Here is a 144179-nt window from a genome sequence, read left to right on the forward strand (position 1 = left end):
TGAAGAAGTCCACATTAAAACCATCAGGACCCGGTGCTTTACCGTTCTGCATTTCCTTAAGGACTTCATTGATTTCTTCTTCCGTAACTGGCCGGTTGAGGTTGAGATTATCCTCTCTGGACACAAGTCTTGGTATATTTCTTGTAATGTCCTTTATGAAGGTCTCTCTATTAGGAATAGTTTCCTGGGCAATCCCTCTAAAGTGTTGTACTAAAACTACTTCAATTTCTTCCTAGGTACTGACGAGTTTCCCTTCCTCATCTTTGATCGAGGAGATTCTGTTATGAGCCCTGTTAGCCAAGGTTGATCTGTGGAAAAATCTGGTATTTCTTTCCCCTTCCTTTAACCATTGCACTCTGGATTTTTGTCTCCAGAAAATTTCCTCTTGTTTACATAAGTTCTCCCACTCGTGCTGAAGAATGGTAGCTTTATCATTTCTTATTTTATCAAAGCCAACCTCAATGATGGATTGGTTGAGTATCTGCAATTTATTTTCAACAGTTTTTTTACCTTCAAAAATGTTGCCAAACTCACTCTTGTTCCACTCTTTAAGTCTGAGTTTTATGTGTTTTAGTCTTTTGTGAAGAATGAACATACTCGAACCCTGAATATGCAAATCCTCCGACCACCAACTAGAGATATTGTTGATAAAATCTGGATGGGAGAGCCAGATGTTCTCAAATCTGAAAGGTCTATTCCTGGGAGTGCCAATGCCCCTGATCTCTAATTGAATTGGCCAGTGATCCGAACCTCCAAAGGGCAGAATCCTTGCTCCTATATCAAAATCTTTGAGAATAAGGTCCTCTGATAAGATGAATCTGTCTAACTTAGAGGCCACTAAAGACCCTCCTCCTCTCCTATTGTTCCAAGTAAAGAGACCATTACTTGTTTCCATATCAACCAATTTTGCAGTGTCCAAAAAGGATTGAAAAGCTAAGGCATCTCTGGTGAGAGCCCTGGTGCCCGCTTTTTTCTCCGATAGTGATTTGATCATGTTGAAGTCCCCACCCAAAATCCATGGAGTCCCAACATATCTTTCTCTGAGATCCATAAGAGAATCTAGGAATCTCAACTTGTCCTCCATTCTCTGAGGGCCATAAACATTCGTTACCAGATAAGTCTCCCTAACCCCCTCCGGCTGTATGACCAAAGAAAGATAATTTCTGGAAGCTTCCACATCTAATATACTAATCTTGAGGGGGTTCCAAAGAGTCAGAATACCACCTGCTGTGTTTTCTGCCTTGACTTCTAGAAACTCAAAACGACTGAGCCATTTATTATGAAGTTCTTTAATCTTTTGTATGGAACATTTAGTTGGATAAAAATGATATCCGGAGCTTCTTGCTTCATCCTGTTACTAAGTAAACTTTGTTTTCTTTTACTACCTAGACCCTGTATATTCCAAGAGGTGAACTTCATCATAAAAGATTAGTGAAAGAGTAACTGGTTAGGTCTTTCATCTTACCCGAGTCTATCATTAGCTTTCCACACTCCATCAGCAGTTCATTCTGCTTTTTTCTGCCTCTCTTCTTGCCAGGGCCTCTAGGTGCTAAACTTGGTGTGTTTTTTGAGGGTTTCACCCCTTCGTTGCCTTGTTTTTCCATGTTGCCTTGCCTTTCCTTCCCATCAGCCTGGGTCTTCCATAAGTACAACTGTTGTACTCTAGAGAAATCTTCTTGAGGTAACGAATCTAACCCTTCCATGGTTCCTTGTTTCAAGAACCCTTCCAAATCTAGGTGTTCTCTATCTAAAATCTCCTGCAGCTCCTGATCCTCCATTTCCATCTCACTTTGGGTCATTTCCTGGTCCATGTCCCATTCGACCTCACTCATCATGGTCTCTTTCTGTATGTTATTGTGCTTTGGTTGGTCTTTATTCTCCTCTGTCTCCTTATTTTCTGGATTTACTTCTAATCCCTGATCTTCTTTTATAGTCTCTTCTTCCTCCTCGAGCACTTGAAACCTATTCTTCGTGACTTGAGACCCTTCGGCTTGCTGGTGTCTAAGACCTCTTTTGCCACCTTTTCCTTTGTGGCTCACTTTTTGAAAACTCTCCGTATCCTTCTTGGTATAATCTCTGCTTTTGTTCTCTGTTTTACTGAGAGGGCACTCTCTGAACAGGTGTCCATGCTCATGACATCTGCGGCATCTAAAAGGAATGTGTTCGTAATCTACTGTTTGCACCCATTCTTCATCCAAAACTTCCAAGATCAACTCATCCGGTAGGGCTCCAGAGAGATCCATTTCCACACAGATTCGTGCGAAGGATGTATATTTTCCTCTTCTGGTGGCGTCTGAAGCCTTGACAAAACGTCCCAGTTTATTTCCTATAGCTGTCAATGATTCTATTTTCCAGTAATCAAGAGGAAGGGAGTAAAGTCTTACCCAAACTAGAACTGAGGTGAAATTCTCCCACTCCGGGACAAAGTTCATCATCCACGGCCTCATATAGAGGCCAGCCACTGCAAAGAAGTAGGGCCCTCCTTCAAACACTCTGTCTTTGTCCTCAATGTTAGTGAAGACCACTGTGAAGAATCCTTTTGACCCCAGATGTAGGTCAATGCTTCCTTTAGGTTTCCAATGATATTTAATCCATGTCTGTAAAGCTTTTTCAGTGGGCCATACTCCCATGAATTTACAAATAATAGCATACGTGCTCATGTGTTCCCTATGTGCCTGCAGCGCAGGATCATTCAAGACAACCCTAGGTGTGACCTCAGATTTCGGCTTACAAGGACCCATCTGAGCCGTGGTTTTTACTTCCTTTTCCTTGTCATTTTCTTCATTGTCTCTAGTGCTTTGATTCTCACTATGTTTGTCTCGATCCTTCCCTTCTTCCCTTCTTTCTTTCCCCTTGTCATTTCTCCTGACTTCCTCCAGTGGCCTCTTACCACGGTTGTTCACCGCTTGCTTGTAGGAGGGAGTGGAGCTCCCTCCTCCCCTCCCGACCATGGAGAATTATGCCTACACAGATTCTGCCCTGGTTGTTCTTCGCTCTTCCTATTCTTCACGCCTCTCGCCTCTCATTCCTTTCCTCTGTGCTCTTTTCCAACCCTCTTCCTTAACGAATTTTCGAGTTGTTTTATATTTTTTTTTTATTTTTTTTTAAATGTTGATTACTTGAAAAAACAAATATAAAAATATATATAAAAAAGACAAAAAAAAGAAAGTTAAAATAAAGAAAATTATCTCATAAACCATAAAAGAATTTGGAAAAAAAACAAATTTAAAAAAATAAATGAAATTAAGAAAGTAAAAATAGAAAAATAAAAAAAAACATTAACAAAAACTAGAAAAAACTTAAAATAAAAACAAACTAGATTAAAAAAAAAGAAAATTAACAAAAAAAATTTAAAAAACTAGTAAAATTAATATTAAAAACATTTAAAAAAACTAAAAAAACAAAAATAAACTCAAATTATATAAAAAAAAAAAAAAACAAAAAAATGAAAATTTTTAAAATATATATATCTTAAAAAAAAGAAAAAACATTTAAGTTTAAACAAAATTATTTATTTTTGTTTAAAAAACAAAAAAAATTATTAAGCCCTAGCTTTTTTATTTAAAAACAAAAAAAAAAAAAAAATTAAAATTTAAAAAATTTAAACTTTTTTTTAAACAAATTTTTTTATTTAAAAAAAAATTAAACAATTTTTTTTTTTTAATTTAAAAAAAGTTAAATTATTTTTTAAATGAATGTTTTTATATTTAAAAAAATGAACATTTAACATTTTTTTTTATTTATTTACAAAAAAAGGAAACAGATTTGCCTTTGCCCCCTAGCCGAGCCACCACGGGTGGCTGGGGCTGGAGGCAATTTTTTTTATTTTGTAAATAAAAAAATGTTATTATATATATATATATATATGTTTATTTATTTATTTATTTAAAATAAAAAGGTATGTTTAAAAAAATAATTTAATTGCTTTTTGTTTTTAAATAAAAAAAATTTGTTAAAAAAACAATTTTTAAATTTTTGTTTTTTTAGATTAAAAAAAATTTGTTAAAAAAAACGTTTAAAATTTAAATTTTTTTTTTTTTTTTTTTTTTTTTAAATAAAAGAGCTAGGGTTTAATAATTTATTTATTTATTTTTTAAATCAAAAATAAATATATTTTTTAAAACTTTAATGTTTTTTGTTTTTATTTATTTATTTTTTATTTGAAAAGATATATATATATATATATATTTAAATTTTTGCTTTTTTGTTTTTGTTTTTTTTTAAATTTGAGTTTATTTTTGTTTTTTTAGTTCTTTATTAAATGTTTTTAATATTAATTTACTAGTTTTTTAGATTTTTTTTTTTTTGTTAATTTTCTATTTTTTTTTACTAGTTTGTTTATATATATATTTTTTTTTTTTTTTTTTTTTTTTTTTTTTTTAATCTAGTTTGTTTATATATATATATTAAATTTGTTTTTTTTTTTTTTTTTTTTTTTTTCCAAATTCTTTTATGGTTTATGAGATAATTTTTTTGTCTTTTTTATATATATTTTTATATATTTTTTTTTAAGTAATCAACATTTAAAAAAAGAAAAATAAAACAACTTAAATTTTTTTATGGTTTACAAGATAATTATGTTTTTCAATTTTTTTTTTAAATATGTTTTTCTTACTATTTACTCGTTTATAATTTTTAAGTTTTTTTTTTTAGTTTTTTAATTCTTATCTTTTATAGGTTAATTTTTTTTTTTAACATTTTTATGTTTGATTTTTTTTTCGATGTTTGAATTTTTTTTATTTAATTTTATGTTTTCATTATTCTTTTGAAATTTTAATTTTTTTTGGGGTCATGATAAAATCTTTTACGCCATTATTTCAAAATGTTGCAATTTTACCCTTGAAAAAAAAGGTGTTATCCCAGCGTCAACACTTTTCGTTTTGAGGGTGTTTTTTGCACAAAAATTTACCATTGAAAAAAAAAGTGTTATTCGAACACCAACACTTTTCATTTTGAGGGTGTTTTTTGGACTATTTTTGCACAAAAAATTGGTTTTCACGGCCATTTTTAGAATATGTTGAAAATTTAGCCTAGAAAAAAAAAGGTGATATTCCAGCATCAACACTTTTCGTTTTTAGCACTGTTTTTGATGTTTTTACGAGGATTTTTGGCTAGAGTTCCCATTTTGAGTTTATAGTTACCGTTTCAAAGTTTACATTGTTCTAAGTACAAGAAACCCTAAAATCCATGAGAAACTAGAATTCTGTTTTTATGGGGCTGCATAGGAGTTCTTTCCTCAAACCATGATCCCTGAAGGAAGGAATGAGGCCAAAACCACCTATTGACAGATTTTTGATGTTCCTTTATCTCTTCTAAACTACTACTGAAGTAAAGCACAAATGCAAGAAAATTAATCAGATCTACACTACTTGCAATGAAATAATTCTAAAGACAATTCAACCATTAATGTATGAAATCAATCTAAGCATACAAATACAAGAAGAAGAGCCTTTTTTGCTAGGGTTGGTACCTAAACCAAGAGCTTAAGCCCTCTAAGTTAACTCAGTGCTGGATCAAGGAAATGCTCGTTCTCATTATTAAAACATAAAATTACATAGCAATGTCTTACACAAGTCTTGAACTCAAAAATGACTAGTGTTTTTACAGAAAAAATTTGAATCCTAATGAGGCTCTAGGCCTCTTTATTTATACAACTGAAGTCTCCAAAAAATTCCTTAAATCTAGGGAGGCTCAGCTTCCAAATTTGAGATAAACTAGCTCTTTGACTATCACTTGCTCGACTGCCTTTTGATCTCCATGACTTGGCTGCTTGTACTCTGAGCTAGTGTGATTGATGGAGGAATATTCAAATGAGGGAGGAGTAAATGAGGAGGATATACCCCTACAATCTCTCCTCCTTGTCTCATTCGAGTTCCAGCCCTTAATTAGCTAAAAATCCATGATTTTCTCTCACAAACTTGCATTCAATGCACATTAGTCCACTAGGAATAATATCTCACTTTGACTCATCTCATTAAACAAAACACAATCAAAATATGTAATAAATTGTGAGAAGAGTTCATTTGACTAAGTTAGGAGGTCAATTAAGGTCCATATAGTTACCCAATGATGAGGCTCATCATCATCCCCCTACTAAAAGTGTTGCACATCCTCTGAGCAACTCAATCAATATCCATGTGTTTCATAGCTCTAGTGGCCTCCCTGACATCCCATGCTTCTGTTGTAGTTTCATCTTCTTGTGCATAGGATCCTGCCTTCCTTTCTATCTCCTCCCACTTCTTTCTTTCTTCCTCTTCCTTCCTTCCTTCTAACATCCCTAAGAGCAGTGGTGGACTGTGTCTCAAGCCAATCCAATTGACTTTGAGTCTTTGGAGGGTTTTCTTGTACATGGGTGCTCTATTCAGTGCTTCTCTCATTCTTTGAGGAGAATGGTACTCTTTAATTTTCAAACTGTAGGGAAATGTATTCCATCTCCTTTGGCAAGATTGCATGTTGTCATCCCCCAAGAGCCTGGACATATCCTCAAAATGTGTAATTTCTTGCTCTTGGGAAACAAGATACCTGGGTGCAAGTTGAGGGTCATTTTCAATTAAGTTATGTGTGCTGATGATAGCCATTGGATTTGACTACTCAACTCTAATCATGAGAGGCTCTGTTTCTTCCCTTGCCATTGTTTTCTTCATTTCAGTAGCCCTTGCTTCCTCATGGTTCATCCATGATGCCAAAGCCATCAACTGTAAATCCCCTAGTTTTTCTTTAGGGTCCCATACATCTAGATTTGTCAAGGCTAGGTTATGTAGGTAGAACTCAGATAGTTTAGCACTATCCTCCAATGTGATTTGATCACAAAAATAAATGAACTGTCTATAATCCTAGAAGGGCATAGTGCCTTTCTATGCTAGGGTCTTGATTTGGAACTACAACCATTGTTCCTTAAGGTATAATGCATAGGACTTAACTGGCATCTTGCACTAGATTACCTCTAAGGATAGATTGGCCATGGATGCCAATTGATTCTCTCTTTCTTGTAGATGTCATTTTAACCGTGCATTTTCTGCCTCCAACTAAGCTTTCATCATTGCCTCTCTATCCCTCAGGCTTCTCAGTTCTCTGCCCATCTCTTTAAGATTTTCCTCCATGTGAGCTATGTCCTCCACTCCCTTGGACTTGGCAATCTACATCCATCTATGTGTTCTTGCTCTTTCTTTCTCAAGCTCAAAGAATAATGGGATGGAATTTTTTTTGGAATTGCCCTACCCCCTTCAATAAACCTGTAGTAGGAGTCAAGGTTAGGTTGAGGACTAGGTTCCCTTAGCTCTGAGCCCTCTTTCTTTGTTTCTTGCTACTCAGTCCCTTCTTTATCCAATTTCTAAATATCTTGTAGGTTTAGTAGAGTTTCCTGTTGGATTGCCTCTACTTCCTATAGTTCCTTCTGTGTATCCTGTAGGATGCCTTTTTCTTTTTATGAGACAGATCTAGTCACAGGCCTTCTCACATAAGTGATAGGAGACTTGAGGGAGGCTTTTCCTGAGGATCCTTATCCTTGAGTTTTCATAAGAGGGGCCATCTTCTCCTGCTGTTTAGGTGAGTATTCAATAACAATAGGAACCTTGGTGGGAGTTTGAGGTTTTACCTGCCTTATTCTTATACTTTTTCTTGTCCTAAAGTACAATGGAGTTTGTCTCTGTCTTTTTCCTTTTTGTTTGATAGGGGTACTAAGGGCAGTGAGGGAAGCTATTGCCTCTTTCTTAGTGGCCTTTGGAGATACCCTAGGTGATTCCTCCTTGTCTTTTGTCTCCTCTTTTCCATTCCCCCTCTCATATTTGTCTTTCTCCTCTTCTTCTCCCTCTAGTTCCTCACTCCGTTCATTAGTTTCCTCCTTTGCATCTTCTTCTGTTTCTTCACCACTTTCCTTCTCTTTTTCTTCCTCTTCTTCCTCATCTATTTCCTCTTCATCCCTCTCTATTTATTCTTCATCTTTTTTAGTTTCTTCTTCATCCCTTTCACTGGTTGTACGACTCTTGTCATATTCAAGGGATTTTATATCCTCCTCTATTTGGATGTCTCTAAAAATTTCCCATGTGATAGGAATTCCAAGGTTTTCGAGGGAATCTTCTATGATAAGTCTAATTAACCCATGATGGGATAGTTGTTGGTGGTTTCCTTCCTGCACCTTCATGCTCATATCTATCACTGATTGAAGAAGGAAGTAGGGTATGCTAAGTCTATTTTGAGGAGGTTTTTCTGCTCCAAACCTCAATTCTTCAAGAAGCCTAAAGTGGTATCCATATACCACACTGTACCTACCTTCACATGAGATATACTTTATAAGGTGGTAGCTAATTTCATTCCAAGGATAGGGTAGGCTTGCTCTTCTCACTCCCCTTTTGTCTTCCATGGCCTCCTCTCCTTCTAAAAATAATTTCTTCTTTGCAGTTTGGTTATTTCCCTTGTTCTCCTTTCTCCAAGGCACTCCTAAGGGAAGTGTGGTAATTCTGCCTATGATTTTAGGGGTGAGCTCTATGGAGATGCCTCTCACCAAACAGTGGCATGGGTCCTAATCAGTGGAATGAGGGACAGAGAAAAATCTCTAGCTACTTCAACATCATACCCCCTTAATTTCTCAAAGAAACCCATCCAATTGTGCCTTGTGAATATCTCTAGCACAAGAGGGTGTTGATGAATCCTCACTGTGTTGACGGGTTCCCTATTATTAAACCCTCCTTTCATTTTCTTTGATGGATGGAGGAGTGTATATGTCTGATGCAAATTTTAATGAAGGAGGAAATGTAAGTGAAATTTTTGTGTATACAATTCCCTTATGCGGCAATCACTTTAAAAAAAATAGAAGATTTTTTTATGTTCCTTTCACTTGGAAAAATGTGGGGAAATGTAGAGCCTACCTCCTTAACACTGCTTGATGAAGCCACCCTCTATTTTTCCCTTCTGAAGCTGCTCACTTCCAATCCTGTAGGTGCTAGACTGTATCCTGTAGGATCTCCTGTAGGGTCTTATAGGATTTCTTGTAGGATCTTGTAGGTGGTCCTGCGTAGGAAAAAAAATGAAATTTTCCTTTTCTGTAGACTGTTTGAGGGCCAAGAGCGACTTTGCTAGTGTGAGCCTCGAGAATGTGAATTATTATATGCATGGGGATCAACTTTTATTTCCTCATATGGGTGATTTGAGTGAGGTGGTGTGCTGGCAGCCGAGGTACGAATATCTATTTTTGGTCCCACTACAACATCATCATTCTCCTCACCTCGTAATCAACTCCCACTTCGGGCATCCGTAGCTTAACTAATTTCAACCTCATCCTTATTTTCCTTGACTTGACTGCTGCCACGTGTGTGAGGACTAACTACTTTCTCCTTGTTGACTGAACGAAGGTGGCCAAGTTAACTGGCCACCTTTCACTTATAAACCAACTCTTTCACAACTTTTACATCTTTTGATCACATTATGCCAATGAGAGAGAGGAAGCGAGATACTTACCTGTGGTAATGATGCCTTGATGTAGTTTGTTGAAGAAATGAATTCGTTGTTGTGTGTTGGCTGCAAGTGCTTTTCTCCTTCTTTTCATTGTCCATTGATGATTTTATTTGATGTGCAGATACTTGGTGTTGATGATGATGATGCTGATGTTACTGCTAGGCTATGGAGGAGCCTCTTCTACCTTTGGATCTTCCATGCTTGAAGTTGACTGCAACCTATGATTTATGTTTTGTGAGATAGGCTACTACATGATTTCCTACAAGATGTCTTGTAGCTGCTTCTCCCTCAAAAATTTTAATCATTTTCTACTACTGGAACTTGAGGATGGTTGGCATGGATAGAGAAGGGGCCTAGGGATTTTTTCGTGAGGAAAATAGCCTTCAGGTGTTTTCCCCTTGCTCTCTATCTTCATCCTCTTTTCTCTATGTTTTTCTTTAAAAATATAATTTTTTGAAAACTGACTTTTTTTTATGAATGCAGGGGTGATCATGGTGGAGAGTGGTGTGGTGATGAGATGGTGTAGGTTTTTTTGTTTTTTTTTTTTTTTTTAATGGGTAGGTCATCCCCTTGCTCTAGGGTTACTTCTTTTAAGATCTTTTAGGATTCTTGTAGGTTTATAGGGAATCTTGTAGAAAACACAGAACCCTTGCAAACTGAGGCAAATGAGTGGAAAAAAATGGGAGGAATGATGGAACGATGAAGGATAATGAATGGAGAAATAAAAACATGAGTTGGACAGGTCCCTTTTGGTTCTCTTTTATTGCTTTGATCGTCCTCTTGTTGACTTGAAAACAATATTTTCATAAATTTTCTTTTCTCTTTATTTATTTATTTATTTTCGTTTATTTTTTATTGAAAACAACTAGTTTGCCTCCAAGAGGTTTTCATCCTAGCTGCTTGCCTTGGGCGCCTCAAGGGAGCTTTTCACCCATATATCTTTTTATTTCTCTTTTTTGTTTGTTTTAACACCATTGGGCCGCCTCAAGAGGTTTTCAACCCAACAGTGGGACTCAGGTGCCTCATGGAGGTTTTCACCTGAGTCTCCTTATTTTTCTTTTTTTACTTTTTACTTTTTTTTCTTTTAGTGACTTGATGAGGTAGGAGTTGAGACTTTCTCCACCACCATCACTATTTTGTTGATACCATCAATGAAATCTTTCTTTGAAAATGGCCTCTTGTAAACTTTCAATCTGTGCCCATTAACAAGTAAAGGAATGGCATCTGTATATATGGTTCTAATCTGCACTAAACCACTATCATGACATTTCTCTCTGACATAAGGCCTTAACCATATAGTCCTTAACTTTCCCTTAAAGTATTTGTATCTGGAATCATATAACAATGCCCAATCACATTCTTGAAATTGCTTGTCCTTGATGTTCTTGTCATGCCAGATCTTCCTCTGAATTTGAGTCACCTCTATGTGTAGGAGGTCCTGCATTCTAAACTTATTTAACCCATTCAACTGGAGAAATCTCTCCTTTTGTGCATTGCTGAGATCTAGATCTAGTTGGGCTACCATCCTTAATGAATTGTACTCAAATTCAATGGACAGTAGGGCCTTCTTCCCATAGACCAACTCATAGGGTGTGAATCCAGTGGTGGTCTTCTAAGTGGTATTGTAGGCCCAGGTGGCCAAAAATAATCTATTTGCCCAATCTTTTCTACTACTGCTAACCACTTTGGTTAGAATTCCCTCCGGTGCTCTGTTGGTCACCTCAACTTGCCCATTGGCTTGTGGGTGATAGGGAGTGGAGGTTATATACTTGATATTGTGCTGGCTTAAAAAGTCTTCAATCATGTTGGATGTAAATTGGCTGCCTTAATCAGTGACCAGTTCTCTAGGGTATCCAAACTTGTAAAATACATTTTCCATTAAGAAATCAGCCACATTCTCCTCAATTGCTGCCTTGATTGCCTTGGTTTCAACCCATTTAGTCAAATAGCCAGTGCACACAATGATGTACTGCTTTTGCTTAGAAGGAGGGTCAATAGGTCCAATGAAATCCATGTGCCACTTGTCAAACGGTTCGAAAGTCACTTGAGGTTGCAAAGGCATTTCATCCCTTGGAGTAGGCTTTCCCATACTTTGGCATCGATCACAAGGACTAGTATACCTTCTCACATCTTGATGAAGAGTGGGCCAATAATAACTAGCTTGTAACACCTTGAATGTTGTCCTCTTGGCTACAAAGTGACCGCCACAAGGCCCATCATGACAGGTTAGAAGGATGTCAAAGACTTCCTCCTCCCTGACACATCTTCTCAGAATTTGATCCGGGCCTAGTTTGAAGAGGTTTCGCCCAATCCAAGTGAACGGAGCGCTCTTCCTTACAATCTTGCTTTTCTCTTTGGAGGACAAATTTGGTGGGAACTATGCAGTCACCAAATAGTTTTATATGTCAGCAAACCATGGAGAGAGAATTGAAATGGCGAATAAGTGTTCATCCGGTAACTGATCATCAACCATTCTTTCTTCCCCTGCAATAAAAGTTAATCTGGACAAAAATTATGCAACAACATTTTCCTTGCCAGGCTTATCAATAATAGTTAGATCAAATTGTTGTAATAAAAGTAACTATATAATAATTCAAGCATTCACATCAGGTTTATTCATTAAATATTTGATTCCAGTATGATCAATATGTACAAATGTTTGATAACCTGTAATGTAGTGCCTAAATTTTTTCAATGAATTCACAATAGCCAAGAGCTCCTTTTCGGTCATTGTGTAGTTCAGTTTGGCCTTTAACAAATTCTTACTGATAAAGTAAACGGCATAAGTCAATTTGTCATCTATCTAGCCTAGAGCTACTCCTATGGCTTTTTGAGAGGCATCAGCATGTATATGGAAAGGAAGGGCCCAATTTGGGCCTCAGATAATAGGTGCAGTGGTCAACTTTTCCTTCAGGGTGTCCAGGGCCTCTTGACAACTTTTTGACCATACAAACTCAGAGTCTTTGGCCAACAACCCAAATAAAGGAGAATCTAACTTGTTGATGTCTTTTATAAACCTTTGATAGTATCCAACTAAACCTAGAAAACTTTTGACATCTCTCTGCTTTTGCAGAGGTGGGACCCTTTGGATGATGGCTATTTTGTTTGGGTCCACCTACAGTCCTTGCTGGGATATTGAATGACCTAGCACAGTCCCTACATTCATCAATAACTCACATTTTTCAGGACTAAGGGATAATTTCATTTCAATGAATTTGTTCAACACCTTACCTAAGTTGGACAGAGCTTCTTGGAAATCACACCCATAGGGTGTAAAATCATCCATATAAATATCTACCGCATCATGGACTAACTCAAAAAAGATAATTAGGACTGCTCTCTAGAAAGTGGCAGGAGCATTGCATAGGCCAAAGGGAAGGACCCTATAGGTGAAAGTACCCCAAGGACAAGTGAAGGTTGTTTTATCCTGGTCTTTTGGGCTGATCTAGATTTGATTGTACCCGCTGAACCCATCTAGGAAAGAGAAAAACTTTTTCCCTTCCATGCCATCTAGCACTTGTTCAATGAAAGGTAGAGGGAAATGGTCCTTCTTTGTGGCTTTGTTTAACTCTCTGTAATCAACACAAATCATCCACTTACCATTTTTCTTTGAAACCAACACTAAAGGAGAGACCCACTCACTGTCTGAGATATGGTAAATGAATCCTGCATCTAACAGCTTTTGCAGTTCTTCTTTGACTATATCCTTGAGAGCTGGATTCATTCTCCTTTGGGGTTGTCGGATTGGTTTGCAACCTTCTTTGATATAAATGTGGTGAGTACACACTGAGGGGTGCACTCCCTTCATTTCTTTGTAACTCCAAGAAAAGACATCCATATGTTCCTTTAGCATGTTGCACAACTTTTCTTCCCGGTGAACAGAAAGAGATGGGTTGATTTTCAAAGTTCTCTCAGGGCTGAATTCTATGGTTTTGACATGGTTAGGGTTTGAATCAGCTAAGCATAGATCATTATGATGGTTGTTTTGGGTTTCCTTTGATACTTCTTCTAAGTACAATGTGCTAGGAGTTGGACTTTGGAGTATGTGTTCAATCAAATCATCTTCATCCGGTTGTCCATCCCCCATGGTTGTTTCTAAGGTATAAATTTGGGCTGAATAAACTTCATCTTCTTCCTCCTTCTCTAGGCATAAAGGTAAGTCATGTTCTAGAGATGGCTAAGCAGGAGGGTACAGGACTAACTGCTTGGACATATGCCCATTTTTATAGTCATATTTATAGCCCTACAGCTAATGTAGGCATCGACAGTGGCTAACTAGGGCCTCCCAAGGATGAGAGGGTAACCAGTAAGCTTGGCCTTAGGTTGGAGAACTAGAAAATCTTCAGAGTACTCCCACGAGTCAATAGAGACCATCACATCCTCCATAATTCCCTCAGGGGTCACTATGGAGTGGTCTGCAAGTTGCATGACTGTTGCGGTCTTTCTCAATGAACCCTGGAGGTTGAGCTTGAGCATGGTGTCCTTGGTCATCACATTAATGGTAGCCCCAAGATCAATCACAGTGTGGGGGAAAATGGTGCCATTAATGTGCACATCTACTACAGGGCTTCCAAGGTCCAAATACTTTGGACAGATTACCTAACCTGCCATTAAGTCAGACAACTGTCCAATGACATTAATGGTAGGGGCATCTCTTTTTCGCCGACTTGGATGTTTGAAGCACTTATCCTTAATCAACTTGTTGTAAATAGGTACATCTTTTATAGCTTGGAGAAGCGGAATTTTGACACATAGATTTTTCAATTCTCCCAGAAGTTCAGCCTCTTCCGGGGTAGGCTAGATTGGTTGGGTTAATCTCTCAAGAAAGGGTGGTGGATTTACTTTAGGCATGATTTCCTCTCTTTCTTCCTCACTCTCCCTAGGTGGAGGCATAGGTTGGTTGTCCGAGAGTACTCTCCCAGATCTCGGGTTTATTTCCCAAATCTCCACAACATAAGCAGGATAGGATGTCTCTCCACTATATATTTGTTGTGTCTGTCTATTGTTCAAGTTCAAATTTGGCTGGGTAGGCCTCTGTGGTTGTTTAGGTGGAGCAGGGTGTAAAAGTTGTGGTTGAGCAGGTGGTGAAGGCAATAAAGCTGGAGAATTGTTGTATGGGGGCCTCCACCCTTGGGGTGGTGCATTCCACTGAGGCTGTGGCGAAGCATATGGTTGAAATGACTGGCTGGTCAACTGGGAATGATATTAAGGTGCAAAGGACCAAGGAGGAGGTGTAGACTAGGAAGGATGAGCAAGGGGGCCCCAAGAGGGAATGGATGTGGTCTGGTTGGGGTTGTAATATGCATGGGATGACCCTTGCATGCCTTGCTAGTATGGTCGAGGCCCATGAGGTCTCCTTTGATTTATGTAGTAGAGTTGTTCAGTCACCCCTTCAGCTCCCTGATATACAAATTTTAGTCCAAGTAGAGAAGGGCACTTGTCTGTGGAGTGGTTTTCTTCATAGACTGAGCAGACTTCAATTAGGTTTAATGGACATTCATTCCTAGGGTGCCTCCTTGTGCATCTAGGGCAGAAAATGGCTAAGGCTCTCTTTGCTTCCTCCTGTTTTCTCTTAATGTGCATAGTGTCCATATGTAGGGCAAGGGTTTGCAACATCTCACTCTTGAAATCTTCCAACATGTTTCCAATTTCACCCTTGATGGATGTATTGGAAGAGGATGGACTGACCATAGGTTGATGTAGGTTTTAACCCCGTACAAAAATTACTTGCATACGAATTCTAAAACACAGAAAATAAACAATGCGAGAGCATAACACATAAAACACATATACACAGAGATTTTCCCTGGATCCCAAAACCGGGACTACCAGCTTGATTTTTCATTATGTTCCTTTCAATGTTATAATACATATTTATACATGACAAAGCATCCAATACCATGGACCGAAAACCATCGCGTTCAATACCATGGACCGAAAACCATTGCATCCAAAAAACATGTGTGAAAATCATGCACAAAACCATAGGTGGGTCTGCCCAACCTAACATAGGGTCCCAAACCAAAATTTTCCGGGGCACTACCCCAGACCCCATAAAGTGGGGTTACGGGTGCCCCTCAAACCCCCTGTTAACTACATGGAAAGAATATAACACAACCCAACATTCTCCCACTTGTTTTCTTTCCACAGGGGGCCACAAGAGAGCTTAGTCATTTTTCCAGCACTGAAATGCCCATTGTCTCTCTACACCAAGAGAACTTCTCAAAGCTCACAGATTTTGTCAATGCATCTATAGTATTCTTCAAAGTGTCCACCTTTACCAGCAACACCTTTTTGTCTTCTATCATATCCCTCACAAAGTGATATTGAACATCAATGTGCCTTGTCTTTGAATGATATGCAGTGTTCTTTGCCAAGAAAATTGCACTTTGGATGTCACAGTCTATCGTTATAGCTTCCTGTACTAACCCCATACTTGAACACAATCTCTTCAACCAAACTGCTTCCTTGCTTGCATGAGTGGTTGTCATGTATTCTGCCTCTGTAGTTGACAGTGCCACTACAGATTGTTTCTTACTCATCCAACTGACTGCACCTCCAAATAGGTTAAACACATACCCACTTGTAGATCTTCTCTGATCTAGATCTCCAGCCCAATTTTCATCAACAAGGCCATGAATATCCAACACTCTATCCAATCCTAGTCTTCCTTGGTAGCACAAACCATAATCACTAGTGCCACGCAAATACCTGAAACCCCACTTCACTGCTGTCCAATGCTCCTTCCCTGGTTTTGACATAAAACTGCTCAATACTCCCACTGCATGTGCAATGTTTGGTCTAGTACAGACCATTGCATACATCAGGCTACCGACTTCACTTGCATATGGAACATGGGACATGTCCTCTTCCTCTTCTTGTGTCTTGGGACACTATTCAGCAGATAACCTCACACCTACAAGAATAGGAATCTTCACCGGTTTACTATCCTGCATATTAAACCCCCGCAATATTGTCTCAACATACTTCCTCTGGTTTAACCAGAGCTTCCTCTTTGCCCAATCTCTTTTAATTTCCATGCCCAAAATATAGTTTGCAGCACCAATATCTTTCATGTCGAATTTGGAGGACAATTGGGTCTTCAAATCCTAGATAAATTCTTTGTCCATTCCAACCAACAACATATCATCCACATACAAGACTAGATAAATAACATGGTCACCAATTAATTTAAAATACACACAGTGATTTGCTTTTCTTCTGGTGAAGCCAAGTCCTCGTATAAATGTATCAAATTTCTAATACCACATCCTTGGTGACTGTTTTAACCCATATAGAGACTTCTTTAACTTACATACTAGTTCTTTCTTACCCTTCACCGCAAAGCCTTCAGGTTGCTTCATGTAGATCTCCTTTTCCAAATCCCTGTGAAGAAATTTTGTCTTCACATCCATCTGTTCTACCTCAAAATCAAAAGCAACACCAACAGATAAAAGTAATCTAATAGAAGTTACCTTGGCAACAGGAGAAAAAATATCACCAAAATCAATTCCCGGCACCTAGGAATAACCTTTTGCTACCAACCGAGCTTTGTATTTCTCCACTTTTCCTTCTGCATTTGTCTTATTTTTGAACACCCATTTGCTACCAATTGGTTTCCTCCCAGCCAACAATTCCACCAGATCCCAAGCCTCATTTTTGTGGAAGGATGCCATTTCATCAACCACGGCTTCTTTCCAGAGTTTTCCATCCTCTGAATCCACTGCTTCCTTCACAGTTCTGGGATCATCATCAGTAACCGACAAAGAAAAATTTGAACAGAAAGTAGATGGACTATACCTCTCTGGCTGCCTTCTCGCTTGAACTGATCTTCTCACAGCCGGAGTTTGTGGCTCTTCATCTTCTGATTCCTCCTCTGCTGTAGAGTCTGATTCTTCCTCCTTTAGCTCAAGCTCTATCTTCTCAAGTTCCTTTGGTTGGACTTCATGTTTAATAACATCTTTCATCTCTCTGAACACCACATCTCGGTAGTACATAACCTTCCTTGTTACTGGGTTCCAAAGCTTATAACCCTTTCAACCATCTTTATACCCAATAAAGATGCACTTTTCAGATTTACTATCCAACTTGGTTCTTTTCTCCTTTGGAACATGTACATATGCATCACATCCAAATACCCTCAGATGTGAAAGAGACGGTTTCTTGCCAGTCCATACCTCTTGTGGAGTCTTATCCTCCAACGTTGATGAAGGTGACCTGTTGACCAGGTAACATGCAGTATCCACCGCCTCTGCCCATAATTCCTGTCCTAACCTGACACCACTGAGCATGCTTCTTTCCCTTTCCATCAACGTCTTATTCATTCTTTCTGCAACTCCATTTTGCTGAGGTGTATATGGAGTAGTCTTCTATCGTGCTATACCACACTTCTTACAGAATTTTTCAAATTCTTTGCTGCAAAACTCTCCACCGTTATCTGTCCTTAGCACCTTTATCTTCTTCTCTGTCTGGTTTTCCACCAGAGCCTTAAATTATTTAAACTTGTCAAAGACTTCAGATTTCTTCTTGAGGAAATATATCCATTTATTCCTTGAGAAGTCATATATAAATGATACATAGTGCACAGAATTACCCAGTGATGGAACCTTCACAGGTCCAAACACATCACTGTGCACAAGCTCTAATATCTATTTTCCCCTCTTACTTTTAGAGGGGAAACTCACCCGATTCTGCTTCCCATATACAAAATTTTCACAGAAATCAAAATCCAGAGAGCTATTACTCATACCTTCTACCATACCTTTACCATGAAGTATTTTAAGGCCCTTCTCTCCAATATGTCCAAGCCTTTGATGCCACAGCATGGTCCTCTCTCCAGAGACGACTAGATTTTCTACTCCATTTTCAGGGACCACAAAATTGTTGCTCCCATCAACAACAGTGCTACCTTGTAGCTTGTATAGAGTTCGAGTCCGAACTCCCCGCATCAATACCAGTGCTCCCCAAACCATCTTGCAGGTATCCTTTTCGAACACCATTTTTACACCTACATCATCCAGCTTGCTTACAAAAATCAGATTTCTGGCCAATGGAGGAATATGTAGAACACCCGAAAGTGTTCTAACTCTTCCAGCTTGCAACTTCAACTTTACTTTTCCATGACCAATGATTTTAGCCTTCTTGTTATCCCCCAAGAAGACATCACCAGCATCATATTTCTCATACTCGCAGAACCACTCTCTATGGGGAGTGAAGTGAAAGGATACACCTGAGTCAATCAACCATGCCTCATGATCTACATGTGTACTTGAAGAAGCCAAGTACACATCCCCACCTTCATCTAAGGTGGTTTTTGCCTCTGTAGAAGGAGCATCATCAGATCCCTTTCCTTTATCAGGAGCTTTAGATTTACAGTCCCTTTTGAAGTGCCCTTCCTTTCCACATTTCCAACACACCACCTTTACAGGTTTTCCTGGAGATTTAGATCTCCCACTCGATGACTTACTTTTGTTTCTATTCTGGGACCATCCTCGTACAGATAAGGCATCACCATTCTGGCTCTCCATATTTTTCCGTCTCATCTCCTCCGTCAGCAAGGATGAGACTATTTCATCAAAATGCAAGGCAGTTGCATTGCTACCTATTGCAATAACTAGACTATCCTACGAATCTGGTAGAGAACACAACAAACTAATGCACTTATCTTCATCTAAAATTTTAGTATCAACAGATGCTAACTAACTTACCATAGTATTAAATTCATTCAGATGCTCTGTCACCGAGTCTCCATATTTCATCCTCAGGTTATACAGCTTTTTCCGCAGGAACAGTTTATTCACCAGAGACTTAGATTGGTACAAAGTCCCTAACTTTTCCCATAAAGCCTTTGCCATAGCTTCCCCTGATACATTCAGCAACACTGAATCTGAGACACACAATCGTATTGTGCTCTTTGCCTTTCGATCCAACTTCTTCCATTCTTCATCTGACACTCCCATTGGTTTAGTACCTGGATTTACTGCGATCCACTGATCTTTATCCACCAATAGATCCTCCATCTTGAGTTTCCACAACTCAAAACTCTGACCATTAAATTTCTCGATCTCTATCTTTCCACTGCTTGCCATATTCTTTCACCAACAGAATCGATCTCGCAGATATCCCACTGAACAGGGTCTACCACAGGCCCGAGCGAAACCCCTTAGCAACAAATGCATCCTCTTGAAGCCAAAATTTCTCCGATACCAAATGTAGGTTTTAACCCCGTATATAAATTACCTGCATACGAATTCTAAAACACAGAAAATAAATAATGCGAGAGCATAACAAATAAAACACATATACATAGAGATTTTCCCCTGGATCCCAAAACCGGGACTACCAGCTTGATTTTTCATTATGTTCCTTTCAATGTTATAATACATATTTATACATGCCGAAGCATCCAATACCATGGACCGAAAACCATTGCGTCCAAAAAACATGTGCGAAAATCATGCACAAAACCATAGGTAGGTTCTCCCAACCTAACATAGGGTCCAAAACCAAAATTTTCGGGGGCGGTACCCCAGACCCCATAAAGTGGGGTTACAGGTGCCCCTCAAACCCCCTATTAACTACGCGGAAAGAATATAACACAACCCAACAATTGACTACCCCTACCCTTTTTCCTAGCTGCCCTGGAATGGTTTCTAAAGATAGTCTTGATATCCTCATAGGGTAACTAGTAGATGTCCCCTCCTGCTAGCAAGTTTAAGGTATCCATAAGATCTTCCCTTACCCCTCTAATAAGGACTAGCTTTAGTGACTCAGGGTCAAGTGTGCACCTAGCCTTTTTGTAGATAAGCTGGAATCTTTCTTCATAATCCTCTAGGGATTCATCATGCCCTAAGGTCATCCTAAAAATTTCCTCTTTAGTGTCTTTAGACCTGCAGTAGTCTCGATGCTTGTTGTTGAAGGCTTGCTGCATCTAAGCCCAAGTTGTAATACTATCCCTAGGTAAACCCATGAACCAACGCAAAGCTGCATGCTTGAGAGTGGATGGGAATAGTTTCAACTTCTAATCATCATTAGTGTAATCATAGGTTCTGCATATAACAACAAACTCAAACACGAAAGTGTCTGGATCTTCTAAGGTCAGGCCATGGAAATGAGGAAGGGCAGAGGAGCTTATATTCTTCATCTTGGAATCCCCATTTGTTTCCTTGATGGGAAAGGCACCCTCAACTCTTTCTCTATTTCCTCTGTCATTTTTATTTTCAGCCATTGGGTTAGTTGGAATGGGTTCTTCTTCTTCTTTTCCCCATTTAAACTCTTCATATATCTCTGGTTGCTCACCTAAGGGTTCCTCCAATTCATAGCCACCGAAGAAGAGGGAAGGTTGGTTGTTTAAAGAAGTGGGGGTATTTGGCAAAAATTTCCCTAAGTTATCCCTATTCCTACGAGGCATGAAGGAAGTGTTTTTGTTTTATTTTGTGTTATTTCACGCTTTGAAAATAATTGTAGAATTGAAACTGTAGATTGAATGAAAACTAATTGACTAAATAAAAACTAACTTCTTGAATGAAATCTTACTTGCAGAATGGAAAGGAAAGCAAAGAATGCAGAATGGAAAAGAATGCGAACTAAATTAATTTTGCATAAATGAAACTAATAGTAGAATATTAGAGACAATAAATGGAAGAAAGAAAACAGTAATCACATATTACTCAGACAGCTCCCCGACAATGACGCCAAAAAGTGATGAGCACCAGTATTATAGCAAGAATGCTGCAACTCCTAGGGCTACCAACGTTACTTTATCAACCCGAGGTTCGTACAAACTTGGAGGTGACAGTGTTGTATACACAAGTAAAAGTGATGGGTCTTATCTTTGTCACTACACAGCTGACAATAGACCACTAGGGTTTTTCAAGCCAAACTTCTATGGATTTAGAAGAAGCTTGATTACTGATGAGGAAAAGAGAAATCTACTCTAAGAGAAAGCTTGTCTACTGTAGTAAGGAAAAAGTTTGAAATCAAATGCTAAAAACACACAATTTTCTAACTAACTGCTAAGAGGCTATGCTTCAAAGGAATGCTAAGTTAACATGTATGTAATCCTACTGTCCTAAGCATGAAAAGCATCAAACATTCTACTACTGTGCATGTAAATGACTAAAACAAATCTGTTTTTATTTTTGTCCTTTTTTTTATATGAAAGTGTGCAAGCTAATCTCTTTTGGTGATGTGGTAGGTGGCTTAGGGATGCTGGTGAATGGTTAGAAGGTTGGGGAGACCAGTAGGTGATCTTTTCTGGCTTCCTAGAGGCTTTTCCATCAATTCAGCCTTAAAACAGACCACTATAGGAAAACCTACAAGATGTCCTAATGCATTCTATAGGATGTCCTAAAAACCTGCAGGATCCTCTGTATTTCCACAAGATACAACTGAGAGCAAAAGGATGGGTGTTGAAGGTGATGGAAGGGTTAGGGAAGGTGGTTGGTGGATGGAATGAGGTAAGGGAGTGCCTAGGACCACTTTAGAACTCAAAACCAAGGTTGGGAGATGGTTAGATTTGCTCAACAAGCTTGGAGCAGTTTCCTTGTGAAATGATGAAATTGGTGAGGGTTTTAGTGAAAGCAAAGAATGATCATGGATGGATGAACTTGAAATGAGGTTGCTGACTATGAAATCTCTCTGTACTTCTGAAACACCTGCGCTGCATCAAACATTGACATTTACCCAAAAATCATGTAAACAAGAAGAATTTCAATGATCTAGGAATTTAACATAATTTCATGATCTAACGACCTACATCATGCATGAGGAAAACTTGCAGAATAAGATGGAACATGGATGAGATCTAATGTAAGACTGAAGATAGAAGAAATTCTAACTAAATCCTACTCTTGCAAATTGATCAAATGCTGGCCTAAGTACAGAAAACCCTAAATTCCATGAGAAACTAGAATTCTATCTTTTTGGGGCTGCATAGGAGTTCTTTCCTCAAACCATGATCCATGAAGGTAGGAGTGAGGCCAAAACCACCTATTGACAACTTTTTGATGTTCCTTTATATCTTCTAAACTACTACGGAAGTAAAGCATAAATGGAAATAAACTAATAAGCAAACTAATTAGAGATTCTCCACTAGATTTTTTCTGAAAATTTTCATGAATTAAGAAGTTACAGATCACAGAAGCTTGACTTCAAACATTCTACACTACTTGCAATGAAATAATTCTAAATGTTAGTGATTTTCATGTTGATTCTGAAAAGTGTTGATGCAACATCAACACATTTTTTTGAGGGCTTATTTTTGTCACTTTAAATTTTGTTATGTATCAAGTGTGAACATTTTTTTTTGTTAGTGATTTTCATCTTCATTTTGAAAAGTGCTGATGAGCATCAACCCTTTTTGTTGGGAGGGCTTAAATTTTACACTTTAAGTTTTCTAATGAATTAAGTGTGGATAATTTTTTTAAAATGTTGGTGATTTTCATGTTAGTAGTAAAACATAAAATAATAATAATAATAATAAAAACATGACAAAAAAATCAAATACAAAAAATATATAAAAAAATAACAAAAAAAACTATAAAAATGTATAAAAAAAAGCTTAAAACAAAAAGGATGACAAAAATAAAAATAGTAGAAACATGTTAGTAATAAAACATAAAAATATATTAAAAAAAATTTAAAAAAACATAACAAAAAAAAAACATAAAAATAAAAATAAAAATAAAAATAAAAATAAGAAAACATGAAAAAAATAAAAAGAAAAAAACATGAAGAAAAAATAATAAAAAAAACATAAAATATAAAACATGTTAATAATAAAACATAAAAATAAAAATAAAAATAAAAACATGACAAAAAAAATATAAAAAGGAGAAAAGAAACAAAAAAAAACCAATAAAAATGTAAAAAAATAAAACCAAAATTAACTCGTAAAAATAAAAAAAATTGAATAAAAATTAATGAAAAAAACAAAAAAATATTAAAAAATAAAAAAAAATGATATTTTTTGAAAATAATATATAATTAAAAGAAAAACAAATTGATCCACACAAAAAAAATCTAAAAACTTTTTTTTTTCAAGTTAAAAAAATTAATAAAAAAAACCTCCTTACAAAAAAAAAAAACCTTAAAATAATTACCAAAAAAAGTTAAATTAAGAAAAAAATATTTAAATTAAATAATTTAGATAAACAAAATAAAAAATAAATTAAATTAAAATTTTAAGATTTTTATTTTATTTATTTATTTTAATTAAAATTATAAAAATCAAGAAATAACATAAGAAAATACCAATAAAATAAAAATAAAAAAAATAAAAAAATTATAAAAATGTAAAAAAATAAAACCAAAATTAGCTCGTAAAAATAAAAAAATTGAATAAAAATTAATGAAAAAAACAAAAAAATATTTAAAAAAAATGTTTTTTTTTTTTTAAATAATACATAATTAAAAGAAAAACAAATTGATCCACACAAAAAAATATAAAAACATTTTTTTTTTCAAGTTAAAAAAAATTAATAAAAAAAACCTCTTTACAAAAAAAAAAAAAAACCTTAAAATAATTACCAAAAAAAATTAAGTAAAAAATACTTAAGAAAAGAATGATTAGTATAAAAAAATATTTGAACTAAATAATTTAAATAAACAAAATAAAAAATAAATTAAATTAAAAATTTAAGATATATATATATATATATATATATATAATATAAAATATATAAAAATCAAGAAATAACATAAGAAAATACCAATAAAAAAAAATTATAAAAATTTAAAAGCAAAATTAAAAAAAAATTCAAAACAATTAAAAAATGATTAAACAATATAAACAATTAAAAAACAATTAAGAAATAAATAAATAAAAAACAATTTAAAAAAGGAATTAAAAAAAAATGTAAAAAAAGCAACAAAAAAACAACTAAAAAAACAAGTAAAACAAAACAATTAAAAAATAAAACATTTTAAAAATTAAAAAATAAAACAATTTAAAAAAAGAAATAAAAAACAATTTAAAAAGTTACAATTAAAAAAAAAAAAAAAAACATATTCAAATAAAATTCCCCCTCCCGACCCCTCCTCATCCATATCCCCTCCTCATCCCTGTCCCCTCGCTCCCCTTCCCTCACCCCCCTTGGCCATCTCCTCTCCTCTCCCCTCTCCACACCCTCACCCACCTCCCCTCCCCACCCTTGGCCTTGCACCTCCCTCCCCTCCCTTCCCACCTCCCTCACCCACCTCCCCTCCCCCTCCTTCCTCTCCCCCACCCGCCACCCTCACCGCCTTCCCCCTCCCCCCCTTAACCCCCCTCCCCTCTCTGCTCGGGTCCCCAAACAACGGCCAAGAGGTCACAGGCCAATTCTAGGAATCAGCCTGCGGCCTTTTTGCCACTAGCTGGGGGCCCGGGCGGGGAGGGGAGCAGGGTAAGGGGGGAGTGGGAGGGGGGTACAGTTGGGGCCGGGTGGTGGAGGAGAGAGGGGAGGGGAGGCAGGAAGAGGGGAGGTGTGTGAGGGGGGTGAGAGGGGAAGGGGACTGGGTTATGGCATTTTGTAATTGTTTTTATTTTTATTTTTTTTAATTGTTTATTTTATTTTATTTTTTTTTAATTGTTTTTTTTTTTTTTTTTTTTTTAATTGTTTATTTTTTTTTTTAATTTTTTAATTTTTTTTTTTTTTTTTTTTTAATTTTAATTTTTTTTTTTTTCCTATAATTTTTAAATTTAAATATTTTTATTTTAAGTTTTAAATTTAAATATTCTAAATTTTAATTTTTTTTAATTTAAATTTTAAAATATAATTATTATTTTATTTTATTTATTTATTTTTTTAATTTTTGTTTTAAATTTATTTTTTTAAATTATTTTGAATTATTATTATTATTATTTTTGAATTTTATTTTATTTTATTTTTTTGATAATTATTTAACATTTTTTTAAATGATGTGTTTATTTTCTATTTTTTATTTTTTTTAAGTTAAAAAAATAGTATTTTTTTTAATTTATATATACATGTATGTATGTATGTATGTATGTATGTATACATATATTTATATTTATTTATTTATTTTTAATTTGTTTTGTGTATTATTTATTTATTCCAATTTTTCATTTTAACAAGTTAATATTTTTTTTTTTTAGTTTTATGGGCTTTTTTTTTGTTTTTTTGTTTTATATATTATATGAAATTTAATTTATCTTTTGTCATAAATCGTCCCCTTGCCACCCCTAGCCAGTTGGGCCTCAAGGTTTCCCAACTAAAAATTTGAGAATGATGTGTATCTCGTGTCACTATTAAAAATTCACTACTATAGATAGGGGTGTTTAAGACATTTGTTTGAGGCGAAGTGATAATTTCGTCTTAAAATGCTCATTTTTTCTTAATTAAAAAATGTCTCAACTCACAACTACCTTGATGCATGAATCGACCTTCTTTTAAAACATTTGTTGTTTTGTCTTAAGTAAAATTGTCACAAATTAAAGCCCACTAAGCGACCTTCTATTTAACATGTTTGTCTCACTCCTGCTTGTTACTTTCATGAGGGCTTCATTCAATGAACCTCTAACATAGCACGTGCATTCGTGGCATAATAAACAATACCCTTAATTTGACTACATATTGGAAAATACCTCTAAAAATCACTTTCTTTAACCCCCTACCAATACTAACCCAATACACCTTCCCAATTTAAAAAGTCCCTACTTTCACTAGATATTGTAGGTATTCATTTTTTCATTAACATTTTTTATACCCCATTTATATTTATATCTCATTATTTTCACTAACATTGGTAAGCAAATTATGCACCTAGAAATAAAGACCTAAATACTAGTGAGCTTAAAACTTAAAAGTTTCAATAAGAAAGAGGTAGATATAAGTTGGTTGATTTACAAATGCATATTGTGGAAAATTTGAATAGAAAATACATAGATTTGAACTCTTAATTGCATCTATATTATATTGAATACTAAAAAAGATACACTACAATAGTTCAAACTAAAACCTCGATAACCAACACAATGGCACATCTTTCATCGTGCTTATAGAATAAGAAGAGGAGAGAAAGTACAATGAATATGGACACATGTAAAAGGGCCTATTTGGTTGGACTTTCTCAAATCATAGCCCTAACCTGATCACATAGTGCACCATAGTTTCCTGGTAAGAGTTCCAAGTGTGTCTCCATCAAAAGATGAACTGGAGCATGCAATCATGCATCCCTTCCTTGAGATCTATGTCCTCTCCTAAGATGGGCATTTCTCATGCATAAGTATTCTAATTGACTAAGGAACTACAACCTCTTAGTAAGAATATAGCATGCACGCTAAAAATAACCAAAGAAAAGCTCTAATAATAGAAAAACTCTATCCAAAAATGAAATTTCTAAATTTGAAACAACATCTAAACTATAATTAATTGAAGGTGTGGCATGCATGCCCTTAACATGCATGCACTCTTTTCCAAACAATAGTCTATTTAGCTATCTCCTATGGCATGCATGTGCCCTCTACCAGGCAATAGTTTCTATCACTGTCTCCTTCACTTTCATTCAACCTATTCATCACTAATGTAAGGAAATGGTCAAGGTTCCATATCTGTTGTCCTCTCTACTGCCCCATCATTGGGAGGATCAATATCATAGCAACAGGTAAAAAATATTAACACACACTTTAGATGTAGATCATAGAGGTATTATTAATGTGATGCATGTCTATTTTGGAGCAAGGCTGCTTGGCAGTGGGAGCGGAAGTAGGAAGCGAGAATAGAAGTGAGAAGTGGGAATGGAAGCAAGAGCAAGGAGTGAAATTCTCAAAAGCTCCTAGGTTGGGAGAGATTTTGGGAGTGAATTTTATATTATATATTTTTATATATTTTGATACGTATATGTGAACAAAGGATTGTAGAATGATGAGTTTGTGATAAAAAACATAAAAAGATGGATTAAACCATATAGCATCATTCATCTAGTAGTTATAATATTCATCAACCACAAGTCCACAAATTATAAGTTCTCATTTATATAGCATGTAAAGTTGCACATAACCAAAATAACATCGAGTGCAATCCATATCTTAATCGAAAATACATCAACAAATGGGCTTTGGATGGCCTCTAACCTCCAAAAAATCATGCTACAACAAATACTTACATATCGTCAAAATCATTGCTTATCTTGGGATCTTTGTCATTAATATCACTCTTTAAGCATTAACATAAGATAGAAAAATGTAGCATGTCAAGTCAAGATTTCATTTGAGTGAAAGGTATGTTTTCAGTAGAGTCATGATAGAGGAGTTTGACAATACAAGGAGTAAAGAAAACTTAACTATAAAGTCCCTAAAGAAGTTAGCCAATCAAACAACTTTCAAGTATTTCCGCTCCAGGTGATGAGGACCGGACACCAAAATACAAGAAAGTGAAGTTGGGGCCTTCCGAAGATAGTCTGGGATAATGACAGTCTAGGTCTACCAACGAAGGTATCAAAGGAAGTTACGCTGACCTCCAAACAACAGCTTGTGCCAGTGCAAGCCCCCAGGCTTTGGAAGGGTGCCCTCCAGAAGTACTGCTGAGAGTGATACAACATCAACCTCAGGTACCACGGGATTCCCCTCTTCAGCCAGTTGTGTAGATCCCTAGGATAAGCAACTAAGGTTACCAAATTGTGTCAAAAGCTAGGTAGAATAGTCTTGAGGTAAGATCAGACAAGTAGGAGAAGAGGTATCTCTCTTTCTTATCTTCAAAAACCCTCGTGCTTAACTCCCAGATCCAGAGCTTTCCTGGTCTCCCTAAAACTATTGTATTTGCACTCTTTATTCAGACTTCTATGTTTGACAGTTTAAAGTGGCCTTGGAGAGTTTTCTCTCCACTCGCCTAATCCAAGGCCCTAAATATCCTAAAACTTGTTGGTGTGTCTAAATTGACAATATAAAATAGTTCTAGTATATTTTATTTAGCGCTTGTTTTTAAATCGACTATTCTTAAGTCAAGGGGATAAAACGGAAGTGAAACTAATGATGTGTGTATGACTCAATTGGAATCAATGAAAAAGTAACTACATGAATGCAATCATTTTTCCTTCGATGAAAAGAGAATTCTATGTGGGTTCTACGAAACTCCTAAAAAACAAAATACTTTTTCTTTTCTTTTCTGGCAACACAATTCACACTCACAAAAAGATTACTAATGCTTTAACCATGCAAACTATCCTAATTCAAGGTGTAATAAAGATGCAAGAAATTTAAGGTTACTCTAAAGCAAAGAATGAAAGAAAATTGTTTATCGCTTCTAATTAGCCACCTTAGATGTTCAGATAGAATATAAGTTCCTAATGCTAATTTTCATCCAAACACTAAAATCAAATCTTAAGACAAACAAAATGCACTCTCACTCACAAAAAGAAACCAAATCAAAACAAGGTAAAAGAAAGCAAAAACCAAGTTTTTAAGAAGTTTTCTTTTTCACAAAAGCAAACAAAAACACAATTTTTCAAAAGCACTCCAAATACTATTGAAGACTTTAAGACCAAAAAATAGGCAACAAAAACACTTTGCAAGTTATCAACTCAATATGGGCGAAAACGCAACAAAATAGGTGTTTCAAGATGCCCTGAACGACCAAAAAGTAGCAAAAAGAGCTTGGGGACAATGATAAAAAGACCAAGAAAGACAACTTTCAAAATCGTCAATCAACAACTTTCGAAAAGTGAGAAAAGCAAATGGCCACAAGATGCAGTTTTGACACAAAGTAAGAAGATCACAAAGATAAAGTTTGTCACAAAGGTTGAAACCAATCTTTCTACTATGGAAGACCAGAATAGCCAAGATTCTCAGAGATAAATCTCATGTGCTCAAACAAAAATGATGACACTTGCAACAAAACAAAACAAGACCAAAACTTTCCAGAACAGGAGAGAATTCGAAACCGCAAACTTGCTGCAAAAACAAAGATTGACAACAGAAACTGACTACTCAAGAAATACTCAAACCGGCAAACAAATCTTCTGAGACAGAAAGAATTGTAAAAATCTTAGAAAATTAGGGTATGCGTGGTTGTGTCAATACACAGTTGTGTGTATATGCGATTCCGCCCAAAGAAACCTGCGTATACGCAGGTTCATATGGGGAAAGTTGTGTACATATGCTACTGTAACCTGACAAAACTGCATATATGATAGTTCACAAGAAAAAAAACATAAAAGAGGTCTAAAGACACTGCTCAGAATTAAAGTCCGAGTTCCTACAGGAACAGACATATTAGTTATAGCAAGAAAACAAATAGTTGAGCCTTGATTAGCTAAAATTAACCCAAACTAGGAACAACAATATTGATGTGCCTAGCAGAGTCGCCAATTCTGTTGAGGGAATAAGTCCCCTAGGGCTTTGGGTCAACACCCTAGCAGAGTGAGGGGTTATCTAGAGTAAAAAACAAGCATTCCATGCAAGCATGATACTTAAATAAGCAAACTATGCAAAGAGAGGTGCACCTGGGGGTCCTTTATTTGGGTAGGTCCAGCTAGGTTCCAAACCCTCTTGGAGTTCCTCTCGATCCTTGAACCTGCCAAACAACCAATTCAAAGAAGCATAGCAATATATGGACAAAGTATCATATAGAAATCAACTTCATAACTTATTGAAAGATGGTTAATTATACATTGAAATAATTATTCATATGTAAACCATAACAATAACATCATATGCATAAAGAAGATTGATTTCGGGAACAAGATAAATGTTTCTTTATTACAGATAACTGAAACAAAGCAAGGAATGATATCACCTGAATCTTCCTCTTGCTGGCTCCAAGCAGAACCATCCTCCGGGTCCGTCCAATCCCAAGTCTTCAAAAGGCTCCTTCCATGACTTACACAAGGATATCTCAACTAGTGAAATGACATCAAAACTCAAGGAAACAAGGGTTTCCTGTGATGGGGGAAGTGTTGGAAGCACAGAGATCTTCATACTTGATCAGTGATAATCTTAGCAGAGAAATTCTCTCTCTTCTCTCCTCTCTCTCCTCCTCAAGGCCTTCCCATTAAAGCATTTTTATACTTCTCCCAAATTAGCTTTTTAGTTGGGAATTCGTTGGGAATAGTTGGGGACACGGGCACTAATAGGTAATCAATAGGTAAAACCCATGATCTCCTCCCGAAATTAAGGAGATTTGATTTTTTTAAGCGTTTTAAGACATATACGCGGGTTGGGTATACATTGACCTGCGTACACATGCGTTTAGCTCAGGGCAATGTCGCGTACAGGGAGTAAAACACTGTTTTTTAAGTATTTGGACCAAGTCTGGAAGGAGGGGTTTCACTAGGCCATAGATGCAGCATCACAAATATCAAGGGTGAGATTTGGAGCTATAACACTAAGTTTTCGTAATTTAAGTTTTCTTATTGAAAAACTCTATAGTGCATACTTCTTGATTTACCAATGCATTCTTAGTAGATTGAAATTGTAAGCTTTATCGTGTCTTTTTATTCCTAAGCCCTGCTATTGCATTTTGCACTTTATTTTTGTTTCTAAAACGGTTTTTGAGTGTAGAAAGCATATTACATTTACATTGTTATAAACTGATAAGCAGTGCTTGTGGAATGTAAGATGCGTTTTTAAAATTCCTTTAAATAATATTTTGTTGCATCTGAAAATAATAGTATTTTTGCTATATGTAAAAGTAAATTGGTCCAAATTCCATAGAACTTCAAGTTTTATCATGAAACTAATTAATCTAAATTACATATTTATGGTAAATAGTCAATCACCTTAAGATATTGGCTTTTACATAAACTTGTTAATCTAAATTACATTTATAGTAAATAGTCAATCACCATAAGATATTGGCCTTTACAGATTGAGTTGAGATTAAATAAAATTATTGCTTTTTTTTTTTTGTTGTTAAGGTATTACAAGTTTTGGCCCAACCCTTAGTGTAGGTTAGACGTTTTTCTCCTTTCTTTTTCATATAACAATCTGCCAAATTTAAATACACAGTCGTAATTGTTTTGTTTTGTCATCTTTATTTTTTTGAAACATTTCTCTAAAATCTGGTTTTCTATTACAAATTTGATTTATTTTGTCATCTTCATTTTTTTAAACATTTCTCTAAAATTTGGTTTTCTGTTACAAATTTGATGAGTAAATTTTATACAATTCAAATGCTTCAGGATTTTTCAGAAATTGTTTCCTCCAAAACATAGAATTTCTGCAACAATTAAATTATATTCCACTTTATAAATTTTCCAATTTAAATAACAAGATACAATTTTATTTTATCAATTGAAATAATAAATATTTAAACCAATGACTTATTTTTTGGAAAATATACTTATTCACTATTCATTCAAAATCTATATAATTCATAAACTTAAATTACTCTAAAATATTCACAATATTTAACTAATCAAATGAAAACAAACACACCAAAAAAAAAAGTTAACAAAATTTCACCAAATTTTAATAAAGATAATAAAATAAAAAACAAAACTATTTTTATAACTTTGATAAATTTTATTATAATGATTTTAAATTTTGTTGAAGAAGTTAAAGCTACACCACAAACTTAATAAATTAATAATTAATTAGGTAACAACAACCTAAAATGAAAGAATTACATAGAATTTATATTTATATTATCTAAATTACCTGATTGGGTTAAAAAATTCAGACTATTATGAATCTCATTTAATTAATTTTAATATATTTGTTCATCAATAAGTGCATTATTCTCCATTAGATGGTTAGTTCGAATTTATATCAGGGTTATTTTGTGTTTTTTCCATAAAAATGATTTTTTTGGTGTGCATATGAGATATTTTATTGGGCATGTCATATAGAAATCTTCATTTTTTTAAATGAGGAATTTTTACTGAAGATCTAAAAAAAGCTTTATATTATTGAAATGATAATCTTTTGGTTTTTAATTTTTTTGATAGATTTTGTTTAAAATATATTAAAAATGATTAATATAACAAATTTGAATTGTTAATTCTATATAGATTAAATATCATAAAGTTTTTGGATGCTCTAAATTCATTTGTGCATTCAAAATATCTAAAAATAATAATTATATTAAGAAAGATATCTTTAAATGTCAAGGAAAAAAACAAGAACAATTAAACTTTCCAAAACAATAATTTATTTCCCTATAAAATTTATATCTAATTTAATAAATTTTCCAATTAATAATCTACTTTTCAATAGGAGTGTGAATGATCTTGAATTTAAAATAGATTTTCAAGGATAACAATTTGAATTGTCATGAATTTAATATAGTTTTCAAGGATAAGAATTTTTTTGAAATGAGAATTAAGATTAAAATTTTAAATAATATTTTTTTGAGGTGTAGATTAGTTAGTTTCTATGAGATTTAGACTCTATTAGGTTATTGTTTCAAATTTCACAAGGAGAAATTGAGAGTGTGAATCAGTTGTATGGAGATAAAAATTGTCTCGAAAGACATTCAAACTAAACCAAACCTCACACCATCATTGTAATTACATCTTATAATTAGGTAAATCATTTTTCTATCTAACATTGAAACTAACCTAAAATCAATTTAAAAAATAAAAAATAAAAAATAAAAAACAAAAAACATTTTAAAAAAATAACTAAATATATAAATTTAAGTCATCAATAAACATTTTACAATATTTGGCAAACAATAATGATAATTACATTTATATATTTGCAAATAAAAAATTAAAACAATAATTACAATAATTAATTAGTTTCTTTCTATATATATATATATATATATATATATATATATATATATATATATATATATATATATATATATATATATATATATCCTTTGAGTGAAATCAATGTATAATTTCTTTTAATTTTTTTCTAGTAAAATTATTTCATTCACGTAGTATCTTTATTATTTACAAAAAAACATGTATATGAAGGGTGGGTTTGTTTAATACAGGTATGTTTTCTAGTGTGATTACATACATACATACATACATACATACATACATATACATACATATATATATACATATACATATACATATACATATACATATACATATACATATACATATACATATACATATACATATACATATACATATACATATACATATATATATATATATATATATATCATTTTTACTATGTTAATATTGACAACTTAAAATGAGAGATGTGGAATTCTTTGGTGCTTGATTTGAATTTGATACATGTCCTTTTAAAATAAAAATAAAAATTTTTTTTTAAATAAACATAATGTCCACTATTAAAATATATCCCCTGATGAGGGTGTTAATGTTGAGGACGTGAAAGTCAATGTGTGTGTGTGTGTGTATATATATATATATATATCCCTTGATGAGGGTGTTAATGTTGAGGACGCGAAAGTCTTGGTGAGAGTGCTCGCCACCCCATTGTAGGTGATGGGCATTTATGTTATTGATGACATTGTTTTAGTGCATGCAAGATTTACACTTGGGCTTGTTTATTAATTTTGGTAGCATGGTGGTCTTGGGTTGCATTGTTGAGGGTTTATATGGAGGTGAGGTTAAACCCTTGACCTCCCACAATAAGAATTGTCTCTTGCTTGGCTTAAATATTTCCTTAGCATGGAGGTTAAAGTCCATAATTGAAATAGAAAAAAGTAGAGACAAAAGTTTGCAAAGGTGGGAGAACTTGTCCTTTTTCCCTGGGAGAATGACTTAGTGTTTTGTGGAGGTCAACGAGTAAGGAAAATGTTATGGAGTCTTTTGTCGTGGTACATTAGGTCGTGTTCTCTCACTGCATGGTTATTTTGATTTGTCTACTATTAATTAGTTTCGAATTTAGTTATGGGGCTTTAGAATTCTGTCTTTAGGTTTGAAAGAACAAAAAGTTGAGCCACAAGGCAACGGTCTCTTATTTTCTTGCATGTGGTCTTAGGTCTTGAGTTTTTGTCAACATTTGGTCCTGGGGTCTTTGGATCTTTGGCATTGGTTCTATCTGGTTTTCCACAAGCTATCTTGCAAGTCAAGGTGGCCTTAATTTTTTGTATGTGCATTTGACCTCATAGCTTACTGTGTTTTCCTAATTCTAAACGAAGGTCTCTCACCAGGTTGGTGGAATCTAGTGGTTGTTATGCCATGTCTACAAATATTTTGATTCAGGCTTTTGTGTCAATTGGTTGTGATTATCGTTTTAGCTTCTAGGATGTGTGAGTTTATGTGGGCCTTTGTCTGCATTTAATGGTAGCGGGGTTTGTTTCACACCTTGAGGTACTTGTGCTTGATTCCTCTCTTGATAGGGTCTATGTTGAGTCAGGTGTTTGTGCCTTAAGTTATTTGGATGATTATCTAGGATTGTGTCCTAGTCCTATTGTTGGAGAGTCTGGTTCATTCTCTTGCTTCTTTGTAGGAAGGGTAATTTATAAAAGCCACCCAAGGTGTGCTCCCAGGGTGTTAGCCATGCTGCCAAGGCAAAGAATGAGATGCAAACGAGGAGGAGGTGGAAGAACTCCTCAAACTTAGGGAGGAGCTAGACTATTTTCCCATGACTCAGTTGCCACCTATTTTAATGTAGTTCCACCAGAGACTTGGAAATAAATCTATAAGATGGAGACTCAAGCAGGGATTGAACATTAATATCGTTCAGATTCAGAGATTATGGAAGATATGTCGACATGGGTTATTGACCCTGGTCATACCTGGGGTAGGAAGAAGCAATACTTAAATTTAGTGGCTCTACATTGGCAGTGAAGATCCTCTTGGGTTTGGTGTCAAAAGACAAGCAAGTTGAAAGATATAATGTCTTCACTTCCCTAGAAGACATTAAGAGGATGCTCAAGAATCAAATATTTTGTCTAGGAAAATTTGATTATGGTCTACTGCATATAGAAAAACATATTGTCTATGATTTAGATAGTGGAGACTTGATGGATCCCCTAGGCTCTAGTGCAAGGGTCCCTGCTACTATCTCCTCCTTTGATAATGACAAGTGAGTGTGCAGGATCGTTTTCAGTAGCTAATTTATCAGTTCATGTTGCCAGATGTGATGCTATGATATATAATGTTTTTCCTTTGGCTAATTTTGAGTACACTATTAAAATTAGAGTTTGATAAGGTAATTTATTGTGATATTGAAAAGAGATGATGGATAAGATTCAATATACCTATGAAGAAAATAAAAAAGAATTAAAGAATATTGAAGACCATGAACTAGATGATGAGGAAAGTCCACTTGTTACTCATTGTCAAAAGAACAATCCATATTTTCAAGATGAAAGTGAGGAAGCTACATAAGAGTTGAAAACTAATAGTAAGTTACATAATCTTTCTTCTAGTTGTTTGTATAAACCTTTTGGTAGTAGTATTTATAAAAGGGAACAAGAGGATCAAAGAAGATCACATGATAATATTCTATCTACTAGCTTACTAGAAGAAGATAATGGTCAAAAGAAAGTATCAGACTCTGAATGTGAAGTAAAGAAAAATAGAAAGAAGACATTTTCTTCATGGTCATGGATGCAAAAAGTAGTCAGAAAGAGGAATCAAGTAGTCCACACTGTTTCAACAATGGGAAAGGTCATTATTCCTCCAGATGTTCATATGCAGTCACTGATGATGAAGATGTTTTTCCTGTTATAATTGAGTTTAACTACTCAAAAGTGGAAGTAGAAAGAGAGGTATATTTTGAAGGAGAACGTGTAAGTGCCTTGGAGGAATTAAAAGTCTTAAGGAGAAGGATTCTTCAATTAGAAGAATGTCTCCAAATTTATGAAGGCAAAGAGAAACTCATAAAGAAGCTTTCAAAAGAAGAGAAAAATCAAAAGGAGATTTTGAAGAAGTATGAAAGTCAAGACCAAGAAAATGCTACTCTAAAGGCCCATTTATAGGATGCAAGAATGATGGAAGAAGTGAGACAGAGCCAACTAAAAGAAATAGAAGGTCATTGTGAGGCTCTAGAAGATGAGATTATTTATTTCAGAGTTGATCTAGAAAAAGCTAATAAGCAACTGACAGAGTATAAAAGGAAAGATAAGAAGGAAATCCTAGAAAATAGGGACCGTGATCATTTGAAAAATCAACTAGAATAATCTAAAAGGATTAAGGATGCTTTAGTAAATAAAATTAAAGAAAATTTGCAGGAATATGGAAAACTAGATGAGGAATTTGTCTCTACAAAAAGGCAATTAGAGGAAGCAAATAAGAATTTGAAGTTGGCCAAAGAAACTGAAATCCTGGACACAATTCTCAACAAGCAAAGGTCTCACGTCATTATGACATGTCTTTGTTATAAGTAAGTCCATGGGGCACCAAATGGAGAATAATTCAAGAGTTATGTTGATACATTCATAAGATCCAACAACAATACAACTGAAAACACCAATCAAGTAAAGGATCAACATAAGCATGTTCATTTCAATAACACGAGCACCACTCAAGGAGAAATAAAGAATCAACAAGATCCTCATAAAGCCAGCCAAAGCAATGAAAGGAACCAAGATAAGTTCAAAACTGTTACTACAATGTGAAGTCATTCTAATTCTCTCACTAGATCTATAAGAAGTAGTGGAGTAGGATAGATGGATCCAAAAAGAGATGAATAATTTCAAAGATGGAACAACTTCATAAGAAATGATTCATCAAGATAATTCCACTCAACAAGGTATCAAAATATATTTCTTGGTGATTATTTTTCATGTACAATATTTGGACATAAAGCAAGGGATTACAAGACCCACACAATGAATCATGATTTCATAAATAAAGGTTATTATTAGAAATCCAGGAACAAATATATGGGAAATCAAATCACAAGTTACAACAACATAAAATATGAACCATTTTTTCCACCATTCAAGTTCAACACATAGTGCTATAAATGTCACAAGGTTGGACATATAGCTCGTGATTGAAGAATTGACATGAGAAGCTTTTCTATACAATCAATGGAATGAGTTTCCTCATGCAATTATGAAAGGAAGACATGGAAAAGAAAGGAACAACATTGAGCGAAATGCAGCTAGTGTCATGTGCTCAAGAAAAAAATGATCAATGGCATATAGATAGTGGATGATCTCATCATATGACTAGATATAAGAGAAAATTTCTCTCTTTAAAGAAGATCAAAGGTGGCAATGTTATTCTTGGGAATGATACATCAACCAAAGTGATAGGAAGATGTAAAGTTAGCATTGCTAATAAAAATACAAATGTTGATAATGTTTTACCTGTTTCAAGCCTGAAGCACAACATCCCAAGTGTGAGTCAAATGGTTGATAGAGGACATGAAGTCATATTCAATACAAGAGGTTGTAGAATTAGAAAAGAAGACTCAAGAAAATTAATAGCAAAAGGAATCAAAAGTCCAGACAACATATATCTGTTAAAAGGAAGAAAAAACAACAATAAGATATTGAAGGAAATCCCTTCTTCACACTAACAATAGAACGAGAAATACCTAGATGCAGTCCACTACACATGTTATGTACAAAAGGTGCACTGTAGAATAAAGAGAGAATAAAGTAGCATTGTTGGGTCAACAAGAATTCACATGATAGAAATTGGAAGAAGCCAACATAGTCTTAGGGCGATTTCATAGCAACATCTTGACTTACATAAAGAAGATAATAATCATGGAAAATGAGGTGGAACAAAAGAGTATTATGTTAAAGGGCCGAGAAGTAAAGACAGGTACACATGAATACCTCTCAAACAGAAGCAAAGAAGGAAAATGTCAAGTAATGTTAAAGTAAGTTCTTTGATAGGGCATCGAAGATAAAAATAGTGCATAAGCACAAGGGGAGCTGCACAATCAACAATAACATGCATCATTAGTTGGTTTCAAGAAGCGTTGACTGCTTGAAAGCAAAATAGGAAATTAAAGGAACAATAACTCATGAAGGAGCGATTCATATCCAACAATTCACATGGAGAGTATGGTTGCAGAAAACATAAAAGGAAGTCTTCTATAGAGGGAGATCCCATCCATAGGCAAGAAAATCTACAAGTAGTAGTAGCCTCAAAAGAAAAATTGAGCAGATGATCAAGAGAAGAAGGTAGACATTAATTAAGCAACCATCTACAGTTGAAGAGGGCCTAGTAATCATATTTTCCATTGATATCAAAGGTGGAGAGAAAGTATACATTGACTAGGTAGCATGAGAGTAGTCTTTGGACTACTAGCTTGATAGGGGGGAGTCATGCCATCATTGACCATTAATGTATGGTGGTGTTACTGTTAATGCCAAAGGGGGAGATTGTTGAGAAAGTTTTATCATTGATTCAAAGGTTAGTCATTGATGTCAAGCCCAAGGAGATTGTTGAGCATGTTGGCAGTTGTAGTTGGTTGTGTCAAGTTCGAGGGAAGCTTGGTAAGTGTGTTGATGTGTGTTGTTTCCTAGTCAAGGACAAGGATACATGTAATATATTTAAAGGAATTTTGTCTATAGATATTTTTTTCAAAAGATCATGTAAAGTGTTTATTTCGATAGCCATCTGAGAGAAATTTCCAATGGTATATGGCACTTATTGAAACTCCCAAGAATTAATGAGAAAATGTGTGTTGAAGTGAAGGTAGTTTATGTTGGCTAAGGTATTTTGTGTGACATCCCCTAGTTAATATTTCTTCATTGCAGGTAAATTCTAATTAATTAAAATGACTGAGAGAGGGACACAAATTCCATTGCTTGAGGAAGGAGATTGCTTGATGGAATTGTTGTTGTAAATAGCAATCCTAGTTGGATGAGTGGTTTTAAATGGGTTGATTGTGCATTAAATTTAACTGAAAAGACAAGGATTGGTCTAGGTGCGCTTTATGCCCCAAAAATAAGAAAGAAGAAGACAATGTCTTAAAGGCAGCAAGGGTCATGTTGTTTTAGGCGGTTAAATAGCATGGAGCTCAAAAAGAGAGACATGATTAGTCTATTGGGGGAATTATCAAGGGGGGACACATACACATACACACATGTAAGAGAGAGAAATTGTTTTCTCTCATTCTCAGAGATGTGTAGGGATAGGTGTGGAAATCAAAATGCATCTTGATTACCCTCGCATATACACATGTAACAAAAGAGGGAGATCAAAGATGTGGATGTGAGCACACAACTAGCAAGTCCAAGAAGGTATGCATTTTTGTTTTCTTTATTACAGTGGACATTATTTTTTATTTTAGAGAATATTTTGTTTTTATTTTAAAAATGAGATGTATAAACTCCAAATCAAGCACGAAAAAATTCCACATCTCCCTCATTTTATGTCTCTCATGTAATCACATTCTTGTCGACCTTAACATAGTAAAATAAATATAGATTAAATATTATAAAGTTTTTCGAAACTTATAATTTATTTGTGCATTCAAAATATCCAAAAATAATAATTACACTAGAAATTGTATCTCTAAATATCCAAGGGAAAAAGCAAGAACAATTAAACTTTCCTAAAAGATAATTTATTTAATCATTAAATTTATATATAATTCAATATATTTTCAAATTACTAATCTACTTTTCAATAAGAGTTTGAATAATCTTGTATTTAAACTAGATTTTCATGTATAACAATTTGAATGATCATGAATTTATATAGTTTTTAAGGATTTTTTTTTTGAAATGAGAATCAAGATTAAAATTTTAAAGAATATTATTTTGAGGTGTAGATTAGTTGGTTTATGTGAGACTTAGGCTCTATTAGGTCATTGTTTCAAATTTCATGAGGAGAAATTGAGAGTGCTAGTTGTAGGGAATAAAATTGGTCACCAAAAACATCCAGACATCCATAAAATTGGTGGTCAAAGACATCCAAGTTGAATGGAACCTCACACAATCATTGTAATTACATCTTATAATTAGATAGATCATTTTCCTATTTAACATTGAAATTAACTTAAAATCAATTTAAATTAATATCTCTCTCTCTCTCTCTCTCTCTCTCTCTCTCTCTCTCTATATATATATATATATAGATATAGATATATATATACACACATTATAAAAACAATAACTAAATATATAAATTTAAGTTATTAATAAAAATTTTACAATATTTTGCAAATATTTCCAAATAAAAATTTAAAACAATATTACAATAATTAATTAGTTTCTTTCTAGATATATTTTTTAAATCCTTTGAGTGAAATCAATGTATAATTCCCTTTAATTTTTTCCTATCCAAATATTTCATTCTGGTGGTATCTTTATTCTTTAGAGGAAACGTGTAGATGAAGGGTGGTTTTTTCTAATAATAGTCCTAAAACATATTTATGTCACCTATGTTATATATATAATTCTAAAATTCCATATATTTATGTCCATAAAATTCTAAACCAACCTCATTATTGTCAAATAGAGCAGAAAATGCAATTGGTAGAGAAATATAATCCTTTAAATGGGAATTAGGAAGAATAACTATTTTCAGATTATAATTAGGCATAAAATCTCACCAACATAGTTCCATAGCCATATTCCACCTTACAACACAAAAAATCCAAACACATGCCTTCCCCACCTAATTAACACAAAATTTTCCCAAATTAGTAGGGTAGATGGCCTTCATGTATCTTTGTAAATTAACCATTTAGAGTTTCATAATCTTCGAAGGAAAAAAAAAGATGAAGTAAACACAATATGCAATGGCTATTAAGATCAGGTTCTTGAATGAGTCAAGAATCAAGATAGTTTCTTATCCTTAGCTTGGGTATAGTTGAAACCCGAGATCAGTATGGCTTTCTGGCATGCCTAGGATTAACAAATGTGCACAATATTATGAATAGAGTGGTGATCATATGGGAGTGTATACTACTATGATACTATGTTAGATTTTCCAAAAAGGGTAAGCAAATAGTGTTCGAAACATGAACAAATGACAAAAACAATAGTTTAAAATTTTTTGGAAATGGAAAGACAACATATAGAATTTTAGTTTATATGGTATAGATATATAAAATTGGCATGTGTTTTTGAAAGAATATTTTATGTAAATGTTAAGGTTTTTTGGATATTCATGAATATTAAGGGAAAAATATGTTTTCCTTCTCAATCATGATACACATCAATAGGTTAAGGTAATATAACAAAAGTATTTGTGTAGACTCTAAATCTATTCCTTATATTTGTTCCCCTCATACTCCTAATGGATTATGAATTTTATGTTGAATGAGTTCATAAATGTCATATTTGTAATGGACTACTCAATTGGATACAACATGAGCTTCAAAATGCCCTTAACTTAAGTAAATATAGTAACTCCTTCATATCTTTGTGTATATACTATACCCTGCCATTTTGTCCAAATCAATTTATAAACACACTCCTCAATTGGAGACACCTTCACTCGGAAACAAGCTCATATCATTTGTTTTAGTAATTAAAGATAACATAAACAAAATAAAAGGCACAACATCTAGAAGGTCATTAGGTAGGCCCTTACTTATGTTATTCCTTTTTTTTTTCTATGTTGTACTTGTGTGTAGATGTTGCACTATTTTTTCCTGTTTATATTTAACAAAAACTTGTTTAGAGCCTACAACACCCAAATTCAAAATATAATTTTGAAACAAGTAGCACACCAACTATACAAGGAACTTGCATGAAAGATCAAGGAAATGTATTTCAAAAATTATCTTAGAAAGAAAACATTTTTAAGCCAACAACAACCCTATTATACAATAAGATGTCATGAAACATCAAGGAAATGTTACTCAAAAGTTTACAAATAGTTTCCATATCATCTCCTAGGATTTATCTACTAGTTTATAAACCAAATACATTACCTGGCACAGGAATCGGTCCACCCAAAATTTTGCAAGACTTTCAATGTAATATTTCCAGAAGCAATATCAACATGGAAAAAAATTGAAAATAACATAATAATAGTTTTATGAATTAGTAGATCTCACCTAGAAGTATTGATTGCATACTCGACATTCATAACATTTGTCTTTATCCAGCAAAAACCAAACTACATCATGCTCAATATACAAAAGTGATTAAACACATTTATCATACAAAAAAGTATAGAAACTAAACTAACATGCCACTTCGATATTCAAAATAGAAAGGTCTATAAATTTACAGTCACACAGGATATGCAAAGAAAATTACAATATTTAAAATATAAAAATAACAAATAAAATCTGTGTAGCTTTCAAAAGAATATATAAGAACCATACCATAAAGAAAACCATGTGGAACTAATATATATTTTTTTAAGTTCAAGGAAGTTGCCAAATATATTTTAGGTTCTGTATCAAAAATTAAAAAAAGTCCTAGAATAGAGATCAAATTAAACCAAATAAAAGGAAATGGGAAGTCATATTGAAACTTCGCATAAATAAATCTAAGTTTTGCAAGCAAAATAGACTTTTCATATCCATAACTAAGCAAACCACAAAAGTTCAGTTATTTTATCCATGTAGTTATATTCAATCATAACAATATTGCATATCAGGTAGTAGTATGATAGCTTTAATGTCCATTATGAAAGTACACATTGCATGTTACTATTCTATGTACATTTTGAGATTTTCTTCTGTTATTCTATAATAATGAATACAAAAGCTCATAATGGCTCTAGGATTTCTAAATCATTGGGATTTTCCTAAAAGAACATCATAGATTATCAAATAAATGACTTTGTATTTCATATGTTTTATATATTTTAACAAAATAAACTATTAATGAGCATACAAATATCACAAATTGAGCCATAGCTAATATATACCTACTAAACAAATTTTGGCAAGATGACCATAACTTTTTGTACTCATGAATTATTGTTATTGTAGTAGAAAAGAAATCTGTATTTCTGTTCAATTATAGATAAAGTTATTTCATAGGGATTCTTGGTTATTATCATACACATGAGTGGCATCATCCCATATAATTGTTGGATACATTCTCAAACCCCTTGCAGATTCTAGTTTTTTAGAAGGAAAGAGACCATCTTGAGAATTTGTCTTCCCTTTGTATATTTGCATATTTGAAATTTCAATGAGCATAAAGGATTTCAGAAGTCATATGTCACAAGAGCCTTAGTATCAAAGTTTTTAAATGTTGTAAACGTTTCCAAAATGAGCTTCTCATACTAAAGGCATGCATAGTTTTTGTGCAAGGATTAGTTTCTTATATAAATCCATATTCCACAGTTACGTTCTCACAAATAGACCAACCTTGTTAATAAAAATGGTTTCAAGGCCAATAATTATTTAATTTTATCTACCAAATATTTATATATCATATCAGTCTGTAGTAAGGTTTAATTAAATGAAAACTAATCACACCATAGTTATGTTAAAATTCTTCAACACATGTTAACAATCCTAATATAATTTCTAACCTACCTACTTAAGAAAATAGAGAACTGAAATCTTCTATCAAAATTTCAATATGAACCCTACTAGATAGTAGATACCAAAATACATTTTAATTATGAAAGTGGCATCAAGTACGCAGACCTTAAACTCAAATCATTGATGTTTATTATTCGTAACAATAAGAAGTACATTTTAATATCCAAACTAACATTCACCCACTGCAGACATGCTCCATTAAGGCATTTGGATTTCCCCTAAACATGCTTAACTCGATAAATGATCAGGGTGATTATTAGCTCACATCTATAAATCTGGTAATTGGTGATTTTTGTATGAGAGGTTACAGACACTACTGGCTGCCTTTGGTGCCAAAGATGAAGACTTTGATTGAAGATGTGTTTTTAGCCAAAATGAGATTAGTGCCCAAGTTCAAGTTAGATCCTTAGGATCCATGTCAAATCTTTGAAGTCCAACAATATTATAATTATATGTTTAACTGCAAATGAAAAAGTATTTACATTAATCTACAACAAATGTGATGGTTTTGCTAAGGTGGAAAGCCAAAAGTTTGAAAAATCCAAGAAAGAAGAGAGAAGGTCCCAGTGGTCACTCACAACACAATTTGAACAGTGCAAATGGATTAAGGCATCAATCTCAATTATGTAGAAATATTTCTTCTTGTTTATTAGATTTATAAATTGATCATAGCAAGATCCTAGTTTTTTCTTGTATATTCTATGTAGGAGGGATTCATTTTGAAAAAATCATTTCTTAATAGTTCGTTTGATTAGCCACTATCTATAGCTATAAACCAGACACAATATTGTAATAGGACTAGAGCTCCAACTCCATCCAAACACCCACTTGTCAAATCTCAATGCATCTGTATGACTACTACAATCAACCTTATACAACAACCTCCTTAAGTTTCATGCTCCATAAGGGGTCCCTCAATACCACTTGAAACTTTTTTGGAATACTCCGAAAAGGCAAGTGAAGGTTTGATTATGTTTAAAAGTGAATCTCCTCCTTAGGGAGCATTCCATATAAATCCCAATTGAAGATGGTACCAAAGGGATGTGTCTGGGCCAGCCTCCTATTGTTGGTGAACATGTCTGCGATAGTAAATTTACAAAAAACACAATAATTGTTGTTCATTATGGGCCACTATATGATCGAGCCCAAGGGATTTTCTTTGGAAAACAACCTCTTACTAAGCATTTTCATGATCCATTGGGACAAACTCCATAATCACATATTTGTTCGAGGCCTCAGGATTATCTAGCTCGAGGGATTCAACGAGGGAAACCTTCTTCTAGGCCACCTTTCCCAGACTCTACTGGAGGTGTTCACCAAGTCCAACCTCTTGTTCTTGGTGCACCTATTCTTAGTGGGAGCCAGATGAATTCCAACCTCATGAATTTCCCTTATAGGCCAATGCATTCTTCTTTTATGGGAGAACCAACATAATATAATAGCATTCATCCTATCTTACCCAATGGAACTTGGACTTGTGGACATTCTAGCCAAATAGTTGGAGGGCCTCAAGTACCATCATTGGATGCAAATCAGGGGGTTGTTAACCCAATGTTGTTTAGTCAGGTGCAAACTTGTGTATTTCTATCAATACCAATGATATCTTAGTACTGGTATTCACACAGATATTATGTGTATATACAATGACCCCTCAAAATGGATGGAAATCATCAAATTATAATACTTTATTGATCTAAAGAAAGTATTATTGAAATTTGGAACCATGACCTCTTTTATTTACTCAAAGTTACATGATACTGCATGAGGCATAAACTAGATAGTTATCTCCTTGATTGGAATGAAAAGGAATAAGACAACTTCATTATCGCTTTAAAGATTATAAAGTAAAACCATGGTGACCAGTAACTATCATATGGAAAATTATTTCTTCGATTGTCTTTTACAAAAAATATCCCTGAACATTGATGTACAGATGGTTCATCTTATATAGATTTCAGATATTTCTAGAAACTAACAGCTACAATATCAGTTGCCTCACAAATATGTAATCTCTGCAGGCAAGATTGAGTAGGTTCACAAGCCACAAGAAAATCAATTGATAATAAATGCACTAAAATTTTGGCATCAATTTATTTATTTAACTAATTTCCACCAACACCAAGAAACAGTTCATAACATGGGTGTGCACTCTATTGTTGGCCTGCCATCTGCATAATAACTCCATATAGGTTAAACTCCCAATCAGGGAATCTCTATAACTACCAACAAAAATAATTGATTAAATAATAGGTTAACTATCCAAAGCAATTAAAAAAAAAATGGTTTTCACTTTGTTTTGTCAAAAAATTAGATTAGATATAAGATAATTATAATCATGTTCCACAAATTATGAGTGTTAAGCCAACACAACTGAAGAAATTAAACTATAGCATACGATCAACTATAAGCACTTGTGGGAGTAAAAAAGATTGCTCCCAAAACATAATGTAGGGTAAAATTATAGATACGTGTGAAATAATTGAAAAATAATGATCAATAAATGTTAGGATAAATAAAGAAAAGGAATAGGGCATAGATATAACAATAAGGCCCTAGCTCATTATCATTGTTGAGGGAAATATGAGGAACAGAGGGAAAAAAATGGAAATCCATTTCACCATATGTTGTTGATAAGGGACCAATGACTAATGTTTAAGCCTAATGATTTCATCTGAAGAATCCAAAGAAGACCCGGGGTGGCTATGAAGAGTATATTCCTACCATCTAATGAAACTCTCCTAAAGCTCAAGGCCATCAAAAGATGCACTAGTGGGAAGTACTCTTTCAGGGGCAACTCTAGATCAGAGGTTTCAAAGACATGTGATGTATATTGGCCCCGTGGTATCCAAGTTGAGTGTTGTTCCATGAGAAACAAAACCTCTTAGACCTCTAGAAGAGATGAGGGCTCTCCCCAGTGTAGAAGTTGAAGTTACATGCGATAGGAAAGGGGCAAAGGGTTTAATTGAATTCACATTAATTTGAAAAATGCACTTCCAAATGAAACAATTGGGCTCCGAACCTTTGTAGGTGAATATATAATAAGTTCACCAAGATTTTTTCATAAGCATATAAAATCAATGAAGTTACAACAACCTTGAGATATCAAAGTTAAAAAACATTTTGTATTTAGAAAAAAAGATAAATTTGAAAACTCCCTTAGTTGTACCATATTACCCAAAAATTAAATGCAGTTAGACATGCAAATCTCTTTGAACTCTATAAGTCTACCCCATTCAATGCATTTGTAGATCCAAATCATCAAGAATCAAATTCCCAGTAACTTGGAATCCTTGGGAGTTCTTACAACTACTTACAATGGTGAAACACTAACTTTTCTAGATGAATTGAAATTGCCAGGGTGGAATCAGAAAAGAATTGGATCCAAACTTACGAAGCTTGTCAATGAAGAAAATAAGAAGTATGCAAAAATGGGTGCTCCAAATATGGGCTGTTTTAGCTTGGAATCAAGTAGGCCACCATAAATTCAATTTGAATTGAACAAAGAATTATTCAATATCCAATTTGACGATGACAATAAATTTGAAAGTCCTAAAAGGATGGCCATTTTTCTTTACAAACAACAACTATTTTTTGCACCAAATGGGAACTAATGTCTCCCTTGAGCCCTACATACCATTGAAAGTCCCTATCTGAATTCAGATTCTCCCTGATGAGGTCAAAGTCCAAGAATTTCTTACAAAACGAGTTTGATCTTCAGAATTATCAGTACTTAGAACCCCAAAACCACGCAAAAATAAACTAGGATGCCTACTGAGTGTGTCTTTAACATATATATGGAGGTACAAGAGAAATATTTGAATGAATACTAGAATATTTATACAAAACTTATCGGACATATCGTGGAAACTTTATGTGCAAGGGAAAGAATAACTAAGGAGAACTAGTGTAAATTAAATCCATAATATATATACCACCTAATGAGGAAACAAAGAACATAGAAGAAGCATAAAAGGCATTCAAATGGGAAAAACCTAGTTTAAATTCCCATTAAGGCCCTAAGCCTACCCGGAATGAAAATATCTGACTTGTTATGACTATAAAGGCCAAAGGAGCAAACAATATTAGATTTAGATATTCTAGGGTAGACTAACAATGAATTAGATTTTATAGCATATAGTGTTAATCATAGTTCTTTAAAAGTAAACAAAATCATTCAAGAGGGAGAACTAATGAGAAAGCAATTAGTGGTTTCTTTAACTAATGCCTCAATCTTGTGGAATGATACAATATGCACATAAGAGTGTACTAGGAGATTTATATTGTTAGAGCATCTTAGACTCTTCAACTTAGGAAACAAGTTTTATGGAAAAAATCATTGAAATATGTCAATCAAAACCCAAATAAAAACAATAGAATACACTAAAGTTAGAGCACAGAATGGAAGCATAAGGAAGAGATGAGTTTTGTCCCCTAGGTTAGTCCTCTAATTCCCTTTGCATTGAAATTTAAGAATTCATAACTGGATGTTAGTGGGTTAGGGGATCCCCACTCCCACCACATGAAAATATTCAAAAATTAGGAAATTAATTAATATGTATAACCTACAGCTAGTTATAGCAAAGAAAGAATAAGTCATAACTAATATCCTATTCATAGTAGCCGAGAACCAACTGTGAGTTTTCTATATTATACACAGCTTTAATACTTTCATAACCTCAATGTAATAATTTTACTTATATGATCTACTATTAAATTGCTCACAACAATATTAGTTGTGGTCATCCAAAACTCTATAAACAAAATCATTACACATGTATGCATACCCATGCCTTGATTACATTTCCCAGAAATGGGCATTGTACTAGGAATTGGGTTACATCTTGGGTAGAGCTAGAACATAGCTAATATGATTGGGTACATGGGGGATCTATCTCCATACCTATTATTTGTATCCTAGACCTTTGGACATGCCATGCAGGATAAGGGACATCCATGTATCACTTACATGTGGGTCTACCCCATGCCAAAAATTCAAAAAAAAATGATCGTTCCACGTTTTCTTAGTTGGTAAAACTACCATATACCTTATATTAAAACATATTCAAACCCCAAATTGACACATTTCCACCATTTTCTAGTGTTATACATTCCTTTAAAGTTGGACATTCATTTGGCACTAAAAACTCACCTTTGTGGAGAATTTTTTGATCCTTGAGTCATGACATTGTCATATTGTTGCTTTCATGGTTTTCATTGTTCAATAAAGGATGTTTAGTTTAAAACTTGAAAGATTAATCATTCGAAATTTTATATGTTTTTATATATGTAGGGTCCCATTTTTTCGATCCCTTCAAACTTTGAAATTTAAGAGAGGGGTTTCTACACATACTAGGTATGTGTTCCCACATACCGAAAGCTTGGTATTACAAATGAATACTTAAGAAGGCTCTCTAAAGGTAACGTAACATCATCAACAAAACCTACAAAACACATTATTTCCCATGTGACATGGGAAGCCATCCCCACACCTCGGAACATGTCCCTAGGGTTCCTTCATACTAGGTTATTTGGAACCTATATGGGATGTTTCCTAGTCACTAGGGATAGGTTCAGGGACACTCAGAACATCCCCCATGTCACTAGGGAACCCATTTCTAGAATGGGGAATGTATGTTATGAACCTAAGTAGAAAACTAATCTTCTAACTGAAATAAAATATGAATACCATGTTTATTTGGAGCTTTGATACCACTATTATGAACCAAAAAATTAAAGAGTGGTTTTTTTTTTCTTTTTTAAAAAATCTGAAAATTAGTGGGTACTAACAATAACAAATAACATAAAGAAAGAGAACAATAATAATTGTAAAACCAAAACCAACAAATTCAACACTAACAATGGAAATTCTAACAAATTTTCAGTTGCGTTTGATCAATGATTATATAGCATTAACAACAAAATAAAATCCAAAATTAGTTGTTATTAATAGCACCTGAATGCTCAAAATTCTCAGCAACATATAGTTTGAAATTTTTTTGAAAAGGCATGAACACCAACTTGGGACAAGTCCAATGTTGTATGGATGGTTCTATTGGCCTAAATATCCTTTTCGAGTCTACATCCAATGTCACACTTTAGAAAAGGATTTTTCTTTAATGCATAAGGGCCTTTTTATAGTCAGTTTACATACTAGAGGAATTCAAGAAAAAATAAGTTACAACTGTCGACAATTGGAAATTATGAGTGGGCGTTGCTATAGGAAGAGTTACAAAAAATATAAGGAGAAAGGGATATAAACATGTGCATAAATAATAAAAACCATTAATGTAAGCGTACATAGTGGTATCATTTAACATGGGCATGCAATATTAACTCTTTATGCTAATATATAAAGAAAGATTTTCTCTTTATGCCTACAACCTCATCATTGATATTTTATTTTGAGTTATTTTTCAAGTATAATTTAGGTAGTGGGTCCATGTGTTAAGCCTAAAGTATAACTTAGAAGTATTATATTATTACATTTGATAGAAGGCTTGTTAAAACTTTTTTAAGTCTCCAAAATCAAATTCTTATTACCTATTCTTATAAATTATTATTCAAGATTAGTTTTAACTGCTAACTATATTCCAAACTCTATAAAATAAGAAGAAATTGAGAGATAAGGCATGTGTGTATTGGTAAACCAAAATTATGTATAATTTTTATTTTCATTTCATTTGAACATAAATCAAGGATCTAACAATGCTTCTAATAGCATAATACTCACCATGAGTTTTTTTTTGGGTAAAGTTGCAAATATATGCAACTAAGGTATATAAATGTATCCATTCCAGTAGGGTTATAGGGTTGAATATTAGGCTACCCCGCAATAAATTAGTTTTCTCCTTAAAAAAAATGTTTGGATGGCCCTTGATTTCATTGTACAGAATTGGCCAGTTCATACAAAATCAGCCTGTTCAGTGAAAAAAAGGCTAGTTTGATATCAAAACATCCTTTTCCAGTTGCATGCCTGTTATAGACATTTTTGGGCACTACAACCCCAGGCATGAAATTTCCATAAACCAAGGGCTCCTAAGTCCCTAAAAGTGTTGTTCTAACCCCTAAAGGAACAAGGTCAACTGATTACAGCTTCTCCCAAAAGTTATCCATGAAAAACTGCTCAGAATTGGTCAAAACAGGATCATTTCAGCTGCTCCATAGGCAAAGTGCATTGCATCTCACCTAAACACACTGTGTGGGTGCGTTGCATTTCAAAAATCGCTTCTATGGGGTGCGATGGACAAGAAGTGACAAATGGCAGTGTCATTCCGCGAGGTGGAGAGGCATGGAAACTTCCAGAATCTTCTCCTGTGACACTTGCCTCTCTGAATTCGACCAAGGATGAGTAAGAGATCATCAATCTCCAAGTGGAAGCAAGAACTATCAGAGGGAAGACACTAATCAAATCACAAGCTGACTCATCTCCCTTACAGATGTCTATATATGGATCCCTCATCCCAGAGATCCAGAGGCTGGAATTTTGCATATTGTAAGGAATTGTTGTTGGTTTCTTGAGACAACATCAGATTGTTGGGTGATATAAGCTTTGTATGAGGTGAAGAGGGGCTTCCTTGTTGAGAGGATGATGCTGGGTCAAAACAACTGGTTGAAACTCCCCTTGGCTCTTTCTTGTTTATCAATAAAAGCTATTCAAGTTTTCCTCCATACTCTTGTGTCATTTATGTTTGTTGCATTTGTATGGTCAATTTACATCTGATCCTAGATTGTATATGATTATAGATCCATGTTCTTGTATAGTGCTATGCTACTGTGATCTTACAGGTACTATGTGAAGCTGGGCGTGCAAGGGAACAAGTAGCGAAAGACTATCAAGAGAGAGAGGAATCGAACTAGGAGATTAGCGCAAGACAGAGGTTGGTCTTCTTTGTTCTTCTCTCATCTATACTTCATAAAGGAAAAACGAAAGTAGCTTTACTTTGTTTGTTTCTAAGGCAGCTATCACACCTTAGTGGGATAAGCAGTTCTGAGTAGACACTTTTCCCTGTAACAAAATGGCGACTCTGCTGGGGACGAATTAGTTTGTTTGTTTATCTTCCTTGTTGTCTATTTCATAAACTTATAGACGGAGCCTAAAGTCGAGTCAAGTAGCTTTCGAACTGCATTTGCTATGCAAATGCAAAGTAGATAAATGCTGCTTCAGTCAATCTCCGAGATCTATTTATGATTTAAACAACTGATTCACAAACTCTCTTATTGCCCCTTGTGGTAGCTCTTAGATCCTCTTTAGATCTACCCCTGATTGTTGCATTACTGATTACCATTTGCTCGGCCAAAACCCATGAACTAATCTGCAAACTGTGACCCAGAACCCAAGCAAAGTCTCGTCTCTGGCCCAGTGCAGGTATTGTTCTGAGAATCTGAAATTAAGTGCACTTCCCGAGTGTAGTAGGTGCGCTGCATTTCAAACTCCCTGTGTTACAGGTGCGCTGATCAGACTAGGCATTGTTCAGTTTTGGTTTCTGTGATTCATTCTTTCCAGTTCTATTCAAGAATTTTGCTGCCTGTGATCAGTATATCTCTGTTTGAAACCCCTTTTCCTTGCTGTTATTCCGCCTCCTTTGTACAAAAGAACTGTAAATGTTTTTGTGTGTTTGTTGAGTCATTTTCAGTTCTCCTTTGCAAAAGTAACGTAATCGTACTGTCGTCCTTTGATTTGAAAGTGTCGCAAGTGTCGTTTTCAATCATAGGAAAGAGTTTGATTGCTGTTGATAGTCGGTTATCCTGTTACTATTGTATTTGGTCTAAATTTGTAGTTTTCTAGTGTCAAAAACAAGTATTCATTTCCAAATCGTAAAATGTTGTGATTGTCTCCATTTTTGATTTCGAAAAGAAACTTGTTGATAACTGTCGCCTGAAAAGTAATTCAGATTTGTGCATCAACTTAATTTTTTACCATTTACATACTAAGAAAGTCAAAAACAAATACATGCATGTGCATTTGCATTTAGACAGTCTGATTGGTTTGATTTAGGAAAGTGCATTTAGAGTCTGCTCTTTGCACTTTGCGAAAGAATTCTGTCTTTCTTTCCTTAGTAGCTAGGATTTTCATTGCACAAAGAAGATAAAAAGATTGTTTATCATCTTAGATTGCATTTTAGGAATTATACTACATCTCGCGGTGAACCTGAAAGGCAAACTTCATAAACAAGATCAACTATAAAATAAATTCAATGAATCTAACAACGCTTTGGAACCTAACGCACAACATTTAGAAGTCTAGGCTGGAGATGTATTCCGGCGTCGTAAAGCCTGGTAACTGTTGTTCTCACTGATGGTTGGGTGATTCCTCCACTTTGAGATGATAAGTGCCAGTACGGACTTGTTCTCCCACGTACCATCGAGTATATTTTGGGAGACCCCAATAGGCTTAATCCTTTATCCATAGGAAGCCGTGTCTGTCGCCCTATCGATCGCAATACACTGAACACAACATTCGGGAAGATTGACTGCCATACCGTAAAAAGTATTCTGCAGTTTTGCGATTGGTTTGGTAATCCCTCTACCTAGATTTCCAGAGTAGTCCCTTTCATTCGTTTTCAGACTCCTTAACGGAAAAGGTCCATCTGAGCACTTGTCACTTCAGGCTCATTAAAAATCGAAGGCGACTAGAGTCATCTTTTGTTTTTTCTTGACTCTTAAAAATTGAAAAAACAAGTTGTGTCAAAGCATCTAAAATTTATTTTAAACGGAATATTCATCACCCTTTCCTATGTTGATCTTGGGTTGAGAAAATGGAATCCACCAACCAAGGAATTCCCCTTGGAGGAAATCCTAGTCCCTTCTCCTCTTGGGGAGATGTTGGTGCACCCCATATGGCCACATTGTCGCTTCCAGGATTGACAATCGGCTTGCCCGTATGGCTCTTCTCAACCTTTGTCATTCAGAACACCGCAATTCTTGAACAATCGAGTCAGTAGCTAGACGAGTCCAGAGTTACCCACCAACCTTCTACTTCCTCCAATTCTTCCTCTCCTCCTTCTTCTTCGCTTGATGGAGTTGGTAAAGCCAAAAATCAAGTACATGAGAAGAAGAAGGAAAAGAAGAAGAAAGAGAAGAAGAAGAAGGAGCCAAAAGTGAAAGGGGGCAACCAAGCATCGTCTAGCGAAAATCTACACACTACACCGACCAGGCCTAAATCGCCATGTGTCATTTGCAAAGGAGACCACTATCATAGAGATTGTCCTTGCATCCCTCGGATCTTAAGGGACTGGTCTCCTTGTTTGCACAACTCGGTGTCGTCAACCTCTGATGATCATGTTGAAAACACACCGTCAACTAGTGAAAGTGAAGCCCCAGGACAAAAAGGAAAATATAGATTTCCTTGTAAATTGTGTGAAGGCAGCCATGCCATCCACTGTTGTTCCTTCTTAGATGAGGCTAAAAGAGTTTTGGACGATTGTTTGGTCTCACCGTTACGACTTCCTCCTGGATATAAAAAACTCTTGCCGAGTCCGTCACTAGTTGAAAAGCTGGCTGACCCGCTCAGGTGGTCGGCCGAAGCATCTATCATTGAAGACAAACCATCTAAACCCATACTAGATGAAAGTCAAAAGGTCGAGGTGGCAGTTGACCCAGTCTTGCCTTCAGAGGTTCCATCTTCAGATGATACAGTCGCCGAAGAGAACAAGGATGACACCGTCCAAATTCTTTTCGTAAGCACAGACTCCGATGAACATGGGGGCAATTTACCCATTCCTTTACCTCAGGAAGGAAGTTTGTCAGAATCATACCCGGCTGTCTATTCGGTCCCACCTCCAAGCAACCTAGTTGTCTCCTTCGACTGGAATCAACTAGGCAGACCCTGTTTACCAGCTAGTGTACCATTCCGAATTATTGTTCAAATATATAGAATGGTTATGGCCAGTACCATCATAGATGAAGGGGCTTCCATGACTATCCTTTCCTCGACTGCTTGGAAAGTGCTTGGTTCGCCATCGCTTTTGCCTGAGATGAGAAATCTAACAGGCTTTGATAAAGGAACCAGTCGACCGTTAGGGATCCTTCCCAATGTGCCCATAACATTGAGGGGGAAAACCGTTCAAATGAACGTAATGGTAGTTCAAGGACCCCTGGATTATAATCTACTCCTTGGACGAGACTATATTTATTGCATGGGAGCGATTGTCTCCTCACTCTTTAGAGTAATGTGTTTTCCGCACGAAGGAAGAGTGGTCAAGCTTGTAGACCAGCTTTCATTTCCCGGATCACACAGAGCAAATAGTCATATACCATCCCTGAATGGTCTTTTCACACAAGGAATGTCTCATCAATCTCTAGTCCGTCCGCCTGATGAGCGCGAGTGATTCGGGAGACATGACCAAAACCCAGGGGGCATGCACCCTAGTCTACTTCGGCAGGAAAACTTCGGGTATAGGATAGGTTTCTGCGAGAAGTATATGACCTCCGTACTCCCATCCGTGATTGGAAGAGGGAGTTGGACTGGAATAAGATTCTCTTGTCAAAGTTATGTGGGTTGGCAGGCATTGCCACTCACCTTTGTTTATTTCAATAAACATCGCCGAAGAAATGTTTTGTTTATGCCGTGAATAGAACAATCTTTGGTAACCTGTAAGAGGTAGACCTCTCTCGGTAAAACAAATGTTTTAACGAAAGGAAGAAGGGGTAACCTTGAAATTATGTTTTATACCTGGGGGCATGCAAACCTTTTGGCGTGCAAGCAAAGAACGACTATTTATTTTTTAAATTTGTAGGTCCTCTAACCCTTTAAACTCATAGGATTGGTCGTTTCCTAACTTGCATAAAGAAAGGATGTGGGGCAAAACTCTAAAAGTTGTCGTTTTTATATATGAGACATTCTTATTATACGACTGGATTAATCGACCAGTTTTAGGACATAGTTCAAGCTCGTTAAAAAATAAACATAAGTCATGAGTAAATGTTTCCTCCGAGTGTTTAAGCTCAATAAAAAAATGAACCGATTTTCCGGTAAATAACCATTGTGAATGTAATATTTCAGCCTTTAAAAGCCTTGGTCGTGTTCTCATCATCACCTCCACTCTGTATTGGCCGATCATTCACCTCCATTTGATTGTTTACCCCTTTTGAGGAACAACTGCGAAGAGTGATCTCACTAGCCATCCTTGTAACACTGCCTTGATTGGAAAATTCCAAACCTTACCTGGAATCAGTTGCTACCCAATTTTATCACTCGTTCCTCAAAAGACGAGTCTCCTTTAAGCTCTTTTCAACTGACTCATAAAATATGAAAAGATTGCCGAGCCATTGGCCTCTCCAGCTTATTAAAGGGACTGGAAGTGCTATCCCTCCTTTAGATTTTAATCTTTCTAGACCTGAGGGATTATTACACAAAAAGATCGAGCGCTTGTTTTGTTCGGCTCGTTAAAAGTATCAAAAATTCATCCCTTCTGTATTGTTTTATACTTTTTCGGACTTAAGGGATTAGATGACGAAAAAGGAATGTTGGAGTTTCCTTTATGTTCCTTTTCAGACTCTCTAAAATTGAAAAGGACCAAGTTATCTTTGTCGTTAAACTCGTTAAAATTTAATAGTGACAAACTTGTCTATAGACGAGAACGAGTTTCACTATCACTAGGCTCGTTAAAACATAGCGATGGGTTTGCCCGAAGGGAAAATTATAGAACAAGCATATGTTATCCTCCTCAAGCTTGACAAAAATAAAGAGGTATTGGTCAGCAATGACTGGGGAAAAATTGGGAAGAAAACTTGAAGAAACTTTGTTGGTAGCAAGTCGCTCTTGAACATGACACTTTCACTCCGCATCCAAATTGGGTTGGGTTGTTTCATTCACCGGTCACATCACCATGGTCCCATCACACCATCCACATTTGGGGTTAATGATACCAATCCATCATGTCAATGTCGCCGATATGTTCAAGAGAAGTCATTCAGAGAATTCACCTGTGTCTCACCCGCTACAATACATTTACACTCCATTCTTTCATGACCGCCACCCTGAACCTTATATCACTAGATCGTTTTCACCTCCATTAAAATCATTTGCTCCGTTCCATGTCATTGATGTGGGATTCATTAAGGCCCTCCTGTGATGGATCGCTTCTTGCCGACATCAACTCATTATCCAAGAAGTCGATCTAGGAACACTCCATTCAGTACTTTGAAGCTTGCATGCCTCAATGGAAAGTTTCTCACTTCCGGCGACAGGTTTACATCAATGACCTTCGACCGAAAGATTTTGCGTGGTGTTTGACGCCAAGTCCTTTATTCACACCACGTGAATTGTACTGCAGTACCTTGAGGGTCATTATCATTATCGGTGATTCCTCTCACGCATGTTAACAGCTTACATCATTGGTTGGTAATGAGGCGATGTCTTTCCATGTTCGACTCCAGAACATCTCTCACATGGATAGACTTGTACTTCGAGTGAAGATCGAATGAGATTGAAGACCCCGGATCTAGTTTCATCCATCCAGGCTGCGATATATATTCAGGGAAATAAAGACATCAAATGTACATCATTGCTGCACAGATAATCATCCAATCAAAGGGATGATGGCTCTATCAGAATCATCAGTCTACACTCAAACGATTGTCTGTCCTATGTACATGAAAATGGAGTTATAAAGTTGAGCATGGGAATGCCCGCCTCAGCTAGATCATTAAAATATTATGAAGATAATGTATTGTATTGTATCTTATTACAGGTCTCCTCCCAGCTTGAAATAACTTCGGATCCTCATAATAAAGCATTTCACCCAACATCAAAAGATTAACGACCTCATGCTTTAGGGGGCAACTGTTATAGACATTTTTGGGCACTACAACCCCAAGCATGAAATGTCCATAAACCAAGGGCTCCTAAGTCCCTAAAAGTGTTGTTCTAACCCCTAAAGGAACAAGGTCAACTGATTACAGCTTCTCCCAGAAGTTCTCCATGAAAAATTGCTTAGAATTGGTCAAAACAGGATCATTTCAGCTGCTCCATAGGCAAAGTGTGTTGCATCTCACCTAAACACACTGTGTGGGTGCGTTTCATTTCAAAAATCCCTTCTATGGGGTGCAATGGGCGAGAAGTGACAAATGGCATTGTCATTCCGCGAGGTGGAGAGGCATGGAAACTTACAGAATCTTCTCCTGTGACACTTGCCTCTCTGAATTCGACCAAGGATGAGTAAGAGATCATCAATCTCCAAGTGGAAGCAAGAACTATCAGAGGGAAGACACTAATCAAATCACAAGTTGACTCATCTCCCTTACAGATATCTATATATGGATCCCTCATCCCAGAGATCCAGAGGCTGGAATTTTGCATATTGTAAGGAATTGCTGTTGGTTTCTTGAGACAACATCAGATTGTTGGGTGATCTAAGATTTGTATGAGGTGAAGAGGGGCTTCCTTGCTGAGAGGATGATGTTGGGTTAGAAAAACTGGTTGTAACTCCCCTTGCCTCTTTCTTTTTTATCAATAAAAGCTATTCAAGTTCTCCTCCATACTCTTGTGTCATTTATGTTTGCTGCATTTGTATGGTCAATTTACATCTGATCCTAGATTGTTTATGATTATAGATCCATGTTCTTGTATAGTGCTATGCTACTGTGATCTTACAGGTACTCTGTGAAGCTGGGCGTGCAAGGGAACAATTAGCGAAAGACTATCAAGAGAGAGAGGAATCGAACTAGGAGATTAGCGCAAGACAGAGGTTGGTCTTCTTTGTTCTTCTCTCATCTATACTTCATAAGGGAAAAATTAAAGTAGCTTTACTTTGTTTGTTTCTAAGGAAGCTATCACACCTTAGTGGGATAAACATTTCTGAGTAGACACTTTTCCCTGTAACAATGCCATTAGTCAAATTGGTTTTGACACCAAAAAAATTGGAATGGCATGTTTTGGTCTAGTTACAATAACATTGGTTCAAGGTGTCGACTGCTTGAAATATCAGTTGAAAGTGTTACAATATTTTCTTTTATTGAAGAACATGCTAATAGTGTTTCTTCTAACCTCGAGACTACATATTTCGAAGTTCTACAAGAACATTTGGGCTTGCCTATTGAGCCCCAATATGTGCCAAAACAGGTTGGTAACAAGCAGTGTTACATGGGCACATGTTCCCTAGGGTACGAAATGGCCTACCAAGATGCGGAACTCCATTGGAAACATTCCCAGAAGATTGATTTTGGGTAAAATAAAAACAAACACAACAGGTAACACCCCCTTCAAAAAGGAGAATGTTCCCTCCCCCAAATAGACATTCCCATGTCTCATTAAAAAAAAAAAAAATCCAGAAAAACTTTAAAAGCAAAAAGTAAATTTAAATGATTATACAAACCTAATATAGTCCACTCTATCGCCCACAGAACATAGAATAGATAGTGACAGGTTGTACTATTAAGACACTTTGTGGTGCTAAGGTCACTAGTTCAAAACTCTGCGGGCAAAAGTCTAGTCATGTTAAGGGTTGGTATGACCCAGGTCAGGTATGATCACTAAGTGATTTTGATGGCTTCAATGCCCCTAGGTTGTAGTTACCCAAGCCAAAGGTTAAGAGTGCAGTCATCTCAAGAGTCTCACAAAGCTTTGGAAACAAAAAAAAATATAGTCCACTTTATCTTCAATTATTCATTCTCCTTTATACCACCATCTATTTCTCTTCTGCCCACAATTTTCTTTACGCACCACTCGTTTCTTGTTTGCCAACAAATTTTCCATTGTCTTTGATGCCTGTGTGTGAAGGGTCAATTGTATGTGGAATTGTTGTTGTGTGAAACAACATGCCACATGAGATTGTTGTTCTGTGAGAGAGTTATGGTTTATCTCAACCCTTGTGACAGGGAAAGTATCAAAATTTTCCTTTCTAGTTTCATGACACAAACATGTGACACATATCTTCCATGTTGTGATGTAGAATGGGCCTTTCAAACAAAAAATACATAAAATTGCAAAATCTAAACTGCATTAAAATTTCAATCTAAGAAATAACACGCAATATTCTATATGTATTATGTTTGTTGTTTTTGAATGCATGATATATTATGTTAAATCGTTCTTTTGGTTTCTTATTTTGTGCATAAAATCCTTCTCATTTTGTTCTCTTATTTCTCTCTTCAAGTTTACCCCAAGTCATAGTTGTCAATTTCCTTTGGATGGATTTTGCCTAGTCCACTAACATTGGTTGGAACTAATTTTATCAGAGCCTGACCAGTCATCGAACTATTTGATCCCAAAAATGTGAACCAAACCAAAATCAGAAAAATTCTAGACCAAAAGACTAGTTGAAAAAAATTACATAAATATATAAATTAAATTAAATAAATACACATATATATAATCAGAAACCTCATCCTCCTCGTAAAATTAGTTTTTTTCTTCTCTTTTATTTTTTAAATTCAAATCTTTGGGCCATCATACACAACCAAATGGTTTGGTACCAAACCAACCTTTTTCCGATTAGGGGCCCTGGTTGAGCCAGTTTTGACTCCAGACGGTCAGACTAGCCAATTTGATAACACTTGTGGGGGTCAACTGGAAACTAGGTAGGGCACAAGTAAGCGATGCTCTATGCTCAAAAATTGCCAAGAAATAAAACACACATTCCAATAATAAATTATTCATTATACATATTGTAATGCCAATAATAACGTTTAGAATAAACATGCAAAAGTTGAATGAATCCCTTTAGAGTATATGTTCAGTTACAACATTATTTTTATTGAAATTATCTCAAACATTAAATTAATGAACTCATATGAACATTCAAGAATCATACCAGAAAATCAACCTAGTTTAGTACAACAAATTCCTAAATAATTTTCTAAAATTCAATGATTATTTTCAAGTACATCCAAGTGTTGGAAGTTGTGACATGTGACTATGACTTAGCAGATGTGATGTGTCAGAACAAACACTATTAGAATGATGTCATTAATGATAATTCAACAAATAATATAACCTTCTATAGGAGGGGGTCCCTTGTAAGAGAAGTAACTTGTATCTTAGAGAAACCACCTATCTTGCAATTGTATAAATACAGGTTATGTTTATTTATGTAAGGCGTTTCCTCACTTGAGCACTTCCTTCAAAACTGTATGTAACCTGTGATGAATCAAAACATATTCTATCATAATGACATCATCAATGATAATTTCAACAAATAAAAACCTTCTAATAGAGGGGATTCCTTGTAATAGAGTAACTTGTGTCTTAGGGAAACCATGCATCCTGTAATTGTATAAATATATTTTATGTTTATTTACAAAAGTTGTCTGTTGACTTGACCATTGCCTTAAAAATTCTATGTATGGTAAGGACCAATATATTTGCTACTGCTTAATGTTGAAATCAATTCTAGTTTTAATTCTGAGACAAAATTTTATCATTCATGTTGATTTTTCTACATCATACCAGAGGCACTAAAGTGTTTTGAGGGTGAAAATTATCAGACTTGCTTACTTGAAGATTCAGGCATCTGGCTTCGAAATATATTTTCAATAAGAAACTGTAGCAACATAAAGAAGGGGGGGAGCACCTATTAGGATAGGTATGATAGTAAAGAAGACCTAGATACAACAACAATGTTTCCATGGGAATATAAAGCCTGCTTATTGGATCACATTCAAGGTGCTCCCAGGTCGTGCCATTCTACCAGACTATCAACTCTTCCCCAAACAAAGCATTGTTCTGTGAGAAGTTTCTACCTTCCAGATAGATTTGGATTTCCAGATTTCAACTGGTATTGCATGATTAGGAAATATGTAGATTCTCTTTTGGTTGGAGCCAATGCAGATATGCTAGTGCTCCTGGCATATGTTGGTAGGTTTTGGTGTGTGACCCCTCCTCTTTTACTCCTAGATGTGGTGATTCCTGATGTACATTTATATTGGTGACAAAACAAAGAGAACTTGTATATGGAGGTAGAAAAGTGTGCTAGCGAAGGAAGTGTTAATGGGGACTAGAATAAGATAAGTTTATTAATATCTAGTGAATCACCACAAAATTAGGTTAATGCACTAACAAAATGTTTAAAACAGAAAATTGAAAGGTTGTAGAAGAAAAAGAAATCAAATTATTTTCGAGATGATCACATGTATCAAGTATGCTTGATGGAGAGAATCTACTAAATGGTTTTTGGCTAGAAACAATTAATATAATTTTTTTTTAATCACCAAACACCCATAAATCATACAACACCTAATGAATCTTGGACAAATAAGAAATCTATGTATAAAATTTAATAGTATTTCATTATAATGGTCATGAACATGTTCCTCGAGACAGATTTACACATTAAATGATAACAATGACTATTGATATGAAAAGAAAAGGAACATACTAGAAATGAAGGAATAGACTAATGATATGGAAAAAAACTATTATGATCAACTAGGATGTCATATTCGATTAAATATCAATGAGTAGAAATGAAGCAAAAAACCGTTTATGAGCTTGCAATAGAAGGGAACAATGCAAGTAGATTCCACCCAAAGAGACTCAAGAGTACCACATTGGTACATAGGAACAATAAAAGATCCTAATGTACAGTCAATGCCAAAGCCAAGTGAGGGAATACAACCTATAAGGGTACAACCAACAAGTTATGAATAGGTAAATGTAGCACTTATATCAAAAAAAATTTGTATGTGACCCCTTTAAATTTGAACAAGCTAGAAGCATAAAGTTTGAAAATTCACAATCAAAGAGGAATATGAAACCATTGGAAAGAAAACAAAAACTTAAAATCTTGTCAGACTTCCAAAAGGAAATAACATTGTTTGATGTAAGCATATTAATTGAATAAAATTCAAATCCAATTGTTTTATTGATAATCACAAGCTCCAAATTATTGTGAAGGGCTATAAACAAAAAGAAAGGGTCATCCTAGATAAGAAAATGATGTAGAATGGCCTAAACATTTTGTGATGAAAGGAAAATAGTATAGCCTGTAAACTCAAGAAGGTTTTATAAGATATAAAACAAGTAGCTAAAGCATGACATTAATATAGATGAACATTTCAAAAGACTAACTTGTAAGAAATAATTTTGATTCAAATATATTTTTAAAGATGTTGGTTTCCTGATTTAGTGTTACATGCAATGCTACCCTTATTATGGTAAGAGACACTAGATATCGATCGCTAACATGAAAAGGGATTTATCAAATTCATTTGCAATGGAAGATTTGGAATATTTCATTATTACATTATTTCTTGGTGATGTCGAGCCTATGGCCTACAAATCAAAGTGCACACAAACACGCTGTCACACAACCTTTTTAATTAAAACTTAGAGAGTAGAAATTCATACCCACAGTTTTGTGTTCTTTATTGTAAACATGAAGATTTAAAAACCTACAAAACTCATTCCATCCCACAATAGGGTTGAAAAATGTACTTCTATACACTCAAAAGAATCTACACCTATAGTCAAAGGCCTCTTAACACTTCGCCACTTAAAGGACCAAAATCCCCTTCTTCAGATTCTCGACATTGTTTAAAACAAATGGATTGGAACATGGTTATTTACAACATTAGAGCCCATTCTTTTGATCTTACTTTTCAAAAGTAAGTACAAATAAAAAATGGATATTTTATTGGTGTCGTAAAATAATAGTTGACTAAAAAAAATTGCAAAATTCTCACAAGAATCTACAGGAGTGTGGTCTAGTGGCAAGAAAGAAGGTGATCATTCTTGTATTAGCATAAACACCCAGGTTCAAAACTCACCAAATAGTGTGGATGAAGCCAACTTCTAGTCCTAAAGACCTTTGATGGCATAGATATTCCCCTAGAAACATAACAACTTAGCCAAAAGATTCTATACGACATATTTCTCTAAAAGACTCTCATAAGCCAAATGAGAATTGAATTATGGGCATTAAAAACAAAGAGAAAATGAACCTAATGTGGCCCATGGAAATGCATGCCAATTTGTGCATGAGTACACTACATGAATTCAAAAGAGTATAATTTTTAAGCCAATGAAATTACCTATAAATCCATGTATTAGAATTTTCAAACTATAATTTAGATGCATGCAATGGATCCACAAAGAACTTTCACTCATTTCACTAATTTTGACCAATTTTAATAAAATTGATGCCCAAGCTTCATGACAAGTCCAAATTCATATTTTCAAGTTGAGAGGTCCTTATAAGCATAAGTGACCTAGACTTGCCATCCCAATCAAATTGTTGTAGCAAAACATGAAGATTTTGCTCTTGTCAAAGAAATGTAAATAATCCTAACATGGCATTTTGTAATGTATGCAAATCATGTCAAAACATTTCTCGAGGAAAACAAAGGGTACATGTTGGAGTATCCTAGGTATATGAAAATCCAAATCCTTATGTGGGATCTATTTATCCTCATGCAAAAGCTATAAGCTCCCAAAAAAGACAATTTCCAGTTTTAGACACTTTTGGCAATTTGGAGTAATGAACACCAAAATAAAATTTTTCATATTGGATGAGTTTTAAGGCATATAAATGATGTATATAGATTCCATATGCATTGTTATTTACTTAAAATCATGAAATAATATCAAATAAAAAACAAACTTTATTAACTAAAAATCAACATCTGTGAAAGATATTTGTCTTAGCTAGGGATGTTCCTACATTAGACTCGCTTGGTTGAAAATTTTTGAACATCTTGCTCGAAAATTTGTCAATAAATCAACAATATTTGGATATATTCTTCTTCATTTTCTTCTTTCTTCTCCACACTCTACTCCACTTATCATTTTCTTCTTCCTCTTTGTAATCCTCATTTCAAGAATTTGCAACTGTAGTTAGTTCCTCACACCTACACTACATCTTACCATCTTCTATTCTTGGAATATATTTTCTATCTCTGCAAACCACAACAAAACCAAACTATGTTTTGTTAAGAAATCCAAATAAACCTAACATGGCTTTCTGTAATGCATGTAAATAATATCATTTTGTATTCGTTGTGCAATTTTGAGTCCTTAACTGGAGAACTATCAAGGTTTAATATTTAGTATTAAATTTGAAGTATCATTTTTTATTTGGCATAAACTATATCATATATATCAACATATTTTCCATATTTATAGGCCAATTTTTCCAATAGTGATCCTAGTTATACTACAAATCTAAATCCTCATATGGTATCAATGATACAAATTGACTCTAGACAAGATCATGACATCCAAATAGTGTTTAGCTGATAGGTCTAGCTTATTTATATAACAGTTCACATGTGTGGTAACTCGTTATACAAAAATGTATCTTTTATTATTAATCTGAGGCTTATAGTGAGCTTTACTAGGAAACCAAACAAGAAGAATACTAGCCAAGATTAAAAGTATGCTAATTAGCTAACACATAACCACGTTCAACAAATTCTTTGCAAAAAAAATTGAAATTGACCGAATCTAAAAGAAAGTTGATTAAATTTTCTGGAATCAAAGAATTTAATATTCCTAGATCAATTTGAATGTTAAATCAAATTTAGAATTTTTTGGCAACTTTTAAACATTAACTGAAATTTAAAAGGAAAAGGTCATTTAGAAAAACCTAGGCCAAATATATGGTAAATTTTGACTTGTTCTCATCAATTTTTAAGATAATAAAAAATAAATTATTTTTAGTTTATTTGAAAATAAGAATTATTTCAATAAATATCTTATAAAAACTATTTCTTCTTTTTGAACTTTATGAAAAATTTAATGGGTAGGGATGAGGCTAACCTAGTGAAGCCAAGTTGCAATTAGCTCTCCTCCCATCTAAATAGGACTTTGATCTACACACGCACTCCTTGTAGCCCAAGGATCATGAAATGTCACCTATTCCCTCAACAAACCCCAAAATCCAAGATAACACATCAATTAGTTAAATGGCAAGAAGTTTTGATGGCCATTGAGATAAATAAAGGTAGAATATTTTTATAAAAGAGACAAGGAAACGATACAAAATACAAATATATGATATTATTAAGAAGACACTATGAAAATATAAATGATGAACCTACAAGGAAGTAAGGGGAAATACTAACTACTCAGATCAGCACCAAAATAAAAGCATAAAAATAAAAGGAAAAGGGTGAAATGGAAAACCAACTACCTACAAATCCATAACCTCTAGAGTGCCCCGTATTTTTGACTATGATCATCACAACCTCCAAACTCTCACCAAACCGCTCAAAGTACCTGCACATGGTGTCTCTCTAGGTCTCCCAAACTAAACCTCCTACAAATATTTTGGTAATCGTAGTGTCTCCAAACTATGAAATTGTAATGAAACTAATCTAGAACCTACTCCCTACAACCTGATATGTCATTAAGCCCTGCAGTTACAAATAATACAAATCCAACAATAACAAGTATCAAATCGCTTGATAACTAATAAAACCCACCAGTATCCTAGCCATAAATCAATGGATCCTCCAATATACTTGGCAGAAATCAATCAGAAATCAATGATCCATTTTCCTCTGCAATGAAGGACCGATAAACTCTTGATATCATAAGCAAATACAAAACCGATACTTCCCATCTTGTAATTCTCTATGCTAGTGTGAAATTTCTTCGAAGGTGTACCAAAAACACTTCACTTAAGTCACTAGGTGACATGTGACCCTATCAACAATTTGTGGTTGCTTACAATTCTGATCTGCAATAAAAATTGGAAAAACCTGCAACAAAAATAACATAGACGATCCAAAACAACAAACAACCATATAGATATCCATTGCAATAATCTAAGTGGAAAGACTTTAAAATGAATAGATTATTTTATTGATGACACATGGTGAAGGAGCTTTATAAAAGGGTCTGCAAATCCCCCTTCTTGGGATGGGTCCTTTGATATCCTTGATGCTTTAGTAATCGATCTTCTCTCTCGATATGTGAAAAACCTAGAACAATGTGAAGAACTAAAATGGGGTATCAAAAGAAAAGAGACAGTAATGATGATAATGATAATGATCATGGTGAAGAATCAATGGAAAACCCTCCTATTTATAGCAAAGTATTTGGTTAATCTAAAAAATGGAGAGTAATAAAATAATATTGACAAAATCAAGATCTAACTGCTAGGAATACTTTATTATATTTTTTGGAGAGAGAAAAGATATTTAAAATGGTGAAATAACTTTATTTATAAATAATTAACAAGTAGAATGATTTATTAATTATTTCATGAGGATTAAGAATGGTGTGAAATTGAAATAATTATTAAATGGTGATTTAACAATTATTCCAATAATATAAATAAAGAAAAGTAAATAAATGGTGACTTATTTAATTATTCCTAGGAGATTTAGTCAAATGTGACAAGGAATAATTATCAATAATGATTTAATATTTATTCCTAGAGAAAATTAAATAAATAATGATTTATTCAATTATTCTCATAGGGTTTCTTTTTATTTTATTCAAAAAATAATTTAATAAAAATGGTTTACTAAATTATTTCCCATGGTGAAAGTTATTTTACTATGGTAAATTAACCCTACATGGTGTATTTCAATCCACCTAGTCAGAAATGGCTAGGTGATCATTTTTTGGTGATAACATATTTCCCCCCAACATATGAGTGTTACAAGAAAATCATATCATCGAAATAAGTTGTATGTTAAACTTCCACAAGACACTAAAGGGGAGTTGGAGAGAGAGAGATAGGTAGCTGAATCAATGCAAGCCTCAAGGAAGGAAACAAATGGAGGGGGCGAGGCCTATCAAACTGGTAGAAGTCTCCTTTTGTGTGGGAGTAGATGATCTCAAACGAGGTAGAGGAGGCATACCCATACCCACAAAAATAACTGCTAAAAAATAATAATGGTGAGTCCAACAATGTGAGACTGAGCTACAAAGTACATGATACATGATATGCTGGCATCAATGGGCCAGAAAATAATTTAATGGATCTCATATACATAATGCGCCTAGAAAGACATAGGCAAGGACTGACTACAAAATCATCTAGGTGCATTTGATATAAACCCTCTCAAGCTTACATGGTGAAAGGGGATCACAACCAAAGAAGCCCTATTGAACAGGAAAGGGATATCAAGATCTGAATGGATCATCTGAAGGAGACATGCATGTTGTGGGTGCTGCAAGCAACAGAAACTGAATCCATCACATCTATGGAATTGCATCTGATGTTGGACCAACATTTGTGGACATCTAGGCATGTGGGGGGCTACCTGAAGAGCCACCCCCTCATGAGGTTTGGAACATCTCACACATGCTCGAGAATCATTGGGACAATTGTCTGGGTCACCGAACCATCAAGTGTATTATTCTCAATCGTGCAATGAGGAGCTCACATCGAGCACATGAGAAAAACCCAAGTCAAAGGGTAATGAAGATTCCATTTACTTGATCCAGGGTATCGAACAAAGATGAAAGTTGGAACCAAGGTACACCTCCCTCTAGACCACACTTCTGGAATAAATGTGCTGAATTCGATAGAAGAGGGCTCGTTAGAGTTATGGAAATAAGGAATCCTTAAGAAAGGCATGAGATATCATAGTAGAGTGACTAATTGATTGACACCAGGGATGATGATGGAAGGAAACAATATGAGTGGTGGACTGACAACTTCCCTTGTCAGAGCATGATATGTATGGTTGACATGGAAATGAATGACTCGATTCAAGAGTGGATGATCAATGACTCAAACGGGGATTTGGCAAAGATGGAGCACTGGGGTTGGAGGCCAAATATGAATATAATGGGGTGGATGTGACACAAAGATGTATGGAACACTGTAATTGGACTCAAGGAGACTCGGAACATACTCCATAGATATAAGGTTGACTCATCTCGGATGCTCTCAACAAGGGTGACTCGATGACGCTTCCACATAGGGGAGGCCTAGAGGGGACCATGAAAACATGAGTAAATGATGGTCACTCATGACGAAAATCGACACGTGATTCAACTAGTGCAAAGTTAAAGTGGTACTAGAGTACAAGTGGTGCAATTGAAGACACTAAATTTTAATAAGTAGCAAAGTGAGACTTTGTGGAGAAAAAGGTTTCCTGGTGAAGTGTCAAATTACAAAAAATAAAGGGAGACCCAATAGTGCTGACGGTTCATCAAACAAAGCTACGTTTTAGTCACAATGGGCGATGGAAAAATGAAGGTTTTTCTTATAAAATGCCTTTCTTCCCCCAAATACAATTCATTTTCATAATGAGATGTGGAGAATTTGGAGAGGAGCAGAAGGCCCTAAATATTGTGGAGATCATAGGAGACAAACCAACTGTCAAAATCAGGATCTGTGAGCTGGAGGTAGGTGGCCTAACCTTACTCATCATTTTTGATGGATTATACTTCCAAATTAAGACATCAATTCACTATGGGTGACCCATACTCATCCTTACTCATCCAATGTAGTTTTTGAGGGAAAAAACTGTGTTCTAGGCTGAAAGGAGAAGCAAGAATGGTGGTATGTGGTGAGCTGAAGCTAAGTACTAGACATGCATGCCTTTTTCTTTTAGATGACAAAACATAATGGTATTTTGCAGGTATGGCGGAGCTAAAATTTGTATGGTGAGAATGAGATTTAGAACCCCTCCGCGCTGAGATTTTGGGGAATTAATAAGTAAGAGATATTTTGGCATGATATGGCATGCTGAAGTTCTTAGAGAACCCTATGATGAGGGTTGGTGAACTCTTATTATCGAGGATTGTGAGCTACTGGGACCCAGATCAAAATGCCTTTGTTGTACAAGGGCACAGGATCGAGATCACGATCCAAGACATATATTTTCTAATACGATTTCCCCCCTTGGGGGTGGTAGGGGAGATACATCTATTGTTGCCTCGTCAGAGGCATATGGGTGAGTCTTTTGATAATCACTGTGCCTAGTGGTTCGTGAAAGTGGCCTACAGAGGCCTTAGACACGAACTACAGTCGCAGCAGTGTTCCAGATCTCGGGTAGTCATGCATTCCACCATATCACTAGGGGGAAGATGATGCTGGTGGAGAGTGTTTTGGTAGGGACCTACTATGGGTGGTCTCAGATGATGTTGTCATCATTGAAACGACCGTCGAAACTATGCAGACAGAGTACCAATGATAATTGTTTGTTTGGGACAGTGTTATGATCACTCTTCTTTGAGAAGATCCCCACTATTTTTCTTCGTGTATAGATCTGTAATGGGGGGCCACTAGAGCCTAGGATGTGCTGCTAGGGGAAACTACTGTGACAAAGTGGAGGAGGGGGAGCCAGACGAGTTTTCTGACCTGAATTTTTCGTACATTGGGACCAAATGCCACTATACATAAATGATTACATGTATAGTGGAATGAACTATCAAGGGGATCCTGACTTACCACTTATGTTGGGATGAGCATGGGGTCGAGATGGTAAGTGAAAGTTTCTATATATTTGATGAATTTATAGTTTAAGAAATATGTGTATGTTGTACTGATTTATAAACTTTGTGGTATGCAAATATAGCACCAATGAGGCCGGTAGGATACATAGGACGAGCTGCAACACCTGGGGCTATAGATCAGGGTGAGGCCACATCAAAACAAAGATCATGTAGTGATGATCTATTGGAGGATCTACAATGTAGATTCGACGTGTTACTGACCGTGTGACAGAGTGCGGGTGGCATGAGCTAGAAGATCGGTATACAAATGAGTGCACTAGTCTTCCCTTAGAGTGGCGAGGAATGATGTGTCACATTACTATGGCCGGTTCGGCAATATAAGACCTACGTGCTGGTGCGATGGAGACATTGGCTTAGGAGCCTCCAAATGATAGTGAGTAGGTATAGGGACATGTGTGTCCCCATTTTTTTGTGTGATAAGATGTGAATGAGCATGTCAGATGTATTTAGAGTAGTGGAATCAAAACACCATATGATGATACATATTTATAGTTATGCATATTTTTGTGATGATTGTGGTTCACCATTTGTTTATGGATGTATTCTTGTATATGCATGTGATAAATTAAAATCTAGAATGTTATTTGCAATGGTATATACATAGTGATTTTTAGCTCTAGGAACATGATTAAATGTAATGGATTCAAATTCATGCACCCAAATATTAACTCGTAGATATTTTCTAAATAGGATAGGATTATGCACGTGATAAACATCATTCAGTTGCATGAAAAGTAGCAAGGTATCAAGACAAACATGAAGGTGAAGGATGCGACGATCAAGGGAATCAGCTAGCAAATCTATTACAATATCATATTTAGCCTAGCTATTGGTGGCAAATCCAATGCAATGATCGTTGGAGTGGACTAACGAATGCAAGGGAGTGAAAATGGCCTAAGCTACCAAGGTTAGATTCTTGGTGAAGTGACTCGCACCATCGGCATAACCGATATAAGTTGGGATGATGGATCCATCTAAAAGATGCAAGAAGACAATGTATAAGATGGTGAGGGATGCATGCTACCTAAATGCAAGAAAAAAGAAAGAGATACACACATTTCAATGTGAAATGCTATGGGTAAAATTTCTTAAGGTAGAGTGCATTGCGAGGGTTGGGAAGGATTTCTCCTTCTTGACCCTCTAAAAGTTATGCCCCTTTGCCCAAACACTTACAGATGATGGAAGGTCCTAGCCATAATGGTTTAAAATTCTATGCCCTAGGACATCATGAGCTTGGACATAAACAAGAACAAGGTCACATTCGTGGAAGGTACGAGGGTGGACTTTTCAGTCATACTATGCCTTGGTGCTCTTTTTGGCCACTTCGATGGTTTGCAATGCAACACAACAATCTTCATTGGCGCACTCAAGTATGATAAGTCATTTTTCTAAAGGTTGGGTTTTCGGAAGGAGTTTGACATCAAGGTAGAAGGAGGGTAATTCACACTTGATTGGTAAAACTACCTCCTCTCCGAAAAAAAGATGGAAGGGAGTGAACTCAGTGTTGGTCTTGACAGAAGTTCTATGGGCCCACAAAGAAGGGAAGATCATTAAATTCTAGTTGGTCCCATGTTTATTCACCATCCATTGAAGCATAGTCTTAAGGATTCTGTTCAACTTGGTCATTTCCTTGGGGATAATAAGATAACGAATATTGTTGTTCGAAGCCCAAGAAAGAGGATATCTCACACCATCTCATCTTCAAAGTGTTGGCCATTGTCAGAGACCGATTGTTTCAGAACCCCAAATTGAGTGACAACGTGGTTAAAGAAAAAGAGGGTTGTAGTAGCCACGGTGTTATTGAACGTTGGCATGGCTTCAGCCCATTTGGTGAAATATTTGATGGTCATGATAATATACTTGTGGTTATTAGCAGATGGGGGTCGACACTCCATATATTCAATAGCCCATTTACAGAAAGGATCAGATGCGATGACGAGATGGGGGGGGTAGGTGGAGCTGAGGCCTTAGGGGCATATACCTAGCAATTGGGAATGTGCTTGACTTCCTCAATACAATCGCTAAAGAGAGAAGGCCAAAAGTAACCAGTGTGCATAATTTTTTGGGCCGTGGCCATCTCTGAGAGGTGACCACCACACATGCCACCATGGCAGGCCTTGAGCACTTTCTCAACTTCAGCATGGGTGAGACAATGACGAAGGACATTATCGACACCGCGATGATAAAGATCATCATTGATGAGGAGGTAGTGAGGGTATTTATGTCAAATACATCATCTATCATCACGAGTGAGGTGGGTGGGGGTGAATTTCTATGTTCAAAAATAGGTAAGGATGTCACCATACCAAGGATCATCCATAGTAATGGCGAACAAGTGTTCATTTAGAAGATCATCATTTACCGGTGGATCAAGCTTATTAGTGGGAAATTTAGAAATGAGCTCAGTAAGGGCTAAACCTTTATTACTCTTGGGTGTGACAAATTCAAGATTGAATTCTTGAAGGATAATGATCCAACATTCGCACTTCCCGTTAATGATCTATCGACTCAACAGGAAAGCCATGGGGTTGGAATTGGTGACATAGTTGGTGGTACGCATAAGGATATAATGACAAAGATTTTGAATAGAGAACATGACAACCAGGGACAAATTTTTTTCATGAGAATAGGACATAGGGGGATGATTAAGGTTCTTACTGAAATAGTATATGACATGCTTGTTGCCTATAAAATATTCTTGTATGAGGACCCAAGTGACCGAATAGGTGGACGCAAAGATGTACAAGATGAAATCCCTTTCAAAGTTAGGTGGACTAATCAAGGGACCATAAGTGAGAGAATGTTTGAGGGCATCGAAAGACTGTTGATCTTGATCATCCCAAAAAAATCAAATGTTAGATCAAAGGAATCTAACAAACCCATGAGCCATGGTGGCATATTCAGGAACAAACCTAGGAATAAAGTTAGCTTTGCCTTAGAGGATTTGTAACCAGAGAAGGGTACGAGGAGGGGGAGCTTCAAGAATGACTTGAAATTTGAGAGGGTTGAGAGTGATACTATCTTTCGATGCAATGAATCCCAAAAGTCAGTCGATAGAAAAACAAAAGAAACACTTAAGGGGTTTGAAGGGAATGTTATACTTGCGACATCGAAGAAACATGGTACGCAAATCATGAAGTAATTGTGACTGAAATTTGGAAAGATTGATAAGATTGTCTAGATATGGAAGGATGATATGAGCTAGGTCATGAAAACAGTAGGACATGGCACATTGAAAAGTGGCCCCAACATTCTTTAAACCGAAAGGCATGACCTTATAAGCAAAAGTTCCCCACGGACTAGTGAAGGCATTTTTAAGCTGATCGACGTAACAAATATGTATCTAGTTATATCTAGAGAATCCATCCATAAAGGAGAGAACCACATGCCTGCACAGTCATCAATGACCTAGTCTATGAAGGGTGTGGGAAAGTTGTCTTCAGGACAAACTTTTTTCGGGTCGTGAAAGCATGTGCAGACACAAATGGTGCCTTGTTTATTAAGAACGAGAACAAGATTGGACACCCATGTGGTGTGTTCAATAGGATAGATGAAACTAGCTTGCTTGAGCTTATTGATTTTAGCTTTGATAGCTTCACGTTTGGAAGGATGGATAGGCCTTTTCTTTTAGTGGATAGGGATGGCATCGGGCCAAGTATCGATTTGATGTTCAAAAATGGCAGGATCAAGTCTAGGCATTTCAGAACAAGACCAGGTGAAAACATCACAGAATTATTTGAATAACTTGGTTTAAGCATCAATTTATTTTGGGGTGCATTGTACCCCCAAGATGATATTTTCTTTGATCCTTGGTTTATTCAAAATGTTGATATTGATGGTAGGGGAAATGTTAGCCACATTTCCTTCTTCAAAAGAATCTGGTGTAGGAATGGGATTTCTAAACCAATCGACTTCACCATGAATGAAGTCTTTGGAATCCATATCATATTGGTCATGGGTTTGTTGCGAAAGGAAGTATGCACGATAGAGCATATCATCCCAAGGATAATTGGGGGTGGTCATGGCTTCCATGATGTCTTCATCAGAATGGAAGATGGCAGGAATGGAGGAAGAGAGATCACATGATGAAGAAGAGCTACCTAAGGCATCTTCATGAGAGATAAGGTTCACATACGTATCGTCAAGGTTGGGAGACATATCATTAGTAGATGGAACATCTACCAATGTTGAGACTAGGGTGTTCATTTGATCCAGGTGGATGTTGGTGGCCACCCACCTATCCCATTTGGACCCCCACAACTGTCTCGTTCAGCTTTTTCTGTTTCCTAAATTGTAGCACAATTTACTATTTTTAGCAGTTTTTCGGGTCCTGAACTTCCGGAGCCGTTTTGAGGCCCTAAACGACATTTTTTTGGGAAGCTGGGGCAACCTCCCAAAGTGGTAGTACTCGGATAGATCTTTCTAACGAGCTATCGTACGTGTCAAACGGAGATCGTATGCCAAAGTTACAACCCCGGGAAATTGATGTACCAATTTACCCAAACGGGGCCCACAATTTGGTGTTTCATCTTCTAGGGTTAGATTTCGGGATGTGAAGGGTTTTCCATTGTTTCTCAACAATAACTAGGCCTTCGAGCCTCATTGTAACACAGTTCGGAACAGTTCAGAGGCATGTAGCCGCCACATCTCTCCTCAGAGATAAGCTACCATCGCCCTAACTGGTTTCTTTCGATTTCTATTTGTAAGAATATTTCAGTATTTTACAGTAATGAAATGAAGTATTATTTCCGCTGCATATCTATATTTATGGTTATCTCTATGTTTTATTGCGTTCTTGTCTAAATCCGGATCAGTGGTATCAGAGCGGTCTGCTTTTTCTCTGTTTTTCTTTGCATGTCCCCAACGAGGTCGGGATATAAGGAGTTAGGGCTTGAACTGGTCGAACCTTTGCAAGACCAGCCTCGCAAATCCCGACGGCCTCCCATGGGAGATGAGAAGAAAGACGAGGGGGCAGGAGATCCTATCAGAATCTTGCTCGAAGAAGCCCTCGAGCGGCAAAGGAACGCGATGATGGATAGCTTTGCGCAGATCCTTCAGCGGCTACCCAGAGGCGACACATCGGCTTCCAACAGTGACAATGGAAACGCCACGCCGTTTAAGGTACAAGTTAATTTTGAAATCCCCATCTTCGAGGGTAAAATAGACGCAGATGCTGTAGATAAATGGTTAAATCTGCTAGATGGGTATTATTCTATTCATGAATTTTCAAGTCGGGAAAAGATTGTTTTCGCTCTTCTCAAAGAAGCCCCCCACGTCAAGGACTGGTGGGAAACCTACTGCGAGCAGAAGGATGAAAGTACAGGCTCACTATTTCCAGCCGCACCCACTTGGAATGACTTCCGGGATGCCATCAAGGAGCAGTACTACCCTGTCGGAAGCTATGAGGACAAATACATCAAATGGACCACACTGTGGCAGGGACGAGACCAAGATGTGCCGGAGTTCACAAACATTTTTCATACCCTTCGCACACACTTGGGTATCAAAGATTCTGAGCTACATCTGGTACTCAAATACCGCAGCTGCCTACACAAATACATCCAGGAAGAGATGGGGTTCTTGAACATCTCCTCACTTGGCACAACATATCGATACGCTGTCAAAATCGGGCAAAATTTCAAACAGAAGAAGCGAGACTTTGGATCTGCAAATCCGAAGCCCAAAGGACAAAGCCAAGGCGGGGTGACCCAAGACAACCCATCGAAGCCGCAAGAAAAGAACAACACCATGAAGCCGAAGAAGGACACAGGGAAGTGGTGTGAGTTCCACAAGAGTCCCACTCATAACACAAGTGAGTGTCGAACCAAGCACTCGCTGGTGGCTGAGTTGAAGGCTTCCGAATCAGATGCATGTTCTGACCCTGAGCCAGAACCCGACAAGGGGAATGGCAAAGGGAAGCAGATCATTGATGCGGATCCCAGCGCCACTGTTGCCACCGCCAAGATCCAGCAAGATGAGCCCGAAAATCCAAAGGAAGGGGAGCGTCTTTTCCACTCACAGATGTGGGTGAAGGGTTCGCCGCTGCAATTCATTGTCGACAGTGGCAGCCAAAAGAACCTCATTTCAATAGAGGTTGTGAAGCGGTTGGGCCTACTGACTACACCGCACCCGCACCCGTACAGTATTGGGTGGCTTCACGAAGGATGAGATCTGAAAGTTCGCCAGCAGTGCTGCCTTCCATACAACATCAAGCCCTTCACAGACGAGGTATTGTGTGATGTTACACCTCTGGATGTTTGTGATGTATTATTAGGCCAACCATACTTGTGGAGGCGACATGCTGTGTATGAGTCAAGGCCCCGTGCTGTCATTATTTCTTTGAGTAATTCATTATACAGGATACCAGAGGTAGCCCCACCTACTGCCACATCCTTGATCACTGCTAAGAAAGGCAGCAAGCTCATCTCACAGACCAGGAAATTTATCTGTCTAGTTCACTCCCAAAGTAAGGGGAAGATCGTTGCTACGTCCATGATCCCTGCAAAGGGTTCCTCCATGCAGCAGCAACAGCAAAGGGATATGGTCATGACAGAACACAGGAACAACTTCTCCTCACCCACAGAGATACCACACAAGTTTCAGGTGGGCAACAAAGTCTGGTTGCATCTGCAGAGAGAACGCCTTACCAGAACCCATCAGAAGCTCAGACCACTCCGACATGGTCCTTACAGCAGTACCAAGGCTGTGGGGAACAATGCTTTGGAGCACATCAATCCTCCATTCCTTTTCCTGCACCAAGTGTTCAATATGGACCATCGTCGACCATGCTTCCCACCATTACTGGACACATCAGAGATTGCAGGACAAGTTCAGCAGATGGAGGAACTCAACGCAATGGGGACCATTGCTTCCTAAGGGGGGAGGAATGATCCAGGTGGATGTTGGTGGCCACCCACCTATCCCATTTGGACCCCCACAACTGTCTCTTTCAGCTTTTTCTGTTTCCTAAATTGTAGCACAGTTTACTATTTTTAGCAGTTTTTCGGGTCCTGAACTTCCGGAGCCGTTTTGAGGCCCTAAACGACGTTTTTTTGGGAATCTAGGGCAACATGGGTCCATGGACCGATGTTGCCTCCCAAAGTGGTAGTACTCGGATAGATCTTTCTAACGAGCTATCGTACGCGTCAAACGGAGATCGTATGCCAAAGTTACGACCTCGGGAAATTGATGTACCAATTTACCCAAACGGGGCCCACAATTTGGCGTTTCATCTTCTAGGGTTAGATTTCGGGATGTGAAGGGTTTTCCATTGTTTCTCAACAATAACTAGGCCTTCGAGTCTCATTGTAACACAGTTCGGAACAGTTCAGAGGCATGTAGCCGCCACATCTCTCCTCAGAGATAAGCTACCATCGCCCTAACTGGTTTCTTTCCATTTCTATTTGTAAGAATATTTTTGTATTTTACAGTAATGAAATGAAGTATTATGTCTACTACATATCTGTATTTATGGTTATCTCTATGTTTTATTGTGTTCCTGTCTAAATCCGGATCATCATTGAAGAAGGTTCAACTGAATCGCAATAGGATAGATCAAGGGAGTTCCAATGCATCATTCTCATGGATGATGACATGTAGATAATGGTAGCAGTATTATCCGTCATCTCGACATTAGGGGGTGGGATCACAATGGGTGGTTGAGACACCTCTTGCTCCAATGTAGGAGTGGGAACAAAATACACAAGTAGAGGAGAGGTCGAATCACTATGAGTGACCTCTAATTTGAGAAGCACTTAAAGTGTATCATGAAAATCATCAAGACAGGGACAACGGTGAGAATAATGGCCATAATTATCGCACAAAGCAAAGGGGTAATTCATGCATAATGTTCTTTTCTTCTTAGCTAACTCGGGTAAGGTGACACAGACCTTAGGAATGTTAGAATCAGGAAAGGTATCAGAGACCACATTCTTTATATGAGGGAGCATAGGACAATTATTGGTGGCATGAACGACAACATCACACAAAGAAAATGGAGGAATAGGATTTGGTGGCTTAGGAGGAGTTGGAGATGTTGGGGATGACTTGTCTTTGGTTCCCTTTTTTGGGGCTTTGCCCCCCTTACCAGATTCTTTTGCAACAGGAGTAGGTTCCTATTGAGGTTGTCATGGATCTGAAGCAAAGGAATGGGTAGGAACAAAAAGTTGGATCAGGATCAAAGTAGTGTGTTGTTTGAGTTCATTGGGGGGAGCGTTTATGGGAGGACTAATGTACCAGAATGGGATCCCCAAGGTAATTTTAGGGAAATTCAAGGTGGCCATGAGAGGTGTAGAGTAAAATCTCGGTGGGGGAAATAAGAATGGTATCTGACCAAAAGGATAATGGCTTGGAGGAGTTACTTCAAGATGGTTAAAAGCTGGGGAATGGTTTCGGGTGGAAAAGGATTATGAGAGATACCAAAAGAATTAAATAGTCCTTGAGGAGTTGTACCAAAAGGCTGGGTTGAGTTGGGAACAACAGGTTGCAGAGGTGCTAGTTATTGTGAAGGCATACCAGACTATTTGTGGGCGACCCATGATGCTTGGAGCATGAAAACACTGTATGAGTTAGGCTTAGAAGGAGTAGGTGGTGGACCATAATAAGAACCAAGAATAGTGGAATCTTTGTAGACTTCAGGAGAGACATTGGTGAGGGATAAGATACTCTTATTGTCAGTAACAGATGAGATGTTGGACTAAGGTGAAGTCTGGGATTTGGGATCATAATACATCAACTAATCTATTGTGATGACCTTTTCATTGTTGGGAAATCACATCTTAAGGTGAACTGCATATTTGAAAGCTGAAAGAGCATAGGTATAACTACAACCCAAAAGGATTTTATAGTCTAAGGGAAAATTGATGAATTCAATGTCAATAGAGAGAGACTTTCTGGCAATGGTGATAAGATAGTTGTGATATAATCCAAGGGGATGTGAGGGATGATCATCCCAAGATCGGAGAGTGATGGTGGATGGGGAAAATTTTAGGGAACCAAGTCGCTTCCAAACACTATCATCCATCACACATGTAGAGGCACCTTTGTCTATGATACATTGTTAAATAGTGGCGTTTCGAATGGAGACTAGTATTTGAAAAGCAACGAATGAAGGTAGGAGAGGATTTGATGGCTTGTCAACATGAAATACAATCATATGATCATCGTGGGGATGGACACATCTGGAGGACTTCCAACATTGACATGGTAGCAAGAGACTGCAGTAGGTCATCTACTATGATATATGTTATCTGCGGCTTTAGTAGAAGTAGTGTTTCGAGGTAACAGACCTTTGGGAATCTTTGGAATAACATCTACCTTAGCCAAAGGGATCTATAAGGTATCATTAGATGATGATAAAGGCTCAATGGAGACTTGGGGTTGGGACTCAGTCATTGACTTAGCAGGTGGATTTTCATATTGGTGAGATTGAGTCTAGAGGTTGACTTGTGTGGTATTGACCTCATCATAATTCATCATAAGAATCTGAAATCGTGGTGACCAAATGGTGGAGCTGAGGAAGCTACCTAACCTTGTGTAGGTTGATTAGAAAGATATCCTTGGTGTGGAAATGGATTGGTAATAGCTTCTAGTTGAGATGAAGTAGGAGGGGGAGGAGGACCTATGGGTTGTGGTCCTCGAGAAGTAGCTGCTTGAGCTTCCCATACTTGATGCATCTGAGGTAAAAGGGGACACGCATGATTATAATGGCCATATACGATGCAACAAGCTCAAGGTTTGTTCGTACGAAGACCCTTGTTTTTATTTGGATATTTGCCTAGCTGTTGGGTTGTGGGATTAGGTTGGGGTCCCTAAGGTGCATTGGGTGGTGGACCTTGGCTACCTTGATTACCTTTAGATTGTTGGTTTTGGTTACCTTTCCCCTTGTTCCTTTTCTTAGGGTTAGGGGGATTGGGTCTACTTTGTTGAGCATACACTTGACCTTGTGGAGAAGGTTGTCATTGTGGCAGAGGTGGAGCATACATCGAGGGCTGGGGCACTATTGCAGAGAGGCTAGAGAGCTAGATGATGCATATGGATAATAAGGATATGGGGTAATATTGGGATAAATAGGTGGTGCAACGACTAGCCCTGACATATGTTGATACAGCTGGGGATATGCATATGGCATGTTGGGACCTGGATAAGAGTTGCCATGTGGAAGATTGGGGGAGGGATAAATGTAAGAGGAATTGGTCCCTCCCTGAGGTTGACCATAACTCATCGAAGGTGGAGCATATGGTTTAGGGTGTGAAATGGTTACAAATATTCCATATGAAACATGAGATTCCCTTGATGCATTAGCAGCACCAAGCCGAGGCAGATCGAGGATGACAGTATAAACAGAACCAGACTGGGCATAGATCAGATCAAATTTCAAGGCTACTTGGAGTGCATCTTCCATAGACTAGGGGAAGTGTGATGTGACATATTTAAAACTGGGGGCCAAAATTGATCTAAGGAAGAAATCCATATAGTCTCTTCTTCGAATTCAGGAGTTCTACATATGCTCCTCCTTATTTGCCATTCCATAACATGGTTGGATATGCGGGTAGCAAATGTTTGATGAAAAGAAGTCAATAGTTCATTACCAGTGTCATAATGGACAGGTAATTGGAAATAGACAAGAAAAACTTTGAAATAGTCACAAAAGTGGAATGGGTGGTTTTGGGTTGATCGACATACCACTTAGCAGCAACTCCGGTAAGAGTACATTGGAAAATATGAAGACGGATGGGGTCTTTAGTGATAGAATTGGATGAACACCACATACGGAATGAGTGAACATGATTAGTGGGATATTCTCCAGGATTACCTTCAAACTGTTGGATGTCTGAAGGGAGTTTAGTAGCCATAGTTGGCTAATCTGGATCATGGAGAAGGGGATCGTTGATGAGATGCCAAAAATTGGGAAGACTTAAACCAACCATAAAAGGAAGAAATGGAGGAGGAGTGATGACACCAATGGGGTTTCCACTTATGGGGTTACCCTGGTTGGTACTTGGGTTACCACCTTGGTTTTCCAAACCCACATTGGTGCCTCACATGGTGGTCGTATGGGGTTGAGAAGGCGTGGAATCAAAGAAAGAACTAAATGAATCAGTAGAAGCAGAGTCAAAATGATGACTCGATGGAGGATTGAGAGGATGTATTCTAACTCGATGGGGAGGAGTAATATGTCCTAATGGGAACTGAGGGTGAAGACCTCGAAGTATCCATGAAAAATGCCTAGGGGGTGCAATGATATCAAGACAATGATGAATTTAAGAACTAAAGGGTGATGATAGGAATAAAAGAGAAACAAACATTAAGCAAACACCTAGTTCAGTGGTGCCAAGTGTAAATAACTACATTAATGATGTTACTCTAATGAAATCAAACACGTCCTATCAAATAAAAATACCTATAGCCTATAGGTGGTCTAAATCTTCAAACAATCCTTAATATATTGTTTTAAATGGCCTTCCAAAGAAATTCTTACTTGATGGAATCACATCCCTGCAAGTAGAGTTGTCCAAAGAAAGGTGGGGTAGAGAATCAACGGCTTCCTACATCTAGTCCTATAAGGCATTTTCCTAAGATTGGTTACTATAGTTACCCTTGTCCCACGTTGTTCGAATCTTGAGCTTCTTGGTATTCATCCAACGCATGGGATTCCCTGCCACAGGTTGGGCAGCCTTGAGGATAACCATTTGCATGATGACCTAGCCTAACGCCCTCTAAATCAGGTTTTTAATGCACTCCAACTTTGGACTGTTGGATGGTGAAGGGCTTTAACCTCCCTAATATGCCAAATTCCATGTCTCAATGAAAGCGATCGATGATGTTATTGGAAGCCTATCCCATTGATCCTACACCTAAACTACAGAAATTGTTTTTCCCTGATGCCCAAGTGGGCTTAATCTATGTAGGTTGAATTATTAAGGTGTAGGGTTTCAAGTCTTGGCTTGGGGCTGTTAAGCAAGCTCACGTTCGCTTAGGGTGTGAGTGTGTGAAAATAATGTGTCAAGTGGATGAGTTAATTGAGCATGTTTTATGATGCCATGTGCTGTTAAAAATAACGTGTTGAAATATTGTAAATAATACTGAAAATGAAAGAAAAATAAACATCCAATAAAGCACACAAAACCCCACCCAAAAAGGCTATTAAGAAACTAAGCAAGAGAGGGAAAACAAGCTACTCAAAGACACATAAAATTCCTAAAATACCTAATATCAAAGGGATTGAGATCTAGAGGCACTAAGTTGTTGTAGATGGTGTAGGAAAACAACAAAAATTAGAGGTGATGAATGCTACAAATGATACATATGAATCTCCAAAACCTAGGATGCTCAAATGGATCCTAAGGGGGAAAATGAGAAACCCAAACTATAAAGGGAGAAACGGCAAAATAAACCTATCCAAAAGTGCTGAAAAGTAATGGATCAGACTCTGAAAATTAGTGGCTGAAAATGTTGAAACCATCGACTCCTCACTCATCCAATCTCTTACTAACAATGTGGAGGTGTACTCTAAACCATAAGGGTCTTTTTCCTTCCTCAAAGAGAAAATATAAGAGAATATAGGCCTATGGGAGACTAAAAACAAAGGTGAAGTACCCTTCCCAGTCTACACACAACACTCTCAGCAAATTTGAAAAAATTTTGAAAATTTTCCAAAAAAATACCAAAACATGGGTATTGACCTGAAAAAGTAAAAATAGTTGACCTGAAACAGTAAAAATAGTTGTAGAATACCCTGAAATTTATTGAAACTCTAGTCACCGAAGAATGTTGTTATTACATGAGTGGATTCGCCATTTGTTAATTACAAATGTAACTTAAAAACCCAATGGAATCTCCATTTGTTAGTGTGAAATTTCTTGGAAGGTGTACAAAAACACTTCACTTAAGTCACTAGGCGACACATGACCCTAACAACAATTTACAGCTATTTACACTTCATATTTGTAATAAAACTTGGAAAAACTTGCAACAAAAATAAGATATACAATCCAAAACAACAAACAACAATATAGATATCCAATACAATAACCCAAATGGAAAGACTTTAAAATGAGTAAATTCTTTTATCGATGACAACTGGAGAAGGAGATCTAGAAAAGGGTCTCCAAATCCCCCTCCATAGGATGGGACCTTTGATGTCCTTGATTCTTCAATAATCGATCTTTTCTCTCAATATGTGAAAAACCCAGAACAATGTGAAGAACTCAAATGGGAGCTCAAAAGGAAAGAGACGATAATGGTGACAATGATAATGGTCATGGTGAATAATGAATGGAAAACCCTCATATTTATAAAAAAGTATTCGGTTAATCTTGAACATAGAGAATATAAAAATAATATTGACCAAATCAAGATCTATCCGCTAAGAATACTTAATTATATTTTTTGGAGAGGGAAAATATATTTAAAATGATCAAATATCTTTATTTAGAAATAATTAACAGATAAAATGATTTATTAAGTATTTCATGAGGATTAAGAATGGTGTGAAATTGAAATAATTATTAAATAGTGATTTAAAAATTATTCCAATAACGGAAATAAGGAAAAAGAAATAAATAGTGATTTATTTCATTATTCCTAGGAGTTTAGTCGAATGTGACAAGGAATAATTAACAATTAATGATTTAATAATTATTCCTAGAGAAAATTAAATAAATAATGATTTATTCAATTATTCTCATGGGGTTTTCTTTATTTTAATCATAAAATAATTTAATAAAAATGGTTTACTAAATTATTTCCCATGGCGAAAGTTATTTTACTATGGTAAAATTAACCCTACATGGTGTATTTCGATCCACCTAGTTAGAAATGGCTACATGATCATTTTTGGGTGATAACACTCTGATCATTCCATAGTAACCACCGCCCCATGATTTTTGAAGGATTCTCCTACTTCCACCTTTGGAAAAACCCCTTACAATATCTATGAGAAACAATAGTACCATATCATGCTAATTCCACTCATTCAACCCTTGTTTTATGCCCATACATGTGACCTCATAATATTCCCTGATACTTACCAATTCCATTCCATTTCTTCTTTGCATAGAAGGATCGAAACCTAGTAACTAAAACTCAAAACCCACCATGGATTCATGCAATATCACTTAAATTCTGGGCACACATAAACTTTAAGGTGCTCATTCCATTGAACCCACACTATAATCAATTACATCAGCCCAACATAATATATTTGTATATGTAAAAAAAATAAAAGAATTTTCATTGGAGGTGAAAAAATGAACAATGGAAATTTCTTGTCATCTGACCCTTGTATTACTGAAGGTGAAACCCAAAGAAGGGAATAACCAGAAATGTTTGTCTTTACAATGAGCTCCATGACGAGTCTATATAGGTCTTCCTCATTGGTTAAAACCCCTCGTATTCAACCTTGAAAAGATAATAAGACATAAAACCCAAAGAGAAGGGGTTCCATGTCATGGTTTGGGCGTGCTGAGTAAGGGACCATCACAATATGAAGATGGTGTGGCCGCTGTGTGGTTTTGGATAGGGTATGAAAAGTGGGAAGCAATATATTATTGTGGCCTGGATCGATGTTGTGATGCATAAGGTATCAAGGCTTGTGCTCTGCTATGATAAATTGTAATTCATAGCTAAATCAAACCCAAGGATTAACATCCAAGCACAACTTCTCTATTCTATATTAGAGAGATGCAAGATGGGGTAGGAGCAACTGCCATGGACATATAGACTCATTACTGTGAAAATCACAAAGAAACAATAAACCAAGTAACCATAGGGCTTCACTGACAAAGCAATACCATATCATGTGTGTTCATATTGGGGCATAAAAAAAGAGGGAAAAATGAAATAATATATTGAGCAAATAACATGGGGGTAAAGGGCTTTTATATGTTGTATAGAAATGTGTGTATTATAAGGTATTGTTTATACAATGCATTGGCAAGGAGACAAAAAACAAGTGGGATGGAGAAATAAAGGTTTAAGAGTATTGTGGGAGTTTCGAGAGTGGGAGGGAGAAAGAAAAACTATGGTAATAATAGGTCCATATTAGCCTAATATTCAAACCTATGGCCTTAGTATTGACATGAAATTCATGGTAATGTTAAATTTTTAAAGTAAAATATTTTTAACATTAGCATGAAATGAATTAGGATGTTTGAGAGTGGTTCTGACCTCATTACAATTCATATGGAGAAAGTAGAATTTTAGATCTCACTTAAAATCCAACAGCCTTATTAGTTTTTCAGGATTTAAGGATTGGGTGGATTGCAATGTTTCCATTGGATTTTGTCATGTACTAGGGTATGGAACTCGTATTTAATCAAGAGAACCAATCCCTCTATGTGCCTTGATGATAGTGACATTGGTTGTCAAACTCCTCTATCATGACGCTACTGAAAACATACCTTTCACTCAAATGAAATCTTGACTCAACATGCTACATTTTTCTATCTTATGTTAATGCTTAAAGAGTGATATTAATGACAAAGATCCCAAGATAAGCAATGATTTTGATGATATGTAAGTATTTGTTGTAGCATGATTTTTTTGGAGGTTAGAGGCCATCCAAAGCCCATTTGTTGATGTATTTTCGGTTAAGAGATGGATTGCACTCGATGTTATTTTGGTTATGTGCACCTTTACATGCTATATAAATGAGTACTTATAATTTGTGGAATTATGGTTGACGAATATTATAACTACTAGATGAATGATGCTATATGGTTTAATCCATGCTTTTATGTTTTTTGTCACAAACTCATCATTCTACAATCCTTTGTTCACATATACGTATCAAAATATATAATATAAAATTCACTCCCAAAATCTCTCCCAACTTAGAAGCTTTTGAAAATTTCACTTCTTGCTCTTGCTTCCATTCCCACTTCTCACTTTTGTTCTCGCTTCCTGCTTCTGCTCCCGCTGCCAAGAAACCTTGCTCCAGAATAGACATGCATCACATTACTAATACCTCTATGATCTACATCTAAAGTGTGTGTTAATATTTTTTATCTGTTGCTATGATAATGATCCTCCCAATGATGGGGCAGTAGAGAAGACAACAGACGTGGAACCTTCACCCTTTCCTTACATTAGTGATGAATAAGTTGAATGAAAGTGAAGGAGACAGTGATAGAAACTATTGCTTGGTAGAGGGCACGTGCATGCCATAGGAGATAGCTAAATAGACTATTGTTTGGAAAAGAGTGCATGCATACTAAGGGAATGCATGCCACACCTTCAATTAATTATAGTTTAGATGTTGTTTCAAATTTAGAAATTTCATTTCTTCATAGAGTTTTTCTATTATTAGAGCTTTTCTTTTGTTATTTTTAGCATGCATGCTATATTCTTACTAAGAGGTTGCAATTGCTTAGTCAATTAGAATACTTATGCATGAGAAATTCCCATCTTAGGTAGAGGACACAGATCTCAAGGAAGGGATGCATGATTGCATGCTCCAGTTCATCTTTTGATGGAGACACACTTACTTGGAACTCTTACCCGGAAACTATGGTGCACTAGGTGATTAGGTTAGGGCTATGATTTGAGAAAGTCCAACCAAATAGGCCCTTTTACATGTGTCCATATTCATTGTACTTTCTATCCTCTTCTTATTCTATAGGCAAGATGAAAGATGTGCCATTGTGTTGGTTATCGAGGTTTTATTTTGAACTATTGAGAGCTCGAATCTATGTATTTTCTATTCAAATTTTCCACAATATGCATTTGTAAATCAACCAACTTATATCTACCTCTTTCTTATTGAAACTTTTAAGTTTTAAGCTCCCTAGTATTGAGGTCATTCTTTCTAGGTGCATAATTTGCTTACCAATGTTAGTGAAAATAACGGGATATAAATATAAATGGGTATAAAAAATGTTAATGAAAAAATGAATACCTACAATATCTAGTGAAAGTAGGGACTTTTCAAATTAGGAAGGTGTATTGGGTTAGAATTGGTAGGGGGTTAAAGAAAGTGATTTTTAGAGGTATTTTCCAATATGTAGTCAAATTAAGGGTATTGTTTAGTATGCCACGAACGCATGTGCCATGTTAGAGGTTCATTGAGTGAAGCCCTCATGAAAGTAACAAGCGGGAGCGAGACAAACATGTTAAATAGAAGGTCGCTTAGTGGGCTTTAATTTGTGACATTTTAACTTAAGACAAAACAACAAATGATGTTTTAAAAGAAGGTCGATTCATGCATCAAGGTGGCTGCGAGTTGACACATTTTTTAATTAAGAAAAAATGAGCATTTAAATTTGAGATATTTTTTATTTAAGAAAAAATGAGCATTTTAAGACGAAATTATCACTTTGCCTGAAACAAATGTCTTAAACACCCCTATCAATAGTACTGAATTTTTAATAGTGACACGAGAACACATCATTCTCAAATTCCAAAATATTCTCAAAATCTAGAACCCATATAAATTCAAAATTATTACCACCTAACCTTCCAATACCACCACCGTTTTAAACATTCGCACACCCAACATCTTCAAAAACAAGTAGTACTTAGTCTTCGTGAAATGCAAGGGACTCTTCACCTATGATCGAGATCTCTACACTCACTACAACTCCCGAGCAATTGTCAAAACATTTACTGCCGATCATGATCTTTTCTTCTAGAAATTTTCTTTTGCCATTGTGAAGATGAGCCAACTGAGCATTTTCACTAGACCCAAAGGGTAGATTAGGAGCAAATGTTCTATGGAAAATTCATCTTCCATTGTCAAATTCACAATAGAAGGCATTATAAATAATTAATTTTCCCTAACCTCCATGTGAACACAAGGGTTGTGGCTACCCTTTTACCTTGTTGTTCTCTTCTCATTCATTAAACATGCCTCATTTTTCCCTGATTTTGTTTATCCTTGTTCAAAGAACATTCAGTGTTTCACTCGACATAAAGTAAAAGTCGTGTATACCATATAGACGCATCTTTGTCTAACTTTTTGACTTGGTATGCAATTTAAAATCATATGTGTTTTAAGTCGCCTCATTGCAAATAGGTGTATCTATTTTAGGATTGTGCTTCAAGATTTTTTTTTTTTTTAAGAGAGGGTTAGGATTTGATATTGAATAAATATTTCTTTACTATAGATTGCTATATAATATTTACAACAATCACATTGAAACTCTAATTTGAGTGTTATTTCAGAGGAAAATTTAAAAGATTATATAAAAAATCTAAATGAAATACATGGGAGGAAAATTTTATATGTTTTATTCATAGGTGTCCATTCAATTTATCTATGCATTTCATTCATGGTATCCATTCTCTTCGTTTGTCCCATAGTCAATATTTCATAATATTAAAATATGGTTTAAAATACATTGGTTTATTAATGTGGTTGATTATGTTTACAGTTAATACTCTTCGACACTTTTCAACATCACTCAGACATATTTTCTTATTATTGTTATTGATTAATATTAATAGTAAAAAATAGTGAAACAAATACAATCCTGGCTCTTTGGTCCCTGATGATGGATGGAGTAACCATCCGAAACATTAGACGGATCATAAATCCATTACACAATTATCTTTTGAAAATCAAAGACAACCTTTTTAGACCATGATAATACTTGATCAATTATCTGTTTACCATATTTAAATAATTTACTATGATCAAACTTGATCAACTCTATAATAATATTATTAATATTAATAAAGTTGACTAATAATATAGTTTGATAAATTCTATAATAATATTATTAATATTAATAAAGTTGAGTAATAATAATAATAATAATACCCACATGGAACAATATCTTCATGTTGCTTCCAGTCATTTTTTGGCTCAAAAATTAGGAGTTCTTAACACTCTTGCCACTCACACTCTTAGAATTTCTGATGAGAGTCACTTAGAAGAAGAAGAGTCTCATTTGCTGAATGTTTTTGAAAATAATGGCTATAGCAAAAAACAAGGCATGAGAGATTTTCAAAGAGCTAGTAAAGAATCTCGATTTAAGCAAGATTGTGATGATGAAATTTCTAATGTGCTTCTTCCCTTTATCCAGGGAACCAAATATAAGATTAGTCATATCCTTAAGAAGAATAAAGTTGTTGCTACTTTCAAGCCCATTAATACCATTAGGAATTCTCTTAGATCTGTTAAAGACCCGGTTAACCCTAAGGACATGAAAGGGGTCTATTCAATTCCTTGCTCATGTGGGATCCCTTACATTGGTGAAATTGGTCACTCCATTAACCAGAGAATCCAAGAGCATGCAGTAGACATTAGGCATAATCGCTCTCATTCCTCAACTTTAGCTGAACATGCGGTGAAATATAAACACCATGTTTGCATAGAGGATTCCCAGGTCATAGCCAGGGTTGACCATTTCCATCATAGTAAGCTAAGAGAATCCATTGAGATTGAGAAACATGCGATCAATCTCAACTGGGATGATGGTTGGAAATTAAGAAGGAGCTGGATTCCTACCCTCTCCTATTGATTGTTTTATTTTTTTTATTTCTTTTTTCTATTTTATTTTACTTTTATGTCTTTTTTTTTATCCTTTTTTACTTATATTTTCTCATTCTTGTCTTATTATTTTTTCTCTATTCTTGTCTTTCCCTTTTTCGTTAATTTCCCTAACAATTCATTATTTAATTATATTTAAAATAATTTTAGTTTTATTGTTCTATTCATCGTTAATTAAATTTATTATCAATTATTATATTAATAACATTTCTTTAACCTCTTTTTTAACAATTTTTCATCATTTTCAATTAATTTTATTACATTATATCTTTGATTTTGAAAATAAATCATAGATTAATAAATAAATATTACTTTATTCTATTAAAATGAAAATAAGTAATAAATTATTAAATAAATTAATATTTTATCCCATTAACTCATTCCTAATTCATAACAACCTTCTCTTAATGGCTAGTTCATAATAGCTAGTTCATAGTGGCTAATTCCAGGCCAGGATGCATCTCGGCTATTTAAACAATTGGGAAGTTTGGTTTTTTTCACCTTTGTCCTGACGATTAACCACATTAGTTGGTTCGAACAATCGACCAAAATTCAATGATGTGATTAATATGAAATACAATCTCTTTATCAATATGGATCACAAAAGTCTAAGATCTAACAAAAGAATAATAATATCAATATTAACTTTTCTTATATTATTATAATTATTATATGATTGAATATATTATTAATAATATTAACAATAATAATGTATTATTACTATTAATATTATTATAATATTGATATTAATAAGGTTTATCAATAATATTAACTTTAGGGTTTTTAAATAAGGTTTAATAAATATGACTAATAATAATAACAATATTAAGGTTGATTATATATGGTGATCATAGTTAGCTATGGTCACATGTTTTACTATAGTTGACCATAGTAAACTATTATAGCATGTAGATAACTATGGTCAATGTGGTCAGCCATCATCAACCATAGTTGACTCCGTTCACAATGGTTGGCAATAGTCAACCATGTTCAACCATAAATTTTATTTAGTCATCATAAGCCATCATTAACAGTGGTCAAAGATGATCAACCATGACCAACCATGATCATCTCTAGTTGACCATAGTCAAAATTAAAAAATGATAGTCAACCCACATTCAACATGGAAAACCATGGTCAAGCATGGTTAGAATGGTCAAACATGCTCAATCTTAGTCAATAATGGTTAATGATTGACTATGGACAAAATTAGCCTTGGTCAACCATATTCAACCTTGGTAGTCAACAATAATCAAACTCATCAATTATCTTCTACCATTGTTAACCATGGTCAACAGATCCATCCCACACATGTTCATTGATATACACTCATCAATGTTATTTTCCAACTTTTATACTGCAATTGACCTATCAAAATAACCCCGGTCAATGTATAATTATCTCGTAAGGTTTAAAATATGCATAAACACTATTTTGGAAGAAATAATTTTGTGGAGAAATGCATTTTTTCCATGCCCTTCAAAATGTGTTGAGAAGTGCTTCTTTTCCATCATCTTGAATAGGGGCAAAGCCTTCTATAATAAAATATTTTCTAAAAGAACGATTTTATTTATAATAAAATAAATTATTCTCTAAATAGATAAAAAAAATATTATAATAAAAAAAACAAATATTGATTAATTTAATTAAAAAATTATAGATGAAATATTTCCATCATTTCTTTTTTTACTGAGACTTAAATACAAAAAATCTCATAGTACTTCCCAAATTTTGTGGATGGTAAATTAGGTAAATTGGAATTGAAGAGAGTGGAACCAATATCAAAGAACTTCACATCTCACTCTAGATCAATTAATTGAGCTAATCCTTGAAGTTAAATAAAATATTTTTATATGCATATTAAGTAGTATAATTTTATATCCAACTTAAGATGGACAAAGTAATTAAAAATAAAAAATGTTATTTTCAGTATCAACTTCATATGTATACATAAAGAGAGAAAAAATGTGTGCCCTAAAATTGCTTATGGAGCTCGTCTTCCTTTTACATAAGGAAATAGGTTAATATCACAAGACCTAGACACATTTGGCAAGAGTGAAAGACTACACCCTTACTGATAACTAGCAGGAAATTCAAGGTGGTTTACTTTTCCTTGAATAATGGTGATGATTCAACTTGCATTAGGAGATAACATTCAATGATGGATGTCCCAACTCGTGCCCAGTAATGTTTTGAAATATTGGGATTGGTGTAAATATCAACTTCATATGTTTACATAAAGAGAGAAAAAATGTGCCCTAAAACTGCTTCTGGAGCTCGTCTTCCTTTTACATAAGGAAATAGGTTAATATCCCAAGACCTAGACACATTTGGAAAGAGTGAAAGACTACCCCGTTATTGATCACTAGCAGGAAATTCGAGGTGGTGTAGTTTTCCTTGAATAATGGTGATGATTCGACTTTCATTAGGGGATAACATTCAATGATGGATGTCCCAGCTCATGCCCAGTAATGTTTTGATATATTAGGATTGGTGTAAATATTAGTGGGAAAATAGAATATCAATGGTGATGGAGAAACAACTGAGTTATGATGGGTTTCCCCACTATGTAAAAAAACTAAAAAGGAGAGAAAAACTTTATATATGTGTGTGTGTGTGTGTGTGTGTGTGTGTTCGCTATAATAAAATATTTCAGTGTCCAAAGAGAATTAATTGAGAAAAAATCCAATTACTTTTTAATGAGAGGGAGATGTGTAATTCATTCAATTGCTAATATAAAACTGATATGTGGTATTTATAAATTCTTAATAATAATTAAAAATTTAGCATGGGTCATTAATATAATATTTCAATATAATGGATTAAATAAAATTAATGTGTATTTAAACATATATTATTAACAAATTATTCCACAAATGAGCAAAATGCAGAGAAAAGTTTCACCAAAGCATTTGGAAGTGAAAATTTTGAAATATTTAGAATGATGCATGGACTCACAAACACCCCTTCACTAATCCAAATTGGATCCATGAAGAACTGTCAAAGAACCATGACTGTATGAGGTCGGGACAAATCTCTAAAAAATTCCAAAACAGCAATCAAAAACACCCTGAACCAATGGCAATGGCAGCCAGCGTGGAACGACAAGGACCTCGGTCAAAGCGTGCTAACCGAGGCCCATGGAGGCTGCGCGGGAGGTCAAAGTAGCCCCTGGGAGGCCCAGATCGGGAAAATAACGAGGTTTTCGATGCGTGATTGGGCGAACAGGGCCATAATGGAGGAAGCCCGAGCACATGGACGCATGGTGAGCTGGAGAACCGCGGGTGAAAAGGCAAAAGCGTTAAAAGGACAAAGGCAAGACCCACACTCTGGATACTAGCGGTATTGATCAGGGCACCCTCAAACAGTAAGTGGTTTTGGACAAAAGCGGAGTGATTCCATTAAACGATCAACGGGTGGCAAGCGCAGGTGAGAGAAAACCATTGTTGATCGTGCGCTAAAGGTCGAGCGAGTCAACCGCGCGAAACATGTGTATTGCATCGGATCTGGGGGCCCCAAATCAGACGGCTGAGATTGCGCCCGATGGAGGAAGCGGAATCGATGAAGGAATGAGCCACGATTTAAAAGGATTTGAAGTCCGTTTTGACTGCCATGGTGGAGGAAGACTTCATCCAGGACGTAACTGAAGAAATGAACTGACGAAGCAGGCTGGTGCCATTTAGAGGAGGACATGTGGCCACTCCCTGAGCGCTGATGATGACACCGAATAGGGAACTCCAAGTGCAGCTGCAGAAGGTCAATCGACAGAGACGAAGAGGAACCGAACAGTCTTGGAACAGATGGCTAAAAGCCATGAATAGAGATAGAATACATAGTCAGTTAAGTCAAGTCAGAGTTAGTCAGTAAGAACCTCGAGAGGAGGACTGAACACAGAGAGACGAAAAACAGAGAAAGAAGGCAGTAAAGCAAAGCAGAAAGAGGACAGAGGGCTGAGCTGACCAGAGGCAGTGTCGAGCACTAGAGTCTTGAGAGATCTGAGCCATCGCAGAGAGGATCTGTCCGGACTAAGCACCACATTGAGCTCTCTCCACTGTAGACCAGAAGGTCACGAAGCTGGTAGGAAGAAGAAGTTTGTGTACTCAAGTGGCTTAGGGAATCCAAGAACCACCTTGCCAAGCAAACCTGCTTCAGGAGAACTCACATTGAATCCCTGCATTGTAATTTTCTTCTTAAAGACACAATCAAATAAGGCCACACTGAAAGCTGGACTGGAGATGTAGCCCTGGATAATAGGGTGAACTCCTTATTAAATTTTTGTGTTTTGTGTCTGCTTACTGTATTTCTCTACTGTCTTTCCATTTAATTGTCTGTGTATTGGCAATCTGATCGATCCGTTGCTTCAATAACACAGAGCACACATCACCACATGAGTTTGTAATACCTTTAATCAATAAATCTTTAACTGAGGTCAATCATAGGGTGATTATCAGATCAAGTGGTATCAGAGCTTTAGGTTGTAAGGTTAGACAAGCTTGTGTTGGTTTAGCTATGAATGCTCACTATATCAAAGCTCAAATTAGGAGAAGGAGAGTTGGTGGAAACTAATCCTAAAATTGGGAGAGTCTATCCTCGGAGGACAATGTCAGAGGAAGGTTCTGTAGGGCCAGAACCTTAATTCATAGAAAGTTTCCTAGCTATAAAGTCTATGGTAGAAGAAATGTATAGGGACTTTAGAAAGCATAAGGTTGAAGACTCCTCAGGTTCTAAACAAGATAAAGAAGAATACGAGTCTTACTTTCATGACCACTCCAAAGGAAAGGGGAAAGATGAAAGCTTTCTCACACCTCTTAATAGCCCTGTGCATAATAAGAAAGCATCTTTGATTAAGCTAGATGTTAAGTTTGATTTACCTATATATGATGGAGAGCTAAATGCTGAAAAGTTGGATAATTGGATTAGACAAATTGATGTGTATTGCAGGGTACAGAACATAGACTCAGACAAGAATAAGATTCAGCTGGCAAGCCTATGCCTAGGAGGCACTGCCTTGGTTTGGTGGGAAGGCAGAACCCAAGCTGATATGAAAAGACATGGTAAGGCCATCTCTGTCTGGAGTGAATTTGTTGCTGCAATCAAGAAGCAGTTCTATCCATTGTCTTACATGCAACAAGCCATGATGAGTTGGCAAACTCTTCGACAATTGAAAGGGAAAAGTGTGTAAGGATATACTCAAGAATTCAGAAAGAGAGCTTTGATGTTGGGTATCTCATTAGACTCACCAGAGACTCTTTTGAAGTACATTGGTGGTCTACACTGCTACATGAGGCATACCATCCTCATGTTTAATCCCACTAGTAGAGATGAGGTATCTGTACAAGCTACTCATCTAGAAGCTAGAGGAAAGAAGGGAAATCCAGATGTTAGGGGACCATCCCAACCCACTGTAAGAAAGAGCAAGGAGAAAAGAAAGCATGAGTGGAAAGCAAGGAAGGTTAACACTGCACAGAAAAGCAAAGCTTCATGCACTCACTGTAAAAAGGGTGGACACAATGATGAGCATTGTTGGATTTTGCATCCAGATCTGAGACCTAAGAAGTCCAAGGGCAAGAAGAAGAAGAATGTTGTAGCTATTCAGAAATATTTGGGATCATACTCAGGAGATGAAACAACTATACCAGCCACAGGTATAAAAGATTGTCTGCTTTAGAGAATGCTGAAATCAAGAAGCACGTGCAGGAGTTGCTCGAGAAAGGGTTCATCGGGCCTAGCACATAACCTTGTGGGTCACCAATCGTTTTGGTGAGAAAGAAAGATGGCTCGTGGAGAATGTGCATTGATTACCAAGAACTAAATAAGATAACAATAAAAAATTGTTATCCCCTTCCTCACATAGATGATCTTTTAGATCAATTGAAGGAAGTTGTTTATTTCACCAAGCTGGATTTGCATAGTGAATACTATCAGGTCAGAGTTGCAGAGCAAGATGCATGGAAGACTTCTTTCAAAACAAAGCAGGGATTGTATGAATGGCTGGTTATGCCTTTTGGCTTAACTAATGCTCCTACTACTTTCATGAGATTAATGAATGATGTACTCAGACCTTTTCTTGATGATTTTGTTATTGTGTATCTGGATGACATTCGGATTTTTAGTAAAACGTGGGAAGAACATTTAAAGCATGTTAAGCAGACATTAGATGTTTTGAAAAGGGAAAAGCTTTATGTTAAACTCTCAAAATGTGAATTTGGCAAAACATCTCTAAACTACTTGGGTCATATAGTAGGGGGAGGTGAATTGAAAATAGATCCCTCTAAAGTGGCAATCATTGTGAACTGGCCTAAACCCAGGTCTGCTATAGAAGTGAGAAGCTTCTTAGGAGTAGCACAATATTGGAGGAAGTTCACTTCTAACTTTTCCTCAATTGCAGCTCCCTTACATGCTTTAACAGGATTGAATAAGGCATTTCAGTGGGGAGGCAAACATCAGAAAGCCTTTGACACCTTGAAAGAAAAGATTAGTACAACACCTGTACTAGCACTGCCAGATCTACAAAGACCATTTGAGATCCAAACTGATGCCAGTGACTATGCCATGGGAGCAGTGTTGACACATCATGGTAAACCCATATTTTATCATTCTGAGACTTTTAATCCCACAGTAGTTAACTATCCTACATATGATAAAGAATTGTATGCATTAGTTCAGAGTGTGAAAAAGTGGAAACATTACTTAATGGGCAAAGAGACAGTAATACATATTGATCATTAGCCACTTCAATATTTACACTCCCAAACTAAGTTGCAGCAATCAAGACATTACATATGGATGGGTTCTCTACAACAGTTTCATTTAGTCATCAGATATAGAAAGGGCATACATAACAAGGTTGCAGACATGTTATCTAGACCCATTATAAATGCATATACCATACTTAAGCATAATTTTGTGCTACATGAAAGCTACATGGAACAATATGCTCAGGATATGGACTTTAAAGATGTATATGCAACTTTGAGTCAAGGAAAAAGAGTAGAAGAATTGGACTATCATGTGAAGGACCGACTCTTATATCATTGTGGGAAACTTCGCATTCCACAAACTGAGAGAGTAAAGATAATTAGGGAAGCACACACTTCTCTGATATCAGGTCACTTTGGGGTAAGTAAAACAGTTGCACAGCTGCTAAGATTTTGTTATTGGGCGAAAATGAATGAGATAGTTTCTAGACATGTAAGAGGGTGTGCTATGTGTGCTAAAAGCAAGCCTAGAAATAGAAAACTAGGCTTGTACACTCCATTTCCAGTTCCTTCTCATCCTTGGGAAATTGTTTCCATGGATTTTGTTGGAGGACTGCCTAAATCTAGTAAAGGTCATGATTATCTATATGTTGTTGTGGATAGGTTCAATAAAATGTGTATTTTGATACCTTGTAATAAACAGATTATAGCTGAATAGACTGCAAAATTGTTCTTTGAACATGTATGGGTTCATTTTGGATTACCCACTTCCATTGTATCTAATCGAGACACCCGATTTGTGGGGAAGTTTTGGTCGAGTCTGTTGGAACTGATGGACACCAAACTGAAGAAAAGCACAACTTTTCATCCACAAACAGATGGCCAGACAGAAGTAGTAAACAAGACAGTGATCTAATTACTGAGACGTTATTGCAGCAAAAATCCTAAGCTTTGGGATGAACACTTGTGTTATGTGCAGCATGCTTACAACAGAGCAAAGCACTCTTCAACACAGAGATCTCCTTTTCAGACCTATTTTGGGTTCACACCAAGGTCTCCTTTGGATTTTGTCTTTGGTAAATATACCATGGTTGATGGTCATAGTGATGTGGACAAGGCAAATAGGTTCATCGAACAGATCCAGGAGATCCACTAGGCAGTACAAGAACAACTAGAAAAGAGCCAAGCCAAGTACAAGGCTAGGCATGACAAGCATCAGATGGAGCATATTTTTCAAGTTGGAGACCAAGTCTAGCTGTATATCAGCAAGGACAGGATGCAAGGTGAAGGTAAAAAGCTAAAGCCTATCAGGTATGGACCTTTTAGGATACTTGAGAAGATTAGTGAAAATGCTTTTCGCCTTGATCTTCCAGCTTACATGCACATCTACTCCATCGTAAATGCAGATTGCTTGAGATTGTTTGAACCTTCAATGGTTGAGGACCCTGAAGAGCAAAGTCAATTTCCTTCTATTGATGACCTGCTACCTGAATATCTTAATGAATTGCAGGAAGACACAGTGCTGGATAGGAAGGTGAGGACGATGCACTGGGGAGATGTGGAATACCTCAAGATTGGGCTCAAAGGTTCAAAGCCAAGTAGTGCAAAGTGGATTGAGATTAGGCAAGTGAGAAAACAATACACTCACTTAGTCGATGCTTGAAAACCAACTTTTGGTGGTCCAAAAGCTTTTTCAGTGGGAAGGTCGTGATTCAAATTGGATCCATAAAGAACTATCAAAGAACCATGACTGTATCAGGTCAGGACAAATCTCTAAAAAATTCCAAAATAATGATCAAAAGCACCCTGAACCACTAGCAATGGTAGAAGCATGGAATGACGAGGACCTCGGTCAAAGTGCACTAACTGAGGCCCATGGATACTACGCGAGAGGTCAAAGTAGCCCCTGAGAGGCCCAGATCAGGAAAATAAGGAGGTTTTTGATGAGAGATTAGGCGAACAGGGCCATAATGGAGGAAGCCTGAGTACACGGACACATGGTGAGCTGGAGAACTACGAGCGAAAAGGCAAAAGTGCTAACAGAACAAAGGCGGGACCCATGCTCTGGAAACCGACAGTATTGATTAGGGCGCCCTCAAATGGTAAGTGGTTTTCAACGAAAGCGGAGTGATTCAATTAAACGATCAACACGTGGAAAGCGGAGGTGAGAGAAAACCATTGTAGATCATGTGCTAAAGGTCGAGCAAGTCAACCGCGTGAAACGTGTTTATGGCATTGGATCTGGGGGCCCTAGATCAGACGTCTGAGATTGTGCCCAATGGAGAAGCGAAATCAATGAAGGAATGAGCCATGATTTAAAAGGATTTGAAGTCCGTTTTGACCACCATGGTGGAGGAAGACTTCATCCACGATGTAACTGAAGAAACGAACTGATGAAGCAGGCTAGCACCGTTTAGAGGAGGACATGTAGCCACTCCGTGAGCAGTGATGATGATGCCGAATTGGGAACTCCAAGCACAACTGCAGAAGGTGAATCAACAGAGGTAGAAGAGGAACCAAACAGTCTTGCAACGGATGGCTAAAAGCATGAACAAAGACAGAATATATAGTCAGTTAAGTCAAGTCAGAATTAGTCAAAAAGAACCCCGAGAGGAGGACTGAACACAGAGAGACATAAAACAGAGAAAGAAGGCAGCGAAGCAAGGAGAAAGAGGATAGAGGGCCGAGCTAACCAGAGGCAGCGTCGAGCACTAGAGGCTTGAGAGATCTGAGCCATCCAAGAGAGGATCGTTCCAGACTAAGCACCACATTGGGCTCTCTCCACTATAGACCAGAAGGTCACAGAGCTGGTAGGAAGAAGAAGTCTGTGTACTCAAGTGGCTTGGGGAATCCAAGAACCACCCTGCCAAGCAAACCTGCTTTAGGAGAACTCATATTGAGTCCCTGCATTGTAATTCTTTGCTTAAAGACACAATAAAATAAGACCACACAGAAATTTGGACCAGAGATTTAGCCCTGGAGAATAGGGTGAACTCCTTATTAACTTCTTGTGTTTTGTGTCTGCTTACTGTATTTCTCTATTTTCTTTCCATTTAATTGTTTGTGTATTGGCAATCTGATCGATCCGTTGCTTCAATAACACAGAGCACACACCAGCACATGAGTGTGTAATACCTTTAATCAATAAATCTTTAACTGAGGTCACTTATAAGGTGATTATCATATCATTCACATTAAAGGGTAATGTTAGACACCTAATCTTTAGGGATTGGGTTAATAGATTGTAAATATGTAAATAAAGGAAAATAAACATTTATAATAAGAATGCCCTTGGACACACCTCCATGTTATAGAATTCTTTTCACATTAATGCAAGTGCATCAATTTGAGAATTATTCCTTATCTTTGAGAAAAATAACCTAATAGAATACCATAATAAAGTAAATACATGTTCGAATTCATTATCTTCTTCTACCTTTGGCTCACTTTAAATTCATTACAAAGTTTCATGATCATACCCATAGTAAGCTCTGGAAAAATAGTGAAGATTTAATTCATGGAATGCTTCAATTGAGAAATAAACTTATCACCTAGCCATAATTTCGTGCAATATTCCAAATTAGGCTCTGCCCACTTAGCTTGAGACCAATCCAACCCATCTTCAAGCCATTATGCTAGGTTAAGTTTTCTTTTCTAGGAAAGCCACATAGTGATTTTGGTTTTAAGTAGGGCATGGAGCTTTCAAAGTATACTCCACCGCCTTTTGATTTCACTAGTAAAATGGGAATCAATGAAGGATGAAGAGCATAGATTTATTGTGAAATATCCATTGATTGTTTTCTTAAACCAACAAATCCAATCATATATGTATTATATTATTCTAATAAAATTTGAAACAAGCAGGCCTGTGTAATTATCCAATTTGGAAGTTTCCAACCTTTATAACTCTAGATCAACTGAAGATTTACAACTAGAATTGCCACAAAATTGGGGGATTGAGCTTTGACATCCATAAAAACGTGATAATTGGATAAAATAAAGGAGAGGGCCTGATAAATTCCAATCAACACCTATTCCATGCTGAGGATGTTCCCCAACTTCACTTTCTTTCCATTCCCAATACACGATATTGCTCAGTTGTCGATCAAGGAAAGTTAAAAAAGGATCTTTCCATATGATGGAGCTCTTAGAAGATTTCCTTGGCTTCATAAACCAATTCTTGATCAATCCCTTATGAAAATACTTCATCTTCAAAATGCGGCCTTATAAAGAGATGATATGAAATAACCTCCATAAATTATGGGCTACCAAAGACTTACTAAAAGGAAAAATATTTTTAATCTCCCACCTACCTATTTTTTTTAGGTCATGCCACCTTACCCTATTTAACTAGAGGGATATCACCTATATGACAAGAACTATCCCACAAAAAATCAAATTTTACTTTCCTTATCTTTGATAGGATGCTTTGTGGAATTAGAGCGATTGAGAATCCAATATAATGGGATAATTTTGAGCACTGCTTTAAGCAGAGTTCTCCTTTCTCATATGGACATAAGTCTATTAACCCAAAGGAAGATACATGCCTTTATTTTTTTATGTAGCCATAACCAATTAGGAAATCTATAGTTGTTTTGCTTAAGGCATAATCCCAACAATTGAAATCCCTCATCTAGAGGTTTATGTTAGAAATGAAATAGGATCTAAACTTATCAAAAGAGTGTATCAGATAGAGAATGAGATATGAAAAAAAATGGGTGACACTCACATCCACCCCTGTAGCTTCAAAAAATTGTAGAATGGATTTTTCTAAGATATATCGTTTAGAGAACTAAAACTAAAAAAAAAGGATATTGTCAACAAAGAGAGAATGTGAGAGAAGTTATTGGTCTACCACCTTCATTCCCCTCAAGTAAACTCTCGACTAAGAATCAAAGAACAAATTTCTGATCACTTCTACAACTAATAGAAAACGATGAGGTGAGAGGGGGAAACCTTGACCTAGCCCATGGGTAGCCTTGAAAAATGAGGAGTCAACTCCATTAATCAAAACCACGTAGAGAATAGATTGGATGCATCCCATAATTTATTAACACCAATATAGATCCATATTAACCACAAATCTAACAAGAGCAAAGAGGGATCAAATCTCTTGAGGTGCAAACCATTTTTATAGTGCAAAACTTTAAAAAATTGCATCCCTCTACGGATGGTTAAGATGAAAATTGTTGGAAATTGCAACTAGGTTCGGTATTCATAATGAAATTGTATAAACATGACATTGTATATTTTGTATAAAGAAAGAAAAATAAAGAAAATAATTTTATTTTATTTAAAGCATGGTTTCATGCTCAATTCTAGGTCAAAAGCATGTTATTTGTGCTTCTAGATCTTTCTAGGCCTTTCTAGGGAAAATAAGAATTTATGTCATGTATTATAGTCTCGTTTGGACTCTTTGTAACAAAGAAAAATATATATTTTTGTCAGGAAAAAGCCATTTATTCCTCCAAGACCAAGTCAGCCCTAGTAAAAGAAAATTCGGCCTAAGGGAGGGTTATTTGACCCGTCAAGAAGGTTATAAATACAAGGAGCTCGTTCTCATTTGGAGCACTCTCTCATCACAACTTCAATCTCATTAGAGAAATTTTGAGGTCTAAACAAGGCCTCAAAACAAAAATTTAAAACTAAAATAAACTTTATAAGAACCAATAGGATTCAAGATGATGATGCCAACCATGGGGGGTGATTCACCATTTTTGGAGTAAAAAAGTAAAAAGATAAAAAAAGAAAAAAAAAGAATTTTTAACTTGTATTTCCAACATATCTCCCTATGAGTTTACTCAAATTTTGAGTGGGATCACTCGTTGGATGCATAATTTAATTCCTCACCCAAGGAGTACGCATGTTGCATACTTTCGATGGACCTTAGTACACCAAAAATGACAAATACATTAAAAAAGTGATTGCAATCACGTTTTTTCATGTATTTGTCATTTTTCAGGTAGCAGAGTCCATTCAAAGTATGCAACATGGGTACTCCTTAGATTAAGAATTAAATTATGCATCCAATGAGTGCTTTTATTCCAAATTTGAGCAAAACCATAGGGAGATAAGTTGAGTGCTTTAATTTTTTTTATATATTTGTATGTTTTATTACTAACATGTTTCTACTATTTTTATTTTTGTCATCCTTTATGTTTTAAGCTTTTTTAATACATTTTTATAGGTTTTTTGTTCTTTTTTTTTATATATATTTTTGTATTTGATTATTTTTGTCATGATTTTATTATTATTATTTTATGTTTTACTACTAACATGAAAATCACCAACATTTAAAAAAAATTATCCACACTTAATTCATTAGAAAATTTAAAGTGTAAAATTTAAGCCCTCTCAACAAAAAGGGTTGATGCTCATCAACACTTTTCAAAATGAAGATGAAAATCACTAAAACAAAATTTTTTCACACTTGATACATAAAAAAATTTAAAGTGACAAAAATAAGCCCTCAAAAAAATGTGTTGATGCTGCATCAACACTTTTCAAAATCAACATGAAAATCACTAAGATTTTTAAAAAAGTGTTGATGCTGCAACAACAATTTTCAAAATTAGCATGAAAATCACTAACATCGGAAAAAAATGTTCATACCTAATATATAATAAAATTTAAAGTGCCAAAAATATGCTCAAAACAAAAAGTGTATTCTAGCATCACCACTTTTCAAAATCGGGTGAGTTTTTGCTACCTCAAAAAGCCAGGTACGAGTTCACTTTTTTGTTTGATCGGTAACTATGTTGACAGTCAAAGAGATAGTTTATCTCAAGTTTGGGAGCTGAGCCTCCCTAGATTTAAGGAATTTGTTGGAGACTTCTATTGTATAAATAAAGAGGCCTAGAGCCTCATTAGGATTCGAATTTTTGCTGTAAAAACACTAGTCATTTTCGAATTCAAGACTTGTGGAAGAATTGCTATGTAATTTTCTGTTTTGATAATGAGAATGAGCATTTTCTCTATCCAGCACTGAGTTAACTCAGAGGGATAAAGCTCTTGGGTTAGGGTCCAACCCTAGCAGCAAAGGCTCCTCTTCTTGTATTTGTATGCTTAGATTGATTTCATAGATTAATGGTTGAATTGTCTTTAGAATTATTTCATTGCAAGTAGTGTAGAATGTTTGAATTCAAGCTTTTGTGATCCATAACTTGTTAATTCATGAAAATTTTTGGAAAAAATCAAGTAGTGGAGAATATCTAATTAGTTTGTTTCCATTTATGCTTTACTTCAGTAGTAGTTTAGAAGATATAAAGGAACATAAAAAATTTGTCAATAGGTGGTTTTGGCCTCACTCCTTCCTTCATGGATCATGGTTTGAGGAAAGAACTCCTATGCAGCCCCAAAAAGACAAAATTATAGTTTCTCATGGAATTTAGGGTTTTCTGTACTTAGGCCAACATTTGATCAGTTTGCAAGAGTAGGATTTAGTTATAATTTCTTCTATCTTCAATCCTACATTAGATCTCATCCATGTTCCATCTCATTCTGCAAGTTTTCCTCATGCATGATGTAGGCAGTTAGATCATGAAATTATGTTAAATTCCTAAATCATTGAAATTCTTCTTGTTTACATGACTTTTGGGTAAAGGTCAATGTTTGATGCAGCGCAGGGGTTTCAAAAGTACAGAGAGATTTCATAGTCAGCAACCTCATTCCAAGTTCATCCATCCAAGATCATTCTTTACTTTCACTAAAACCCTCACCAATTTCATCATTTCACAAGGAAACTTCTCCAAGCTTGTTGAGCAAATCCAAGCATCTCCCAACCTTGGTTTTGAGTTTTGAAGTGGTCCTAGGCACTCCCTTACCTCATTCCATCCACCAACCACCTTCCCTAAACCTTCCATAACCTTCAACACCCATCCTTTTGCTCTCAGCTATATCTTGTAGAAATACAGAGGATCCTCTAGGTTTTTAGGACATCCTGTAGAACACATTAGGACATCTTGTAGGTTTTCCTGTAGTGGTCTGTTTTAAGGCTAAATTGATGGAAAAGCCTCTAGGAAGCCAGAAAAGGTCACCTACTGGTCTCCCCAACCTTCTAACCATTCACTAGCATCCCTAAGCCACCTGCCACATCACCAAAAGAGATTAGCTTGCACACTTTCATATAAAAAAAGGACAAAAATAAAAACAGATTTTTTTTTAGTCATTTACATGCACAGTAGTAGAATGTTTGATGTTTTGAATTTTCATGCTTAGGATAGTAGGATTACATACATGTTAACTTAGCATTCCTTTGAAGCATAGCCTCTTAGCAGTTAGTTAGAAAATTGTGTGTTTTTAGCATTTGATTTCAATCTTTTTCCTTACTATAGTAGAAAAGCTTTGTCTTAGAGTAGATTTCTCTTTTCCTCATCAGTAATCAAGCTTCTTCTAAATCCATAGAAGTTTGGCTTGAAAAACCCTAGTGGTCTATCATCAGCTGTGTAGTGACAAAGATCAGACCCATCACTTTTACTTGTGTATACAACACTGTCACCTCCAAGTTTGTACAAACCCCGAGTTGATAAAGTAAAGTTGGTAGCCCAGGAGTTGCAACATTCTTGCTGTAATATTGGTGCTCATCACTTTTTGGCATCATTGTCGGGGAGGTTGGTACTTGGGTTACCACATTGGTTTTCCGAACCCAAATTGGTGCCTCGCATGGTGGTCGTATGGGGTTGAGAAGACATGGAATCAAAGAAAGAACTGGATGAATCAGTAGAAGCAGAATCGAAATGATGACTCAATGGAGGATTGGGAGGATGTATTCTAACTCGACGGGGAGGAGTAATATGTCCTAATGGGAACTGAGGGTGAAGACCTCGAAGTATCCACGAAAAATGCCTAGGGGGCGCAATGATATCAAGACAATGATGATTTTAAGGACTAAAGGGTGATGATAGGAATAAAATAGAAACAAACATCAAGAAAACACCTAGTTCAGTGGTGCCAAGTGTAAATAACTATATTAATGATGTTACTCTAATGAAATCAAACACGTCCTATCAAATAAAAACACCTATAGCCTATAGGTGGTCTAAATCTTCAAACAATCCTTAATATATTGTTTCAAATTGCCTTCCAAAGAACTTCTTACTTGATGGAATCACATCCCTGTAAGTAGAGCTGTCCAGAGAAAGGTGGGGTAGAGAATCAATGGCTTCCTACATCCAGTCCTATAAGGCATTTTCCTATGATTGGTTACTATGGTTACCTTTTTCCCATGAGCTTTTTCAAATCTTGAGCTTCTTGGTATTCATCCAACGCATCAGATTCCCTGCCACAAGTTGGGTAGCCCTGAGGATAACCATTTGCATGATGACCTAGCCTAACGCCCTCTGAATCAGGTTTTTGATGCATTCCAACTTTGGACTATTGGATGGTGAAGGGCTCTAAGCTCCATAATATGCCAAATTCCATGTCTCAATGAAAGCATTTGATGGTGTTATTGGAAGCCTGTCCCATTGATCCTACACCTAAACTAAAAAAATTGTTTTTCCCTGGTGCCCAAGTGGGCTTAATCTATGTAAGTTGAATTATTAAGGAGTAGGGTTTCAAGTCTTGGCTTGGGGGTGTTAAGCAAGCTCACGTTCGCTTAGGGTGTGAGTGTGTGAAAATAATCTGTCAAGTGGATGAGTTAATTGAGCATGTTTTATGATGCCATGTGCTGTTAAAATAAAGTGTTGAAATATTGTAAATAATATTGAAAATGAAAGAAAAATAAACATCCAATAGAGCACACAAAACCCCACCCAAAAAGGCTATTAAGAAACTAAGCAAGAGAGGGAAAACAAGCTACTCAAAGACACATAAAATTCCTAAAATACCTAATATCAAAGGGATTGAGATCTAGAGGCACTAAGTTGCTGTAGATGGTGTAAGAAAACAACAAAAATCAGAGGTGATGAATGCTACAAATGATACGTATGTATCTCCAAAACCTAGGATGATCAATGGGATCCTAAGGGGGGAATGAGAAACCAAAAATCTAAAGGGAGAAATGGTAAAATAAACCTATCCAAAAGTGCTAAAAAGTAATGGATCAGACTCTCAAAATCAGTGGCTGAAAATACTGAAACCATTGACTCCTCACTCATCCAATCTCTTACTAACAATGTGGAGGTGTACTCTAAACCATAGGGGTCTTTTTTCTTCCTCAAAGAGAAAACATAAGAGAATATAGGCCTAAGGGAGACTAAAAACAAAGGTGAAGGACTCTTCCCAGTCTACACACAACACTCTCAGCAAATCTGAAAATTTTCTGAAAATTTTCTGAAAAATACCAAAACACGGGTATTTACCTGAAATAGTGAAAATAGTTGTAGAATACCCTAAAATTTATTGAAAATCCAGTCACCAAGAATGTTGTTATTACATGAGTGGATTCGCCATTCGTTAATTACAAATGTAACTTAAAAACCTAGTGGAGTCTCCATTTTTTAGTGTGAAATTTCTTGGAAGGTGTACAAAATCACTTCACTTAAGTCACTAGGTGACACATGACCCTAACAACAATTTTCAGCTACTTACACTTCATATTTGTAATAAAACTTGGAAAAAATTGCAACAAAAATAAGATATACAATCCAAAACAACAAACAACAATATAGATATCCAATACAATAACCCAAATGGAAAGACTTTAAAATGAGTAAATTATTTTATGGATGACACCTGGAGAGGGAGATCTAGAAAAGGGTCTCCAAATCCCCCTCCATAGGATGGGACCTTTGATGTCCTTGATTCCTCAATAATCAATCTTCTCTCTCAATATGTGAAAAACCCAGAACAATGTGAAGAACTCAAATGGGAGCTCAAAAGGAAAAAGACGATAATGCTGACGATGATAATGGTCATGGTGAATAATGAATGGAAAGCCCTCATATTTATAAAAAAGTATTGGGTTAATCTTGAAAATGGAGAATATTAAAATAATATTGACCAAATCAAGATCTAACCACTAAGAATACTTTATTATATTTTTTGGAGAGGGAAAATATATTTAAAATGATCAAATATCTTTATTTAGAAATAATTAACAAATAAAATGATTTATTAATTATTTCACGAGGATTAAGAATGGTGTGAAATTGAAATAATTATTAAATAGTGATTTAACAATTATTCCAATAATGGAAATAAGGAAAAAGAAATAAATAGTGATTTATTTCATTATTCCTAGGAGTTTAGTCAAATGTGACAATGAATAATTAACAAATAATGATTTAATAATTATTCCTAAAGAAAATTAAATAAATAATGATTTATTCAATTATTCTCATGGGGTTTTCTTTATTTTAATCATAAAATAAATTAATAAAAATGGTTTACTTAATTATTTCCCATGGTGAAAGTTATTTTACCATGGTAAAATTAACCCTACATGGTGTATTTCGATCCACCTAGTTAGAAATGGCTACGTGATCATTTTTTGGTGATAACACTTTGATAATTCCATAGTAACCACTGCCCCATGATTTTTGAAGGATTCTCCTACTACCAACTTTGGAAAAACCCCTTAAAATATCTATGAGAAACAATAGTACCATATCATACTAATTCCACTCGTTCAACCCTTGTTTTATGCCCATACATGTCATATCATGTTCACCACTTTTGCTTTCGATTGGTGTCCTCATCAGAAATCTAATTCGTTATGAATTATGTGACCTCATAATATTCCCTAATACCTACCAATTCCATTCCATTGCTTCTTTGCATCGAAGGATCGAAACCCAGTAACTAAAACCCAAAATCCACCATGGATTCATGCAATATCACTTAAATTCTAGGCACACATAAACTTTAAGGTGTTCATTCCATTGAACCCACACTATAATCAATTACATCAGCCCAACATAATATATTTGTATATATACATAAAATAAAAGAATTTTCATTAGAGGTGAAAAAGTGAACAATGGAAATTTCTTGTCATCTGACCCTTGTATTACTAAAGGTGAAACCCCAAGAAGGGAATAACCAGAAATGTTTGTCTTTTCAACGAGCTCCATGGCGAGTCTATATAGGTCTTCCTCATTGGTTAAAATCCCTCGTATTCAACCTTGAAAAGATAATAAGACATAAAACCCAAAGAGAAGGGGTTCCATGTCATGGTTTGGGCGTGTTGAGTAAGGGCCCATCACAGTATGAAGATGGTGTGGCCGTTGTGTGGTTTTGGATAGGGTATGAAAAGTGGGAAGCCATATATTGTTGTGGCCTGGATCGATGTTGTGATGCATAAGGTATCAAGGCTTGTGATCTGCTATGATAAATTGTAATTCATAGCTAAATCAAACCCAAGGATTGACATCCAAGCACAACTTCTCTATTCTATATTAGAGAGACGCAAGATGGGGTAGGAGCAACTACCATCGATGTATAGAATCACTACTGTGAAAATCACAAAGAAACAATAAACCAAGTAACCAAAGGGCTTCACTGACAAAGCAATACCATATCATGTGTGTTCATATTGGGGCATTAAATAAAAGGAAAAAAATGAAATAATATATTGAGCAAATAACATGGGGGTAAAGGGCTTTTATATGTTGTATATAAAAATGTGTATTATAAGGTATTGTTTACATAATGCATTGGCAATGCGGAGGCAAAAAACAAGTGGGATGGAGAAATAAAGGTTTACAAGTATGTGGGAGTTTCGAGAGTGGGAGGGAGAAAGAAAAACTATGGTAATACTAGGTCCATATTAGCCTAATATTCAAATCACATGAAATTCATGGTAATGTTAAATTTTTAAAGTAAAATATTTTTAACATTAGCATGAAATGAATTGAGATGTTTGAGAGTGGTTCTGATCTCATTACAATTCATATGGAGAAAGTAGAATTTTAGATCTCACTTAAAATCCAACAAACTTATTAGTTTTTTAGGATTTCAAGATTTGGTGGATTGCAATGTTTCCATTGGATTTTGTCATGTACTAGGGTATGGAACTCGTATTTAATCAAGAGAACCAATCCCTCTATGTGCCTTGATGATAGTGACATTGGTTGTCAAACTCCTTTATCATGACCCTACTGAAAACATACCTTTCACTCAAATGAAATCTTGACTCGACATGCTACATTTTTCAATCTTATGTTAATGCTTAAAGAGTGATATTAATGACAAACATCCCAAGATAAGCAATGATTTTGACGATATGTAAGTATTTGTTGTAGCATGATTTTTTTGGAGGTTAGAGGCCATCCAAAGCCCATTTGTTGATGTATTTTCGGTTAAGAGATGGATTGCACTCAATGTTATTTTGGTTATGTGCACCTTTACATGCTATATAAATGAGAACTTATAATTTGTGGACTTGTGGTTGATGAATATTATAACTACTAGATGAATGATGCTATATGGTTTAATCCATGTTTTTATGTTTTTTATCACAAACTCATCATTCTACAATCCTTTGTTCACATATACGTATCAAAATATATAAAAATATATAATATAAAATTCACTCCCAAAATCTCTCCCAACCTAGGAGCTTTTGAAAATTTCACTCCTTGCTCTTGCTTCCATTCCCACTTCTCACTTCTGTTCTTGCTTCCTGCTTCCGCTCCCGCTACTAAGTAGCCTTGCTCTAGAATAGACATGCATCACATTACTAATACCTCTATGATCTACATCTAAAGTGTGTGTTAATATTTTTTACCTGTTGCTATGATAATGATCCTCCCAATGATGGGGCAGTAGAGAAGACAACAGATACGGAACCTTCACCCTTTCCTTACATTAGTGATGAATAGGTTGAATGAAAGTGAAGGAGACAGTGATAGAAACTATTGCTTGGTAGAGGGCACATGCATGCCATAGGAGATAGCTAAATAGACTATTGTTTGGAAAAGAGTGCATGCATGCTAAGGGCATGCATGGCACACCTTCAATTAATTATAGTTTAGATGTTGTTTCAAATTTAGCAATTTCATTTTTGGATAGAGTTTTTCTATTATTAGAGCTTTTCTTTTTTTATTTTTAGCATGCAAGTTATATTCTTACTAAGAGATTGTAGTTCCTTAGTCAATTAGAATACTTATGCATGAGAAATTCCCATCTTAGGTAGAGGACACAGATCTCAAGGAAGGGATGCATGATTGCATGCTCTAGTTCATCTTTTGATGGAGGCAGACTTACTTGGAACTCTTACCAGGAAACTATGGTGCACTAGGTGATCAGGTTAGGGCTATGATTTGAGAAAGTCCAACCAAATAGGCCCTTTTACATGCGTCCATATTCATTGTACTTTCTCTCCTCTTCTTATTCTATAAGCAAGATGAAAGATGTGCCATTGTGTTGGTTATCGAGGTTTTATTTTGAACTATTGTAGTGTATCTTTTTCAGTATTCAATAAAATATATATGCAATTGAGAGTTCAAATCTATGTATTTTCTATTCAAATTTTCCACAATAGGCATTTGTAAATCAACCAACTTATATCTACCTCTTTCTTATTGAAACTTTTAAGTTTTAAGCTCCATAGTATTTAGGTCATTCTTTCTAGGTGCATAATTTACTTACCAATGTTAGTGAAAATAACGGGATATAAATATAAATGGGTATAAAAAATGTTAATGAAAAAATGAATACCTACAATATCTAGTGAAAGTAGGGACTTTTGAAATTGGGAAGGTGTATTGGGTTAGTATTGGTAGGGGGTTAAAGAAAGTGATTTTTAGAGGTATTTTCCAATATGTAGTCAAATTAAGGGTATTTTTTAGTATGCCACGAATGCACGTGCCATGTTAGAGGTTCATTGAGTGAAGCCCTCATGAAAGTAACAAGCGGGAGCAAGACAAACATGTTAAATAGAAGGTCGCTTAGTGGGATTTAATTTGTGACATTTTTACTTAAGACAAAACAACAAATTATGTTTTAAAAGAAGGTCAATTCATGCATCAAGGTAGCTATGAGTTGAGACATTTTTTAATTAAGAAAAAATGAGCATTTTAAGACGAAACTATCACTTTGCCTCAAACAAATGTCTTAAACACCCCTATCTATAGTAGTGAATTTTTAATAGTGACACGAGAACACATCATTCTCAAATTCCAAAATATTCTCAAAATCTAGAACCCATATAAATTCAAAAGTATTACCACCTAACCTTCCAATACCACCACCATTTTAGAAATTCGCACACCCAACCTCTTCGACAGCAAGTAGTACTTAATCTTTGTGAAATTCAAGGGACTATTCACCTATGATCAAAATCTCTAGACTCACTACAACACCTGAGCAATTGTCAAAACATTTACTATCGATCATGATATTTTCTTCTAGAAATTTTCTTTTACCATTGTCAAGATGAGCCAACTGAGCATTTTCACTAGACCCAAAGGGTAGATTAGGAGCAAATGTTCTATGGAAAATTCATCTTCCCTTGTCAAATTCACAATAGAAGGCATTATAAATAATTAATTTCCCTAACCTCCATGTGAACACAAGGGTTGTGGCTACCCTTTTACCTTGTTGTTCTCTTCTCATTCATTAAACATGTTTCATTTTTCCCTGATTTTGTTTGTCCTTGTTCAAAGAACATTCAGTGTTTCACTCGACATAAAATAAAAGTCGTGTATACCATATACATGCATCTTTGTCTAACTTTTTGACTTGGTATGCAATTTAAAATCATATGTGTTTTAAGTCGCCTTGTTGCAAATAGGTGTATCTATTTTAGGATTGTGCTTGAAGATTTTTTTTTTTAAGAGGGGGTTAGGATTTGACATTGAAGAAATATTTCTTTATTGTAGATTGCTACATAATATTTACCACAATCACATTGAAACTCTAATTTGAGTGTTATTTCAGAGGAAAATTTAAAAGATTATATAAAAAATCTAAATGAAATACATGGGAGGAAAATTTTATATGTTTTATTCATAGGTGTCCATTCAATTCATTTGTGCATGTCCATTCAATTTATCTATGCATTTCATTCATGGTATCCATTCTCTTTGTTTGTCCCATAGTCAATATTTCATAATATTAAAATATGGTTTAAAATACATTGGTTTATTAATGTGGTTGACTATGTTTACAGTTAATACTCTTTGACACTTTTCAACATCACTCAAACATATTTTATTATTATTATTATTGATTAATATTAATAGTCAAAAATAGTGAAACAAAGACAATCCTAGCTCTTTGGTCCCTGATGATGGATGGAGTAACCATCCGAAACATTAGACGGATCATAAATCCATTACACAATTATCTTCTAAAAATCAAAGACAGCCTTTTTAGACCATGATAATACTTGATCAATTATCTATTTACCATATTTAAATAATTTACTGTGATCAAACTTGATCAACTCTATAATAATATTATTAATATTAATAAAGTTGACTAATAATATAGTTTGATAAATTCTATAATAATATTATTAATATTAATAAAGTTGAGTAACAATAATAATAATAATAAAACCCACATGGAACAATATCTTCATGTTGCTTCGAGTCATTTTTTGGCTCAAAAATTAGGAGTTCTTAACACTCTTGCCACTCACACTCTTAGAATTTCTGATGAGAATCACTTAGAAGAAGAAAAGTCTCATTTGCTGAATGTTTTTGAAAATAATGGTTATAGCAAAAAACAGGGCATCAAAGATTTTCAAAGAGCTAGTAAAGAATCTCGATTTAAGCAAGATTTTGATGATGAAATTTCTAATGTGCTACTTCCCTTTATCCAGGGAACCAAATATAAGATTGGTCATATCCTTAAGAAGAATAAAGTTGTTGCTACTTTCAAGCCCCTTAATACCATTAGGAATTCTCTTAGATCTGTTAAAGACCCAGTTAACCCTAAGGACATGAAAGGGGTCTATTCAATTCCTTGCTCGTTTGGGATCCCTTATATTGGTGAAATTGGTCACTCCATTAACCAGAGAATCCAAGAACATGCAGCGGACATTATGCATAATCTCTCTCGTTCCTCAACTTTAGTTGAACATGCGGTGAAATATAAACACCATGTTTGCATAGACGATTCCCAGGTCATAGCCAAGGTTGACCATTTCCATCATAGTAAGCTAAGAGAAACCATTGAGATTGAGAAGCATGCGATCAATCTCAACCGGGATGATGGTTGGAAATTAAGAAGGAGATGGATTCATGCCCTCTCCTATTGATTGTTTTATTTTTTTTTCCTTTTTTTTTCTATTTTATTTTATTTTTATGTCTTTTTTTTTATCCTTTTTTATTTATATTTTCTCATTCTTGTCTTTCCCTTTTTCATTAATTTCCCTAACAAATCATTATTTAATTATATTTAAAATAATTTTAGTTTTATTGTTCTATTCATCGTTAATTAAATTTATTATCAATTATTATATTAATAACATTTCTTTAACCTCTTTTTTAACAATTTTTCATCATTTTCAATTAATTTTATTACATTATATCTTTGATTTTGAAAATAAATTGTAGATTAATAAATAAATATTACTTTATTCTATTAAAATGAAAATAAATAATAAATTATTAAATAAATTAATATTTTATCCCATTAACTCATTCATAATTCATAACAACCCTCTCTCAATGGCTAGTTCATAATAGCTAGTACATAATGGCTAATTCCGAGCCAGGATGCATCTCGTCTATTTAAACAAATGGGAAGTTTGGTTTTTTTCACCTTTGTCCTGACGATGAACCACATTAGATGGTTCGAACAATCGACCAAAATTCAATGATGTGATTAATCTGAAAGACAATCTCTTTATCAATATGGATCACAAAAGTCTAAGATCTAACAAAATAATAATAATAATATCAATATTAACTTTTCTTATATTATTATAATTATTATATGATTGAATATATTATTGATAATTGACCATGATCAAAATTTGTCAACCCTATAATAATATTATTATATGGTCGACCAATCTTATTCACATGTCCTCCTAATAATGTTAAGGTAATGTTATAGCTTGTGATTAAAGTTTGATATTTAATAATAATATTAGGATATCTGAATAAATTTTGTTATATTTAATAATAAGAATAATATTAAAGAAGAGGTTGACTATTAATAATATTAACAATAAAAATAATAATATTAATATTAAAGCTCACTATATTATTATTATATGATTGAATATATTATTAATAATATTAACAATAATACTGTATTATTACAATTAATATTATTATAATATTGATATTAATAAGGTTTATAAATAATATTAACTTTAGGGTTTTTAAATAAGGTTTAATAAAGATGACTAATAATAATAACAATAATAACAATATTAAGGTTGATTATGTATGGTGATCATAGTTAGCTATGGTCACATGTTTTACTATGGTTGACCATAGTAATCTACTATAGCATGTAGATAACTATGGTCAATGTGGTCAGCCATCATCAACCATAGTTGACTCCATTCACAATGGTTGACAATAGTCAACCATCTTCAACCATAAATTTTATTTAGTCATCATAAGCCATCATTAACAGTGGTCAAAGATGATCAACCATGACCAACCATGATCATCTCTAGTTGACCATAGTCAACATTAGACAATGATAGTCAACCCACATTCAACATGGAAAACCATGGTCAAGCATGGTTAGAATGGTCAAACATGCTCAATCTTAGTAAATAATGGTTAATGATTGACTATGGACAAAATTAGCCTTGGTCAACCATTTTCAACCTTGGTAGTCAACAATAATCAAACTCATCAATTATCCTCTACCATTGTTAACCATGGTCAACAGATCCATCCCACACATGTTCATTGATATACACTCATCAATGTCATTTTCCACCTTTTATACACCAATTGACCTATCAAAATAACCCTGGTCAATGTATAATTATCTTGTAAGGTTTAAAATATGCATAAACACTATTTTGGAAGAAATAATTTTGTAGAGAAATGTATTTTTTCCATGCCCTTCAAAATGTGTTGAGAAGTCCTTCTTTTCCATCATCTTGAATAGGGACAAAGCCTTCTAAAATAAAATATTTTCTAAAAGAACGATTTTATTTATAATAAAATAAAATATTCTCTAAATAAATAAAAAAATTATTATAATAAAAAACGAATATTGATTAATTTAATTAAAAAATTATAGATGAAATATTTTCATCATTTCTTTTTTTACTGAGACTTAAATACAAAAAATCTCATAGTACTTCCCAAATTTTGTGGATGGTAAATTAGGTAAATTGGAATTGAAGAGAGTGGAACCATTATCAAAGAACTTCACATCTCACTCTAGATCAATTAATTGAGCTAATCCTTGAAGTTAAATAAAATATTTTTATATGCATATTAAGTAGTATAATTTTATATCCAACTTAAGATGGACAAAGTAATTAAAAATAAAAAATGTTATTTTCAGTATCAACTTCATATGTATACATAAAGAGAGAAAAAATGTGTTCCCTAAAATTGCTTCTAGAGCTTGTCTTCCTTTTACGTAAGGAAATAGGTTAATATCACAAGACCTAGACGCATTTGGCAAGAGTGTAAGACTACCCCCTTACTGATAACTAGTAGGAAATTCGAGGTGGTGTAGTTTTCCTTGAATAATGGTGATTATTCAACTTGCATTAGGGGATAACATTAAATGATGGATATCCCAACTCGTGCCCAGTAATGTTTTGAAATATTAGGATTGGTGTAAATATCAACTTCATATATATACATAAAGAGAGAAAAAATATGTGCCCTAAAACTGCTTCTGGAGCTCGTCTTCCTTTTACATAAGGAAATAGGTTAATATCCCAAGACCTAGATGCATTTGGCAAGAGTGAAAGACTACCCCCTTATTGACCACTAGCAGGAAATTCGAGGTGGTGTAGTTTTCCTTGAATAATGGTGATGATTCAACTTTCATTAGGGGATAACATTCAATGATGGATGTCCCAGCTCATGCCTAGTAATGTTTTGATATATAAGGATCGGTGTAAATATTAGTGGCAAAATAGAATATCAATGGTGATGGAGAAACAACTAAGTTATGATGGGTTTTCATATATATATATATATATATATATATATATATATATATATATATATATATATAGATATAGATATAGATATATATATATACATATGTGTGTGTGTGTGTGTGTTGGCTATAATAAAATATTTCAATGGCCAAAGAGAAGAAGTAATTGAAAAAAAAATCCAATTACTTTTTATTGAGAGGGAGATGTGTAATTCATTCAATTGCTAATATAAAATTGATATGTGGTATTTATAAATTCTTAATAATAATTAAAAATTCAGCATGGGTCATTAATATAATATTTCAATATAATGGATAAAATAAAATTGATGTGTATTTAGACATATATTATTAACAAATTATTCCACAAATGAGCAAAACGTAGAGAAAAGTTTCACCAAAGCACTTGGAAGTGAAAATTTTGAAATATTTAGAATGATGCATGGACTCACAAACACCCCTTCACTAATCCGAATTGGATCCATAAAGAACTGTCAAAGAACCATGACTGTATCAGGTCGGGACAAATCTCTAAAAAATTCCAAAACAATGATCAAAAACACCCTGAACCAGTGGCAATGGCAGCCAGCGTGGAACGACGAGGACCTCGGTCAAAGTATGCTGACCGAGGCCCATGGAGACTGCGCGGGAGGTCAAAATAACCCCTGGGAGGCCCGGATCGGGAAAATAAGGAGGTTTTTGATGCGCGAATGGGTTAAGAGGGCCATAATGGAGGAAGCCCGAGCACACAGACTCATGGTGATTCGGAGAACTGCGGGTGAAAAGGCAAAAGTGCTAAAAGGAAAAAGGTGGGACCCACGCTCTGGATACTAGCGGTATTGATCGAGGTGCCCTCAAATGGTAAGTGGTTTTGGACAAAAGTGGAGTGATTCCATTAAATGATCGACGTGTGGCAAGCAGATGTGAGAGAAAATTGTAGTTGATCATGCGTTAAAGGTCGAGCAAGTCAACCGCGCGAAATATGTGTATGGCATCGGAACGGGGGGCCCCAGATCCGACGATTGAGATTGCACCCGATGGAGGAAGCCGAATCGACGAAGGAATGAGCCACGATTTAAAAGGATTTAAAGTCTGTTTTGACCACCACGGTGGAGGAAGACTTCATCCATGACGTAACTGAAGAAATGAACCGACGAAGCAGGCTGGTGCCATTTGGAGGAGGACGTGTGGCCACTCCCTGAGCGCTGATGATGACGCCGAATAGGGAACTCCAAGCGCAGCTGCAGAAGGTGAACCGACAGAGGCAGAAGAGGAACTGAACTATCTTGGAACAGATGGCTAAAAGCCATGAACAGAGATAGAATACACAGTCAGTTAAGTCAAGTCGGAGTTAGTCAGAAAGAACCCCGAGAGTAGGACTAAACAAAAAGAAACGGAAAATAGAGAAAGAAGGTAGTAAAGTAAAGAAGAAAGAGGATAGAGGGTCAAGATGACTAGAGGCAGCGTCAAGCACTAGAGGCTCGAGAGATCTGAGCCATCCCATAGAGGTTCTGTCCAGACTAAGCACCACATTGGGCTCTTTCCACTATAGACCAGAAGGTCACAGAGCTGGTAGGAAGAAGAAGTCTGTGTACTCAAGTGGCTTGGGGAATCCAAGAACCACCCTGCCAAGAAAACCTGCTTCATGAGAACTCACATTGAGTCCCTGCATTGTAATTCTCTGCTTAAAGACACAATAAAATAAGGCCACCACCGAAAGCTGGACCAAAGATGTAGCCCTGGAGAATAGGGTGAACTCCTTATTAACTTCTTGTGTTTTGTGTCTGCTTACTGTATTTCTGTACTGTCTTTCCATTTAATTGTCTGTGTATTGGCAATCTAATTGATCCATTGCTTCAATAACATAGAGCACACACCAACACATGAGTCTCTAATACCTTTAATCAATAAATCTTTAACTGAGGTCACTTATAGGGTGATTATCAGATCAAGTGGTATCAGAGCTTTAGGTTGTAAGGTTAGACAAGCTTGTGTTGGTTTAGCTATGAATGCTCACTAGATCAAAGTTCAAATTAGGAGAAGGAGAGTTGGTGGAAACTAATCCTGAAATTGGGAGAGTCTATCCTTGGAAGACAATGTCAGAGGAAGGTTCTGTAGGGCTAGACCCTCAATTCATAGAAAGTTTCCTAGCTATAAAGTCTATGGTAGAAGAAATGTATAGGGACTTTAGAAAGCACTCCTCAGGTTCTAAACAAGATAAAGAAGAATATGAGTCTCACTTTCATGACCACTCCAAAGGAAAGGGGAAAGAGGAAAGCTTTCTCACACCTCCTAATAGCCATGTGCATAATAAGAAAGCATCTTTGATTAAGCCAGATGTTAAGTTGGATTTGCCTATATATGATGGAGAGCTAAATGCTGAAAAGTTGGACAATTGGATTAGACAAATTGATGTGTATTGCAGGGTACAGAACATAGACTCCGACAAGAGTAAGATTCAGCTGGCAAACCTACGCCTAGGAGGCACTGCCTTGGTTTGGTGGGAAGGCAGAACCCAAGCTGATATGAAAAGACATGGTAAGGCCATCTCTGTCTGGAGTAAATTTGTTGCTTCAATCAAGAAGAATTTCTATCCATTGGCTTACATGCAACAAGCCATGATGAGTTGGAAAACTCTTTAACAGTTGAAAGCGCAAAGTGTGCAAGGGTATACTTAAGAATTCAAAAAGAGAGAATTGATGTTTGGTATCTCATTAGACTCACCGAAGACTCTTTTGAAGTACATTGGTGGTATACATAGCTACATGAGGCATGCCATCCTCATTTTTAATCCCACTAGTATAGATGAGATATCTATGAAACCTACTCATCTAAAAGCTAGAGGAAAGAATGGAAATCCAGAAGTTTGGGGGCCATCTCGACCCACTGCAAGAAAGAGCAAGGAGAAAAGAAAGCAGAAGTGGAAAACAAGGAAGGCTAACACTGCACAGAAAAGCAAAGCTTCATGCACTCACTATAAAAAGGATTGGCACAATGATGAGCATTGTTGGATTCTGCATCCAGAGATGAGACCTAAGAAGTCCGAGGGCAAGAATAATAAGAATGTTGGAGCTATTCAGAAAGATTTGGGATCAGACTCAGGAGATGAAACAACTATAGCAGCCATAGGTATAAAAGATTGTCTGCTTTAGAGAATGCTGAAATCAAGAAGCAGGTGCAGGAGTTGCTCGAGAAAGGGTTCATCGGGCCTAGCACATCACCATGTGGGTCACCAATCATTTTGGTGAGAAAGAAAGATGGCTCGTGGAGAATGTGCATTGATTATCGAGCACTGAATAAGATAACAATCAAAAATTGTTATCCCCTTCCTCGCTTAGATGATCTTTTAGATCAATTGAAGGAAGCTGTTTATTTCACCAAGCTGGATTTGCACAGTGAATACCATTAGGTCAGAGTTACAGAGCAAGATGCATGGAAGACTGCTTTCAAAACAAAGCAGGGATTGTATGAATGGCTAGTTATGTCTTTTGGCTTAACGAATGCTCCTACTACTTTCATGAGATTAATGAATGATGTACTCAGACCTTTTCTTGATGATTTTGTTATTGTGTATCTGGATGACATTTTGATTTTTAGTAAAACGTGGGAAGAAAATTTAAAGCATGTTAAGCAGACATTAGATGTTTTGAAAAGGGAAAAACTTTATGTTAAACTCTCAAAATGTGAATTTTGCAAAACATCTCTAAACTACTTGGGTCATATAGTAGGGGGAGGTGAATTGAAAATAGATCCCTCTAAAGTGGCAGTCATTGTGAATTGGCCTAAACCCAGGTCTGCTACAGAAGTGAGAATCTTCTTAGGAGCAGCACAATATTGGAGGAAGTTGATTTCTAACTTTTCCTCAATTGCAGCTCCCTTACATGCTTTAATAGGATTGAATAAGGTGTTTCAGTGGGGAGGCAAACATCAGAAAGCCTTCAACACCTTGAAAGAAAAGATTAGTATAATACCTACACTAGCACTGCCAGATCTACAAAGACCATTTGAGATCCAAACTGATGCTAGTGACTATGCCATGGGAGTAGTGTTGACACGGCATGGTAAACCCATATGTTATCATTCTGAGACTTTTAATCCTACAGTAGTTAACTATCCTACATATGATAAAGAATTGTATGCATTAGTTCAGAGTGTGAAAAAGTGGAAAGATTACTTAATGGGCAAAGAGACAGTAATACATACTGATCATCAGCCACTTCAATATTTACACTCCCAAACTAAGTTGCAGCAATCAAGACATTACAGATGGATGGGTTCTCTACAACAGTTTCATTTAGTCATCAGATATAAAAAGGGCATACATAACAAGGTTGCAGACATATTATCTAGACCCATTATAAATGCATCTACCATACCTAAGCATAATTCTATGCTACATGAAAGCTACATAGAACAATATGCTCAGGATATGGACTTTAAAGATGTATATGCAACTTTGAGTCAAGGAAAAAGAGTAGAAGAATTGGACTATCATGTGAAGGACCAACTCTTATATCATTGTGGGAAACTTTGCATTCCACAAATTGAGAGAGTAAAGATAATTAGGGAAGCACACACTTCTCTGATATCAGGTCACTTTGGGGTAAGTAAAACAGTTGCACAGCGGCAAAGATTTTGTTATTGGCCGAAAATGAATGAGGCAGTTTCTAGATATGTAAGAGGGTGTGCTATGTGTGCTAAAAGCAAGCCCAGCAATAGAAAACTAGGCTTGTACACGCCATTTCCAGTTCCTTCTCACCTTTGGGAAAGTGTTTCCATGGATTTTGTTGGAGGACTGCCTAAATCTAGGAAAGGTCATGATTATTATATGTTTTTGTGGATAGGTTCAGCAAAATGTGTATTTTGATACCTCGTAATAAACAAATTATAGCTGAACAGACTGCAAAATTGTTCTTTGAACATGTATGGGTTCATTTTGGATTACCCACTTCCATTCTATCTGATCACGACACCCGATTTGTGGGGAAGTTTTGGTTGAGTCTATGGGAACTGATGGACACCAAACTGAAGAAAAGCACAGCTTTTCATCCACAAACAGATGGCTAGACAGAAGTAGTAAACAAGACAGCGATCCAGTTACTGAGAGGTTATTGCAGCAAACATCCTAAGCTTTGGGATGAACACTTGTGTTATGTGCAGCATGCTTACAATAGAGCAAAGCACTCTTCTACACAGAGATTTTCTTATGAGACCTGTTTTGGTTTCACACCAAGGTCTCCTTTAGATTTTGTCTTTGGTAAAGATATCATGGCTGATGGACATAGTGATGTGGACAAGGCAGCTAGGTTCATTGAATAGATCCAGGAGATCCACCAGGCAGTACAAGAACAACTGGAAAATATCCAAGCCAAGTACAAGGCTAGGCATGACAAGCATCGGATGGAGCATAGTTTTCAAGTTGGAGACCAATTCTAGCTGTATATCAGCAAGGATAGGATGCAAGGTGAAGGTAAAAAGCTAAAGCCTATCAGGTATGGACCTTTTAGGATACTTGAGAAGATTGGTGAAAATGATTTTCGCCTTGATCTGCTAGCTTACATGCACATCTACTCCATCGTAAATGCAGATTGCTTGAGATTGTTTGAACCTTTAATGATTGAGGACCTTGAAGAGAAAATTCAATTGCCTTCTATTGATGACCTGCTACCTAAATATCTTAATGAATTGCAGGAAGACACAGTGCTGGACAGGAAGTTGAGGACGACGCACAAGGAAGATGTGGAATACCTTAGGATTGGGCTCAAAGGTTCGAAGCCAAGCAGTGCAAAGTGGATTGATATTGGGCAAGTGAGAAAACAATACCCTCACTTAGTCAATGCTTGAAAACCAACTTTTGGTGGTCCAAAAGCTTTTTCATTGGGAAGGCCGTGATTCGAATTGGATCCATAAAGAACTGTAAAAGAACCATGACTATATTAGGTCAGGACAAATCTCTAAAAAATTCCAAAACAGTGATAAAAAAAACCCTGAACCAGTGGCAATGGCAGCCAATGTGGAACGACGAGGACCTTGGTCAAAGCGCACTAACCAAGGCCCATGGAGACTACGCAGGATGTCAAAGTAGCCCCTGGGAGGCCCGGATCAAGAAAATAAGGAGGTTTTTGATGCGCGATTGGGCGAATAGGGCCATAATGGAGGAATCCTAAGAACACGGATGCATGGTGAGCCAGAGAACCGCAGGTGAAAAGGCAAAAGCGCTAAAAGGACAAAGGAAGGACCCACGCTCTGGAAACCGGCGGTATTGATCGGGGCACCCTCAAACGGTAAGTGGTTTTGGATGAAAGTGGAGCGATTCCATTAAACGATCAATGCATGGCAAGCAGAGGTGAGAGAAAACTGTTGTTGATCATGCGCTAAAGGTTGAGAAAGTAAATCGCGTGAAATGTGCGTATGGTGTCGGATCTGGGGGCCCCAGATCGGACGACTGAGATTTTTCTCGATGGAGGAAGCAGAATCGATGAAGGAATGAGCCGCAATTTAAAAGGATTTGAAGTCCATTTTGACCACCATGGTGGAGGAACACTTCATCCATGATGTAACTGAAGAAACGAACCGATGAAGCAAGATGCCACCATTTAGAGGAGGACATGTGGCCACTCCTTAAGCGCTGATGATGACGCCGAATAGGGAACTCCAAGCAGAGCTGTAGAAGGTGAATCAACAGAGGCGAAATAGGAACTAAACAGTCTTGGAATGGATGGATAAAAGCCATGAATAGAGACAGAATATACAGTCAGTTAAGTCAAGTCGGAATCAGTCAAAAAGAACCCCGAGAGGAGGACTGAACACGGAGAGATGGAAAACTGACAAAGAAGGCAGTAAAGAAAAGCAGAAAGAGGACAGAGGGTAGAGCTAACCAGAGGCAGCGGTGAGCACCAAAGGCTTGAGAGATCTGAGCCATCCCAGAGAGGATCTATCCAGACTGAGCACCACATTGGGCTCTCTCCACTATAGACCAGAAGGTCACAGAGCTGGTAGGAAGAAGAATTTTGTGTACTCAAGTGGCTTGGGGAATCCAAGAACCACCCTGCCAAGCAAACCTGCTTTAGGAGAACTCACATTGAATCCTTGCATTGTAATTTTCTGCTTAAGGATGCAATCAAATAAGGCCACACTGAAAGCTGGACCAGAGATGTAGCCGTGGATAATAGGGTGAACTCCTTATTAAATTTTTGTGTTTTGTGTCTGCTTACTGTATTTCTCTACTGTCTTTCCATTTAATTGTCTGTGTATTGGTAATCTGATCGATCCATTGCTTCAATAACACAGAGCACACACCACCACATGAGTTTGTAATACCTTTAATAAATAAATCTTTAACTGAGGTCAATCATAGGGTGATTATCAGATCATTCACATTAAAGGGTAATGTTAGACACCTAATCTTTAGGGATTGTGTTAATAGATTATAAATATGTAAATAAAGGAAAATAGACATTTAGAATAAAAATTCCCTTGGACACACCTCCATGTTATAGAATTCTTTTCACATTAATGTAAGTGCATCAATTTGAGAATTATTCCTTATCTTTGAGAAAAATAACCTAATAGAATACCATAATAAAGTAAATACATGATTGAATTCATTAACTTCTTATACCTTTGGCTCACTTTAAATTCATTACAAAGTTTCATGATCATACCTACAATAAGCTCTGGCAAAATAGTGAATATTTAATTCATGGAATGCCTCAAATTGAGAAATAAACTTATCACCTAGCCATAATTTCATGCAATATTCCAAATTAGGCTCTACCCACTTAGTTTGAGACCAATGCAACCCATCTCCAAGCCATTATGCCAGGTTAATTTTTCTTTCTAGGAAAACCACATAGTGATTTTGGTTTTAAGTAGGGCATGGAGCTTTCAAAGTATACTCCACCGCCTTTTGATTTCACTAGTAAAATGGGAATCAATGAAGGATGAATAGCATATATTTATTGTGAAATACCCATTGATTGGTTTCTTAAACCAACAAATCCAATCATGTATGTATTATCTTATTCTAATAAAATTTGAAACAAGCAAGCCTATGTAATTATCCCATTTGGAAGTTTCCAACCTTTATAACTCTAGATCAACTGAAGATTTACAACTAGAATTGCCACAAAATTGGGGGATTTAGCTTTGACATCCATAAAAACGTGATAATTGGATAAAATCAAGGATAGGGCCTGATAAATGCCAATCATCATCTACTCCATGCTGAGGTTGTTCCCCAACTTCACTTTCTTTCCATTCCCAATACACGATATTGCTCAGTTGTCGATCAAGGGAAAGTTAGAAAAGGATCTTTCTATATGATGGAGCTCTTAGAAGATTCCCTTGGTTTTTTAAACCAATTCTTGATCAATCCATTATGAAAATACTTCAACTTCGAAATGTGGCCTTATAAAGAGATGATATGAAATAACCTCCATAAATTATGGGCTACCAAAGACTTACTAAAATGAAAAATATTTTTAATCTCCCACCTACCTATTTTTTTAGGGCACGCCACCTTACCCTATTTAACTAGAGGGATACCACCTATATGGCGAGAACTATCCCACAAAAAATCAAATTTTACTTTCCTTATCTTTGATAGGATGCTTTGTGGAATTAGAGCGATTGAGAATACAATACAATGGGATAATTTTGAGCATTGCTTTAAGTAGAGTTCTCCTTTCTCATATGGACATAAGTCTATTAACCCAAAGCAAGATACATGCCCTTATTTTGTTATGTAGCCATAACCAATTAGGAAATATATAGTTGTTTTGCTTAAGGCATAAACCCAACAATTGAAATCCTTCATCTAGAGGTTTATTTTAGAAACGAAACAGGATCTAAACTTATCAAAAGAGTGTATTAGATAGAGAATGAGATATGAAAAAAAATGGGTGACACTCACATCCATCCCTGTAGCTTCAAAAAATTGTAGAATGGATTTTTCTAAGATAGATCCTTTAGAGAACTAAAACTAAAAAAAAAGATATTGTCCACAACGAGAAAATGTGAGAGATGTTATTGGTCTACCACCTTCATTCCCCTCCAGTAACCTCTAGACTAAGAATCAAAGAACAAATTTCTGATCACTTCTACAACTAACATAAAAAGATGAGGTGAGAGGGGGAAACCTTGACCTAGCCCATGGGTAGCCTTGAAAAATGAGGAGTGAACTCCATTAATCAAAATCACGTAGAGAATAGATTGGATGCATCTCATAATTTTAATAACACCAATATAGAACCATATTAACCACAAATCTAACAAGAGCAAAGAGGGATCAAATCTCTTGAGGTGCAAACCATTTTTATAGTGCAAAACTTTAAAAAATTGCATCCCTCTACGGATGGTTAAGATGAAAATTGTTGGAATTTGCAACTAGGTTCGGTATTCATAATGAAATTTTATAAACATGACATTGTATATTTTGTATAAGGAAAGAAAAATAAATAAAATAATTTTATTTTATTTAAAGCATGGTTTCATTCTCAATTCTAGGTCAAAAGCATGTTATTTGTGCTTCTAGATCTTTCTAGGCCTTTCTAGGGAAAATAAGAATTTATGGCATGTATTATAGCCTCATTTGGACTCTTTGTAACAAAGAAAAATATATATTTTTGTCAAGAAAAAACCATTTATTCCTCCACGACCAAGTCAGCGCAAGTAAAAGACAATTCGGCCTAAGGGAGGGCTATTTGACTCGTCAAGAAGGTTATAAATACAAGGAGCTCGTTCTCATTTGGAGCACTCTCTCATCACAACTTCGATCTCATTAGAGAAATTTTGAGGTCTAAACAAGGCCTCAAAAAAAAATTTAAAACTAAAATAAACTTTATAAGAACCAATAGGATTCAAGATGATGATGCCAACCATGGGGGGTGATTCACCATTTTTAGAGTTAAAATAAATAAATAAATAAATTTTACTCATATTTCCAACATATGTCCCTATGAGTTTACCAAAATTTTGAGTGGGATCACTTGTTGGATGCATAATTTAATTCCTCATCCAAGGAGTACGCATGTTTCATACTTTCGATGGACCTTATTACACAAAAAAATGACAAATACATTAAAAAGTGATTGCCGTCACGTTTTTCATGTATTTTTCATGTTTTGGGTAGTAGAGTCCATTCAAAGTATGCAACATGGGTACTCCTTAGATGAAGAATTAAATTATGCATCCAATGGGTGCTGATATTCCAAATTTGAGCAAAACCATAGGGAGATAAGTTGAAAAAATAGGTTTTTCTTTTTTCCTTCTAAAATTTGATGATGTAATCTAATCTTATTTTATTGTTTCCACTATTATTTTATAATATCCCTTAGGAGGCCCATTTTATACCTCAAAATTTCTCTAATGTGGTATAGCGAAGGCGAAAAAGAGCTAGAAGGACTAAGAAAAGAAGGAAGAATTGAAGTTTCTTGGGATAATCTCTCTCTCTCTCTCTCTCTCTCTCTCTCTCTCTCTCTCTATGTCCACATGTGGGAAGTTAAGGTTTCTATATAGCTTCCAGTTGTAGGAGGTCAAAATTGTAGGGCCAAAATTCTAAAATGAAGTTGTAAAAGGTCAAATTTTTGTAGAGATCTTGCCAAGGGGCTGACTTGGTGATTGGGAGAATTTTGGGATTTATTCTTTGGCTCTTCAAAGTCTCATTGTAACAAGATTTTATAAGATGAAAATCATTCTTTCTGGGTTTTCCCCTTGGATGGGTTTTTCCCTAGCTTGGAGCCTATATCTTGTGTATTATGTTTTGTTATGATCTTCATTGTTTTGATCATTTCTTGATGAACACATAATAATAATTAATATAAGGTTAACTAACATGACAAGTAATCATAAAGTAAGGAAATTCAACAATAATTTGCAAGACCCTTAATTTTCGAATATGGTATCAAATCAAAGGTGAAAGAAGGAGACTAAATATCACATCCTAGTTAGCACTATGATAAGGATTATGAATAATGGTTTCAAGCTTCTTGGGACTCTTGTTATCTCCATAAAGGGTTACAACTTAAAGATCATCTCTAAGCTAGCAAAAGAAGTGAAGGATGGAAGTCTAACCGCTTTGTCTAGAATTTTCAAGGATGAAAATGTATGGGTTATTGATAGTGGTACTTCCAAACATATGATGGGAGAATGAAACCAACTACAAACTTTGTAAAAAGGAACCTCCTTTCATTCCATCAAACGTGGTGACAAAAATAGGTATCCAGTGAAAGGGATTAGATCTACTTCATCGGAGCTCAAATCCGATGCAAGTATTCACTTCAGAAACATTTTATATCTTTCAGGTTTGAAGAAAAACTTACTTTCTATTTCTGGTCTAGAATATAAGGGTGATAGAATTGCTTTTGTTGATGGTAATGTTTTGGTTTTGGGTAAGGGATCTGGTATTGATAATTCTAGGGTGATTGGGATTAATGAGGGGACATTATGTAGACTTTTTACACCTCTATCTCAAGCCCTAGTTCACTTGGATGTGAACCCTTCCGAACTATGGCATAAAAGGTATGGACACCTTCATTATAAGATTTTTCCGTCTCTAAATCAAATAGTAAATGGCAAACCAGAAATTGAAGGAAGAACATGAAGGGACCTGTAAGGGTTGTGCTCTAGGAAAGGATATGAACAATCCAATTACAAGAAGTGATACCATATATAAGGAGGTTTTAGATCTGATACATTCTTATCTATGTGGTCCTATGGCAGTAAAGTCTCTTGGTGGGCATCAATATTACGTGATATTAATATATGATTTATCAAGAAATGCTTCGTTATCCCTTCTCAAGAACGAATATGAGGCATTTGAGAAGTTTCAAGAATTTAAGAATGAATTGGAGAATTTGAGTGAAATCCTAAGATCAATATTCTGAGATTTGATAATGGTAGAGAATATACCTCGAAAGAACTCATATCATTTTTCAAGGAAGCAGGGATTAAGAGAGAGCTTATTGTTCCTTACAATCTCGAACAAATGGTGTGGCTGAAAGGAAGAAAAAAACAATTGAAGAATGTGTCAAGGTCATGCTACATGATCAATATCTCCCTCAATTCCTATGGGGAGAGGCATGTGGGATAGATGTTTACTTGTAGAACCAAATTCCTTACAATATTCTCAACAGTATTACTTTGGAAGAAGAATTTATAGGAAAGAAGCTGAAAGTGGACCATCTTTGAAAATTTGGATGTCGTGTTTATATTCATATACCGAAGGACAAAAGAAGAAGTTTGATCCTACCAATATGAAGGGAACTTTTGTTGGGTATACTGCTTCATCAAAAGTTTACAAAATCTATATCAAGGAGGATCGTTAGATTGCAGTAAGTAGAGATGTCACCTTTGATGAAAGTATAGCTTACAAGAAATTAAAGGATGTTTGAGACGACTCTAATGAAGAATAGATACCTATCTTTGAGGATATCTCAACGAAAAATGATGGTCAAGATCTAACATCAACTCAAGAAGATGTTGAAGGTCCTAGTGAGATTGTGCAGTAAGTAATTGTTCCTAAATTTTGAAAGAGGCCTGCATGGTTGAGATCTACTCTATAAGAGGCAAAAGGACGCGCAACAAAGGGGGCATTTAGAGAAAGTAAAAGACCAAAAAGGTATTCTGGATATGCAACATATATGAAGAATTTCATTAAAGTCGAACCTTCGTTCTATGAGGATGCAATTAAACATGAAGAGTGGAGGAATGTGATGTGATGAGCCTCATAATTGGGTAACTATATGGACCTTAATTAACCTCCTAACTTAGTCAAATCAACTCTTCTCACAATTTATTACATATTTTGTTTGTATTTTGTTTAATGAGATGAGTCAAACTGAGATATTATTCCTAGTGGACTAATTTGCATTGAATGCAGGTTTGTCACAGGAAATCATGGATTTTTGGCTAATTAAGGGCTGGAACTCGAATGAGACAAGGAGGAGAGATTGTAGGAGGTAGATCCTCCTCATTTACTCCTCCCTCATTTGAATATTCCTCCATCAATCACTCTATCTCGTAGTACAAACAACCAAGTCATGGAGATCAAAAGGCAGCCAAGCAAGTGACAAACATAGTTACCAATCAAATGGGAACTATTACCTCAAAATGGTACTCGAGCCCTTTTTTTTTTTTTTTTTTTTAAGAGTAAATTTTCAATATTTTTAAAAAATAACAGTAAAAAACAATAAAAGCCATTTAGTTTGGTGCAAAAAACACCTTGAAATCGAAAAAATTTCCAATGATTTTCAAACATGACATTAACAATGAAATATCATGTCTTTGTAAACCCTTAAATTCCAATGACTTTTAAGCATGACATTAAATTTAAAATATCATTTCTTTGAAAAACCTTAAAATTCCAACAATTTTCAAGCATAGTGCTAAGAAAAAATATTTTCAATTGTTTTCAACCATAACATTAAAGATAAAATATCACGACTTAGAAAAAACATTAAAAATCTTGACAATTTTTCAACCATGGAATTAAAACCAAAGATTATGACTACAAAACAATCTTAAATTTTCAAAATATTTTAAGCATTACATTATGGAAAAAATTTATGACTAAAAAAACTTTAAAAATGAACACGTGAATGAAAGAGTTATTATACCAAGAGTAATTTTTTTAAATGCTAAATGTATAGCAATTTTGAAATCTTAGCCTAACAGAACTTGATACATTGCGAAAAAATTAAAAAATCAACTATCAAATTGCACATAACGGGATCGGGTTGCTAGGTAAGCATTGACACATACCCTACAAATATATATATATATATATATGTGTGTGTGTGTGTGTGTGTGTGTGTGTGTGTGTGTGTGTGTGTGTCTAAAAGATACATAAGAAAACAAAAATTCAAATATTGAAACAAAAAAAAATAATAATAGACAGTTAAAAAAAAAAAAAACAAAAAACAAAACAAAACAAAACAAAAAACTAAAAACAAAAACAAAAACAAAAAACAAAAAAAACCAATAAAATGTAAAAAAGAATCTCGGGCAACCCTGAGGCCCAATTGGCTAGGGGTGGCAAGGGGACGATTTATGACAAAAAATAAATTAAATTTCATAAAATATATAAAAAATAAATAAAAAATAAATAAAAAATGAAAAATTGAAATAAATAAATAATACAAAACAAAAACAAAACAAAACAAACCAAAAAAGAATATATATATATATATATATATATATATATATATATATATATATATATATATATACTATTTTTTTAACTTCACAAAAAAAAACAAAAAGACAAAAAACAAAAAACAAAAAAAAACAAATTTAAAAATAAACACATCATTAAAAAAATGTTAAATAATTATCAAAAAATAAAATAAAAACAAAATTCAAAATAAAAACAAAATAATTAAAAAAATAAATTTAAAATAAAAATTAAAAAAATAAATAAAAAACAATTAAAAAAATAATTAATTAATTAAAATAATTAAAAAAATAAATAAAAATCAACAATTAAAAAAAAATAAAAATAAAAAAAACAATTACAAAATGCCATAACCTAGCCTCCTTCCCCTCTCGCCCCCCTCACACACCTTCCCTCTTCCTCCCTCCCCTCCCCTCTCTTCTCCACCACCCGGCCCCAACTGTACCCCTCTCCCTCACCACACCCCCCTCCCACTCCCCCCTTACCCCGCTCCCCTCCCCGCCCGGGCCCCCATCTAACGGCAAAGAGGCCGCAGGCTGATTCCTGGAATCGGCCTGCGACCTCTTGGCCGCTGGTTGGGGACCCGAGCAGGGAGGGGAGAGGGGTAAAGGGGGGAGGGGCAAGGCGGTGAGGGAGGCGGCTGGGTGGGGCAGAGGAAGGAGGGGGAGGGGAGGTGGGTGAGGGAGGCGAGAGGGGAGGGGAGGGAGGTGGGTGAGGGAGGCGAGCAGGGAGGGGAGGGAGGTGGAAGGCCAAGGGTGGCGAGGGGAGGTAGGTGAGGGTGGGGAGAGGGGAGAGGAGAGGGGATGGTTGAGGGGGGTGAGGGAACGGGAGTGAGGGGACAGGGATGAGGAGGGGTCAGGAGGGGGAATTTTTTTAATTTTATTTTTTAGTTTTTTTTTTCTTAATTGTTTTTTTTAATTGCTTTTTTTTAATTGTTTTTTTAATTATTTTTTAATTAATTTATTTTTTAATTGTTTGTATTTTTTAATAATTTTTTAATTGTTTTGAATTTTTTTTAATTTTGTATTTAAACTTTTATAATTTTTTATTTTTTATTTTTATTTTATTGGTATTTTTTATGTTATTTCTTTATTTTTATAATTTTAATTAAAATAAAAAAGAATAAATCTTAATTTTTTATTTTTTTACTTATTTATTTATTTTTTTTTTTTTTTATTTAAATTATTTAATTTAAATATTTTTTATATTAATCATTTTTTTTTAATTTCTTTTGGTAATTATTTAAAGTTTTTTTTTTTTTTTTTTGTAATGAGGTTTTTAATTATTATTTTTTTTATCTTGAAAAAAAAATTGTTTTTAGATTTTTTTTGTGTGGATCAATTTGTTTTTCTTTTAATTATATATTATTTTGAAAAAAAAAATCATTTTTTTTTGTTTTTGTTTTTTTCATTAATTTTTATTCTTTTTTTTTTTTTTGGTTAACGAGTTAATTTTGGTTTTTTTTTTTTTTTTCTTTTTTACATTTTTATAGGTTTTTTTTTGTTTTTTTTCTCCTTTTGTATATTCTTTTTGTCATTTTTTTTTTTTTTTTACCAACATGTTTTTTGTTTTATATTTTTTTATTATTTTTTCTTCATGTTTTTTTTATTTTTATTTTTTTTCATGTTTTCTTACTTTTATTTTTATTTTGATGTTTTTTATTTTTTTTATTTTTGATATGTTTTTTTATTTTTTTTATATATTTTTATGTTTTATTACTAACATGTTTCTACTATTTTTATTTTTGTCATCCTTTATGTTTTAAGCTTTTTTATACATTTTTATAGGTTTTTTGTTCCTCTTTTTTTTTTTTTTTTTTCCTTTTTTTACATATTTTTTTGTATTTTTTTTTTTTTTGTCATGTTTTTATTATTATTATTATTATTATTATTATTTTATGTTTTACTACTAGCATGAAAATCACCAACATTTAAAAAAAAATTATCCACACTTAATTCATTAGAAAATTTAAAGTGTAAAATTTAAGCCCTCTCAACTAAAAGGGTTGATGCTCATCATCACTTTTCAAAATAAAGATGAAAATCACTAACAAAAAAAAAAAAAAAATGTTCACGCTTGATACATAAAAAAATTTAAAGTGACAAAAATAAGCCCTCAAAAAAATGTGTTGATGCTACACCAACACTTTTCAAAATCAGCATGAAAATCACTAACATTTAAAAAAATGTGTTGATGTTGCATCAACAATTTTCAAAATTAGCATGAAAATCACTAACATTGGAAAAAAAAATGTTCATACTTAATAGATAAGAAAATTTAAAGTGCAAAAATCGGGTGACTTTTTGCTGCCTCAAAAAAACAGGTACAAGTTCACTTTTTTGTTTGATTGGTAACTATGTCGACAGTCAAAGAGATAGTTTATCTCGATTTTGGGAACCGAGCCTCCCTAGATTTAAGGAATTCGTTGGAGACTTCAATTGTATAAATAAAGAGGCCTAGAGCCTCATTAGGATTCGAATTTTTGCTATAAAAACACTAGTCATTTTCAAATTCAAGACTTGTGGAAGAATTGCTATGTAATTTTCTGTTTTGATAATGAGAATGAGCATTTTCTCTATCCAGCACAGAGTTAACTCAGAGGGATAAAGCTCTTGGGTTAGTGTCCAACCCTAGCAGCAAAGGCCCCTCTTCTTGTATTTGTATGCTTAGATTGATTTCATAGAATAATGGTTGAATTGTCTTTAGAATTATTTCGTTGCAAGTAGTGTAGAATGTTTGAATTCAAGCTTCCGTGATCCATAACTTGTTAATTCATGAAAATTTTCGGAAAAGATCAAGTAGTGGAGAATCTCTAATTAGTTTGCTTATTAGTTTGTTTCCATTTATACTTTACTTCAGTAGTAGTTTAGAAGATATAAAGGAACATCAAAAAGTTGTCAATAGGTGGTTTTGGCCTCACTTCTTCCTTCATGGATCATGGTTTGAGGAAAGAACTCCTATGCAGCCCCAAAAAGACAAAATTCTAGTTTCTCATGGAATTTAGGGTTTTCTGTACTTAGGCCAGCATTTGATCAGTTTGCAAGAGTAGGATTTAGTTATAATTTCTTCTATCTTCAGTCTTACATTAGATCTCATCCATGTTCCATCTTATTCTGCAAGTTTTCCTCATGCATGAAGTAGGCAGTTAGATCATGAAATTATGTTTTCCTAGATCATTGAAATTCTTCTTGTTTACATGATTTTTGGGTAAATGTCAATGTTTGATGTAGCGCAGGTGTTTCAGAAGTACAAAGAGATTTCATAGTCAGCAACCTCATTCCAAGTTCATTCATCCAAGATCATTCTTTTCTTTCACTAAAACCCTCACCAATTTCATCATTTCACAAGGAAACTTCTCCAAGCTTGTTGAGCAAATCCAACCATCTCCCAACCTTGGTTTTGAGTTCTGAAGTGGTCCTAGGCACTCCCTTACCTCATTCCATCCACCAACCACCTTCCCTAAACCTTCCATCACCCAACACCCATCCTTTTGCTCTCAGCTGTATCTTGTAGAAACATAGAGGATCCTGCAGGTTTTTAGGACATCCTATAGAACGCATAAGGACATCTTGTAGGTTTTCCTGTAGTGGTTTGTTTTAAGGCTGAATTTATGGAAAAGCCTCTAGAAAGCCAGAAAAGGTCACCTACTGGTCTCCCCAACCTTCTAACCATTCACTAGAATCCCTAAGCCACCTGCCATATAACCAAAAGAAATTAGCTTGCACACTTTCATATAATAAAAAAGGACAAAAATAAAAATAGATTTTTTTTAGTCATTTACATGCACAGTAGTAGAATGCTTGATGTTTTGAATTTTCATGCTTAGGATAGTAGGATTACATACATGTTAACTTAGCATTCCTTTGAAGCATAGCCTCTTAGCAGTTAGTTAGAAAATTGTGTGTTTTTAGCATTTGATTTCAATCTTTTTCCTTAATGCAGTAGACAAGCTTTCTCTTAGAGTAGGTTTCTCTTTTCCTCATCAGTAATCAAGCTTCTTCTGAATCCATAGAAGTTTGGCTTGAAAAACCCTAGTGGTCTATCATCATCTTTGTAGTGACAAAGGTCAGACCCATCACTTTTACCTGTGTATACAAAACTGTCACCTCCAAGTTTGTACGAACCCCGGGTTGATAAAGTAAAGTTGGTAGCCCCAGGAGTTGCAGCATTCTTGCTGTAATACTGGTGCTCATCACATTTTGGCGTCGTTGTCGAGGAGGTTGGTACTTGGGTTACCACCTTGATTTTTCGAACCCACATTGGTTCCTCGCACGGTGGTCGTATGGGGTTGAGAAGAAGTGGAATCAAAGAAAGAACTAGATGAATCAATAGAAGCATAATTGAAATGATGACTCAATGGAGGATTGGGAGGATGTATTCTAACTCGACGGGGAGGAGTAATATGTCCTAATGGGAACTGAGGGTGAAGACCTCGAAGTATCCACGAAAAATTCCTATGGGGCGCAATGATATCAAGACAATGATGACTTTAAGGACTAAAGAGTGATGATAGGAATAAAAGAGAAACAAACATCAAAACACCTAGTTCAGTGGTGCCAAGTGTAAATAACTATATTAATGATGTTACTCTAATGAAATGAAACACGTCCTATCAAATAAAAAGACCTATAGCCTATAGGTGATATAAATCTTCAAACAATCCTTAATATATTGTTTCAAATGGCCTTCCAAAGAACTTCTTATCTGATGGAATCACATCCCTACAAGTAGAGCTATCCAAAGAAAGGTGGGGTAGAGAATCAACGGCTTCCTACATCCAGTCCTATAAGGCATTTTCCTAAGATGGGTTACTATGATTACCTTCGTCCCATGAGGTTGTTCGAATCTTGAGCTTCTTGGTATTCATCCAACGCATGGGATTCTGTGCCACAAGTTGAGTAGCCCCGAGGATAACCATTTCCATGATGACCTAGCCTAACGCCCTCTAAATCAGGTTTTTGACACACTCCAACTTTGGACTGTTGGATGGTGAAGGGCTTTAAGATCCCTAATATGCCAAATTCCATGTCTCAATGAAAGTGATCGATGGTGTTATTGGAAGCCTATCCCATTGATCCTACACCTAAACTACAAAAAAAATTTGTCCCTGGTGCCCAAGTGGGCTTAATCTATGTAAGTTGAATTATTAAGGTGTAGGGTTTCAAGTCTTGGCTTGAGGGTGTTAAGCAAGCTCACATTCGCTTAGGGTGTGAGTGTGTGAAAATAATGTGTCAAGTGGATGAGTTAATTGAGCATGTTTTATGATGCCATGTGCTGTTAAAAATAAAGTGTTGAAATATTGTAAGTAATACTGAAAATGAAAGAAAAGTAAACATCCAATAAAGCACACAAAACCCCACCCAAAAAGGCTATTAAGAAACTAAGCATGAGAAGGAAAACAAGCTAGTCAAAGACACATAAAATTCCTAAAATACCTAATATCAAAGGGATTGAGATCTAGAGGCACTAAGTTGTTGTAGATGGTGTAGGCAAACAACCAAAATCAGAGGTGAAGAATGCTACAAATGATACGTATGAATCTCCAAAACCTAGGATGCTCAATGGGATCCTAAGGGGGAAAATGAGAAACCCAAACTCTAAAGGGAGAAATGGTAAAATAAACCTATCCAAAAGTGCTAAAAAGTAATGGATTAGACTCTAAAAATTAGTGGCTGAAAATGTTGTAACCATTGACTCCTCACTCATCCAATCTCTTACTAACAATGTGGAGGTGTACTCTAAGCCATAGGGGTCTTTTTCCTTCTTCAAAGAGAAAATATAAGAGAATATAGGCCTAGGGGAGACTAAAAGCAAAGGTGAAGTACCCTTCCCAATCTACACACAACACTCTCAGCAAATCTGAAAAAATTCTAAAAATTTTCTGAAAAAATACCAAAACACGGGTATTGACCTGAAACAGTGAAAATAGTTGTAGAATACCCTCAAATTTATTGAAACTCTAGTCACCCAAGAATGTTTTTATTACATGAGTGGATTTTCCATTCGTTAATTACAAATGTAACTTAAAAACCCAGTGGAGTCTCCATTTGTTAGTGTGAAATTTCTTGGAAGGTGTACAAAAACACTTCACCTAAGTCACTAGGTGACACATGACCTTAACAACAATTTGCAGCTACTTACACTTCATATTTGTAATAAAACGTGGAAAAACTTGTAACAAAAATAAGATATACAATCCAAAACAACAAACAACAATATAGATATCCAATACAATAACCCAAATGGAAAGACTTTAAAATGAGTAAATTCTTTTATCAATGACACCTGGAGAAGGAGATCTAGAAAAGTGTCTCCAAATCCCCCTCCATAGGATGGGACATTTGATGTCCTTGATTCTTCAATAATCGATCTTCTCTCTCAATATGTAAAAAACCCAGAACAATGTGAAGAACTCAAATGGGAGCTCAAAAGGAAGGAGACGATAATGATGATGATGGTAATGGTCATGGTGAATAATGAATGGAAAACACTCATATTTATAAAAAAGTATTGGGTTAATCTTGAAAATGGAGAATATTAAAATAATATTGGCCAAATCAAGATCTAACCGCTAAGAATACTTTATTATATTTTTTGGAGAGGGAAAATATATTTAAAATGATCAAATATCTTTATTTAGAAATAATTAACAAATAAAATGATTTATTAATTATTTCATGAGGATTAAGAATGGCGTGAAAATGAAATAATTGTTAAATAGTGATTTAACAATTATTCCAATAATGGAAATAAGGAAAAAGAAATAAATAGTGATTTATTTCATTATTCCTAGGAGTTTAGTCAAATGTGACAAGGAATAACTAACAAATAATGATTTAATAATTATTCCTAGAGAAAATTAAATAAATAATGATTTATTTAATTATTCTCATGGGGTCTTCTTTATTTTAATCATAAAATAATTTAATAAAAATGGTTTACTAAATTATTTCCCATGGTGAAAGTTATTTTACTATGGAAAAATTAACCCTACATGGTGTATTTCGATCCACCTAATTAGAAATGGCTACGTGATCATTTTTTGGTGATAACACTCTGATCATTCCATAGTAACCACCGCCCCATGATTTTTGAAGGATTATCCTACTACCACCTCTGGAAAAACCCCTTACAATATCTATGAGAAACAATAGTACCATATCATGCTAATTCCATTCATTCAACCCTTGTTTTGTGCCCATACATGTCGTATCATGTTCATTCCATTGCTTCTTTGCATCAAAGGATCGAAACCCAGTAACTAAAACCCAAAACCCACCATGGATTCATGCAATATCACTTAAATTCTGGGCACATATAAATTTTAAGGTGCTCATTCCATTGAACCCACACTATAATCAATTACATCAGCCCAACATAATATATTTGTATATATGAAAAAAATAAAATAATTTTCATTGGAGGTGAAAAAATGAACAATGGAAATTTCTTGTCATCTGACCCTTGTATTACTGAAGGTGAAACCCCAAGAAGGGAATAACCAAAAATGTTTATCTTTACAATGAGCTCCATGACGAGTCTATATAGGTCTTCCTCATTGGTTAAAACCCCTCATATTCAACCTTGAAAAGATAATAAGACATAAAACCCAAAGAGAAGGGGTTCCATGTCATGGTTTGGGCGTGTTGAGTAAGGGCCCATCACAGTATGAAGATGGTGTGGCCACTGTGTGGTTTTGGATAGCGTATGAAAAGTGGGAAGCCATATATTGTTGTGGCCTAGATCGATGTTGTGATGCATAAGGTATCAAGGCTTGTGCTCTGCTATGATAAATTGTAATTCATAGCTAAATCAAACCCAAGGATTGACATCCAAGCACAACTTCTCTATTCTATATTAGAGATACACAAGATGGGGTAGGAGCAACTGCCATGGACGTATAGACTCACTACTGTGAAAATCACAAAGAAACAATAAACCAAGTAACCATAGGGCTTCACTGACAAAGCAATACCATATCATGTGTGTTCATATTGGGGCATAAAAAAAGAGGAAAAAATGAATTAATATATTGAGCAAATAACATGGGGGTAAAGGGCTTTTATATGTTGTATAGAAATATGTGTATTATAGGGTATTGTTTATACAATGTATTGGCAACGCGGAGACTAAAAACAAGTGGGATGGAGAAATAAAGGTTTAAGAGTATAGTGGGAGTTTCGAGAGTGGGAGGGAGAAAGAAAAACTATGGTAATATTAGGTCCATATTAGCCTAATATTCAAACCTATGGCCTTAGTATTGACATGAAATTCATGGTAATGTTAAATTTTTAAAGTAAAATATTTTTAACATTAGCATGAAATGAATCGGGATGTTTGAGAGTGGTTCTAACCTCATTACAATTCATATGGAGAAAGTAGAATTTTAGATCTCAATTTTGGATTTTGTCATGTACTAGGGTATGGAACTCGTATTTAATCAAGAGAACCAATCCCTCTATGTGCCTTGATGATAGTGACATTGGTATAGTTGGCTTTAGGTATTTTTGTCTAGTCACATTTGGATTTTCGACTCTGAGTGACTGACCTACCACTCTGCCGATTTTGAAAGACTTTTGATCCTTTTTTCGAAAGTTGTGGAGTTGCCTCCTCAAGGGAAAAGGTTTTGATTGTGTGTCTATATTCCTTGAAAAGTCATTTCTGCATTCCCGTTAGGGAAGGATCTAGAAATACGTTAGATATGGCCAATATTCCCATGAAAACCAACCAAGGTACCCTCCCAAAAATGGATCCTTGTGCTTTTCCTTTCTTTGGAAATGTTGGTACTCCCTTGATGGCCACTTTGAATATTCCTGGATTCAATGTTGGGCTACTAGTTTGGCTGTGGTCCACTCTAAATATTCCCAATGTTCTTGAAGCTTCTCAGATGAATGCTTTATTTTAGGGGCATCACATGGATGTTAATTGTTCATCTTCTTTCAAAGAGAAATCTAGGATTCCTCTTTCTCCTCCTTCTTGTAATAAGAAATCTAAAAAGAGGGGAAAGATGAAGATGAAGAAATAGAATAATTCTATCCATTCATCATCAACCTCTACTATTCATGTTGAAGATGAGCCTTCAGCCACTGCAGGTCATGCTGGGGGCATAAGTCTAGTCACTACCAGTCATACTAGCAATCCATCATCAACCTCTGCCAGTCATGTTGAAGATGAGCCTTTAGCTGCTGCAAGTCATGCTGGGGGCATAAGTCTAGTCACTGCAAGTCATACTAGCAAAGAGTCACTCACCTCTACAAGTCATGTTCGAGACTCTCCGCAAACCACTGCTAGTCATGTTGGTGGAATGGATGTTGATAAGAAACCTGGATGTAGAAGTTTTAAACCTAAGTTCCCTTGTAAGATATACAAGGGAGACCATCTTACTCATTTGTGCCCTGGTATTCCAGAGGTGCAAAGAATATGGTCCGAGTTTGAATTTTCTTCTACCCCTCGATCTGATATGGTTTCCCAACAATCCCATCAACCATTGGTCGATAATGTGGTTGAGCCAGTGTAATCTATGGCTGATTACACTCCTCTTTTGGGGGGTGAAATTCCTAACAAAAGAGTCTTTTTGATTTCTAATATAAAGTCTTCTGGTATAGGGGGCATTCCGGCTACTTCGAATGTTCGCCCTCCAAGTTCTAGGAGTGTCTCCTTTGATTAGGATAGTCTTATCGAGCCTCGTCTTCCTTCTTCTGCACCTTTCCAAACAAAGGTCAGAGTTAATTCCATAAACGTCTATCGATGTATGGTGGATGAAGGATCCTCTACAAGTATTACGTCCTCTTTGACTTGGAAAGCTTTGGGTTCCCCAAAGTTGTTGACAGCTCAGAGTCAGTTGTTAGCCGATGATAGAAGGCCTGGTGAATCTATGGGTGTTCTTCCTCAATTGCCTATTATTTTAGGTGGGAAGACTGTCTTAATCGATATGATGGTTGTTGATAGCCCTTTAGACATTAATATGCTACTTGGGCGCGATTATGTCTATGCTATGAATGTTGTGGTGTCTTCACTCTTTCGAGTAATGTGTTTTCCTCATAAAGGGAATATTGTCACTATTGATAAGCTTGCATCTGATAATTACCACCCTAAGTCGAATTTACTACAGAATACCCCTTGGTTTGTTCCAAGTGTTTAAATAGACTCTACCCCACCACAGATGAATTATGTGGTATTGAATCCTCAATGTTAAATTGCTTCTGAGAAGGATCCTTTGACCTATTATTCTCCTTCTTGGGACTTGTTCCCGACAGATGACCAAGAGATTCTTCCTATAGGGACATGGGACCCTTTAATTCCCTCTTTTGATCCTTGTAGTTCTCATGATTTCTCGAAATTTGATTTGTTGTCATAGGAGGAACTCTTTGAAGCCATGAGTTTTGACTACCAAATGAGTCCTTGGCTTGAGCCCTGTTATCACCTAAATCTGCCTTAGGCTGAAGGAAGGCAAAAATTAGGGTAACCACAAACCACGCTCAGTCTGGCAGCTAGCCCTACCAGAGTAGGAGAGGGCTCTCTCCGAGTCACACTCAGTGAATGGATAGGCAAAATGGTCTAAGATGACTTACAATACGATGTTTACCTTAGGCTAGTAAGTGAAAAGTGATTTTGGAAAATAATTTTGAAAGTGACCGAGCTTCTGGGATGTATATGGGACTGGCGCTTAGCAAAGAACAGAGAATTGAGAATGAAGGCACAAATTATTCCGTGAGGCAAGGTAGGTGGGAAGCGCAGCAATTTCAACTTAAGATGACGCGGAATGGAAAGATTTCCAAAGATAGTGAAAAGGGCATGGTCGCATGAATCCTTTTCAACAGAAGAATAACACTGCACATGAAATTTTCCCACAGGCAGAGCAATATAAATTGAATTCTACCTAATCTCACTTAAAAAATTTCACTAAAATGAAACATGAAATGAATTATGAAACATAGCAAGATACATATGGAACATAAGAACACATTTTCTACACTCGCAACCACAAGAATCTCATGAAACAGAGCCGCTGCCTTTCATTAACTCTCTGTCAAAAAATACACAGTGCATAAACAAAGTTTCTTTCCCACAGCCTCCTAGAAGTTACAAGCCAGCCAACCCTTTGCAAATAACTTGCATACAATATATAGAAAGTGTAGAGAAGAGATGGAACACCCAGAGGTTGGGAAGTTACTCAAATCATTTCGAAAAGGAGATGGAGATCCAACCATCAGCTACAGGTGCAGCACTCTCAAGCATGACATTTAGCTATGGTGACCCTTTGCATTCTTTTGCCACTTGGATAGATGCCCACCTGGAGAGAAAATTCTTTAAAAGGCACCCTTTGTGCCAAAAAACCGCAGAGTAGATGACCGGGCCCACTTAGAGAAGTCACGACCCGAAATTTCGCAAAACGCGAGCAAATTGGCCGTTTTTTCCCCTTTGCGCCGCACCAAATTCTCTATGCGTTGTGCCACTTTGGAGCCTATTTTGGGGCACTTGCAATTGTCCAAAATGTTCCCAAGTGGGCTTGTTGGAAAGCATGTCCTGTCTACTTTCCAACCCAACTGGAATTTCTGAATTTGAAGCTCATTTTCCCCTCCAAAACTTCATTCTCCTAAGACTGCTTTCTATGTGTCCAAAAAGTGGCAGAGAGGCCATTTTTGGGTGTTTTTTGACCTTTAGGAGACCCAAAACTTGTCAAAATTTCTTGTCCGAACAATAGTAGACGTATTTTTCGATGTTGAATCTGAATATGCAAGCCATTCCTTGATTAAAGTGCTATAATTTTAGCGTCGCGCTAGTGGCACGGTGCACAGGGAGGAATTTCTTGTTTTGTGCCCAAAAATTTTGCCTGTGACCAAAATTTGCCCAAATTTTTTTGGAATTTGGGCTAGAGGTTCCCTATGAAGTTCTTTGCTGTGCCAAGGAAGCCTCAGCCAAGATTCGAAGCCGATCTTGCTCCTTTTCCTCCTTTGCCTCTTTTGCCTCTTTTCTCGCTTTGCTCAATTTTGCCTTTAGGCTCCTAATTGTCACCTTGGAACTCATGTTGCGGGCCTGGTAGTGATGAGTCAAGCATCTCAGCATGTCTTTCTCCTTGTTTTCTTTTTCCAACAGCCTCTCCAAATGCATGTTGACCCTCTCAAGGTTGGACTCCCGGTCTTCATTGATCTCTTGCTCCAAAGAGGTGAGCGGAACCCTTCTTCTTTGAGCAACTTGGCACTGCTCACGGATGTTTTGCAGCTCCATGGTCATCTGTTGGTCCTCAAGCTGTTTGTTTCTCCACTCCAGGTAGTTCATGTTCCACTTGGCCCTTTCTAAATCAATGGTCAAGTCTTCAATCTCTGATTGCTACTCCTTGATGATCTCTATAAGCTCCTCATTGGTGGGTTCTGTGTCTGGCTCATCATCCTGGAGGAGAACAAACTCGGTCTCCTCCTCACCTGATGGCCCCTCCTCCTGCACTGGCTCCTTGACCTTACCTTGTTCCTGTGATGCTGATGGCGAAAGTGAGGCCCCTTCCACCCCGGGTGCAGATAACACTCGGTTTGCTGCTGCAAACAACGGTCTAGTGCCTTTCGGATAACCTCTCTGATATATGATGAAAACTGGCATGGTGGTAGTCTCATGGCTCTCAAACTGATGTGAAGGACCTCCCACCTCATGTTCTGCCTCTGATATCACTGGTGGAGCGCTGAAGAAATCACGGGAAATAAAGTCCTCCCAATCAATACCCTGCAATCCCAACTGATGGTCCACTAAAATCCGGATGAGAGCAAAATGATAAACATTGTTTAGCTGCTGTCGTGGGGTCTTGTGCTGCATGAAGTTTTTCATCTTCTCAATGTTGTTGCAGATGAAAAATGGGAGGCTCATCATATTTACCCTGGTGAAGTGCATGAGCAAGCGGATGTGATAAGCATATAGGCAAGAAAACCTCCCCTTGCAACTGAAATATTTCATGATCAATCTCATGAGTGGGGCATAGTCCTCCCTCAAAAATCTGAAAGGAACAACTCTAGTGAGCTGGCTCAAGTAGCTGTTCTTGATGTAAGGCTCATAGTGATGCCTCTCCACCTTCTTTTTCTTATGCCACTGCTCTCCAACGTTAGGTATCCCTGTTGCCACTGATATAGCCTCCTGTGTCAAGGTGAAAGGGACCCCAGCCAGTACAGATTGGCCTCCCTGTAGATGAAGTGCGAAAAGGCTGGCCAACTCATGATGTACTCTGACATTTGCCACCCTTTGGAAAAATTCATAACATGCCAAGTGTTGGAAACAAGACATGGCAAGTGGGCATGCCTGTAGCTCTGTGAGGGTGTTGGGCTCATCTATGAGATGTCTGCCACTCCGGTGATGTCTCCTATGGGCCCTCTCTCCTGAAGATGTGTCACAGTGTGTATCCCCCTCATAATCTGATGAATTTTCTGATGCCATCACTGCTGCTTGTACCCTGAGTTTAGTGCTGCCCTTTAAATCCAATGACACTGAAGAATGCTCTGAAAATCTGTTACCAAGGGGACAATAAAACAGGGGAGTGTTAGGAGGGGAATGATGAAAAGGGGAATAGGGGTTTAAAGGGGAAATTTATCAAGGATTTGGGAGTGTTTGGGGTATGGTTTTGATGGGGTAGGGTTAAGGAACTTTTGAGCTATATGAGTAAAGGGGACAAAGGGATATGATTGCAATGTAGCTAGGGTAACTATTAGGGAAAAATGCTCCAGGGGAATTAGCTGATAGAGGTAGGGTAGGAGCATATTTAACAATCAAGTTACTGTAGCAAA

This window comes from Pinus tabuliformis, chromosome 6, assembly GCF_031772625.1.
Source record: "Pinus tabuliformis cultivar Carrire ecotype Pingquan chromosome 6, CPIR1, whole genome shotgun sequence".
Taxonomy (NCBI): domain Eukaryota; kingdom Viridiplantae; phylum Streptophyta; class Pinopsida; order Pinales; family Pinaceae; genus Pinus; species Pinus tabuliformis.